Source organism: Alnus glutinosa, chromosome 1 (genome assembly GCF_958979055.1).
Source record: "Alnus glutinosa chromosome 1, dhAlnGlut1.1, whole genome shotgun sequence".
NCBI lineage: Eukaryota > Viridiplantae > Streptophyta > Magnoliopsida > Fagales > Betulaceae > Alnus > Alnus glutinosa.
The window spans coordinates 12,953,328-13,075,094 of NC_084886.1; the positions used below are offsets into that span (position 1 = coordinate 12,953,328).

At 35.8% G+C, this 121,767-nt stretch overlaps 13 protein-coding genes and 3 long non-coding RNA genes across 24 annotated transcripts in view; 10 read left to right on the forward strand and 6 right to left on the reverse strand.

Annotated features, from left to right (window-relative positions):
• The window catches only part of LOC133873319 (pre-mRNA-processing factor 19), a 14,161-nt gene extending 13,928 nt beyond the window's left edge, over positions 1-233 (reverse strand). The window contains exon 1 of the mRNA XM_062311041.1: positions 73-233. Within this exon, the coding sequence (XP_062167025.1) occupies positions 73-85 (13 nt within the window). The 5' untranslated portion in view covers positions 86-233. The remainder of the gene's footprint in view (positions 1-72) is intronic.
• An 11,032-nt stretch (positions 234-11,265) lies between these two features.
• On the forward strand, positions 11,266-14,952 carry LOC133858844 (uncharacterized). Of its 2 annotated transcripts, none has more exons than XM_062294299.1 (5): positions 11,266-11,527; positions 13,016-13,792; positions 13,941-14,126; positions 14,293-14,418; positions 14,548-14,952. In XM_062294299.1, the coding sequence occupies exons 1-5, from the start codon at positions 11,411-11,413 to the stop codon at positions 14,653-14,655; spliced, it is 1,314 nt and encodes a 437-aa protein (XP_062150283.1). In that variant the 5' UTR covers positions 11,266-11,410; the 3' UTR covers positions 14,656-14,952. The 2 variants fall into 2 exon arrangements, with proteins under 2 accessions (XP_062150283.1, XP_062150284.1); XM_062294300.1 differs by lacking the exon at positions 11,266-11,527 and adding an exon at positions 12,752-12,917 and having other exon boundaries at positions 14,548-14,951.
• Positions 14,953-22,454: 7,502 nt separating this feature from the next.
• On the forward strand, positions 22,455-26,748 carry LOC133873323 (uncharacterized). Of its 2 annotated transcripts, none has more exons than XM_062311044.1 (3): positions 22,455-22,892; positions 23,788-25,677; positions 26,230-26,748. In XM_062311044.1, the coding sequence occupies exons 2-3, from the start codon at positions 23,875-23,877 to the stop codon at positions 26,398-26,400; spliced, it is 1,974 nt and encodes a 657-aa protein (XP_062167028.1). In that variant the 5' UTR covers positions 22,455-22,892; positions 23,788-23,874; the 3' UTR covers positions 26,401-26,748. The 2 variants fall into 2 exon arrangements, with proteins under 2 accessions (XP_062167028.1, XP_062167034.1); XM_062311050.1 differs by lacking the exon at positions 22,455-22,892 and adding an exon at positions 23,046-23,200.
• Positions 26,749-28,147: 1,399 nt separating this feature from the next.
• Positions 28,148-29,338, forward strand: LOC133873332 (uncharacterized). Its single transcript, XR_009901115.1, has 3 exons — positions 28,148-28,160; positions 28,296-28,755; positions 29,171-29,338. It is a non-coding gene; the product is annotated as an uncharacterized LOC133873332 (long non-coding RNA).
• Positions 29,339-32,545: 3,207 nt separating this feature from the next.
• Positions 32,546-40,350, forward strand: LOC133858577 (uncharacterized). The gene is made up of 7 exons (XM_062294057.1): positions 32,546-32,745; positions 33,395-34,271; positions 35,407-36,911; positions 37,013-37,278; positions 39,763-39,829; positions 39,925-39,975; positions 40,070-40,350. The coding sequence occupies exons 1-7, from the start codon at positions 32,557-32,559 to the stop codon at positions 40,160-40,162; spliced, it is 3,048 nt and encodes a 1,015-aa protein (XP_062150041.1). The 5' UTR covers positions 32,546-32,556; the 3' UTR covers positions 40,163-40,350.
• Positions 40,351-42,699: 2,349 nt separating this feature from the next.
• LOC133873347 (large ribosomal subunit protein uL14x/uL14z/uL14y) lies at positions 42,700-46,624 on the forward strand. The gene is made up of 4 exons (XM_062311066.1): positions 42,700-42,844; positions 43,493-43,777; positions 46,125-46,166; positions 46,375-46,624. Exons 1-4 carry the CDS (start codon positions 42,832-42,834, stop codon positions 46,455-46,457), a joined length of 423 nt encoding a protein of 140 aa, XP_062167050.1. The 5' UTR covers positions 42,700-42,831; the 3' UTR covers positions 46,458-46,624.
• A 1,621-nt stretch (positions 46,625-48,245) lies between these two features.
• On the reverse strand, positions 48,246-49,656 carry LOC133873339 (peroxygenase). Its single transcript, XM_062311060.1, has 6 exons — positions 49,560-49,656; positions 49,226-49,375; positions 48,965-49,050; positions 48,727-48,821; positions 48,508-48,633; positions 48,246-48,399 (listed from the first exon to the last, which is right to left on the reverse strand). The coding sequence occupies exons 1-6, from the start codon at positions 49,654-49,656 to the stop codon at positions 48,246-48,248; spliced, it is 708 nt and encodes a 235-aa protein (XP_062167044.1).
• Positions 49,657-51,430: 1,774 nt separating this feature from the next.
• Positions 51,431-56,608, forward strand: LOC133858547 (eukaryotic translation initiation factor). The gene is made up of 5 exons (XM_062294026.1): positions 51,431-51,711; positions 52,186-52,354; positions 52,481-52,606; positions 55,864-55,929; positions 56,290-56,608. The coding sequence occupies exons 1-5, from the start codon at positions 51,506-51,508 to the stop codon at positions 56,332-56,334; spliced, it is 612 nt and encodes a 203-aa protein (XP_062150010.1). The 5' UTR covers positions 51,431-51,505; the 3' UTR covers positions 56,335-56,608.
• A 1,022-nt stretch (positions 56,609-57,630) lies between these two features.
• On the reverse strand, positions 57,631-58,502 carry LOC133858548 (protein PROTON GRADIENT REGULATION 5, chloroplastic). Its single transcript, XM_062294027.1, has 2 exons — positions 58,049-58,502; positions 57,631-57,940 (listed from the first exon to the last, which is right to left on the reverse strand). The coding sequence occupies exons 1-2, from the start codon at positions 58,325-58,327 to the stop codon at positions 57,836-57,838; spliced, it is 384 nt and encodes a 127-aa protein (XP_062150011.1). The 5' UTR covers positions 58,328-58,502; the 3' UTR covers positions 57,631-57,835.
• Positions 58,503-62,055: 3,553 nt separating this feature from the next.
• On the forward strand, positions 62,056-62,922 carry LOC133871858 (uncharacterized). The gene has a single exon (XM_062309334.1). The coding sequence runs from the start codon at positions 62,056-62,058 to the stop codon at positions 62,920-62,922; it is 867 nt and encodes a 288-aa protein (XP_062165318.1).
• A 1,588-nt stretch (positions 62,923-64,510) lies between these two features.
• LOC133873371 (uncharacterized) lies at positions 64,511-72,162 on the forward strand. Its single transcript, XR_009901116.1, has 4 exons — positions 64,511-64,676; positions 68,037-68,195; positions 71,690-71,752; positions 72,036-72,162. It is a non-coding gene; the product is annotated as an uncharacterized LOC133873371 (long non-coding RNA).
• Positions 65,314-72,149, reverse strand: LOC133873355 (actin-related protein 2/3 complex subunit 2B). 2 transcript variants are annotated; one of them, XM_062311075.1, is made up of 10 exons: positions 72,019-72,149; positions 69,638-69,704; positions 69,016-69,223; positions 67,499-67,665; positions 67,081-67,158; positions 66,852-66,984; positions 66,530-66,621; positions 66,357-66,413; positions 66,087-66,138; positions 65,314-65,655 (listed from the first exon to the last, which is right to left on the reverse strand). In XM_062311075.1, the coding sequence occupies exons 1-10, from the start codon at positions 72,075-72,077 to the stop codon at positions 65,459-65,461; spliced, it is 1,110 nt and encodes a 369-aa protein (XP_062167059.1). In that variant the 5' UTR covers positions 72,078-72,149; the 3' UTR covers positions 65,314-65,458. The 2 variants fall into 2 exon arrangements, with proteins under 2 accessions (XP_062167059.1, XP_062167064.1); XM_062311080.1 differs by having other exon boundaries at positions 67,499-67,573; positions 69,011-69,223.
• Positions 72,163-75,967: 3,805 nt separating the features above from the next.
• LOC133873375 (uncharacterized) lies at positions 75,968-79,920 on the forward strand. Of its 2 annotated transcripts, none has more exons than XM_062311092.1 (2): positions 75,968-76,736; positions 79,267-79,431. In XM_062311092.1, the coding sequence occupies exons 1-2, from the start codon at positions 76,504-76,506 to the stop codon at positions 79,319-79,321; spliced, it is 288 nt and encodes a 95-aa protein (XP_062167076.1). In that variant the 5' UTR covers positions 75,968-76,503; the 3' UTR covers positions 79,322-79,431. The 2 variants fall into 2 exon arrangements, with proteins under 2 accessions (XP_062167076.1, XP_062167075.1); XM_062311091.1 differs by lacking the exon at positions 79,267-79,431 and adding an exon at positions 79,455-79,920 and having other exon boundaries at positions 75,992-76,736.
• Positions 79,921-80,648: 728 nt separating this feature from the next.
• LOC133858549 (uncharacterized) lies at positions 80,649-82,464 on the reverse strand. The gene is made up of 3 exons (XM_062294028.1): positions 82,182-82,464; positions 82,005-82,093; positions 80,649-81,901 (listed from the first exon to the last, which is right to left on the reverse strand). Exons 1-3 carry the CDS (start codon positions 82,263-82,265, stop codon positions 81,103-81,105), a joined length of 972 nt encoding a protein of 323 aa, XP_062150012.1. The 5' UTR covers positions 82,266-82,464; the 3' UTR covers positions 80,649-81,102.
• A 2,461-nt stretch (positions 82,465-84,925) lies between these two features.
• Positions 84,926-93,307, forward strand: LOC133873384 (heterogeneous nuclear ribonucleoprotein 1-like). Of its 5 annotated transcripts, XR_009901120.1 has the most exons (5): positions 84,926-85,319; positions 88,704-90,019; positions 90,538-90,807; positions 92,683-92,817; positions 92,912-93,307. XR_009901120.1 is itself a non-coding variant. In XM_062311098.1 (2 exons), the coding sequence occupies exons 1-2, from the start codon at positions 85,098-85,100 to the stop codon at positions 89,895-89,897; spliced, it is 1,416 nt and encodes a 471-aa protein (XP_062167082.1). In that variant the 5' UTR covers positions 84,926-85,097; the 3' UTR covers positions 89,898-90,265. The 5 variants fall into 5 exon arrangements, 1 of the variants encoding a protein (XP_062167082.1); XR_009901119.1 differs by lacking the exon at positions 92,683-92,817 and having other exon boundaries at positions 92,875-93,307; XR_009901118.1 differs by lacking the exon at positions 92,683-92,817.
• Positions 92,093-95,425, reverse strand: LOC133873406 (uncharacterized). Its single transcript, XR_009901121.1, has 3 exons — positions 95,127-95,425; positions 93,708-93,974; positions 92,093-92,330 (listed from the first exon to the last, which is right to left on the reverse strand). It is a non-coding gene; the product is annotated as an uncharacterized LOC133873406 (long non-coding RNA).
• Between the last annotated feature and the right edge of the window lie 26,342 nt (positions 95,426-121,767).

Below are 121,767 nucleotides of genomic sequence, written 5' to 3' on the forward strand. Positions count from 1 at the left end.
CAGAAATGCCACTGAATAACAGTAAAAGAGCGAGCTACACAGAGAGAGAGAGAGAGAGAGAGAGAGAGTTACTTGAGCAGTTCATTGTTGGCTGGGAGAGCTAGGGTTTCGCTTCGAGCTTGTGCTGCCTGTACTTTTGAGAAGGAGTAGACAGATGATAGAAAGCGACTCAAGCGAGCGAGCGAGAAAGAGGGAATGCGCGAGACAAGAGGTGGTTTTTGTACTAGGGTCCAGGTATGCCAAACAAAACCCAACGAAGAAACTGCGACACCATAAATTGGGCTGCAACAAAGCGTGAGTGAGCCGTCAGGAACGGGCTTCTACCGACTTGGCCTACACCCAAAGTAGGGCTTTATTATTGGAGTAGTTTGTTTAATGTATAAATTCATCTTTTTCCTATTAATTTAAGCTTTAAAATACGAAATTGTGTGGTGGTTGCCACACATCTAGTGACCATCTGTTTTCAAACTAAGGTTCCATTCGACATTTCGATTTTCTAGACAAAAAATGAGATTTTGTTTAGAATCGTAGAAAATAAATAGTTTGATATTGCACTTTAAAAAATATATATATATTTGAAAATCCATAAAATTTTCATTTACAAATCGCAGGTAAGAGCGTTTTTTTTAAAACGCACAATTTTAAATATCTAACTCTAATTTTTTCAAACTCTTAACTATATTTTCAAAAATTACATTCTCAAATCACATGTTTTAAAATCAATATTTTCAAATTGCACTTTTTTATTAAAATCGCATAGCAAACAAACCTAACATTATTAGGATTAGCTTGACTCAAGGAAAAAAAAAAAAAGGTGGTGGTGTGAGTTGGAAGTCAAAATCAACTTTCAACCCTTGTTGTGAAAGTTTTTTTTTTTTTTTTTGGTAATAACTTATTGCAAAAGTTGAAACTGGACATTCTATCAAGCATCAGGCGAACAAAGAAACAACCCGGGCGCCTATAAACCTCGAGCACTTTACTCGCACATGCAAAATTACGAATAAGCTCGACACGTAGCTTTTAGCTAAATTTTTCTACAAAATTATATTTGTTGGTTAGTTTGTTAGATGAGCTGAATTGTAAATATTCATTATGATCTTGTTTTTTTTTTTATTCCTTTCGTAAAGTCTATATATAAAACACTCGAGTACATGAAATACTACAATAATTATTCCTCTCCAATTTTCATACTTTATTTTTCATTTCTTCTCTATATTTGACATGGTATCAGAGCATCTCTGATTTTCTATGGCTTCCTTCGTTCCTTCTTCCTCTTCTTTCACTGAGGACTCTTCAAACCCATATTATTTTCACCATGGCGATAGTCCTAATTCCACTCTTGCCTCTCAACTATTGGATGCCGAAAACTACCATACATAGAGTAGATCCATAATAATGGCTCTTACAGCTAAGAATAAGCCTAGCTTCTTTGATGGATCTTTCGGCAAACCGTCTGATGAATCAGGATCGGAATTTTGTGCTTGGATTCGTTGCAACACCATGGTCCTTTCCTGGATATTAAACTCCATTTCAAAGGATATCGCCTCCAGTGTCAACTACAGTAAAAACCACCATTAAATTATAATAGATCACTATTGGATTTTGATCTAATGATGATTTTAAGAGCCACATTAATTTTGGGGGACATAAGGGTAGTATGTAAAATTACTATTTTTTTCTCAATAAGCTCTTTCGGTGGGAGCTTACTTCGCTAAGTTCAAAGCTCTTTGGGATGAGTTACGTAATTACAGACCCATTCCTCTTTGCTCTCGTAGTTACATGAAAACAATTCATGATTACTTTCACAATGAATATGTGTTTCAATTTTTAATGGGTTTGAATGACACTTTTTCTCACATTCACGCCAACGAGAAGCATATGTTTTTGTTGGTTATTTCACTCATACTTCCATTGCATTGATGAGTAAATCTATCACCTCATCTTCACCATCTAAGTCTATTAAGCCGCAGTTCTTGCACAAAGACAAACTCACTTGTAGCCATTGTAGTGTTATTGGACGTACCATGGAAAAATGCTACAAACTCCACGATTTCCAACCAAGTTTCAAGTTTACTAAGAACAGAGGAGGAAGCCCCCATTCAGCAAACTAGATTCAATAATCTGAACCTCATTCTTCCTCCATAGGCTCCATCCATGCTCTTTCCATTACACCGAAGCAATGCCAACAGCTTATTGCCTTAATCAAACCTGTTTCATCCAAATCCTCTGCTCACCAAGTAGGTACCCCAGTTCACCAGGATCATATTTTATCAAAGATGTCAAGTAATTTCATTTATTCTTGTTTGCTGAATAATAAACTTTCTGTTTTATTCTTCTCAATCCTTTCGCACTACATCCAACCTTCATCATAAAAATTCATGAATCATCGATACAAGTATGACCGACTACATGAGTGGCTCAATCACTTTTTTTCACATCTATCACCGCTATTGTTTCTTTTTATGTGAACTTGCCCAATGGACAAACAGCTCTTGTTACCCACATCGCACTGTCAAACTTTAGGATTCATTAGTTTTGATTAACATGCCTTGTGTTCATTCTTTTTCCTTCAATCTTATTTCCGTTAGCAAGCTCATTAAATCTATCAATTGTTGTCTTATATTCATCCATAAATTATGTTTTCTGCTGAATCTGCTTAGTTGGAGGACAATTGGAATGGGTGAAGAACGGGATGGCTTGTTCTACTAGCATTTATTATTGTTTATTGAATAATAAACATTCTATTTTTTATTCTTCTCAATCCTTCTGCACTGCATCCAACCCTCGTCATAAAAATTCATGAACCATCGATACAGGTACGACCAACCACATGGTTGGCTCGATCACTTTTTTCACATCTATCACCGCTATTGTTTCTTCTTGTGTGAACTTGCCCGATGGACAAACAACTCTTGTTACCCACATCGCACTGTCAAACTTTTGGATTCATTAGTTTTGACTAACATGCCTTGTGTTCCTTATTTTTCCTTCAATCTTATTTCCGTTAGCAAGCTCATTAAATCCATCAATTGTTGTCTTATATTCATCCATAAATTATGTTTTCTGCTGAATATGCTTAGTTGGGGGACGATTGGAGTGGGTGAAGAACGGGATGGCTTGTTCTACTAGCTGCAACTAGATTATCCATTGTTGGTTTCTTCTGTGTTTTATGCTTTTTCCATGACAAATGTATCTGATGACATCTGGCATTACCGTTTAGGCCATTTGTCATCATCTAGACTTCATTTATTGCAAACTTATGTTCTCCTGAAATTTCAGTTAACGATAAACGCATTTGCACTATTTGTCATCTTACCAAGCAGCGTAGACTTCATTTTTTTACTAGTCATTCAATTACTAGGTTACCTTTTGAATTGATACATTGTCATCTATGGGATCATTTTTTCTGTTAAGTCTACTAATGGTTCTCAATATTTCTTTACATTTGTTGATGACTATAGTAGATTTACTTGGGTGTTCTTGATGCATGCTAAATCTCAAACTCGTTTTATTCTTCAATCATTTCTAAATCTTATGGAAACTCAATTTCAAACTCAAGTTAAATGCTTATGTACATACAATGGCATTGAATTTATTATGACTGATTTATATACTTCCAAAGGAATCATTCATCAACGTAATTGTGTGGAAACACCACAACAAAATGTCATTGTTGAGGGTAAACATCAACACTTGCTCAATGTTACTAGAGTCTTACGATTTCAAGCACACCTTCCTTTTTTTTTTGGGTGATTGCATTCTCACTGCCACACACCTTATTAATTGAACATATACTCCTCATTTTTCTAACAAATCACTGTTTGAACTTTTGTTCAAAACACCTCATTCTTATTCTCATTTACGTGTGTTTGATAGCTTATGTTATGCTTCCACTCTTACTCGCACTAGGTCCAAATTTGACTCACGGGCTAAACCTTATTAAGCTACCCCTCGGGTGTCAAATGATACATTTTGTTTAACCTCCACACACATTCCATTTTTATTTCCAGGGAAGTCATTTTCCATGAAACCATTTTTCCTTATGCATATAATCTTTTGCATCCTACTTATGATGGTTGTTTTATGCTTCTTCACCCCTTTCATGATACTGCTCTTTTTTCCTTATGTCTCTGATTCTGCTACAGAGCTCAAGCGTACACCTGATACGCTCGAGCGCTCACTTGCCCAACTTGAACGCTCCACTCCTACGCTCGAGCCCTTAACTAACACACTCTAGTGTTCTCTACATATCTTTATTCCGCTTCGCAAATCCTCACAGATCCGCCAGCCGCCTACCTATCTGCAAGATTTTCATTATCAGTTGGCCACCTCTTCCCCCCCACTTCACTCTCCATCTTCGGACAATTCTGCTCCTTCATCAAGTACACCTTACCCTTTTTCCTCATATATTTCTTATGATAAGCTTTCTAATGCTCACCATCATTTTAGTTTATTTGCCTCTTACACTTTTGAGCCACAATTCTTTCACCAAGCTGTCAAATATCCTCATTAGCGGGAAGCTATGCAGGCTGAAATTGGTGCTCTAGAAGAAAATCACATACGGACTCTTGTTGAGCTTTCTCCTCACAAAAAACCCATTAGTTGCAAATGAGTTTACAAGGTCAAGTTTAGATCGGATGGACAGGTTGAGCTATATAAAGCTTGATTGGTAGCTAAGGGTTTTACTCAGTGTGAAGGCTTAGACTATCATGAGACTTTTTTTCCTGTGGCTGAGCTAACTATGGTCAGATTATTGTTTGCTCTTGCTGCTGCTAAGAACTGGCATTTACACCAACTCGACGTCAACAATGCTTTTCTTCATGGCACTTTGAATTAAGAGATTTACATGCAGCTTCACGCCAATGGTTCTCCCGGTTTTCTACTACCTTGTTAACTTATGGCTTTGTACAATCTAAGTCAGATTATTCTATTTTTCACTCAACTACAAAGAGATCTTTCATTGCCTTACTTATCTATGTTGATGACATTGTCATTGCCAGTAATGACATTGGTATTGTATCTTCTCTCACTGCATTCCTCAACTAGACTTAGGCATTGTCAAATATTTTATCGGTTTAGAGATATATTGCTTGGACTACCAAGGGCATCTTTGTGAGTCAACGAAAATATACTCTTGACATCCTCCAAGACAATGGTCTTCTCACTGCCAAGCCTTCCACTTTTCCTATGGAATCCAATTTAAAGCTTTCACGAGATAACGGTCTCCCTCTTGCGGATCCTACTCCATATTGACAACTTATTGGCCGTTTGATTTACTTAACTCTCACACGTCCTGATATTGCTTTATCTGTTCAAGTTGTAAGCTAATATATGGATAGTCCTCGACAACCACATATGGATGTAGCTTCACATGTTCTTCGCTATCTCAAGAATACCAAAGGACAAGGCACTTTTTATCCTTTTTCCTCAGATTTTACACTCAGAGCTTTTTGTGATAGTGATTGGGCGGGCTGTAGTGATTCTCGACTTTCAATCACAGGTTTTTGTGTTTTTCTTGGTGTTCCCTCCTCTCACGAAAATCCAAGAAACAATCAACTGTCTCTCGGTCCTCTGCAAAAGCCGAGTATCGTTCCATGGTCTTTTGTTCTTGTGAAATCACTTGGTTAATTGCTTTACTTTAGGATTTCACTATATTTCATCCTCAACATGCTCTCCTTTTATGTGATAGCAAAGTTACTTTGCATATTGCTGTCAATCTAGTCTTTCACGAACGGACTAAGTACATCGACATTGACTATCATCTAGTTCGCAATAAAATTTAGCAAGGTCTTATTCGTATTATACACATTACCTCTTAACATCAACTTGTTGACATTTTCACCAAGCCTTTTGGCCGAATTCATTTTGATTTTATATATATACATATATATCATCTTATCAAGCATCAAGCATCAAGCGATAAAGCGAACAAAGGCACAGCTCGAGCACAAATAACGCTCGAGCACAAGTTAAAGAGCTTGAGCACAAGATATGGAGCTTGAGCGCTTTACTCGCACATGCAAAATTACGAATAAGCTCGACACATAGCTTTAAGCTAGATTTTTCTATAAGATTCTATTTGTTGGTTAGTTTGTTAGATGAGTTGGATCATAAATATTCCTTCTGATCTTTTTATTTATTTTTATTCTTTTTGTATAGTCTATACATACAGCACTCGAGTCGAGTGTATGGAATACTACAAGAATTATTCATTCTCCAATTTTCATACTCTGTTTTCCGTTTCTTCTTCATATCCAATCGGGTCAATGCCCAACTCTAGTTGAAACAACACAATCTCAGTGAAAAATAAAAAATAAAAAAAGAATTAGAAAGAAAACAACACAATCTTAGTCTTAAGACTTTATCTTGCTTTGACACTTAAAACAAGACCGTTTGACTTCTTTAAGTAAATTAATTGGTAGAGAGAAAAGAATTTCAGAAAAATAAATAAATAAATAAATATCATCCTAGCTCGTATAATTAAATTAAATTAAATGGGCCAATGATCTATGTGCTCGGAGTCGCACTCGATCTGCTTTTTTGTTTGGTTAAAATAATGGAAAGGGGATTTTCTGATAGGAATATTATACTCACCTAAAGTTTATTTATTTATTTATTTTTTTTTTTAATTGTTGAACTTAAAATAGGAAATAAGGAATAATTAATCTTTTCTTTATTTTTATTGGCCTCTACTTTACATGTGTTGCGTATACAAAAGTATAGGGAAGAATATTGTAAATAAAAGTATATGCAAAGTTACATGTTACATGCCTTGTGTATTAAAAAGTGAGACAAACTAGGAATGCAGTCAGAATGTTGGTTAAGTATTTCTACGTACAAAGCAGATTTGTTTACTTAAAAAGTGAAACAAAACTATATTCTCTAACAAATTAATTAAATGATTCTCAATAGTCAATAATACCTATACATCTCCTAGCCATGTCGATATCACAAGGAGTTTTTTATATTGATTTTTTTTAAGTACAATGTATCTCAAAATATATATAAAAATATGTTAATCTAAAAGCATCGGATCCTAAACAATAGTAGTAACTGATTATTGGGAGCCACAATAGAAGGGGCCTAGATGGTGAGAACTGTAAACGCTCCCTCAAATATGATTGGATAATAACCTGACTTATGCTCATCAAGGCATCAGTGAAACTCAAGACGGCTAATAATCTAACTTGCCAATTATTTTGAGGGATCTATATAAGTTTCACCTATTGACTTTCTTAGAGGTGTTAAATAGCTCCCTGCACATTGATTTCAACACCTAGCTCTGGGCATTAGGTTTGTCATAAATCCAAGCCTCCTATTAATTCTAACTGATCTTGGCACATGCATGCTATTCATTGCATAAGCAAATTTTTGAACGGCTAGACCAGACGATGGGTCATTTGTAAGACAAGAATAAAACTATTGAAGTGGTATAGGCTGCGGTTGGCAGTTAGCATGAGAGCCTTTGATGCTTAAGTCAATAAATTTGCTGAAAAAAAGAAAAGAAAAAAAGAACGGAAAAAGAGTTTCAAGGTAAAATCGTAAAAGAATGTCTTATTTGGAAATGGTAACCCTCTTTTATATAAGACTCCTTATTTAATTATCGCATTGTGGCCTTGCGGTTGCATAATAGTGATATGTATATTATGTAAGCAGGAAGCTCCTAGCTAGGCTTTTTAGCCTTTAGGTTAATTGGGTCCTAGACTTATTTACGGTATGATTGGTATCATCGTGCACATATTTCAGCCACATGCATGACCAGTATCTTTTATGTAACATTGTCATTGTCATTGTTTAATATATATATATATATATATATATATATATATATAGAGAGAGAGAGAGAGAGATAGAGAGTTATACTATTTAGTAATCTGTTATATAATTGAGATGATGTGACAATAAAAATTAAATTTTTTTTGTTTTTTTTGTTTTTTACTATCACATCATTAAGTTGTATATTAGTATATTAAATAGTATTCCTTGTTAAATAAGCATTGATCAGGATTTATGTAAAGGTAAGTTTGTAATTTCATACAAATCCTGTCGGAAAATTGGTAGAAATTTGTACAAAATAATCATTTTAGGAAAAACTTCACTTACCACCCGTGATCTTTCATTACTTTTGCAATTATACCCATAACATCTGTTATTTTTTAATTTCAACCCCGTTAGAATTTTTTGTTAAATCCTAAAGGAGGGGTGCCAAAAATTTTAAAATACCCCTTCATTTTTTTTTTAGGAAAAAAAAAAGGGAAAAAAATTGCAAAGATTTAGACATTAATCAGGATTTAACAGAATCTGTAAAAATATTAATGCCTGAATCTTTAATTATTATTTTTTTTGCCATATATATATATATATATATATATATATATATTTATTTATTTTAAAAAAATAAGAATATTTTAAAAAATTTGACAGAATTTAACGAAAAATCATAACCAATGGGATTGCAAGTGCATACAACATTATGAGGAGATAAAGACAAGGTCATATTCATTCCCACAAAATCATGGTCTAATCGTGCCTAGCGAGCATTGGCCTATTGATGCCTCCCCAATCCATAATAGAGAACATTGGCATAACCACCGCCACGGGAATACAGTGAATATATAGAGGCCGTGCGTGTGCACCTTGGCACAAAAGCTGATCATCCAATTTCCTCAACCCTGGAATCTGTTCTTATATATTTTTTTCACTTCATGGAGTATGGACCACGCAAACCAACCACTTCATCATGCAATCGAATTTTGCCCAAATAGGGAAGACGGAAAAAGCTCTGTGGAAGGAATTTTGGGTTGCCATACTATACGAGGCAAAAAGATTGCGTTAAAGTGGCAGAAACTTGACCATAACAGCATAAAGCATAGCCCAATTAAAACTTGGGAAAGTGGATGGCGTCCGTGGGGAACTCGCCATCTTTTGCTGAACACATGCACGAGGCATGTTCCTTAGGCTACCATGAATGGGCTCGAAAGGTGAGGGATTCCTCATTCCTGTACGTGCTTGTGTGAAAAGAGTTTAGGCGGGGAATGAGTAAAGATATGTTGTTGATGCAAAGCAGATATTTTTCATGGCTCCTTATGAAGCTGTCTGTCTTTCACAATGAATTGCGAATCAGTAGTACAACCTTCTTTTAGTTTGAGATATGTTCTGTTTCATCTCCGTGATCTCATGCTGTCGACGTGCTAGTGAGTAGTGATCGATTGCCCTCGATCAATTCGGTGCTTTGTGGATGAAAGCTTCATTTATGTGATACAATTGAATACGGCTCTTACAATTTTAGGATATTTATTCTCTTTAGGATAAGTCTTAGTTGAACACGGTATCAAAGACGAAGATTATGAGTTTGAATCTTGACTTTACAATTCAATTAAATATTTCACGTATTGGGCCGGAGTTTGAGCCCACCCGTGAGGGTTATTGTTAATGTAAACGCTAATTACATCCGTGCTATCACCTCAAAAGGTCAGAGTCATCTAGTAACGTCAGGTTATGTAGTACTGGAGCACCGTATAACGTGGCCCTGACGTCCAATTACTAGGTGAAACTTGACTTTATAAGAAATATAAAAAAAGTTCAAAATTGATTAGTCATTTTGAGATGAAAGCACATATGTGACTAATTAGTATTTTTTTTTTTTTTTTTAAAAAAATATTGATTAAATGATTAAAATTATTTTTTCCATTAGCTTAAATTTTTAGAACGATTAATGATTTAATATAGTATTAAAACTATCTACTAATTAATGCCAGTATTTGATTCCATTTTTTAGTCATAATAAAGCTAGGTTGATGGAATTGGAGATGTATTAGGCAAAGCTAGCATGTAGTTGCAGAAAGTAAAAAGTATTCTACTGAGTCAAGTTGAAGTTGGGATCTTCAACGATGTGGTACTACAAAGCAGTCTGCTGCCGTCTTATTCGTTAGGAATTTTCTTGTTCATATGCAATAATCATTTATGATCGAGGAGCTGATATATACATATATTTTTGTGTGTGTATATATATATATATATCGGATTACTTATTATTTAATCTTCTTTTTTTAATGAACAATATTGGCCAAGGCCATTTTCTTTACTAGGAAGATCAAGATAGTTGACATGGGGCCATAAATTCAAGCTTTTATTTTTCCTATTCCAAGTTTTCACAGGGAAAATTCATAAATATATGGGTGGCGGTGGTGTTCTGAAATTGTTTCAAAAAAACCTAATTTATCTCTGCTCAAAGTACATGTGAAATGACACAAGGCAAAACGCTCAGGATTTATTAATTTTAATCATCAACAAGATGAAAGGAACCTTTAGGTTTTAGCCCGCCCACTTGATCCATTCTCATAATAACTGCTACTGATCATGATATGACTAGTTGTTCCTAAGAGGCTTGGTACATGCAAAGAATTACTTGTCTAGCTTTTATACGAATATTCTCTGGACCTTGTATTCCCTAGGTATAAGCAAAGCAGGAAGCAGGATGATGATAATCCTGAGGATGCTGCTAAACTAATTTATTTATTATTGCGCCTAAATATAGAAAATAGTGCAAAAACTAATGAGATAATCATAATCTTTTGGCTGGACTGGACGAACTTGTTGCATGCATGCCTCTAAGAACAAACATGATTGTGAAGACATAATTCATAACAATGTTGTAAAAAAAAAAAAAAAAAAAAAAAATCTAATTTTAGTGCTGTTCTGCATATATTCTTAATTCTTAATCATCTTATTTTATCTCCTCATTCTTTCATTTATCCAAAACTTTCCACAATGATCGAAAATCTAGAAAGAGAGCAAAAAAAGAAGATGGGTTCTTGCTAAAAATCTCTCCCCCCCCTGGGGCCTCCAAAAAGCAAGCCGACCGGCCATAAGTTCTTCCTAAAATCTCTTACTGTTCAAACACGATCGGCCAGGAATAGTAGAGGCCCTGGTCAACCATGTCAGCAGATCATCACGCGTGTCAGGACCCCACCGTGGTTTGACTGTGAAGGTTGGGGTTGCTGCACATACACTCCCGCGCGAGCAAAGAATAGCTTCTCGATCCCCCCTCAATACAATTCTCAGAAAAACTGCCACGCGGACAGGACACGAGTCGAGAGGAAATTTGCGGTGTACCGCGACACTCGCGTTGACCCTCCCGCATAGCGGCTAAGTACGGATGCCCGTACCAGCCTCCACCTATAAATTTATGCAACTTTTGCCACCCCATACCTTCCATTTTCCAAGCTAGCCAATAACGTCTTCCTTCTCTCCTAAATACAAAACCAAAACCAAAACCAAATTCTCTCTCTCTCTCTCTCTCGCTGTCTTTTTTTTTGTTATTCTGTTTGTCTGTTTCAAGTTGTTTTGGATAAGCTTTTAGTCCGAGGTTTGGAGCTGATTAGGAGCGATCCCATATTATTATTATTACATGTTCTCCATTGCTTTTTTAGGAGGTAGTGAGGGAGGAGGCTCCGATTTTGCGGGAATGCCTAAGCGTAGTACGATGTTGGAGGACGTGGTTCAGCCACCGGAGCAGCTTTCCACCGTAATATTTCTTGGCTTTTGAAAGAATAAGTGTTATGGTACTCACGTTCATGATGATGCATGCAATTATATTTGTCTTCTTCTCGATATGGTCAAAATGCAGTCGTATTAATTTGCTTCCTGTTTTTCCAAACCCAATTTTCATCATCTCCGCCTATGATTATGTTGCATGTTCTTGTTTAATTTCCAAGAGATTAATTTTCTTTGTGTTTTGAAGCCCAGATTTCATAAGATTAAATTTGTTCCTAGCATATTAGTGTTTAATTGAGCTTTTTGCAGGTTTTCAGTTGAGTTCTTTATTCTCAAGTGGCACAAACTCTTTTTATTTCATTCTCTTTTCCGCATTTTCTAATCTTGATTAATCATTTTCTCGATATTCCCCACGTTTCCTCATCTTCCCCATTTGATAGATCTTGTTTTTCAATCCTAGCTTAATATTTACATTCCCAAAAGTTCAAGAGTATATGCTAATCAAAAACAAAGTCTTTCCAAATTCCTTTTTTTGAAGAGATATATATAAGGTCCAAAATCTTCCTGCTCAAGAGATTAGTGACATCTTCCTTTTCCCCCTTTCAATGACAATGATATATATTGACTCGGGCAGGAAAAAGAAAGCATATATATTAATATATATAAGCCAGTTGCGACTGATCGTTCGAGTCGATCAGTCACTGCTCGCTACAACATTCATTCAAAGACAATTTTTTATGCATGCCCACCAACCCTGTCATTGTCCAAGGGCACCATCGTTGCAGTAGTAATCTAATCCTGAATTTCCCTGTAGAACTTTGAAACTTTGCCTTTTCATTCTCGGGGAATATCGTAGTCTTTTACGCTTCTCTTTTAAGCTTTCTAATTACGATTCTGATAAAGGGGCAATATTGTGACAAGCCTTACAGATGGATAACATTATGGGTTCTTCTTAGTGCCTTTCAATTCCCAGTGTTTGTTCAAACTGGGGCTATTTCAATACTTTGAACCAAATCAACATACCGTGACCTTTCTTCTTTTTTCTGATGATGTTGATTTAATGCTAATATTGGCTACCTCTGTTCCTACATTTCACATGGAGCGCAAATGCCCATCCTTTCTACTTAATTTGCACAAAATATCCATCCACTTTATGGACTTGGATGCTTTTTTCTTTTAATCATATACGGACACAATAGATTGGTCCATAGGATGTGATATACACAACTTAGAGGCTGATCAGCTTTGATGACCTTCAAGCTAAAAACCCAGCATGCATGATTAGAAAATATTTAGCTTTGAGTTTTGGTTTTCTTTTTCAAATCATGGCCTGTGTTGATCAATAGATAGGAATCGGATTCACACCCATTGTCATACAGATAAATATGAAGAATGATGCGTCTACTTTGCTCAAATTGAAGGTTCATAGCATTCTTATTATTAATGTTAAGGTTTTTAAATGTGTTGCAGTATTTATCTTTATGATATTAATCAATACTGCTTTCCAAATGTTTTGCAGGATGAAATTTCGAGCCCATTTAGTGCTCAAATTTTTGACTTATGCGACCTTGGACTTTTCCCTGAGACCCTACAAAATTCCGAGGCCACTTCTAGCTCAAACTGTTGCTATGAAGAGAACTCCTCCTATGCCACAAATCTTTCCTTGCCTGGAGAGGTTGACACTAAGTTCAATGGCTACCAAGATAACAATGGCATTAATCCTAACAAAACCTGCAACCCCGCCCACCAAACAACCAGCACCAGCACCAGCACCACCGCCAACACAATCACCATGAACAATAATAGCAATCTGTCAGCAATCTTTGATTCCCAAGAAGAGATTGACAATGACATCTCTGCTTCCATAGACTTTTCCCCATCCCCTCCCTTCCCTGTTCCACCATATCTCACAATACAACAAGACCAATTTGGTTTCTCTTCAATGCACCCTCAAATTGCTTTATCAGATGCTGCTGTTGAGGGGCTCTCGCAGTACCCTGCTGACCCAGTTGCAACTCTTATGGGGGCTCCCTTACCTGCTGTTTTCAAAGAGGATTATTTGCCTTTGCATCCCTTATCTCCTTCTTGTTCTTTTTTTGGCCCTGCCTTGGGAACATACATGCCGGCTGGCTCCATGAACGCAACTGCATTATCTGCTGACAGTTCTGGGATTTTCGCCAGAAGCATTCTTATGGGTTCTGAACTCCAGCCACAAGAATTGGATTATCAGGGAGACAATGGTGGAATTTACTGTCCAGATTCTGTGCAGAGGGTTTTCAACCCTGGAGACCTTCAGGTACAAAAAGTTCTGTTCGACTAGTTTGATGCTTATGAAGTTCTTATAAATTTCTGATCTTCTCCCCCATTGGAACCAAATGTAACTATCATCATGAGCCAAAGTTCTGTTGGACCTTTCATTTATTTCCCTTCGCAATTTGTTATAGGCACTGAATACTGAGAGTCAGCAACTGATGGGAAAAGCTGGGAATTCTACTCCATTAGCATCAGATATTTCAAGTTTGGAAGACTCAACTTTCAAAGTAGGAAAACTCTCTGTCGAGCAAAGGAAAGAGAAGATCCATAGGTACATGAAGAAGAGGAATGAGAGGAACTTCAGCAAGAAAATAAAGGTGTTCTCTCTCTCTCTCTACATTATGTCATCATCATCATCATCATCACAGCATTTTTAGTTGTCATAATTATATTTAGCTCAGCTGTATATAAGCATATGCTTAGGTGCATTATAATTGATTCATATCATTTAGTTACTAATGGTACACGCATGTACATATGCAGTATGCCTGCCGCAAAACACTAGCAGACAGCCGACCGCGAGTCAGAGGAAGATTTGCAAAGAATGATGACTTTGGAGAGGCCCCTAGGCCTGCTTGTAGCAATCATGAAGATGATGATGATGATGAAGTAAGATTTATTAAGCATACGCAAATTTAACTAAAAAAACGCATTTATCAAATTCCCAAAACTTATTCAATCCAATCCAAAACTTATTCATACAAATCTCTCATCCTACACTTTTACATCTCTGTGCAGGTAGTTGTGAAAGAAGAAGAGGATCTGGTTGATTCCTCTGATATCTTTTCTCATATTAGTGGAGTGAACTCCTTTAAATGCAACTTTCCAATCCAATCCTGGATTTGACCGAGAGTTTTTGCATCAAACATTTTTACAATTTTGCAGGACCCTGTTTCAGCCGGGATGTATCAGTCCACAGGTTAAAAGGGAAAAAAATAATAATTGGGTTATTATATGTATAGCTAATTGAGTCAGGATGATATAGCAAGTAAATAACAATGTAATTCTTGTAGACGCTACGTTTCTTGTACCAACTTCAGAATCCAACAGTTTTACAATCCCATGCATGTGGCAAACTGTTGCTGGAAATAGTACTAGTGGAGCAATTTTATGTAGTTTCTCTTTTAATCTTTAAACATAATATTCATGAAAAGGTTTACCTGCTGTTCAGAGTGCAAATTTTTAAGTGCTTGAGCAGTGAGTTCATGCCTTATCATATTCGTTGCAGGCAGACACACAGTGCTTTTGTTAGTGTTATTGTGTTAAATGGCCTTTGTGGTTAATGTGTTTGTGCCCTTATGATGACCTTATGACAGCCCTTACTATCACTATCACAAGGTACTTTGTAAGCATTCTCATCCGGCTAGCCAAGATGTTAAAATGAGACCAAAATAAACTACATACGGCCTAACAAAATGTGGAAACATTTGATTACTCACCAAATGTGGTGAATAATTAAAATAGAGAAAAACAATTCTTTTCTTATCTAGATTCTAGAATAAAAAATGAATTTGCTAAGCCCAAAGTAAATGCTGTGAATAATCTTGTCATGTCCTTAACTTTCTTCGGCTTATCCTAACTTTGGGCTTTGGTTTGGAAGGAGCATCACTGAAAGTAGGCTTGACTGATCTTGAGCCCATTCACAGCAGTACAGTTTGCAAAAGATTGCCCAATAACACACTAAGCAAGAAATAAGGCCAATATTGCTGAAAAGAAAAGACTAGGAATAGGCTAATCCTCTCTCATTTGAAATCTACAGTTGGAGTAATTGAATTTTATATTTTCTCATTTTGAAAGGGAAAACTGAGAAGGTACCCTTCAACTGAAAAACAATAGTATTAGGACCTAATTAAATGAGTGGAGAACATATTATAAGAGTCGGGGGCGGAGCTACATTGGGGCTAAGCCCCTCCAAACCACCGTGTTTTTCTTAAAAAAAATTTAAAAATTAAAATTTTATCCCTAAATTTTTTTATTTTGCCCCCCCCCCCCACCAAATTTCAAATGCTAACTCCACTATTAAGAACGATAAAAAGTTAATTTTGAAAAGGAAGAATAAAGAAACAACAAGTACTTTTCATGTTAATATTTATTCCAGAATAAAACATGATATGGGCTCCATGATCTACTTGCCTAAAAGTTAGGTATATTTCATTATCGTTTGAATTGTCAAATCTAAAAATACTCTTACTGACTACATTGATTTCTGAAGTTTAGGATAAAACAACAAAACCAACTTAATTTCCAAACTATTGAGGCTCCTAATAAGACAATTAATTTTTTGTTGTTAGCATTTCTCCTTTCTTTTTTATTCTTAACCCATTTCACCCCCAATCAGATGAAGAATTTGACAATGTGCTTGACAAATGCACCGCAAAGTTTGGTGGTTGTTGGTCAGACTTCGGCTCCTACAAATAAAAGCATTTCATTTTCAATCAAAATTTTAATCTAAATTGACTAATGAGCCTGCAATAGTCCAATTCGAGATTCAGTTGGTCCCACTTCATAAAACTTTTCATGTTTTAAAGTATGCAAAAGGCCAGAAATTTGGGAAGGAATTCTAGAAAATGAACATAACCACCATGTGAAGCATGCTTTTGAAGGTTTTGGAGGATGATCATGCTCTTTTTGTTGAGCATAGAAAAATGTTTATCTGTGACCCCCATGATAAGTAGGTGTAGCTACTATTGAACAAAACATTCATTCATGAGGTTGTAGATGTACCCCTTTGTCCGAGGGCTTATTGTAATGACCTAAAGAAAACGCTAGTCATATCTGCGTTATTACTACAAAATGATTAGTCAATTTGAAACTTTTTTATAATAACTTATAAAGCCCAATTTTGTCTAGTAAGTAAGCATCTGCTAGTGTTTTTACAAATCACTCACTATATGCGACTTAACACGCATGAATGTCTTTATAAATCATTCACTTTTTTTGGTTTACTAATCTTCCTCTTAAACCATTGATGCCTTCGTTAGGGCCACGTCATTCAGTGCCTCATTATCACATAACATTATTAGGTAGCACTAATCTTCCCCTTAAACCCTTGACATCATCGTCAGGGCCACGCCATGCAAGTGCTCCAGTACCACATGACATTACTAAGTAGATACTAATATTCCCCTTAAACGCTTGACATTCTCATCAAGGTTATGCCATGCAGTGCTCCAGTACCACATGACACTAGTAGATAGCTCTAATACTATTTGTAACGATCTAGAAAAAAGTGTTAACCATATATGCGGTATTATCTTAAAAAGATTAGTCAATCTAGAGCTTTTCTATAATAACTTATAAAGTCTAATTTCACAAAATAAATAACTAATGTGAAACTTAATACTCATAAATATTTTTATAAATCACCGACCTATATAATAAACTATTCATATTTCTTTAAAAAGATGAGACGGGAGTGTTATGCATTTGGTGTATCAAGGATGAGAATATCAAAATAGGGTTTTGGGTATAGAATCTCATTCCACTTTATGCATTCCATTACCCATATAAAGTGGTGTAAACCGATGGTGCACTTGGTAGTGGAAGTGATTGCATGTCTAATCACAAGGTAGGGGTTCCATGTAGTGGAGGGGGCATAAAGCTATCCCATCTTTTAATGCCCCAAAATTCTATCACCAACCACTTTAATCAAAACCCAAAAGAAAACTTTTATCGCTTCCCAAAAACATTCTCTAAATATATATATCTCTAAATATTTATACTCTTTAAACAAAACACATCACATATATATATTTCCAATATCTAAAGTAGAGTTAGTGGGACCCTTCTAAACTAGGTTTTCTTTTTCTTTTTCTTTTTCTTTTTTTACCAAGGAAATACATATAAAAAGTTTATATACCTCTCTCAAACTACTACCTAATTCACAATAATGCTTCCATCAAACTTTTAATTGGGAGGATGTGCCCCCAAAATATTAAAAAGTTGTCAATGTTCTCCAAGGCCGACAAAAATAACCTTACAATTTTTTCAACAAGACAAAAATACCTTTATAAATTTTAAAAAATATAAATTTTATTTTTTAAAAAAACAAAAATTTTAATTTCTTTAAAAAAAACAGAAATTTATTTTTTTAAAATAAAACTTTTTAATTATTAACCTTTTAAATTTGTCCACCACTAGTTTTTATGTATTTATTTTTTTAAAAAAATTGTATTTTAGTTTGTTTTATTAATGGTATTTTTGTCAGCGGAAAACATTGATAATTTTTGGTAATTTATGATGGACGTTATTTAAATTGAAAGTTTGAAAAAATATTATCAATTAAGTGGTAGTTTTATGAGGTATATGAACTTTAAGTTACATATTTCTTCTGACCAAGTTCTGTCTCAGGGTCAGTATCTAGGGTTTTCATCTAGTGCTTCCAGCATTGTGCCAAATATCGTTTATTCTTTCTCCTCACATTGCTATTGATACGACAATTCTACTACTTTAATTCTACGCCCTCGCCACTTAACCAAATAAATTCACATATATATGCATATCTCTATGGAGCATGAACATATCATAGATTCATAGAGCAGAAGCCAAAGAGTTCAATGTTTCGAGCTTACCTTGATGCAGCCAAAAAGGGTAAGGATTAGGAAATATATCAAGGTAAAAGTTCGACTATTAAAATGAAAACTCTCAATTATATTAGTATTAGGCGTTTTGAGTCTTACTGATGTTCTGATGGGGCTATGTCAAGCTATGGCTCAGTCGGACTTGAAAGTGTGTCAGCGGTTCCCACCATATAGGCCTCCTCTTGTGCGGCTCCCAATGAGTAGGTGCTTCTATTGTCAGACACAAATAAAATAGCGGCAGTTGATCTTCCACAGCCTGCAAACCTTAACAGAGACACAGCTCGAGAGAGAGAAGTTTAAATACTGAGAATCAAATGGGGTGGAGAGGGTTGAATGGGAGAGCTGATAAATAGGAATTCTTTCATGTCTACAACGTACTAAGCGTTACACCCTCCGACTGTCTAAAGTCAACAACACATTTAGCATGTGATTAAATGTTAGAGAGTTATTTGGAAAAATTATTGAGAAATAACTTTGAATAAAATAAATAAATATAAGAAGTATATATGTGTGTGAGTTTCATTAGCTGCTGCTGAAGCAGTCACTAATAAATTTTGCAAAAGCAATCATAAAAGTCGTTAATTTGTTCTTAAAGCCCCTACTTTTTTGGATCAGAATTTTCTCAAATTATTTGTTTGAATTCGAGATAATTTAAATACGTGATTGTGAGAGATCGCTTATAAAACTTACCTGATCAAATAAAAATTGAACTGAGAGAATACCGCTCGAATTAAGTGGTGAATCAGTGATCCCTAAACAAAATTCGAAAATTGTGGGTTGTCACGTTCTCTAGAGCCCCACGTTTTAATATTGTGGGTTTATTTTATTACATTTGGTTTTTGTTGATTGATAAACATATATCTGATTGAGCAGTGTTACGATATAGCAAAATTATAATTACAAGAATGTCATTGATAAGCAAAATTTTCAGAAGAATTCCATAAATTTTGCTACACTCAAGTATTACCCTATCTGATTACAATCTACTCTTAATTATTGATTGAAGATCGATCCTAGCTATTAGTTGATTGTCTGCCATTATTTGGAAAAAACCTTGAGAAGTTCAGAAATGATTCCGGAATTATTAGTAATATTAATGATGTTTAGTGGTTATTCAATAATTATTAAGGAATCAAATATTTTACTTCATGTGTATGATGAAAATGATCAAGAGAAATTCAAGAACCCCAGTTAATGAGATGTGACATTTTATCAAATCATTTTATGGTGTTTGAAATTGATCAAATCAATCGCTAAGGTTCATTATGTTATCAAATTACTTCTTTCATCCACATCCCATCACCATTAACTTGTACAATGGAATGTCACGTCATATCCAATAATTTTGCAATACATGAGCATATTATAAAATCAATTTTACCATGCTAGACATATAACTTGGTGGATCTCCATATAATTAAAAAGGCCATGGCATAAAAAATGTTACATTAACATCAAGTAAAAAAAAAAAAAGAGAGAGAGAGAGCAAGCGATGGTGGCCACTCCTCTCTTGTAGGAGAGAGTGGTCGAGCGGCACCCCCATTTTCTAAGGGAGCTCGTGGCCATGCAAATATCCCTTCCTTACTCTTTTATTGTTATTATTATTATTACTTTATCAAGATGTTGATGCGGTGATCTTCTAGAGTATGCATCTTACATGGTGAAACTAATTATGCAATACGAAATCACAAAACTATTGAATATGACGCGTGGCATTTCCTTAAAAAAAGTTAATGGAAATGGTGTGAAGAGAGTGATTTGATAACAAATTAAACTTTAATGACCGATTTGATCAGTTTTGAACTCTATAGAGTAATTTGCTATAATGTCAAATTTTAGGGATTGATATAGTATTTTTTATTTTTTCCTTTGTTTTCTTATATTGTTTCATCGTTGTATCATTTGGATCAAGGTTTGATGAAAGTTAGAAGGGGGGTGACCTTCAAATTCAAAAATATTATTGCCCATATGGGATTTTTTTAACTTTGTGATCATGACATTCTTGTAAACGTTAAAGAGTAATCCCATAGATTATATTTTTATCTTATAATTTGACACGGTACGAGGAAGAGTTTTTCCCACAAAATTGAAAAATAAAGATAAAGTCCATATTAAACAAAATCTCATTGGTTGGCAATGGGGTTTGATAGAATTTAATTAACTACCGTAAGAAAGATGAATCACACCTCAAAAAGAGAAATATCATATCGAACACGTATATCTCATCCAAGCAATAGTTTAGAAAAATATAACTTTCATTGATTTCTAATTCGTATTCATCGGAGTACGAAAGAACACTTAAATTAGACACTCACAAAACTTCTAGCCCTAATTTAACTCATTTTGGGCAAAGCCCATTATTGAATTGCAAAATAACTCTAACTTTTAAAATATAACATCAAATACCTAAATAAAACCCAATTATATATTTTTCATCATACATCACAATTATTTCACAAATGCTGGCTTGACGGTTTCAACTAACTCTTAGATTAGTTTCTGTTAAAAAAAAAAAATACAAGAATTGGTCAAAACTGTCACATCAATATTATAAAATACTACATTTTTATATCATTATTATCTCACAATAATTATTCTATGGTTAATTAAGACAACCACGTTAACATGATTAGATAGGCCCAAGATAAAAAAGTAATTTATTCCATTATTCTATCCAAAATATAAAAATCAATTATTCAATTTGACCGACGCCGCCTCACAATAAATAAGTGGGAGAGGAGAATATGAGCACATTAAAACACGAAGAGCAACAGATAAAGAATAAATAAATAAAGGTGATAACAAGGAAAATAATTAATGTGCGCGAGGTTATGTATGTAGGTATGTTCTCAATTCCACTTCCTACGTTATCTGTCTCCTTTTCCTATTATATTTTTTCCTCTTTGTCTCTCTTCCTCCGTATCAACTATCAAGCTGCTTCTCTTTGATTTTATTTAAATTTAAAAAATCAAATTACTTTTTATCCCATATCCAAATAAATTTCACAATAAATCTAGGGGTGGCCGAAACCCTAGATCTACTAGGGGTGGCCATCGGCCACCTCTGGGGGTGGCTGCACGCCACCCGTGGCCACTGGAGGTGGCGCGCGCCACCCCTTGGCCTGCCTTTTTTTTTTATTATTTTTTTTTATTTTTTGTTTTTAAAAAAATAAGTTTATTTTTTTTTTTAATTTTTTAATAAATTTATTTTTTTATTAAGATTGACACGTGGCTCTGACGTGTAAGGCTAACAGATTTCGTCAAAATGGTGGACGAAAAATCGACCAAGGGAGTAAAACGTAATTATTGCATACCATAGGGACCTCTCATGAACTTTTTAAACTATAGAGAGTGAAAAATAATTATGGCATACCATATAGACCAACGGTGCAATGTATTGTTAACATCAAGTTATTGAGCACAATATACCCATTCGAACTTTACCCTGTAGACGTATGTCAAAGACAGAACAAAAACGTAAATTATTTGTCTCTTTTATCTCTCATGCTTCTGCTATTATTTCATTTTTATTATATTTTAAATTTATACACAAATTTCAACAGCTCTAAAGAGTAATACTAAAATGAGGATTCATGTTATTTTTGAGTCATTCTAAAACTGATACGCTTTTAAATATTACCAATAAATATACGATAAATTATTATTAAATTTTAATTTGATAGTAATCTTAAAATCGTGTCGATTTTTAAAGATATTTTTTTAAAAAAAAACATGAGTACCACTTCCTTACGTTATCCCCTCACGTGCCCGACAATTAAGAAGAAAATAGAAATTGTGGGTCAGTGGGAAAACAAAAACAAAACAAAAATAATTTGGTTCTTCCACTTGGCACCCAACTTGGCCCTTCTGTGGCTTTAGTGCAGACCCGTAGCCATCATGCGCACCAGCTCACGTTTATCTTCCAGTGCTTTTTCTTTGTTTTTGGGGTTTGTTTACTGAAAACATAATTCAGTTCATAGAAAATCTGAACGGTTTCGGTACAGAAAATGCAAGAATAAAAAAGGAAGTGGGTCCTCCACCAAGACCAGGATTTTGGGGCCTGATGCGGACTGAAGCGAAGACTAAGCACCACGATACTTCAATCAGGAACGTGGCTGACAGCATCTCATCACCCACCATGCCACTCCTTTCTTGGTTCAGTTGGTTTTCCACACAAACCATAAAACCAACTAAACATACTCTTGCTTTCTAGAATAGTGTCCAAAACAGTTACTGTCAGTCTTAGAAAATAAAAAATTAGAGCTTTTTTTTTCTTTTTTTCTTTTGCCAAGTTCTACACCTTTTTTCTTCCACTATTGACCTTTCAGCGTTTTCTTTCTTGGTTTTGGAGATAGAGAGATATCATGCTCGAAATTTAAGGATTAAAAGAGTGTTGGTGTATTGGGAATCAGCTGCCTGTCATCAGCCTGCAAGTGGGTCTGTGTTTGCGTGTGTGTCTATTTGACTGGCATGGGATTGGTTCTTCTTGGATCCAATTCTTGAGGTAAGAAAAAGTTTCTCTTTTTTTGTATTGTTAATGATTTATTTTCTTCTCTGTCTGAAACTTTTGTTGGGTTTTTGTGTATTGTTTATTGTTGTCTTTTGAGTAAAGTTGTGGCTTTATTGCATTTTCAACTGATTTGTTTTGTGGGTTTCCAAATTATAATTAAGTTTCTTTGACGGGTTTCACATAAGAGTGGCAGGATGTTGAAAAATTGAATCTTTTTCCTATGTTCTTCTTTCTCGGTTCTTTGGAAAGATATATACAGTTAGGGAGTTGTTCCTGAGTTGACCTGAGCTGCGTTGATACATGTATGAAATTCGAGCAATTATCCTCTCTGTGTGTTTGTGTGTGTGTATTAATGTGCTATGAAATTGTGTTTTCTGCTGATTGGTCTTTGTAGTGTTTTTGTTCCCCCGGATGTTGGGGTTTCTCTCCCTTTCATGAACTTCTTGTATGCAATTAAAAGTTTCGATTCCTTATATTAACTCAAGTTCTCAATCACAAATCCTTAGAAATCTAAAGTCCTCGTTAGGCTTATATTTAGACCATCTTATTACTATCAATAACATGAAGAAATAAGGGGCCCTGATTTGCTCCTTTTCTCATTTTCGATTAGAAGGAAATTTCATTGATACCAAGAAAGGGGAAGTTGGAAGATGCTTGTTTATTGCTGCATATGATGTTCGTATCTTGATAAATAAATAAAAACTTCCTTAATTAATTGTTCTAGGTTATTGTTGGAGCCCAGCATGTCGACTGAATGCTCCTCTTTTGCATTTTGATAATAAACTGCCCGTCATGATTTGTGACGGCCTCTGTTGATTTCCATCTAATATATTTTTTTCTTTCCATATTTTTAATTGGTCTTTATACTAACAGTTTCTGTTGCTTTCAGATTTCTTATGAGGTATGACTTGGAGAGTGAGAGGTTTATATAATGCGGTCTCCCATCAAATTCATAATATGTAGTTGGATCTAGAAGATGGAAAATAAAGTTGTTTTGCCACTGATGCGCTCTAGTTCATTGGAGCAGAAGATGGAAAATAAATTTGTCAATGCTCATAAAGATGGCCAGGGAAAAGAAGATTCATTGCATAGCTTGAGTAGCAAGGACAGAGCATTCTCCAAGGAAGATAGTCTAGATTTTTCTGAGTCAAAATCAAAAAAGGTGATGAGAAGGGTAAATTCACCTCGAGCAATTCTTTTAAATTTTAAGCAATCACAAATTCACAAAAGTTGCAATGAGAATTCATTACTTCGAAGTACTGGTGGCTTGGACAGTAGGATTCCAAAGCATATGATAAGTGTAGATGAGAAATATCTTCGTCGTTGTCTGGAATTGATTCATATCAATGCATCAAAAGCAGCACGATGCAACACATTTATGAATTTGAGCTCTCTGAAGATGGGCATTTTGTCTGGCAGCTTAAATCCAACTAAAATTAGAAGAAGAGATACTTATGATTCGGCCAATTTCATTTTCAAATGTCCAGTGGAATCTGGGACTGGGGGTGTAGTTGTAAGCCCTGCAGGGCGATGGATTGTAGGTACTATCATGGGGAGCAAGAGTATGATGAACATATTGAAGAGCCCTTTGTTTCACCAATTTGGTGTCTTAGATGGCAATGCCAACTTCGGAAGATCTAATTTGAATGATATCAAAGGCTCAATATGCTATGAAATTATGGACTCTCCCAGCGGGTCAAGTATATGTTCACCACAGAAGGGAAAAATTGAACCTCTATTTATGTCAAGCCATAAAAAAGGATCTGATAGGCACAAAAAGCCTGTTTCTATGTCTAGCCCAAACTCCACATGTTCTGTTCAGTCTTCTTCTGTTTCTGCCACTGTTTCTCAGGGGATGCTCCAATGTACATGGAAGGGAGGGCTTCCTCATTTTGTATTCTCTGCAGATGATCAGAGGGAGGTTTACATAACCAACTTGTGCAAGGTTGAGCCAGCAGATGATAAGGGTGTGGACTATATGTACTCATTCCATTCAAGAAAGGGTGGCCATAAGGATCATGGAATTTGTGATAGTGAGTTGCGCCTTGTTGGTAAGATGAAGGTATCGGCTTCTTTCACCCTCTGCCCGGACAATTCCAAAATCATGGAGACTGAGTTCATTTTATATGGTGGTGATGAAAATTGTGACATAGAGACACATACTTCAAGCCTTAATCTGAGGAAGAATAAGGGTTTGTCAAAGAAGGTGGTGGAAGTGTTCAGAACGAGTCACTTGTCCAAACATAAAACTTTCTCCAAGTTTGGCGGATCTGGTGCCATACTGGAAAATTGTTCTTTAGAGCCATCTGTGGATAAAGGCAACAACTTTGATGCATTAGGTGGGGCCAATAAGTTAGAAAATCATCTTTTGCCAAATTTTGAATTGGCTGCCATTGTTGTGAAAGACCATCTCCGTGACAATCATCATCAGAAGGAAATTGGAGGTTGGGGCTTGAAATTTCTCAAGAAATCTGGGTCTAGGCAAATGATTGATTCTCCAGAAACTTCAGTACGTTGTGAAAGTTGTGCTCGAAATACTGGTGATTGCTGTACAAGTATGGACATTCTAATCCCGGCAGGTCTTCATGGTGGGCCGAGAACCACAAACTGTGGTCCTTCTAGTCTCACTGAAAGATGGAGATCTGGTGGATGCTGTGATTGTGGTGGTTGGGATATTGGGTGTCCTCTGACAATACTTAAAACCAGATCAAGCAAAGATGGGATTTTGTCTCAAGTGGAGATGCAGGAGGAGTGCAAGTCATTTGATTTATTTCAACAGGTGCGTCAATCTCCTTGTATTCTTTTGCTCTAGTACGATTTAGAACGGCAAATGGTAGGACTGTCAGTAATTTTAAGCCATAGCAACTAGAGAGTTTGCTTTTGCCACACATCTTTATAAGAACTATATATTCTGTTTTTCTCCACATAAGAAGTTATTTCGGTTCTACTATTTTCCATGCTTAATGTTATGAATCTTTTGGTGACATTACAGTATTTAATTTTAGCTTAATTCTGCTGTAATCCATGTGAGTTTGTGACTGAAAATAAAGATGACTTGCTTTGCTGACCAGATCGGATGTTCGCAAAACTTTGTACTCATCCTTCCATGATATATATGTATCTTGTAACTCTTTCTTTCCAAAACAAAGGTATTTTGTTGTTATAGATAGATTTTGGGAATGATTTTTTATTTCCATCTATTCATGTTATAGGGGAATAATTTTTTACTCCCATCTATTCACGCTATATGCATGTTGTATCTGTTGAACTTTCAAGCAACCTTGCCTTAGATATTCAATGATATAACTGTGGCCAAACTTCAACTTTTCAGGGTTCAGGGCATGCTGCTCCCACCTTGAGGGTGGTAAATGTTCATGATGGTTTGTATTTTATTCATTCTCAACCACCTCTGTCAGCTCTGCAGTCTTTCTCGATTGCAGTGGCAATTATCCACGCCCGGAGTCCCACTCTCCGGCCAAAAAATGTACAAGAGTTGAAGTAACAAGATCCAGGATTGGTGTTTACGTAGTAGTTGTAACCCTTTCTGTACTGCAGCAGTAAGTCAGAATTTTAGTATTTATACATGAAGTGCGTATTGATTTTCATGTTTTACGGTGGCTAATCACCCTAGATTTAGAGTGCTTCCATACTTTAGGTTAGTTAGTACTGATTGGTTTATTTAATATTTTGATTCTTGGACCAAAAACTTCTGTAATCTGCTCCTTTATGGCAAATGTACAAGCTTGGGGTATAGTGAATTTGGTTTGATATCACCTTGATGATCATTAGCATATAATGAAATTGGTGTAATCCATTGAACTTGAATCTATCAAGCTATGTTTGTAGGACACTTCTAGTGAAAGTTTCACAATTTGGATGGTTGAGGACATGATACTTGTGTCCTAATCTTGTATGCATTTTGATAAAAGAAATTTCAGCTTCATTTCCCCAAGTAGTGCGGATTTAGAAAGGTGTACGTATTTTTTACAGGAAAACTATCCTCTATAGATATATATTACTCTTGTAATTCACCGTATGTGGTTCTTATGCATGCAAATATACTCTCAAGGATAAATATGTTGTGTTATAAGTTCACACATGCATGCGCCCGCATGCACCCACACAGATATTTGTGTCCCTGTCCTCATTTTTTGTCTCTGGTGTCCATGTCCACAAGTCATAGCTGCAATTCTAAGATCATAATTTTGCAAATTAAATCACGAGAATGCAAGTTGAAGATGATTTTGTCTCCTTCATTTATGTAAAGACTTTTAAAGAACTTATGTGCATCTGCGTGGTGCTTTCAGCGAAGTGTTGTGTTTGGAGTTGCTTTTTAGGGGAGAGACAACGGATTGAGTCATTGCTGAAAGAGATGTGGTTTTATACTTATTTTATTCTTAATTATGATATACCTAGATTTTGAAGTTTTTGCTACCACTTGAGCATGGCATCAATAGTTAACTTAGCCACAGATTATTCTTTTGCTATCTAACACAACTGATGATGGTGCTCCATGGCAGCACATGATTTAGTGGGTCATGGTTTGTTACTGCCTAATCTGTGGATCACTTTTTAGATGGCAATTGCCATGATCTACAATTGCTAGTGATGCTTCATATTAATGCATGGCTTCAAGTCGATTCAAACCCATCTATACAAGGATCTTCTTTTAGATGTAGTAGCCACATATGGAGAGAGAGAAAGAGAGCTTCTTTTGTGACTGGACTGTAATGCTGTATCCTTCCCATTGGATGTGTTGTAAATTTTCACACGAAGTGTTGCTGCCTTGTATCTGTTATACCACTTTTCCTTTTACGTAACAGTACTATGCTATTATTCACTAAAAGCCATAAATATTAAGAGACTAATTTACATCTAGTCAGGTGGAAGCATGAATCGGGCTTCTCTCTACGTTGCCTCATCTTGGTCAACCTCTCTCTCAAGCTAGATTTGCAGTTATTGACATGATTACTGTAGTCACTATATTGTCATTCATGTAGCATTTCTGTGCGTGCATCTTTGGATTCACACAAGTATATGTTTCCTTCTATGGAAATAGATATTATTTATTGAGAAATTACAACTGGTTTATCTGTATAGCACCATATTGCCTACAATGCATGTATCATAGAATGAGGAAAAATATGAAATATACTGGAGCACAAAACAAAGTGAAAATATGCATTATATGTAATGCACTTTCAGGGAAATGTTTTCTTACCACTAAGGAGGAATCACATCAACAAACTAGATGCAAGCATGGTATGTGTCCTATAATCATATGCTCACGTTCAAGTAAAATTTTATTTCTCATAGAGGAACTTTTTTAACTTAATAGGCATACATTCCTATATCATGGCTAACCTTTCCTTGATAAAATATTGTCTGTATCATAAGGTTATTGCCGATGAATTGATTTTATGAAGTGCTAGTTGTGGATTATTTTCGAATACATACCTTTGAGGTTTTAACCGGTATTCTTTTTTTTCTTTCTTTCTTTTCTTTTCTTCTTCTTCATTTATTTATTTTTTTAGGTGCAACTGGTATTCAATTTTATGTCAATTATATTGACTTTGGACATTAATCCAAAGCAACAATAGTTTGGTCCTTTCTGGCTTTATTTTCATGTTTCAATGTGTTTTGGGCAAGTAAATTTTCATGTTGTAACTGGGCAATTAACAATTTTGTTTTCCCTATACATGTCTTTCAGTATTCTTCCCACCACCTCCTCCTACTTTTCTTGGCCCTTACAGCTCTATCTGCAAGCATGTTGATGGAGAACCAAGAAAGTAAGAACAGAGGAAGCCCCAGAACTCCTACTTTCAGAGTGGGGGATATCATTTGAAAGTTCCACAAGGTATCATATCACTGTTTCTTGATGTTTCTATGTGAAGCTTTGTATATCATAGATCAGTTAGGTATTCATTTTGGTTGAATTGAAAACAGCAAAAAAGGAATAATAATTTGAAAATGCAGAACTTCTGTAACTTTAGGAAAATCCATATTTGGATGCTATAATAAGCCTGATCAGTGTTCAACTGAATATTTTTGAGTCTATGCACCAAACCTAGTAGTGGTTTAAGTTGTTTCCATCAAGAGAAACTTCTCTAAACATGTATTCTGTTGTTATGCTGGCAAATCTCTTACATAATTCCTAGATAATTATGTTTTAATATTGATTTTGGCTACTTTTTTAATTCATGAGAACTCCCTTTTTTTTTTCTGGATAAACTTTTCTCTCTGGTTTCAATTTTTTTTGGCCATTGTTACAGGCTGCCTTATGCATTTTGTGGGAACCTTGGAACTCTTGTACCTCAGTTCCAAGATTTGTCATGATATGATATGTTAATGGTTGGCACCGGACTGAGTTACCTTAAATTGCCAAACTATAACTGGTGTATCATTTACTCAAATATATAATGAAATGATTTACTGTAGAATTGATCCCGAGTGCAATATGATGGCTTTTGCTTCGTCTCGTAAGAACACAAGCTTAACACCTCCAGTTTATGCAATATGATGTTAATCCATGTCATTATCATTGATACATCTCCGTTTTACTTGATACTCCCTCTGCTTAGCTTCTATCCAAGAGTAGGTAATACCTAGAACCTAAAACAACAGAATAGGTGGCACCTAACTTATCTGGGATCAGATCCAACTTTTTGTTTGAGTTCAAATAATCATGTCTTTAACATGATCAAAGTCAAATGATGCTTCAAATCACAATTTGAAAAGTACTATTTCTTGACATATGTAAGAGGATGTACCTGAACATTTTCAGCAAGCCAAATGATTTGTTGTCTGGACCCTTTTTTTCTTGAAGGCACCCTAATGCAGCATATCTCTAAATATGAATGTAGGGGATGGAGCCATACCAATATAAATATTTTAATATTGTTAGAATATTAATTAAATTAATAAATTTACCGTTTCAAGATAACTAGTAATTTAATATGTTATCAGAGCAATGTCTTAAGTTCAAACTTTGTGTTCGTAGTTTATTTTTTAATTCAATTAAATATTTTACATATTGGGTTTTACTTATGCTCCGTTTGTTTCGGCGTAAAATGATTTTTGAAAAATGATTTCGGCATTTTCTGGTGTTTGGTAGGGGTGAAAATAATAGTCAACCGGAAAATGATTTCTGTTTGACCAAAAATACTTTGTAAATTTCGGAAAATGATTAACGCATTTTAAAAGCGTAAATCATTTTTTGAAGATGCCAGATGCATTCGACCCTTTTTAAACGACACAATCGAACTTCACGTTAAAGCAGTCGACCATCACCGAAATCTGACAACCTTAGGTCAATGTTGATGGAATCTGGTCGGCCCAGATTCTGGCGACCAATTGATCGTATTCTGGCCACCTGGCTGGAATCTGGCCAACCCAGATTCTGATGAGACTGTCCAGACTCCGGATTTCGGCCTTTATCTTGAATTCTGGCAATAGTAGCCAGAATCTGGTAAAAGTGACCGGAATCCTGTCGGTCAGTGACAGAATCTCGTCTCCAGTGATTTTTATATTATTTTACATTAATATTTATATGTTTTGAATAAAAATTTATTTTTATAGGTTAATATGATTGAATAAAAATATAAAAAAATATTTGTAATTTTTCGTATATGCCAAACACCAAAAAATGCTTTTGGCGAAAAATATTTTTCAAAAAAAAAACTTCCCTGAAACTATTTTACGTTGAAACAAACAGAACATTAATTTTATTTTCGTGAAGCGTGAAACGGATTGCAATGGAACATCAACTGCTTAGAACAGGTGCACCATTTTGGGATTCACACATTTTACACTACCTCTGGCAATTAGGTAGCTAAAAAATAATGAAAATCCAAGTGGTAGGAAAAGAGAAGTCTTTCCCTGTTAAAATAGTCAGGAAGGAGATTGGATTCTCATAGGTAAATGTAAATTTTATCCTTTAATTAATTAAGATGCATATGGTTTTACCCAGGAAAAAATAAAAAATAAAAAATAAAAACATAAAACCCAGGACACGATGAAGCTGTGATTGCAACTCGTTGTTTCTTTTAATTTTTTGTTTGTTTGTTTGGGCGGAGAGAAAAACGAAATAGCATTTTACCGGACACCATTTTACCTCTCTTAAATACATTAGTTGGGTTGAAATGGTGAGGATCCTTCTCCGACAATCTTGGGATGTGCCCAACACTGTTGTTTGGGCCAAGTTCATAACGAATGAAAAAAATAAGGGAAAATAAACCTTTTTATTTTTAATTTTTTATTTCGCATAAACAATGTAGTGTCCGATTAGGTTTTTAGTTTCGATTTTAAAATGTACGATTTGAAAAAGTGATTTTTAAAAATGTATTTGTATTTTTGGCAAAATTGCAGTTTGACATTTAAAATCGCAAGTTTTGTGTTTTCAAAAAAATACCTCATTGTCTGTGATTTGAAAAAGCAGTTTTATGCATTATCAAATCACAATTTTTTTAAAATGATTTATTTTTTAAGATTTAATTTAAAATCACTTTTTTTTTTTTATCTACAAAATTGTAATCCAAATGCACCCGAAGCATTCCAATGGGCCTTTCAAACAACCACTCCTAAATCTAATCTACAAAACTATCTTTCTCAAAAAAAAAAATCTACAAAACTATCTTTCATGGTTATTTGTAGGTTGTCCCTACCCGTGGCCGACTTAGCCAGTTGGCATGCACAAGTGGCTACACGTGGCTATTTTCCAGTTGTCCATTTGGGAATGGGACCTGAGAAAGAAAGAGTGATGAGATCACTGTGTCATTTGTCACGTTCAAATAATTGCTGAGAACAAAATGAATGCAAGAAGCTGATCAGCTTTATGCCTTTGGTTTTTTTGTCCTAACTGGCCTAGGGTTCTTGTAAGGTAAGACCCAGAAACCTCTTTTGCATTTCAGAGGTTTTATGTAATATTGGGTGTGTCACATTGTTTGCCCTTCTGTTATTACTGCTAGTTGGTGAAAAGTTGTTTTTCGTGTGAAAGTTTGAACCTTTCTTGATCTCCACTCTGTTTGTTGTAGTTTTTGTACTGGATTTGTTCTGCATAGTGCAAAAGCAAATGCCTTTGATCACTTTTCTCTCTGTTTTTACTTCACACACATGTTACTTTGTTAGGGATTTGTGCATTTTCTTTTTAATATTTCTTTACACTGTATATGAAGCATATGGGGGACCGGGTGTTGGGAGGTCCCACTTGAATGAGGTGAGTCATGCTGTGAACACTAACAGAATGTTTAAGCTTTCTAAAAGACATTAGTATATTTGCTTTTAATTTTTTATGAGTTGGGTTGAATTTAATGATAACTATTTTTTTTATTTTAATGATGTTTTAACAAAACCTGCTTTCATTGTGTTATTACTAGGTGATCTGGTTTTTAAAGTTTACAAGTCTTTGGACTTTCTGTGGAATCGCGTTATATTGTTTTTTAACATAGCATTTGAATTGAGTTCATGTTCTTTCCTTGACATTGTAAATGATTCATGTTTGATGTGTCTCTTTGGGATTTTAACATTCTTGGGACATGCGGTTTAGAGGCATTTGCTTACGCTCTCATTATGTGGTTGATACGTGGGTTTTCATGTTATGTATATCTTCGTTGGTGATTTCTGTTTTTCATTTGTTGTGAGTGAAGGGGTGAAGTTAGTAATGCGGCCGAAAAAAAAGGTAGCTGCTGCCTGCAAGGCAATGAAGTGTGTTGGCATCCCTGAAGATGAAGTAAAGCCAGCGCTGAATCAACTTCTAGAATTGTATAATAAGAAGTGGACCCTTATTGAAGAAGATGACTATAAAGTTCTGCTTGATGTTCTATTGGAGAAGAAGCATGAGGAAGACAAGGTGCACCTTATTGGTTTATATTAAATCTTCTCAATTTGTAGTGTTTGACTGATTAGTTTAGTTTAGTTTTTTTTTTTTTAAATAATTTTTTTTATAAGTAATAAACTTGTCTTATTAAAAGCGTAAGGCGCCCTAAATACACCGAAAATATACAAGAGAAAGCACCTAACTAGAGAGCGAAAAACGAACAAGAAAATCGCTAAAACTAAGCGGCAAAGGGGACACAAAGGCCACCGACCAAAGAAACAAAGTATGAAGAAAAGAATCTAAAATATCCTTTGCACATCCTTTTGTATGGGATAATTGTTGTGTGTACCCTAAGCCTCTTTCCTATTTTGTGTGCTTATTGATGCCTATTGAGCAGATGGTGGAATTTAAGAAGAAAGAAGAACACTCGAACCTGAAAGCAAAGGTGCATTTTTTGCCTTGGCATGCATATTTGTTCTTTACACCAGCATATGTTTATATCAAAATATATTTGTCGCAAGTTTCATGTTAACTTAGTGATCTTGTCAACTATTCAGAAGAAAAGATCTATGTGAACTATATATATAATTGCCATTTCACCATTCCATGGACATATTTTTCAATGTGTTAGTACTGATTCATATCTCTTCATAACTTATTTGCTTATTGATACATTCACCAGGGCGTAAACTCTAAGCAGGGAGAAGCTGAGCTGCATGATGAACCTGAAGTTGTTGAACTTCCAAAAAAGAGATTGCGCTCAAGACACCAGAAAGAACACACTTCTGCTCGTGTAGCTAACTCCAGATCACAGCCGAAGAAAGCATGGGTAAGAAGGGCAATGCATGATGAAACCAAATCATCTTCAGACTCTCAAACTTGTTCAGAGCCTGAAGAATCGGAACCTCTAGTGAAGAGATTACGCCCAAGACACCAGGAAGGACTGGCTCTGGTCCCCGTGGACATTTCTTCTGTGGATATCTCCAATTCACTGATGGTGACTACTCCATCTATAGAGGCTTATCTGGATAAAACTGAACTTTCTTCAAACTCTCAAATTTGTTCAGTGCCTGAAGACTCGGAACCTCTAATGAACTGGTTGTGCAGAAGAAGGAAACAACAGAAATGTCCTGAAGATGAGCAGTCTCAAACTTGTGACGAAGTAGAAATAGTTGAGTCAACTCAACTAAATGTTGGTAATGAGCAAAGCAACATAAATCCTGTTTCACCGCTGAGACGCCTGAGAAAGAGATGCCCGGAACCTTATTCACCTAGAACAAGTCCAATAATGGAAGAAAAAGAGTCATCTCGACCATATCATTGCCACAAAAGGGCTAAGTCCAGTTCTTTATCATTTCAAGAGAAAGAAAAGACATCAGTAACTCCTCAAGTTGCTTTAATTTCTGAGAGAGGAACTGGTATTGAGCCCTATATGGACCATACTCCAGTAGAAAATGTGCTTGAAATGTATCATAACAACTCTTTGGATCTGCCTAGAGATGAGCCATTCACTGATGACCAGCTACACAATGAGGTTCCTCTTGCTGTGATCCTTCCAGGTACACCAGTCTCTAGTTAGTTCAATAACAATTTCAAAAATAAATTTCAGGCTTGTTAAAAGATATCAATAGAATATCCAAGCTTTGTTGCTAATTTTTTAGACTCTGTAGACAGCTGCCTAGCTCAAGATTGACTCTATCTCTCTGTTTCTCACCACTCACCACCATCTCCGTGATTGTTTTTTGTTTAAGAACCAGGGGCAAATTTAACGACCAGCATGCTGATACCATTTCGTTTGAAACCCTATACTAAGTAACAGCTGACTGCTGAAAATTTGCCTGATAAAGTTCAGTTTGAGTGTTCTTGGCCAAGTTGCACCTTTTGATGGAAATGATAATTAGGTCAAAAACAGACCTTGGCACTAAAGGCAAAAGGATTTTATTTATTTTTCTTTAGTGTCTCATAAGGCCAAATTATGTCTATTGCTTCTAAAGGAAATCTCACTTAAGGCAAGAGGATTTTATTTGTTTTTCTTCAGTGTATCGTGAGGCCCAATTATGTCTATCACTTCTAGTGGAAATCAGGAAGTCTGGAAGAACTTGAAAACTAGATTGACTTTAATGTGCTCTTTGTTTGATGGCAATTGCAATTCTGTATTTAGAAGACGTGGTAACTGATCTTCATTTGTGTTCCAATTCTTTTCCATGGGGCCAATATATGTGTGTGTTTTCATATATGGATATAGATATAGGTTCTTGTTTGATATTGTGAGGCTCAAAATTAACATTAAGCTCCTACTAAGTGGGGCTGTCTTCCAGTTTAATTTGTATTAGCTGTGATGAATGTTAAACTCCTCATTGATGCATTTCTGACTACCTATATTTGTATTTTTTAGCTCATCTCAGCTTTTTTGGTGTAGATGATGCTTCAAATGGAAATGGTTCAAATGCCAAAGCAGATGGCTTGAGTTCCTGGAGTATGAATCTTTAGACACGGTGGATAAATGTTAATGATTCTAATTATCACAGTGTGATATTGTTTTGTATTTATCTAGGTGATTGTTAATTGAAGGATAGTTTAATAAACGACATGATCCTACGAAATAGGTCTAATGTCCTTCCATTTGCAGTAAGTTTTATTGAATATTAAATTGCTTGTAATGCATTTCTGATTGCATGTCTTGTTTTCTTGTAGCTCTTCCATGTGTAAGTGGTTCTTCAAATGAAAAAAGTACTGACGTTGAAGAAGATGGCTTGAAGTTCCTGGAACCTGAATCTATGAATGAGGAGGACAAAGGTGACTATGTTTCAGAAGTATCACAGTTTGATATTGCTTCATCTCCCGAGGGAGGGGTGAAAATTTCCCTGATATGTAACTCTTCTGGGCAGTCTGATTTTCATTTTCCAAGTTCGGATGCATTTCTAAAAACAGTTGAAGAAAAAATTCGTAAATTATATAGAATTACGGAATCCAACTTCTCTTTGTCGAAGCTGATGACAGAATTTTGTGAATGCTTCTGGGCGTTGGGCACTGACTCTACTGTCGATGAACATCTAAGGTCCACCAATTTACTAGCACGAAAGATATCTGATGCACAAGAGATTCATGATGATAAAGATTGTTATGGAGGCAATTATTGCATTCCTTCAAGCCTGTCAAGTGGATTAGTCAGATTTCAGAATCTTATTGAGTTAATACCTCGAATTCCCAAACCTATAGCTCTTAGTGGTTTGGTTGGTCTTCATTGCATTACCGGTTTTAATATTCAGTTTATTGAGAACATTTGTGGTGAAAGTGGACGGAGGTTAAAGGTACTTAAAGATCCACACTCTTCTAACTCATGCAATGTGGAGGCTGTTCGCAAATGCCATTGCCCATTCCCCATTGTGTCAAGTGTATTAGTAAAGATATCTGATGCACAAGAGATTCATGATGACAAAGATTGTTATGGAGGAAATTATTGCATTCCTTCAAGCCTTTCAAGTGGATTAGTCAGATTTCAGAATTTTTTTGAGGTAATACCTCAAATTCCTAAACCTATAGCTCTTAGTGATTTGGATGGTGTTAATTGCATTGCTGGTTTTAATACCAAGTATATTGAGAACATTTGTGGTGAAAGTAAACGGAGGTTAAAGGCACATAAAGATCCACACTCTTCTAACACATGCAATGTGGAGGCTGTTTGGAAATGCCATTGCCCATTCCCCATTGTGAAGTACAGTGACTATATTGATGACATAACTGGAGGAGAAGAGAAGGTAAAGATTTCGCTGTTAAATGGCAGGAGTGCTGAAGACCTGCCAACCTTCAAATATATTTCACATAATTTAGTTCATGATAAAGCTTATGTGAATTTTTCACTTTCTCATATATCGGATGAAGATTGTTGTTCAAATTGTTTTGGGGATTGTCTATCATCACCTATACCTTGTGCATGTGCTCATGAAACCGGGGGTGAATTTGCTTACATGCCCGGGGGACTGGTGAAGGAGAAGTTTCTGGAAGAGTGTATCTCTATGAATTGGGACACATATTTTTATTGTCAGAAATGTCCGCTAGAAAGGTCTAAGAACAAGAAATCTGACAAATGCAAGGGCCATTTACAGAGAAGATTTATAAAGGAGTGCTGGTCTAAATGCAGATGCAGTAAGAAGTGTGGAAACCGGGTTGTTCAGCATGGCATTTCAGCAAATGTGCAGGTATGCCTCATACGAAGTTTAGAAATTAAATAAATTTGAGGAGTAATCACAAGGAGATTATTTAATTGTTAGAGGCTACTCATTAGTGACTTATGTTTCAGGTGTTTTTTACGCCTGAAGGGAAAGGGTGGGGTCTTCGAGCACTTGAGGAATTGCCTAGAGGTGCTTTTGTTTGTGAATATGTTGGAGAAATACTTACCAGTTCGGAATTGCATGAGCGAAACCTGCAGAGCTCTGGTAATGAGAACCATACCTACTCAGTGCTACTGGATGCAGATTGGGGTTCAGAGCATGACTTAGAGGATGAAGAAGCCCTTTGTTTGGATGCAACAGTATATGGAAATGTTGCAAGATTTATCAATCACAGGTACGCATGTAATTTGTGTTGCGCATGTCATTTGTGTGCATTTAAGCCCATTTGCTATTGTTATTATAGTTTTAGTCAATGCTTTCTCGTTACCATTTTTGTTAGCAAGGTCATACCTTTGTTATGACAAGTTCTTGCATTTAGGTGTTTGTTTCTTCGATGAGTTTCCTTTATCTAATCCAGATCCGGCTTAAAGGTTAAAGATAACTTTGCTTTCTATTTGGTTGTTTTAAACACATTTTATTTAAATAACACATTTAGGTAAATTTTATCATTTGTTCCAGGAGCTTATAGAGCTGTGAAGTTTCTTGAAGTTGTTATTAGAAGGGTATACATGAAAATGGCAGATTTCTTTGGCAAATTGATACAAACTTTGGGTAGAACTATCATTGAAAACTGTCTTGTAAGGGCAGGGTGCCCAAGAGTTTATATACACATGGTTGACATTATACTTAAGCCACGTGGGACACTTAGGATCGTAACATACCACCACGCTCTGCAGCCGACGTCCACGGTGGCTCACTCTATCTTATAGGTCGCCCCCTCTATGATTCGAACCTATGACGTGGTGCTTAGCTTTGATACTAAATAATATAAACATTTGGTAAAACTCACCCTTAAATACCGGCTTACAAGGTTGGGGTGCACAATAGCTTATGTGGTTAAGATTATACTTAAACCATGTGGGACACTTGTGATTGTAACACAAATTATGCATATTAGATACTCCTCTTGCTCTCTCTACCTTACTTTGACTCTCACTCACCCACACGCGCTCTTGGGGTCTTGACTTTCTGTTACATTATAAAATTGATTTGTATTTTCCACTGAAATAGTTAGAAATTTAGCACACTGATAAACACTTGGCCTATTTTTTTTTTTTTTATGTTTTATCTTCATTCTTAGGAGTTTATTCTTTCCCCTTTATTGATAAAATGGATTATTTCTATTAGTAAATGAAACTGGAGTATATTATTAACCAAGTCTTCTTGTCTATGTCTAGTTTAGCAACGTTATTCCCAAATTAATAGAATGTTCTAAAATTCCCAGCTAAGATTAATCAATTTACATGATCAGCTTTTTACTTCTAGAGAGATGAAAGATAAGCTTTTGCAAATTTCAGATGATTGCCAAAACTTGGCCTTATCTTACGTTAAGTAGCAAGTGGGTTATTAAGTTCAGGATCTTGATTATGCTTATTCTAAATGTTGTATCTTTGCAAGTAAAATGATACAGAATTTGTTGAGTAAGAGTCCTACAACTAGATATCTCATACTCTTGTAATTTTCATTTATTTCTGGAATCTTCCTGTTGATACTTTGTAGAATCTAATAACACTTTTAAGGATGAAAACAATCTGCTTTCTGGTAACAGTAATCTCTAAAATGATGCTACAGGCTAGGACTGGAAATTAGCAAAGAGTTATGACATTCTAATCTGTATATGCATATCGAGATAAATAATCTGTTTGGCATTTTTCTGTAGTTGCTTTTGTATCTTCTACTTTTTCTCACAATATGCACTCTACCATTAGAGAAAAAAGACTATATATATATATATTTGTACTTTAAAAATATTTTTCTAGCAATCGTAGGAAGAAAAATGAGTTGCCCTTTCTTGCTAGACAAAAGATAAGACAATGTTATGTTGTATGGGGTACATATATACAAAATCTAGTAATCTTGAAGTTTTCTTTCTTTGATTTAGGATTTGAGTGTTAGTTCTTCTTTTCAAATCCCTATTTATTCTCCCTTTTGATCGTATCCAGCTCATCTAGCAGTGTTACTGAAACAAATTAAAGGGAAAATATAACCTACTTTCGAGAATATAATGTTCATTACTCAGTACTGTCTGATAGCTGGTGATCCAGTTTGTTTGTCTTTCGATGATGAAGCTTATCCCCCCATCGTCTCACTAGTCGACTTTGATTCCTATTATTTTGAGGTCATATCTACTAGTCAGAGTTTGCCTTGATTTGGCACTGCTCTCTGTGAGTCCTAGGAGGGGTGGCTTGGATATGGTTTGCCCTTCAACATTCATTGAATGAAGTGGTCACTCTCAAGACTCAAAGCCACACATTTACACTTGGCAGCTTGATATTTGAACTTAACGTCATTCAAGAGTTTATTCACCTTAACTGGGGAAATATAAAGAACAATTTTTTTTTTTGTTTGTCTGTTAATTTCGTTAGCATCTCCAGACTTCTCCTTTTCTCCATCAATGAGTAGTATTCCTGTATTCTGGGCATGTGGCATGTGAAACGATTTTGCTTGATGACCGTTGATTAGTCTTTCACTCTAAACACTTTCAATTTTTCTGTTTGTTTCAAGCATCAAGCATCAAGATTCTAGCTTCCCTTAATGTACAGGATTGTATCATTAGATCATCAACATTGTTGAAGTCCCAAGCATTTTATGGTTCTTGATGTTCACGATATGCATTCAACAACTGCTAATCAGGTGAATCTTTTTTTTAATTGGTTAGATGCCATGATGCTGCCTTAGTTGCGATCCCAGTTGAAGTGGAGACTCCAGATCGTCACTACTATCATGTATGGTGCATGAGCATTTATTGATATCTTGATCTCTATACGCATATATAGATGAATGTGTGATATCACTTAATTGAGTTTTTGAAATCATGCAGCTCGCTTTTTTCACAAGAATGAAGGTAGAAGCCATGGAAGAACTGACCTGGGTAAGGAGGCTCAAGTTTTATAGGAGCATGTTTCATATTGGAATTGTTTGGCATTATGGTTTAACTTACCTAATGTGCATGCTATATTTCACAGGACTATGGCATTGACTTTGATGATCTTGATCGTCCTGTGAAGGCTTTCAAATGCCTATGTGGAAGCCAATTCTGTCGAGGCCTAAATCATTGAAAGAGGTGGTATGAGCTTGATGTCGTCATCGTGTTTATAAATCATTCTAATACTAAATACAAACTTGTTTAATTGGATCACAGATGTTCCACATTTCTAATTCTAGTTCTAAGCAAAGGGGATCAGAAAGAAGCTACCTATTTTGTAAATATAAAATCAGTCTGACTTTTAGTGCAGTTAAAGCAGAATATTTGACATCATTAAAATTACCCCTGGCTTTTCACTCTGATTGATTGGTCTTTGTGCTTGAGCTGCTACATGAGAGATGACCATAAAATTTTATTAAAGATGTGAGTTTCATTTAAGTGATGCATTACAATTTACAAATCATATTGAAGATGAGACCATAATTCCATGGTAATAGGGCATTTGCCAGTTTATCAGGCAGGCTATTGAGATGAATTTGCTTCACTTCTTTTCAACGTGAACCATGACAGTAACCTTCCTTTTAGGCAAATTTATCATGAACTGCTAGCTTAATATGTATGTATGTTAGAATATATTGAGACCTAGTCTTGGGACTTTTCTGAAGTAATTTTTTAGTTTTTCTAGCTTTTTGCCTTCTTTAGGCTATATGCTTATGTTGGCTTCCCTTGTGTCTTTTAGGCTCCTTCTTGTTAGTTTCTTTTGCTTTTGTTAGTTTTTCAATAAATTTCTTACCTATTCAAGAAATGAAAAAATATCGATTCCTTGCTCAATTTCTATTTTCCAGCTGTTGAAGTTGAATCCTTAGCTCTCTTCAAAAGAAAAAAAAAATGAAAAAAAAAAAAATATATGAAGAAGCGAGGAATCCTTGTATGCACTTTATTTTACTGCCTTTATTGGCGGTCTCCTTTTATTATGTTCGTGCCAAGAAGGGACGGAGCCAGAAATTATTTTGAACAGGGGCCAAGGCATTTTTGACAAAATAATAATAATAATAATAATTAAACAGAATAAATTATACTTTCAAGTCATCATTCACGAATATCATGATATGACAAATTGACAATGATTTCACTTTCACACATTTTTAAAAAAAGTTAAAACTTTCTCAAATTTCAAATACCACTCTAAACATTATTATTAACAACACAAATTACCATCCAATCACCAATTAGAACATCCAAGTCTTTGTAAGGTTGAGGGAAAGGTAGAGGAATAACAGGGCCATTGTTCACCCGAATGGCACCATGTCCACCAGCAGTAGCCTTCTGAAAAAGAAGTGAAGGGAAATAGAAAAAAGCCTCAAATCTGATCCTTAACCTGAAAACTATACGTCCACCTTTGCCCTGGCAATATCAGGCAGATCATCTCCTGCACTCCACCCTGCCATGAATTCCTCCTTAGTTGCACTCCATTCCTACGTCCCAAACGTAAACCTTCACCAAAATCAGAACAAAAGGATCAGAATCATTTCATAGACTAGGGTTTTGATTTCACTATATATATATATATAACAACAACCATGTCATAAGAAAATGGATCCTTCAAGTTGTTATGAACGTTAATGTTCACAACATCATTGGTTGTCGTGTCCAAAACTGGCCCTGGGAATTGGTCGATCGTTGATCACAATCACCTATAAAAAGTCATTCTACTGATCAATTTCGTAAAGAAGCTGCTAAGAGAGAAATGTACATATTTTTCGACCAAATGGAACCAACCTCATCTTTTTACAACTTAAGCTATATAACTAATCATAAATATTTGGGGAAAATGTAAAATTAGTCTCAATGGTTTACTCATTTGCAAATAGTTTTAAGGGGTTTAAGACGTAATTGAAAACTCTCTCTAGCAAGCAAAAAACACAAATAGGTCTTTGGGCTCAACTATCGTCCAACATTTCGATAGAAATCGTTAGGAAAAGTTACGTTAACACTAATCATATTGTGACATGTGTCACTTACAATAAATTAACATATATATAAAAAAGGAGTGGGTCGGTGGGTGAGTCAACTTTATGGTCATTGTAAGCGGTGAACCATCCTCATTTGACTAAATGGAGGTGACTAAAACCAATCTCGGGCATTTAGGGGTGGTTCGTGATTTGGAGGTGGTGGCCCACTAGCCGCCTCCATTTTTTTTGTCTTATATATATATATATACATACATACATATAAATTTTGTTTTAGTTTTTTAATTTTTTTTATTGTAGGTTATATGAGTTATAATATAATTGGTGCTAATATGACACCCCAACAATTAATCTCTTTTTAAATTTTGGAGGAAAGTTGAATCTGCGGACTTACTTTTTAAACCCCGATAAACTATTTGAAGCCGACAATCACAAATTTGATATGTTTTCCAAATATTTTGATAGTTTTTTGTTTGTTTTTGTTTTTGGTTTTTTTTTTTTTTTTTTTGATAGTTTTTTTTTTGATAGTTTCTTTTGATAGTTACTCTGGGTGTAAATGACAAAATAAGGGCGTATTAAAATCCTCTTATTGGAATCCATGACAACCCAAGCCTACAAAAATGACGAGCCCAATATATAACACACAAAGTCAGCATTAGTGGGCTGCCCGGAAATTTTAAGCCGTAGTACGATTATGGTAATTAATACAAAAGATCATGGGGCGTTTTGGAATTTAAGCACCAGTGACCTTACGAAAACCCTAGACAGCCACCTATATAAATAGCCCCCCAAAACCCTGATAGCATTCTCGGTCTTCATTCAGCCGGCGAAAATGTCGAAGCGAGGTGAGTTCCTCAGCTGCGTTGTCTCCTTTCGTTTTCTTACTGTTATCAATTGAATTTTCTGTTTGGTTTACTAGAAAACTGAATGGAAATGAGAGAGTTTTAATTTCTCTTTCTGCTGTTATTTTTTTTTTTTGATGGATAACTACAATCGGACTATAGAAATAGAAGTAGTTGAACGAGTTTGCTGAGCTTTGTGTTTGTTGTGTACTAGTTTGCTTAGTATTCGAGGATATTGATTTTTCTTTTTCTTTTTCTTTTCCTCTGGTTTCTTGGCTACGAAACAAGGTGTAATGGAAATATTATATTTTTAATGCTCTTACTGTATGGGAACAGATCCGTTTGTTTGCCGAAGGAATCCTATGAATTTTTTTTTTTTAATTCCTCTGATTTAGTAGTATCTAAACAGATTTTTCTTGAGATTTTTAACCTTGTTCGGATACTATAGTGGATCCTTAGATTCACATGGAGTTAGGGGTCTGTTTGGTTGCTGAGAAAACGTAGAAGGAAAGGAATTTCACTTCGAATCTGGGATTTTCCAGTTCATGGGTCACAAATAAAACGGACAACCATGTATAGGTTGGATTTTATTCATTGTGAATTGAAATGAAAGTGGATAACAAGGATTTGCTGGTACTTTTCTGGTTTTAGGACGTGGAGGATCAGCTGGTAACAAGTTCAGGATGTCACTGGGTCTGCCTGTGGCAGCGACAGTGAACTGTGCTGATAACACAGGGGCTAAGAACCTGTACATTATCTCTGTGAAGGGAATCAAGGGTCGCCTCAACCGGTTGCCATCTGCATGTGTTGGGGACATGGTGATGGCCACTGTTAAGAAAGGGAAGCCTGATCTCAGGAAGAAGGTCCTTCCCGCAGTCATTGTGAGGCAGCGTAAGCCATGGCGCCGAAAGGATGGGGTCTTCATGTACTTTGAGGGTAACTGTTGTTTTCTGATTACATTGTTGTTGTGATGTGATGGAATGCTTTATTATGTTGCTATTTACACTGTTAGCTGTGATTTTATGATCATGCTGTTTGGCTGATTTGGCTGCATGGGTTGTAGTGCTTTCCTGTGATTGGAATTGATTTATTCTTGTTTCCATTTACAATTTCGTATTCCTTTTCGTCTCTTTCTCAATTACACCTATATCTTGTAATTTTGTTGAGAATTTTTCCATGATAGCTGGTTTGTGTTGCTTACTTTACTGCTGCATCATTTTGTTAGTGCTTCGACATCACAACATAGTTGGAAGACCCTAAGACCGATCTGTAATGTCCAAGATTGAAGTGAACAGATCCAATGTTTGTGGGGGTAATTTGGATGATAATTTGTAAGATCTGTCCAAAACAGCATATGATGGAGCATTTTTACAATATATTACGAGGAAGTTGTGCTTGGCATTGAATTGTGTTCTGAGTTTAGTTCTGGATCTGTGATGTGGCATGCCATTATAATTTCTGCGTTGAAGTTGGGCTTCTATGTAAATACTGCTTCTTCCTAGCCTTTTTGTTGCATTAATTATACATATCTGTACAATTATCACATGCTTGTCCCCAGAAAAAGATATGGATGCTGGTTAAGCAGCATCATAATGTGTACATATCTCTCTAATTAGTGGGCTTTGGTACGAGCTATGATATGGTGATTCCTGAGACTGGTTACCGATTTCTATGTGGTTGAATATTGGATCGAGCAGGATAATTATAATTAGGGATGCATATCGGTTAAATTGGTGATGGTACAGGTAATTTTGCCTACCAAACGGAAAAAGTTTGTTAAGTCCGTCAATTCGTTGGAATCGGTTCAATGTTGGTTGGTTAAGTTGGTCAACTCAGTGAAGTTGGTTAAATGTTGGTTGGTTAGTTGTGGGATTTTTTATATTGGGCCAAGCCTTTTTTTGGGGGTGGGGGTGGGCATTATTGGTTGTTTTTGGGCACAAATAGTTGTTTTTTGGGCTGAACAAGTGTTTATTGGACATGTTTTTGGGATAAACAAGTGATTCAAAAAATTGAGTGTCAAAACCGGTTTAAGTCGTTTGGTAGAAGTTGGTTCGGTTTGGTTAAACTACGAAATAAAACATTCTACTTTCTACCAAACCAATGTTAAAACAGTTTTTTCATTCCGACTACTGACCGGCGAAAGTCGGTAGGCGGCAATTATCTATAATATAGAATCTTTGCTTTTCTGATTTGATATGCTACCAATTTATTATTTTCTTTTCTTTTTAAACTTGTTTTGGGAAGTGTCCGGTTGAGGCGCTGGTGATGTAGTGTAGAGGATATTCTGTTTTTAGGGTTTCTCTACATATCCCATACCCAGCTATATTGAAGTTACCAACCTTACCCAAGTTCCGGATGGTAAATTGTTTTTATCATTCTTGTTATGGTTGGGATACTTGTCTTGCTGTTTCCACGTTATTGCATTTAGGATTATCTTTGTCTTTCTTACTACCTCTTAGTAGTACAAGGATATCAGTAATGAGGTGCTGCCTTCCTTTAAAGGAGCCTGAGTTGATGGTCTATGGAAAATTTGTTTTCCATTGTTCAATTTTGGAACCTTGATCTTCTTGTGGTTTTATTGTAAATCTCAATTTATGTGTGATATAACCAGACATAAGTCAGGTATCCTCCCTAATATCTAGGATGATACGGTTACGAGTCTGGAAAATTGACTGTGTCAATCGTTGCAGATGTGCTGTTGCTTTTCAAGGTCATATGTGCTCCATTTTGGCTCAACATCATGCTCTATTAATAAGTAATACTGTTCATTGGATGTGCTGATTATTGTTTAGATCTAATATAATGTGCAAAGCCTAGCAGCAGTTTGTCATTTTCTTTCCTATAAAACCCATCATGTTCCTTGTTTTGGTAATCACTTGAAAAGGTTTGTGATATTGCCAGACATCAGTCAGGTATCTTCCGTAATATACCATGGTGGATACAGTTACGAGTCTGGAAAATTGATTGTGTTCATCGTTGCAGATGCATGCTTTTAATGCTCGCATCTGCTCCATTTGGGCTCTACATTTAGTTGTCTTAGCAACAATATTATGTGTTGATTACTTGTTCAGTGCTTATTATTGTGTTAAGCTGCACATCAATGTATCTAGTCTTGAATTTGGGTTCTACATATGGTTGTGCCCTATCGTTTATTATGTGGAAGTGGATGTATCCTATATCTATTATTTATTAGATAGTTGCTGGTTTCTGACTTTATTGGAAAATAGTTTAAATAAGACACTGTAACTTATTCTGATAATGATTTTCTTCATCTTTTTGGCAGATAATGCTGGTGTAATAGTGAATCCAAAGGGAGAAATGAAAGGTATGGCTAATATCTGAATCACTAACTGGGGCATTCTACACCACCTTAATTAATTGGTCAATTATTCTATTGCATGGATGTGTAGAGATGGTGTGTTTTTCGGTTGGGAATGGTCGGGGATCGTATTTTAAGTTGCTTAATGATCTCTCGCAATCTATGCTTTGACTTCAATTTTTTTTAGTAACTTGATTTCTGTTGTACGTATTAGGGTCTGCTATTACTGGTCCTATTGGGAAGGAGTGCGCGGATCTATGGCCGAGGATTGCAAGCGCAGCAAATGCCATCGTTTAAGGGTTCAAAGTCGCTTCTTTGTTCCTTCTTTTTGAACCGATGATATTTATGTTTTGATAGTGGTAGAGGTTGCAAAATTTTACTGGATTTGCTGTGTGTTGGACATAAACCGCATGGAGTTTAGTGTTTGGATTATGGTATCATATTATTCTAGTTTCTTTTCTGAATTGAATGTTAGTGATTGTGGAGTGGATTCTTCATTTACTTATTGCTATATTTTGCGTCAAAATTTGCCGTCAGCGTTTCTTAACAAAGATCATAGTTTCGATGTTAAGTTAATTATACCACGGAGGATGTAGATTGCAAAAAGTGGGATTTCTATTTCATGTAGGGCATGTAAAACAGTGGGAGCCACTCTCGAGGGTGTGGTGTCAAATTTGGGGTGTAAAAATCACGAAGATGTGTTGTAGTGGGCTAATGAGCCAACGTGTTGAGCAGTTATTATGTGAGTAAACGTTTTGGGTGTATTTTAGAACTTTGTCCTATCATGCTCGGCGTAAAATGATTTTTACGGTGATGAAAATAATGGTTAACAGTCACATTTTCAGTTTTACCGTAATTTTTTTTTTTAACTTTTGAAAAACATAAAAATCGTAAATTGTTTTTTAAAATTAAACTATTTGTTTTTATATTTGAAATCGTAAATCGTTTAATATTCGATCATTGGAATTCAGCAATAATTGGATGTTGGAATTCAGTCGGCACCAGAGTTTGGCAACATTCGGTTGCTGGAATTCTGCTGTCGTCATATTCTAGCGACATCCGGCTATTGTAAACAAATTTTGGCCATGGTCAGAAATCGATCGAATTTGGTCAAAACGGCTAGGATTCGGACACTGATCCGATCGGATCCGGAAGAGTTCGATCGGAATTCGGCCATTTTGGTTGGATCCGGCCAAACGTACTTGCTAGAATCCGACGACGGTGACTAAATGTTGTCGGATTTCAACGGCATTGGCTAAATTCTAATTTTTACATTTCATAATTTTTTCGTGCGAATTAAACGTCAAAAAATATTTTAAAAGAAATTATTTTGTTAAAAATATTTTACGACAAAATTTTTTAGATAAAAACAAACGGAGTATCAATGAAAAATTGTGTCAGGAGGATGCTCCCGCGTTGTGACCTTGTTCTTTCTTTACTTTTGCCGTTGACAATTCTAGTTGCTCTCCTCTCATCGTCGCATGGCAATACCTGAAAATTCTTGAATCCAAAAAGAAGTTTTATACCTTCTGAAAGTTTGCGCATGCAAGATAAAGCGATTTTGACCTATTCCTACCTTTTTAAGTAAAATGTATTACGTCGTCTCTGAAAATGGTGCGGTAATATCTCCCGGAGGTTATTGATGGTCTCTCTGTATGCATTTTCGCTCTCTTTACCGGAAGCAGCGGAACTGCGATTGGTAAAACAAGGTAGTAGCGTTGAGAGTTTCATTTTATGTATTTTTTTGGTCAGAGTCTATGGCCTGTGGGCTTTTTAAGCTTTTTAATTGGTTATAGAGCCGAAGTTGGACTTGACGTCTATTGGGCAAAATTGACGAGGTGCATGGGGTAAGGCTCTTGCTCAAGCTCTTCAAGGGGGGAGCATCTTATATGAACTACAATTGACAATATATTAAGCTCATATTTGCAGCATGCACTATTCAATGGTTCTACATTTTAGCCTGGGGACGGGGGCTGTCACACTTACGTTCAAAGAGAGAACCATCTCTCAAAACTAGTACATAAAACAAGATACAGCATGTTCTGACCCATACAACTTTCAATCCATGATAGTTACGTGGCTTCTTCAGCTCATCTTTGCCTCACCGTCCTCATTCATCTTGGCACAGTACTCGAACAAACTCCCATCGAAACAGCGCCTCACGGCTTCTTTAGACAGCATGCCTTCCTCGTCCCTGGCGAGGAAATACAGAATCCCCCACTCCATCTTTGATGCAACCCTGCAATCCACAACCATACCTGTTTGTTAGGGTGAGCATCCCCACAAGAGCGAGCGAGCGCTCGAGCATAAAGTTCTATATATAGAAGGTGGCAAAACGATTGACGACCATCCAAAGATGTCAAATGCATCTCGATTCGCCTGTGTCATGTCCCAGAGCTCTCCAAGCGTCAACTTGTCCGGCACCGTGCGAGCATATTTACTGAACATGTTTTCCAGATTCACCGGCACATACCTGCAATTTCGTGGAACAAGAACCGTGGAGTTCAATGATTTCCTTGTAGAGATCGATCCCAAGAGACGAAGTTGACGATCGATATGCTCTTACCTTCCTTCTTTGTCGTAAGTTCCTGAGTCACTTCCGTGCTTGGCTCTGTGTATGTTGTAAATGTGTATAGGAAAGAAAGGAGAAGGGAACCACCCCTGCAATTGTATATAACAACATGACTTCAATCAAAGTTTCTCTGGTAAGGTGATCGACGTCCAATTTTCTTTCCAAGCATAGGGCCTTTTAGGACCCCCAAATTGAAAAAAAGTAAATTCCAGCAGCAAGAGGATATACTTACCGGCAGAGTAGCATAACTGAGCGCTCCATTGATAATAATGGCCATAATAAGAGAGGCAATCATGTTGAACCCAATTGCACGTAGTCCTTGTAAACACAAAGAAAAATCAAAAAACACAACACTGAATTGCTCTGCCCGAGAGCTGCTCGTGTAGATTAGCAATTCGAACAACAAAATTGCTGGAATCTCTATATGTAATGTATAAGATAGAAATTACAAAGGTAATTAATCTCTTGAACCAAGCTGCTAGATGAGATTTACCAGAATAAGTCTCCCAGGGATAAACGATCCCATTGTCGTCAAAGTCAAAAAAAGCTGCATGCTGCTGAAGAACACTCATGTTATAGTGTCTATGGCCAGGTGTTCCAGTTGGATAGTACGTATCAGGAGCAACCAATGCTCTGGCCAGATCTGTTCTCCATACATACCATAATGTACGAACCATTTGAAATGTAAAACATTAGCTCTTTGATCTTTCAAAGATAGCTCTACCCAGAAAGAAGATAAATATGATGATATGATTAATTAGAGTTCATTTTGGTGTGGAGGAAGACTAAAAAAGACATGCAGAAAGAAAGGAAGTCACAAAGCTTACATGGCTTTGGAAGTGAGACTTCCAAGTCGTCCCGGACCCTTCTCTCAGCAGTCACTGGTGCATAACGAGCCTCTGTTGCCAATGCTTCTCTCTCCATCAAACCAGCCTGAGGCATCTCTCTCTCTTCCCCCTTCAACTCTTTTCTTGCAAGGTTTTCTTTCTTTTCTCTCTTCTTCCTTGTGGCTTGCTGTGTTGTAGCAGCCATACATATAAACAAATTTTGGTGGCCGGTACCTGCTGGTGTCGAAGTGGCGGAGGGAGAGGTGGACACAACCGCAAACAAACAAGGCCCACCTATGCTGCGGTGGCAAGAGCGCAAAACGCCACCTATTCTATGTAAGAAACAGTTGTGGCAAGCCTTGAGGACTGCATGCAATAGGGAAACATCACTCCAATAAGAAAACAGAGCATCTCATTGATTTATTATATCGGCCGCTTATTCTTTTCTTCTTCTTCTTCCCTTTTTTTTTTTTTTTTTTTTTTTTAGATATATCGGCTACTTATTAAAGTGGAATAGGGATACATAAGAGAGAATTAATTATTGACTAAAGGTCCCCAAAGGGTAGCTCAATTGGCTGGGGATCACGCCTCATGAAGCGGAGGTCACTAATTTGAATCATCCTCTTGTGTGGACATGTCAAAAAAAAAAATTATCTACTAGAGGATAACATAAAGAATAAATAGATTAATACATATTGAGAAATATTCTCAATAGTTAGTAAATGGGCTTTTTTAATTCATACAAGCCCATTTATTTATATTAATCCTAAAAAACCAACTACAAGAAGGTTAAGGTTAAGGTTAAGGCTCATCAAGAAACAATTTAACAAAAAGTTAAGAGTATCTCGAAAGTATCAAATTCAGGGATACTTGGACTGTACGAATTCCACGTAGGCCGGAAAGAAATTTTGGAGCTAGGGAACCAGTTCCTACCTTATCCAAAGTGAATGTTTGAAATTCCATCTATAAATAGGTGAAAACCACAAAGTATTCTTCATGTGATTTTTTTGATTATTCAGACTTGATCTAAATTCTCCCCAAAAGACTGACTTAAGTATTAAAGTGGGTCCGACTGGAACTCCCGGCGAGCTTCTTTGATGTTTATTGTTGTGCAAGAGAGAATACAGAATTTTACAAAAGCTTATGTCACCATACCAAAAACTGTCTTAACAATGCAAATCTTAAACTACTAAGACAATTATGGAAACATCAGAGTCTTGATAAGATTCCTTTAGGAGCAAAACTCACTCTTCTTGTATATGGAATTGTTGTGCAAAAGCACCTCTCTTGTTGATGGGCTTGTTGTACAAAGTAATATTCTCTCTTACATATGGAATTCTCGTGACTCGAACATAAATTAACTATAAACTGATTTGTAATTAATTCTTACAAATTACTCTAATAAAGTGACGTGCTTCTTTTAGCACGTAAAAATTACATATTTTTTTAACAGCATTTATAAGAAAGCATTTACTTCTCACATACTTTAGAAATACATATTACCTTATTAAACTGGTTTGTAGGAATATGTTACAAACTAATTCGTAGCTAATTTTTATCTGGTTTTATAGCTTGTATGAACGTTAACACTTGAAAAAATAAAAGATAACAATTATAACATGGATGTAGGTAATAAGAACTCTATACTCCGTTACTACTTACGACTCGTGTCTTCCTTTTACCTTTTTAAAAATGATATAACTTTTAAAATTACCAATCACAACATATAAAAGAGGGACATAGTCCAACGCATAACATTACTATTGGCCATTCGTATTTGTTTGGTGCAAACCCTGTGAGCCCAACATCCAAAAAAACCGACCATAAAAGCCCAAAGAACAACAGGCCCACTGCACCAAACAAAGACACACACACCGGCCGCGTACAGTAAAGAGAGGGGTTTTGGAGAGAGGGCGAAGCGAGAAAGAAAAAAGAGAAGCGAAGGAATGGCGAGCGAGGTAGCGATGGCGGCGAACACGGAGGTGGCGGTGGCAGCGGCAGAGGAGGAGACGGTGACGACGAAAGTGCCGCACAAGTTGGAGAGGAAGTGGGCGTTCTGGTTCGACAACCAGTCCAAGCCCAAGCAAGGTGCCGCCTGGGGCTCCTCTCTCCGCAAGCTCTACACCTTTGACACTGTCGAAGAGTTCTGGTGGTACGCTTTTCAATTTTACCACCCCCCACCCTCTCCCTCTCCCTCGTTGCGTATTTTGATTCTATGTTTAATTTTGATAGTCGGTGACTTTGTACATGTTTTGGTGTTGATGTCGATATGGGTTCGTGTTATTTCCTCTTTGTTGATTTGTGTTTTTCTGTTTGGTTTCTGAGAAAGTTTCGAGGAAAAAGGGAAGAAAAAGATAGCATAGTTTGGATAATCTTGTGATTTGGTTTAATAAGGTTTACCTGGAATTGAAAATAGTTAAAAGTTTTCCTAGATCCAAGACAATGATAATATTTTGCTTATTTTATTTACTATTGTCAAATTTCTTGAACCAGCTCAATAAAATTCCGTTTCCAATCACAACCTTCTATTTCTTTCTGTATTGTTAGTTTTGCTTGTGTTCATCTAGGACCAAAGTAAAAAACTTGGTTGTTTTCGTTCAAGTTAAAACTCGATCTCTTTCTGCAGTTTGTATGATCAGATATTCAAGCCCAGCAAGTTTCCTGCCAATGCTGATTTCCACTTGTTCAAAGCTGGGATTGAACCCAAATGGGAAGATCCCGAGTGTGCTAATGGAGGAAAGTGGTCCGTCGTCAGCACAAGAAAGACTAACCTTGAGACCATGTGGCTAGAAACTGTAATAATCTTACTTTTTGGTTTATTTTCTTTCTGTGAGAGTTCAATTTAGAATAGATGGGTAATTGGGTATTGTTAGTATAGAAATTACAGGCATTTTTGTAATCAATTGGTTTGTATTGGATAGTTGATGGCTTTGATTGGAGAACAATTTGATGAGGTCGATGAGATTTGTGGTGTGGTTGCGAGCGTGCGCCCGAGGCAGGACAAACTTGCATTATGGACCAAGACAGCAGCAAATGAAGCTGCCCAGGTCTGATTTCTTATTAAATTTGATTCCAAGAATCTAATTTTATTGTTGATTTTGCTCATTTCGTGAGTATACTCTTCTTTAGTTAAGTAGATGTCATTGGAGGCAGATTGTCTGTATCTTATCAAACACGTGTTAGTGTGTGTGTATGTGCACATGTACATGTTTCCAAAAGAACACTTTGGAACATAAGAAGCTTTTATGTACGGCCTCTTTGTGAAAGAGATGATTCATTTGGCAGATTTCTATTTCCTCTCTCTCTCTTAGGGCTGAGCACCGCCCCCTATGGGCGGTTTTCAGCCATACCCAGGCCCCATATCCGCCCTCCAGCGGGGTGCGGTTTCAGGAATCGCCTGCCACGTGGGACGGAGACCGGCCATATCCGCCGCATGGTTTTTTTTTTTTTTTTTTTAGGTTCTGTTTAACCCGTGGGATGGTCTCTACTGCGACAGATGGAGGTTCTCTGTCGAGACCAACAACGCCGGGTCCACCACTCCGGCGAGTTGCGAGCGCTTCGTGCAGGACTACATGACTGGCAGATAACAGACACAAACAGACTAGAGTCAAAACCAGCAGATCATTCATCAAAATCCAACACATTCTACGGAAGCAAAAACAATAACCAGATCAATGTATATTCACAGACCCATAATTAAGCTAAGAAACCCTTTTCAAAACACATATAGATATGATTTCTTCCACCAGTTCCCAATTGCATTTCCTATAGGAGACACAGAAAAAACACCCAGATCTTAGAGCATCTCCAGCAGAGTGGCCAAATCCTTCAAAATAGTCAAATTTGACTATTATGAACACTTTTTCTTCTCCAGCAGACGAGCTAAAGTAGCGTTTTTTCTTAAAATATGAACAGTGAATAGGCAGATCTGCCTATTCACTGTTCACATAACAAATCTCTCTCTCTCTCTCTCTCTCTCTCTCTCTCATCACAAAGAGAACGTGAGAGAATCATGCGAGAGAGATGCGGACCCGCGATCCAACTCCGGTGAAAATTTTCGTGGGTATGCCCTGTTTTGGCCGAAAATTTCAGGGGGTTTTGTTGGGGGTTTCAACCGTCTTCATTTTTGTTTGGTAATCACCAATTGGGTGTGAATTGAAGTTTGATTTTCTGGTGTGTTCGTTAGCAAAGTTTGGGTAGGTGATTGGGTTTTTTGTGTTTAAATTTCTTGGGTGTCTTATTGCCATAGCCGAATGTAAAAGGGGGTAAGGATCTATGGAGGATTGAGAGAGTTGTTCACTTTCTCTGCTACTTCATAAGCCAGAAGTTCATGGATGAGCACCAGAGGACTGCTGCAGTGGGGGTTGGAGAATGGAGATGGAGATGGAGAAGGTGACAGAAGAGAGAGAGAAAGAAAATAAAACAATAAAAAAAGATTGAAAAATAATTTTTAAAGAAGATAAATAGTAGAATAGAGAATCTGTTGGAGTGTTTTTAAGAAAATGAGTAGCTAAAGTAGATATTTGTACTTTTTTAGTAGCTATTTTACAAACTCTTGCTGGAGATGCTCTTAGAAAGCAAACGTCCATTAAATAAAATAAAATCACATAATTAACATAAAATTCTTCACCACTGATCATAGATCTAACAAATTTGAGAAACACAATTCAAAAAAATTTGCAAAAAACCAAAACTTTGTACTGTAAACCATGACCACATCCAATCCAGAAAAACAGAAGATCAACTTGACTTACCAATTAGCCCAGAGAGAGAGAGAGAGAGAGACAGAAAGTTTCAGACAAGGAAATTGAAGACCAGAGAAAGCACGGAGATTTGGGAGCTTGAGAGAGAGAGGGAAGTTGGAGAGAGAGACAAAGAGCTTCCGAGAAGCTTCAATGGGATTCGGATTTGAGAGAGAGGGAGGGAGGGAGGGAGGGAGAGAGAAATTTGGGCATTTTGATGGGAATGGGAGAGGGAAAGGGATGAAATGTTTTCTGAATTCCTAAGGCCTAAGTGATATTTTCGAATAGTCGAAGTTGAGAGAGTTTTCTTTTTTTAATGATATTATATTTGTAAATATATTATTTATATATATAATATTAAATGAGCGGGTAGTATCCACAACCGTGTACCCTTAACCCGCTATCTACCTGTTTGGGCAGTTTGTAAAAAGGTATACTGCCCGCCTGGGTAATGGGGAAAAAAATCCATCCATTACCCTTATTGGTGGGTGGTCACCCCTACTCTCTCTGTTGTGTGTGTTTTGTGTTCGAAGTTTCATGTTGCAGACCAATGCAACTTTATAAGGAATTTGAGATGCATAAGGTGTTGCATTCATATGTGAAAGCACTACTTTGCCGCCTTCCAACGGATATTGATGTGTGTGACATGTGTGTCTAAACTTTACAGTGGCAGTCTTTTTATCTTCCTTTCTGCTTATGGTTAAATTTTTGTTGTCTTATACCCAAAGATTCCTCCTCTTTGCCTCATTTCATTCTGATCTGAATATGGTTGCTTGACCACCAATGCTAATTAAAATTTCTTTTAATTTTGTTTTATAGTGCAATTGAAATGGGTGTTTTCTGCATAGCATTTATTTAAGGTTGTGGTGTTCCACATATTGTTTATTTAATAATCAGAAACATTATGTGCAAAGATACAAAAAAGACTCTGTTTATGTTGCTTAAGAAGCTGCACCATATAAATTTAGTGTGACTCATTTTTGGAGGATGGTTTCGGCCTTAAATCTCCACAGAAGCAAAATGATGTGATTGGTCATATTGTTGTAGCAGGACATTTCCTTTCTATATCCCTGTAAATTGATAGTAAGTGTTACCATATCTAACATATTGGTTGCATTACCCAGGCAAGACTAGATGTACAAATTTGAGAGATGCTGTACCTTCTTATGATTGCCACTGTATTTGCTCAAGCATTTATCTATCTATTTGTACTGTGTTTTTGCTGCAATCACAAATTACAGAGATTTGTGTATCCATTGAGTGCATCACACTGAGTACATTTTATTCTGGTATTTTGAATGTTTGTTCAAATACAATGAACTTCTTCTTTTTTTCCCTGTAAGTTCAAGTCAGTTTTCTCCTTTATTGTTCTCCAAGTACCTAGATGCTTGCCACAACAAACTGAAGTTTTTACTAGGTGGTTGAAGAATGTGTCTGTCCTTATTGTGCGATGCTTGAACAACATCCCACTCATTTTAAATGCTTAATCTTTTTTTTTTTTTTTTTGATGAATAAATAAATGCTTAATCTTGCATTTGATAAATAATGTTTATCTTATGTAGATGGGCATTGGGAGGAAGTGGAAGGAGATCATTGACTTCGCTGATAAACTGACTTACAACGCCCATGTAAGTTCTATGTCACAGACCAGTGTTTTCAGAATTATATGAAGCCAGTAAGCAAAAAGAGAATCCATGGGTATTTGAACATGAGTACCCGGGGAAAAAGAACAATAATCTTTGAGGGAAGAACGGGGGATCCTTTTGAACTACCTGTATAATTGAAAAGCCTTATATCTTGAAATTAATTCAGTAAGTTGATGATAAAATACATGGATATTCCTGCAGAAATTATGAGCTTCCCTTGATTCTCGAGAAGAGATGGGAAACACGCTCTATATTATTTGATTGAATAGCTGACCCAGCTACATATAATGTGTGTATATGTTTTTATGTATTGGTATCTCTCTGACTGTTTCGTTATTGCAGGATGATAGAAGAGACAGATCAGTCAAAGTTCGATACAGTGTGTGATTGTGCATGATTTTGCTGTGCGGTTATCTTCACTCAATTGTGGTACTGTGATGAAAACTAAAGAAATTGCTTTGATGTTATTATTTTTTTTTTTATGATATACGAAAGACTTGTCGTTGATATATATTTTCTCCAAGTGAGATATTAAGGATGTAATTTGAGAAGGTTCTTCCTATTTTGCTTTCTGGGAATGTTCTATTTTTATCACGGGCTGTTTTGTCACACTGTAGCCTCTACTTGCAACAGAATGATAATAGCAATTGCATTTGCGGCTCTTCTTCCTCCCTATGATAAAAAAAAAGACTCTTTAAGAGAAGCTGACAATCCATTGTAAATTTGATACATGGCTCTCTTTTCTCTGCTGTCTATGTTATAGGAAAAGAAAAGAGTATTAACTCTTGCATGGCTAATGTTATGATTCATAGTGTAGAAACCTATTCACAAAGGTGGGGAAAACGGAGAATTAAATTTATTGATGGGTTAGTATTTGAAAGTTCTCTTAATCCTCTTGATCTTGTCAATTCTTACACTATGAAAGCGGTTGATTTGTCAACAATAATTCGCCATTTTTTTTTTTTAAAACAAACGAAACTATATCTCTCAAATGGCAGCAGGGCTGGGGTGGCTGGCACAAACTCAATGCGGATGGCTCTGCAGTGTGAAGGCCAGGGATAACCAAATGAGGGGCTGGTGGTTTCATAATGGTAGATTGTTAATGGCTTTTCAAGGTTGGTTGGTATAACAAACTGTCTCGATGGCTGAACTGTGGACTATAAATAATGGAACTGATTGATTTAGCCATGCAATTGGAAGTGGTATTTTTAGGGCCGACAATTTGGGTTTGCGTGTCGAGTTCGTATCGACCTATTTGACTTGCTGACCCGTTAAGAGTTAACTATGATATGACTCATTTAAATAAGCAGGTGATATGACACAATCCATTTATTAAATATGCCATGTTGGATGAACTCGGCTCAACTCGGTCCATATAACTCATTTCATAAACATGTCGTGTTGAATTGACGCATATACAACTTGTTTAGCCCGTTATTTGAAAACTAATTCAAATAAATGAATAATATTATACGGATCAATCTCGAGTCAACCGGAATTTCGTGTTGGATTCGTGTTCAATTTGAGTGCCGGTTCAAAAATACCAAACCCTTAATTGTTTTCCAACTTAAAACTTGAAGTACATGTGTATGTGTGCTACTCCTGCAGCTAATCCTCCACCCAAATACTGTAAGTGGACGTGCATATGAACCCTAAAAATTGAATATTTCAGCTCTGATCCAATTAATAAATTAGTCAGTCTGCACTTGGGAGTTAGCCCTCCCAAAATGCTAACTTGTATGGGACTTTTATTCAGACAACTGAAGAATATTACAGCTAACTGAGAAGTGCATTTGATAAGATAGTAAGGTAGTTTACATGCCAAATCTTAGAAACTATGAACTTAAAAACATTTCTCATGACTGAACAAAACGTATTTGATCTTCCATTATGCAAGGAATCCTAGTCGCTCCCCATTCTTCTTGGCCAGTCGAATTAAACCTTGTCTTTGCTTGGCATCTGCTCCTATTGACTTGCAAAATTCAGTAATCACCTGAAAACAGAATAAGCAACAAATCAATCACATAATAATGATGTCATGAACACTACTAACATAAAAATTAACAAAATTGGTGGCCAAACACATGCAAAAGAGTGGTACCTGTGAGTGCAAAGCAATTGCCTTTCCTCTCAACTGATTGAAGGGCTTCTTGCCTATAAGATTACGAGTAACAACAACAATCGGAGCAAAAACACCCTTTCCTTCATTGACGTTCTTCATGATAGGTTGCGCTCGCACCGGCTTTCCGACTCGGACATGTTTCGGTACCGACTTGGCTAGCATGCTGTAATCTTCTCCGACCATTGAAGTTCCCCAGCTTCCATGGAAGGACGAACACAAACTTCCCTTAAACCCAGTTGCAGATATTGAAGTGGCCATTGGAATACACAAGCACCAGCAGGGCAGGCTATTCTCAAAGAAATTTGGAGACCCTTTTTCTTGCTTGTTAGGACTAAGAACTTGTGATGGGTGTTTCTGATGGGCTTTATGTGCTCTAGCTTGTGAAGGAGGGGATATTTTGGTGTAATTTTGAGAGCCTTGGGTTTTTTATTGGATGGCAATGTGGGAGAGAGCTCCAGAGGCATCCACAGCCACACATCCAGTGGTGTCTTGGAATTTAGTTTTGGTTTTTCTACAACACAAATACGATTTGTATAGCCTTATTGCTTATGGTCCCCATTTAGTTGGAGTTCAGTCACTCTTTTCCAAGCCGTTGAAAATCAATCAGGAAGCATTTCGAAGCTTACGCTCCGTTCGTCTGAAAAATATTTTATGTATTTTTTTTTTATTTTTTTATTTTTTTATTTTTTATGTTTAGTGCAACCAAAAATGATTGTTAACGGAAATTATTTTCAGTTTGACCATAAAAGTCTCTTTAATTTTTGAAAAACAATTTACGGCTTTAAATGCCGTAAATCTTTTTTTGAATTTAAACTCTTTATTCTTGCACGCACGTTTGTGTGAATCTGTTACTGTCGGGTATTGGAGTTTGTTGGTAGCCCGAATCTACCGCCGAAGGTCTCTAAATTTTGGTATCTGATCGTCGGATTCCGGCAAAACAGCTGGAATTTGGAACTGGTCCGCCAGAATCCAACGACGTTCGGCACCATCGCCGGATTCCGGCACAAATCTCCAGATTCCAATCACCTTCGCCAAAATCCGGCCGTACTGGGCTAGATTCTAAGGAAACTGGCCGGAATCTAGCAATAGTAGTTGGAATCTGGTGAAAGTGGCTGGAATGCTACCGACCAGTGACGAAATTTGGTTACCGGTGATTTTTTGTTGTTGATGATTTTTTCATATGAATTAAATACCGGAAATATTTTCAAGGAAATCAAAAAATGATTTTCCTAAAAATATTTTACAACGAAAAAACATTTTACGTTGAAAAAAAAAAAAACAAGCATCAAGTATTTTGCAAGAAAAGAGAAAAAACAAACTTGTAATTTATAATATTGGACGGTGTACAATAAAGGAGGACTTGGAGATTTTTGACCGTTGATTGTTGCAAGAAACTGATTGCAAAGTTTCAACAAAAGTTCCTCCTACCGGCCGCCTCCATGTGAAATTGTGAACAGCATGCATGTTGATGTGGTGGGCGAAGTTTCAACCTTTGACGAGTCTGGTGGCATAGGAAGGTTCTGAGAATATACAGCTTAATTCGATTTTTCTTCTTTAAGGACGGCATTTGTTGCAGGTTAGACGTATCAATATATATATATATAAGAAACATGTTTTGGTCTCGAATGAATTTTCCTCAACCCAACTTTGTCTCCTTTGGGGTTACGAATGAGATCCTTTCAAAAACGTGAAAAATGCTTTGAAAAATCAGTGATACTTTTAAGAATGAAACTGCTAGTGTTGGGGAAATTTTATTTTGAATTATTGGATTGAGCCTTGAAGATGACCAGTATTGTAAAAAGGGGTGGTTTAGGATAGGCCCATTGACTAATGGGGTTGGAGGGGTCTAAACATCCTTTTATGAGGCCCAATAGTGCCGAGGATCTAAACAGGTTACGGTCAAATATTTGGGTATCTGACCAAGTGACTGGGTGCAGAGGGAACAACAATGCCTCGCGCTGCTGCTCAGATCAGTTCATCATGTTATTGGTCAAAATACCATAAATGATCGCTAATCATGTCAAATCCTATATATACTTGCTCTGCCGGCAATGCAAGATTCACACATGCGAACTCACAAAAAGAATGTGGTATAAATAGCCATCGTAAATGGGTAACACCTGATGTGGCATTAGCATTAATTGTATTTTTCATCTCTCTCAAAAAAACAACGATTGACTTAACCACCAGAGGAGGCGTCATCGGCCAACCCTCGACGGGTCTTTTTCTATTTTGCAGATCCAAATCCACTGATTCAACTAACTTCTTCAGGCCCTCACTGTTAGAAAGACTATCTTGTGATTGACACGTCATTAGCCGGAAACTGTATCAATAGCTAGTAATGCTATTTAGTAGATCGCGATACAATTGGAATGATGTGATAGTAAAGGCTAACCATTGATTTTTTATATATTTATTTATGTTTTTCGTCAAAGAAGATGAAAAACGCTAATGGAAGGGTAAACTTGTCAATGGTTGAAATTTCGGGAGGATCGTTTGTCACTTTTTAAACATTTGAGGCAAGATCAAAAAATGAGTCCATGTACATTGCAGATGTTTTCCTGACTGCTATTCTCTACTTCACCAGCTTTGCTCCTCAGAATATTAGAGTTACTTTCATCCCACTTAGACCTCACATGCATGCTCCCTAATAGATGTATTCGAATCAAATTATGAAGGATCGCAATGGCAACTCCAAGGTAGGTTTAGTTCTTAATACCAGAAAATGACATTTTCTTCAAAGTTCGCTACTTATCTTTCCCACACCAAAAGTCCGCTCAATACGCTTTTAAGTGATGAGTGAACATAGTTAAACCTCACATCCTCCTTATCATGTATTCTAATCAAATTATGAAGGATCGCAGGTTTACTTTTACTAAGGGTAATCTTGGTAACTGATGCATATGATACCTGTTGTGCATAAAAACACAATTAGGATTTTAAAATCTTGCATTTTAAAAAAAGCACATCTTACCTGAGAATAGTAAGAACAAACTCACTCATAAAGGAAAAGGTAGAGGAGATCAAAGCCTAGACAACGTTGGGCCCTTGACCCCAGCCACAATCCTGGACACCACACCACTCCATGTTAAGCCCCCTCACATGGCTTCAACCTTCTTCTTCCTTTGCACTTCCTCCCTCCATGATATAAACCCATCAAAACTCCCAATAAACAGAACTCAAAAGTCGAATATCTTACTTACATAAATAAAATAAAATAAAATAAAGTCAATAAAGTCCAATATCTTTATTTCCTCTCTCTTCCAACAACTAAATTAAAACAATCCCAACAGCCCAAAACTCATTCTAAGCAAAAGGGGTTTTTATGGGAGAGTAATTATATGTATTGCACCCTTATCCCAAACGCCTCTACTTCATTGAACTGATGTAGCATAGCAGTGTCTGATATGTAATTAGAAACAAAAAAAAAAAATAAAAAAAAATTGTTCTATATGAACCTATAGGCTAAGGATGCGTTGGAGATTATGATTTTGTAGAGAAAAAGTACGATTTTAAATCAAATCATAAAAAATGAACCATTTGGAAACTGCATTTTTAAAAAATTGCTATTTGAAAATGCAGAAAAGTGTTTATTCAAATCCCAAGCAATAGGGTGCTTTTTTAAAAATGCAGCGATTTTATCAAACGCTTAACTGCGTTTTAAAAATCGCTCATTTTAAAATCGTTATTTTTAAATCACACTTTTTAAAATCGCAAACCCAAACGGACCTTAATAAGCTTATTGTTATTATTATTTTCTTAGCTAATTTGTTAAAGCTGAGTGAAGAGGGTGCACTGCATACATAGCTTTTCCTACAATAATTTTTTTTAAAAAATAAATGCATAGTCAAACACCCCCTGCCTCTCCAAGATCGCTCATCTCCTCAATGGGTAACAAAGAAATTGCAATGGCGTATTCGATTGCCTCATAACTTCAAAGAAAGACAGCTAAAAAACACCGAAACTACAGTACAAACACAAACACAATGGCCTCACTAGCAACCCATCTCTCGGCCTTCCTCTTCCTTTTCCCAGTCGGCCTTCGCCGCCTCCTCTTGTCCTCCTCTCTTTACCTCAAAAACCCATCTCTGTACCGCTCCAAGACGTGGTATTTCTCCGAACCCAGATGGAAAAACCTCGACTTCTACATTCTCATCATCGCCCTCCCCATTGCCTCCTTCTCCGAAATATTCATCTTCTTGACCTTCTCCGGCCACCCCACCTACCGATTCTCTTTTTTCCAGCAATCACTGACACTTTTTCTCTTCTGGGTATTGATCATTCTCGTCATTTTCCGTGAACACACCGACCCTTTGCTTATTAACGAAGGTTTTGTATTCTTGATCGCTGGAATTTCGTTTCTTGTGGAATATTCAGTGATCGGGAAGGGAATTACTGGTATCTCTGGCTCTGTGTATGATCTGTTAGGTGCACTGACGCTTCTTTGTGCTGGTTGTTGTTTGTATTTATCGGTTAAGCCTTCGGCTTTTTTCGCCGAATTTTTGTTATCCTCTGGATTGGTTTTCAAGGGTACTTGGGTTTTGCAAACCGGGTTGTCATTGTACACTGATGTATTTGGTCTAAAAGGGTGTCGAAAAATGTCGATATTGACAGCTAAGGGGAATGCCGATGTGCAATGTGATCTTGAGGAGGACGGGTTGAGGGGTGTTTCTTTGATGAATTTATTGTTTACTGGGCATGCAATCTTGGTCTTTGTTGTGAGCATCGTGTCGTTTGGGTTGCTGTCGAGTAACCGGAATTTGAGGTGTGGCGAGGCGAGTGGGCCGTTGCTGGCAGAGCTTGAATCGGAGACTATGCCCATGCGTGCTCATCCTGAGCTTGAGATGGACTGAAATGTATGGGTTATTGTTGGTTTTAACTGTAATTTGGTACAAAAGAATTGATTGAATGGGGATTAGTGGTCTGTTCAATCTCTATAGGTAGACAGTGCTTAACTCTTTTGTTAACTTGTTTTTGGCACAGAGAATTGTTTCTTGTATTGTCCTTTTTGTCATGAAAAAGCAATATATGTTTACTTTTAATTATAGTTATGGTTTTTGAATAATGTTGGTTGCAAATAATTATTGTAGACTCATTGAATTTTATCGAGTTTCCCTATATGCACATATTTTTGATGACCAGTCATGGTTGTGCAAATACTGCAAGAAGGTTCAGGACAAGAACTCCATCGTTTACTCCAAGGGCTGTGACTGTTGTTCAGCATCTAACCCGACTTTATAATTAAATTTATTTTTTAAGCTGATGAAGGTTTTATAGCATGTGTGCGTGTTCACAATCTCTCTAGTATTACCCACATCCACTAGAATGATTCCTTTATCTTTCCAAGTGCTTCTTGCTTACTTCCTTTGTTGCTACTCGTGCTTATATTGTCTTTGTTGCTATGGTTTAGAAGGTAACGATGATGATATTGGTGGTAATGGATAGTTTAGACGCTCCTAGTTCCATGTTCTAGGAGTTGAGAACCATGACATGGATTTTGACATGGCTTTTTGTGCACCATTTGTGTGACACAAAAAAGGTCCCTGCTCTTTATTTCCTATATATGGTGCTATATTTCTTAGGACTAGAGCTATCTATATGTGTTTTTGAACATAACTCTGGTCCTTCAGTACTTTTTAAACTTATCCTGTTTTGTGGGAACATATTTAGAATATGTTACATATCAGAATTTATGAAAGCATTAAAACTAGCAAACAGACAATATGCGTGGAAGAGATTCAACTCTGCCTCACCCATTCTTGGTTTGAGAACCTCAAACTTAAGGTAGGTCTGGAATGGACAGTGCTATTAAACCTAAATGTTGGGCTTTGGTTACCCTTTACTTTAACCAAAAGCATGCAAGTTGCCGCACTATGCCCATCTATGGAGGTTATTCTTCTAGAATTTTAAGAGAAATTTGTATGGATTCTCATTGCTGCCACTTGTATTTCTCAATGTCATCTTCTCCACTTATGTATTGTAATGGTGTCCTGAAAATTGGGTGTACGTTGTTTCCATTGTTTATGTTTAGTGGGGAGAGAAGCACATGGAGGAACATGACTGTCACTTTGAAGCCAAATTTAGATTCTTTCTTGTCCTGCTAATTGGGTTATATGGAAACAAACTGCAATTACAACTCATATGTTGCAGTGTAAGAATCAGGGGCATGTTTTGTTGTCTTTTGTGTCTAGATATTTCCCTTCCATGTTGAATCAGTCATTCAAAGGGAACATAAGGAAGATTTATGAGTCAGCCTACCTGTTGTGCACCCTTTTTTTTTAGTGCACAGAATAGTAAAAAACCGTCTTTATGTTTGGATTTTATATTGCTCACTAGCCTCACTTTAACCTGCCATGTGTCATTTTCTTGATCTCAATGATATGTCTTTAGACATGAGCATTGACTTGGTCCAAAAAGAAAAAGAAAAAGAAAAAGAAAAAGAAAAAAGAAAAAGAAAGACAGATGGTGCCCTTTGGTAGGATCTCTGATTTGAGAGTAATGACATGACTTGAAATGGGTTTGGTTGAGCACTTTCAGAGATTTAGCTGAAGATATTAACTTGATTGCTCTAGCGTGTCAATATTCAGAGACAGCAAATTAATTTTCTGTAAGTCTCTCTCAGACTTCTACTTCTCTTTATAACCTTTTGATACTGCTTTTAGTATAATTGTCAGACTCTTTTAATAGTCAGATCACATCAATATGCATATGGTTATTCAAGAAGAAAATATGCCAGTTTAACTATACATTATTTTCTGTCTCCTTTTGTAGTTAATATTTGTCTGCAAAATTATGATTTATAGAGTTATTTTTCAACTTGACTTGTCATATCTCAATGCGATTTTCCTGACTGCTCTTCAAATACCATTTGCCACAATCTTAATATATTTGAATAATGTGCACATTTTCATTTAATGCTCTGAGAGATTTTATTATTATTATTTTTTTTTAATTATGGTCTGACATCTCTCTAGAATATTTGAATTTGTCCAGCATGCCATTCCAACAAATGTTTGATAGACATTATTGCTCATAATTTAGATGTTGAAACTTCTTTGTGTAGGCAACGCATTGTTGTGAAAATATATATATATATATATATATATAATTCTAAAGTAAAGCCAAGGAATTTGATTATTCTGAAGACTGAGGCATTCCAATATATTTATAGATTTCCAAGAGAATGGCAGCTTAAGACAGACTAATTAAGCATTTCTATGCAAAAGAATTGAAAGACATTAAAGTTTTAGGAACTTAGGTTGTTTGTTATTGATCATGTGAAGCACCTTTAATCATTACATTCAAAGAGTAATTGAAGTCCAAATCTGGCACCAATCTAATGTCCTAACTGCAATCATATACTGGAATGTACAAAGTATGAGAATGGTTTTAATCTAATTTGGCATATCCCATTGAAGAAGAAAACTTTGGGAATCTCAACCATCGTCGACGGAAACGCCCAAATCCGTGGATTTTAATTCGGGATCGGAGTCGCTTGATCTTCCTGCTTAAGTTGCCATATCTTCGCTTGAGGATTTTAGATTTTGATAGACTGACCAGTTTGCTTATATACTTGTATCCTCCACCTGCATCAAAACAAACAGTAACAAGCTCAAAATGGTAAGAAAATTTTATTTGTTTTTGTTCCACTATCACTGTGCTGGGAACTTTTTGCTAAACTGAGTATAGTAAATTTTTAATTTTTTTTCTTCTACTTTTTAGAAGTACTGTTACTTTCCTAAATGGGATGGGATGAATTGGTAGTTTAGTTAAGTTCATATCTCAACTTTTATAGTAAGCCTCAAGGGGTAGCTTAATCGGCTGGAGACCATATCTCATGAAGCGGAAGTTACTAGTTCGAATCTCTCATTTCCCCTCTCTTTGGGGCCAATTACTTATAAAAAAAACTCAACTTCTACATTGGACTGAAACTAAGGACAGTGCATCTTTCTGGGTAAAAGAAAAACCAGTACTGTTGTTTGGATCTTTCTTAAAGATATATCAGTTGAAAGCATACCTTGATATTTTTGAAATTGTTCTTTTTCTTCTGAGCTTGCACTCTGCAGGACCTGCAAGTCACGTAGAGAGTTTCACTGTCATTTTCTTCTTGGTTTTAATTATCTTTTGTAAGGTCTGAAAGTGGTTTTATCGGAGTAGTTCTTTTTGCAATATTAAGTGACTGATTTTGTTTGCAAATGACCTTCACTAAAGAAAAAAAAAAATTCTTTTCCATTTTTATAAATATTATTGTGCCAGAGTATAGACTACTTGATGCAACTTAGGTTACCTCAACCAAACTTTCCAAACGCTTCCTCATCCTTCTCTGAATAAAACCTCTGGTGCACTATTTGAATAACCTTGTCAGCCAAAGATGTAAGAAGACCAATATCTAACAATCTTAAGAAGAATTGAAAAAAAAAACATTGCCCAGTGTTAAAAAAAAGTTTATAGAAATATTACCTTTACATGGTATTTAACGTAGGCATTGAAGTTCAATAGACTCCATACAGTCTTATCTAGTCTTTTGCCCTCAACATGGCGTGAAGAAATATCTATAAAAAATTTATGCATAAATGTCTTAGACAAACTTTATCTGGTATATAAAGAAAAGATAAAAATTAGCTGCTGTTATCTTAAAATTACAAAAAGCATCTTATGTTTGAGTTGAAGTTTTCCTTAAAATGCATGATTGAAGGTACACGTTGGAGGGTTCAAGATGAAATATTTAGATCTGGAGTATCTGTGTTTTGTGTGAACTTGTGGTTGGCAGTAATAATGATACCAAAAGAAACAAATCCTCCATTGGTGCTCAAATCTTCAAAAGATTCTCCTCTCAGTTCTGGAGGAGGAATGGGCGACCAGGTGCAATGAGGTACTTTGGCCCATTCTTGAGAACTTCCCACATCCATAAGTTCCTGGAGAAAGTGAATAAAAGAAAAGGAACAAAGAACAAAAAAATTCATCATGCTGAGGAATAGCACCGGATGTATCATATCATATCAGGCACAAACCTGAAAGAAGGCTGTTGCAATAATCACATCTGAATTTTCTTTGAAACGCATGGGGAATACTGCTATGATTTTTTGTGGCTGTCAAACACATGAATTCCCTTCAATTTAGACAATCCGTAGTTGCATAAGAAAGTAGAGTAAAATTTCTAGCTGTTTAAACTTTTCAATTTTGGCTTCAATTTGAAATTTCAAATGTTTGAAATGTAAATCTTGGCTGAACTTAGTTTTAGGCCAAATTACTAGATTATTATTTATGCAGACTTACCTTATAGGTCTCTGGCAACTAATGTTCTTATGGCATACAGCCTAGGCTACATAAAATTGGTAGAAATGTAGCATGGAATAGAGTATAAGAGTTTGTGAAGCTGTTTCTGGAATCAATTCAGGATAGAGGATTTGACTGTACGTGTGGACTTACCTTTCTGATGACAAAGAAAGATTCCCTTGGGTGATAGACTAGTTTGATTGGTTTGTAAGTCCCTTGAAATGTAACCTGGGAATTGAGATTGAGCAACATTTCTTTCAACTGAGAACTTAGTATTACTGCTTGCACTGAAGATATCTCTGTAATTGCCTTTACAGAGTCTGGAACAAGAAAACATGCATCGATTACAATTATTGCTATCTTCTTAAGCATTTTGCTAATTCTTCCACTATTAGTTTATTACTGTATAACAAATCACTGGCAGAAAGGAAATGATTTTGTTTGATTAAGCTCCAAATTCTCAAAGATCTTGAAGGTTTTAATAAATGAGTATACATTTTGTTTGAATTTCTTCAGGGTACTATTCTAGTCTATTTTATCCTTTACCCTTTTTTGTACTATTTCTGCTCCACACAGAAATCGTGTATAAAAAACTATTGAATTCTAATTATTGAAATTTCAACGTGTTCGCTTTCTCTTCAATAAAATGATGCTTTACCTAAGTTATTTTACTTCTTTGCTGGATTATCAGGAGATTATGTTGGTTTCCTTCAACTAGCTTAGTATTTCTGGATACTTGGATTTCCCTACCCAGATCCTCCGAAATGGCAATATTGGCGAGGTGGCAAAAACCACACTAATTAAATGATATTTTCTTGGAGCTTAAATTTTCAACTTCATGCATTTGGAGGTGTGTGCTCTTTCTTCTTTCTGTGTCTTAGATTTTGTTTTATGATGTTTACTCACTCGATTCAGATTGTAAAAGCTTATGTTCATAATTCTCCTTTAATGCAGTGACTAGCAGTTTATTAATCTTCTCCTTATTTTAAGTTCATCTCAATGCCTAATAACCACTTCATCAAATCCATTCTATTAACATGTTGAAATGCTACTATATCCTTTTTCTTTTTTCTGGAAATATCTTTAGTGCGACTAGTTATATCTAGTAGCATAGCATTATGGTTGCCAAGAGGATGTTTACAAATGGCATGCATTTTAATGAAACTTAATAAACATAAGAATCTTCCTAAAATGGGCTTAGGTGGGATAAGAAAGGTAGTTCCAAATGTGATTTAATGAAAACTCAATAAATTAGCAATCTTCTTAAATGCCCTTGGGGGGTTAGGAAACGTAGTATCAAATGTGAAAGGAAAAAGGTGGGCTCAAATTTAATGAGTAGATGCTTTTAGACTTAATATTTTTTGGAAACTCTATTTTATTAAAAAAAAAAAAAATTTGGAAACTCTACATAACTTAGAAAAGTAGAAAGGAATCACCCCATCTTTTTTGGACAAGAGAGTATAAATTATCGAATATTTTTATTTTTATTTTTGGAAATCAAGCCAGAGAAAGTGCATATTAATCTCCATTCACAGTGCCATAAAAATTGTTGCTCTTACATTTAAAATAATAATAATAATAATAAACAGAGTTAAGATGTAAATAGTATGAAAAAATATTTCAAGTTCCAAGAATCTTTTGTATATCATTGAAATGAAGGATTACCAAACCTTTGCCATGTGGAATCTTATCAAAGTTAATACTTAGAGTAAGCTGGTATCCTTCTTTTGCTGGTTCAACAATCTCCATTACATCAGAACTAACTCCCTGTACCATCTCTATAGTGTAGTGCGAAAGCCCATGCGATAGCAGGGCACCCTGGGACAGTAGTGGGGTGGATATTGACAAGTAGGTATGATATGGATCTGATGCTGAAGACTGTTAAACATTAAAGAGGAATCATCAAAATAATTCTTAAATTATTTGTTAAAGCTATAAAACCTGTATAATTACAAACTGACAACACACACAAATTTTAATCATAAAATGTATGCCTCTTCTCCCACTAATATTGGTTTCTGAAATTTTCAATTTAAAAATTCTAACTCTTGCTCAAAGATGTAATCTTTTTTACTCGCTTCACAATCATCATATGTTCCAATTAAACCTGACTACTTGAATCATATTTGGATATAGAGAACACGAGTTCTGAAATTCTATGCATGATGAAATTGTTTTTTTATGCTTGCACATGAAATTCATCAACTGAAACTAGGTACAAGAAACAGAAAATGGATGTTGAACACTAAAATATGTCAAGTTTTTATATGATATGAGTGCCAAGGGTTTTACCTGGATGTGGTATTCCACAGATCCGAATTCATACAAGTGATGATCAATCTCCATGGGCTTTTCAGCACTGCCATGAGAGGAATAATGTTGATTGTCAGATTGGTTCTGTTTTCTTCTGTTCTTTATTTCTTTTTTATAAGTAGAATGATTATAATTTTCTCTTGTATACTTTCTAGACTTGCGCTCCTCTGCACTTTTAGTGAATTTGAATTACTTATAAAAACAACTTATTTTCAATCCATCAATCTACAGAAAGAAAAACATTAACTTTAAAACTTCCAAAATAATCATTTCGTTCCTTGTATCTTCATGGCTTGGATTTTGGAATTTTCTTGTCCTTTTCTCTCTAATTAAACTATCCATTTACATTCACAATACCATGTCCATTATTAATAAGCCTAATCAAATTGTTGACAACTTCTTCACTGTAAAACAGGAAGTAAACATATTAATATGGGGTAGATTCTACAAACTGTGGTATATGGAACTCGGTTTAACTAAGCCTTAGTCCTAACTGATTGAGTCAACTACGTGAATCCTTTTGAGTGAGTGTTTTGGGAGGGGGTGCGAGACCGATGGTTGACGAGATTATGGGCAAAAGAGTTTCCGTTTTTGTGGACTTTGGTTGCTATCCAATTGAAAAAAGTTAAGAGAAGCAAGAAAGTATCCATAATTATAGGCGAAAATATCGCCACTAAATGGAGACGTTGCTGTTTTGGAGGGCGAGGATGACTGCAAGCGAGTTTCTTCAAGATAGAGTTTATGCAGACCGAGGTTTACTTTCTATTTAAGCTCACCAATCAATTACAGATTTGACTATTAGGATTACAAGGTTTGATGCCATCTGATAACTCCAATGTAGCATTTCAAGACTATGATTAGTGATCCCTTTGGTTGTTACAGAAATGTGACGCCTGTCCATAGGGTCCAATTTTTTTGTTCGTCAGCAGGGCAAAGAAAGGTTCTCCGCATTTTTATATGGCTCACCTGCCTCTATGATAAGCTGAACCTAGAGATTACTAGTGTAACACCCCGGTCCCATATTGGGAAGAGATGAATAGTTCATAGAGTGAGTAGTTTATAAAGATACTCATGGGTGTTAAGTCCCACATTGCTTGTAACGACCCAAGGAAAAGCGCTAGCCACATCTGCGCTATCACTCCAAAAGGACTAGTCAATTTGAAGCTTTTCCAAGAATCCATTATAAAGCCCAGTTTCACCTAGTAACTAGGCAATGTGGGACTTAACACCCATGAGTATCTTTATAAACTACTCACTCTATGAACTATTCATCTCTTCCCAATATGGGACCGGGGTGTTACAACTAGTCCAACTGAACAGAAATGACAATTTCATGTCTACTTGGTGGAAGATGTAGCTATCAACTATTATGCTAATGGAAGTATACAGCTTCATCCCACCCACCAATTAGTGCTGAACATTCCGTTGCTTGTCCACCTGGAAAACACGTCTTTCTGTCCGCCAAAGTTCATCTGTAAAAATAATTGCCTACAGCTCCCACATATTGAAAGGCAAATTTCTACTTATATGCCCTATAATAACCTAAGGGAAGATCATTTATTTTCTGTATCTTTTCCTACAGAAGATTAGAATGGAAATTACATTTCCTAGATTCCCTGATGATTTTATGGTGAATGGTATTGTTGTGGTGGATTTAAATCTTGTCAACCAAATAAAGAAAACAACATAGATGTTATGTCCAATGAGTATGAGTAACTGTCTCCTAATGACCTAAGGCAAGAGAAGTTGTATAACTAACGTTAAAAGTAAAATATCAGCTGTTTTATTCCAATGCCTTAGAATGTTGATAAGCTTTTTTTTTATATATATATATATATATATATATATATATTTTCCTCCGAATAATAAAATCTCAGATCAAGCATGATGGGGCCTATTTGAGCTGCCTGCTTAGCTAAGATGTTTAGCATGATGGGTTTTACAGTTTGCATGCGTGAGCATTGTTAAAATTGGCAGCAAAGTGGCTGCCACATACTTCCTCATTTTTGCAGCTTATTGTCATGCATGCAGAGCTTTTCGCAACATTTCTAGGCAATACTTGGTTCTAAATGGCTGAACATCTACAATTAAGAGGTACTTTTTTGCCCACTCAACCTCTGTTTCTCACTAGCAATCATAGCCCACTCAAGAGATGAAGGTTAAGCAGCAGTGACCAACAAATAGTTTTGTCAGCACAATAGCGCTCTTGCATACACTTTCTGAAGACCATGCAAGGCACTAAGAGCTCCACTAAAATAATAACTCTACTTTTTCAGCTTTTTCGGCTGGAAAACTTCCATAGCTGTTAGGGATAATATTGTATTGTTACCAGGACTTTTCAATATATAAAATGTTCTTACCGGTACCGTTTGAGCAGGATATCCCTCAGTGCCGGAGACGCTCTTTCAAAGCATGCCATCCTCAGAAATGCCTGATCTCTCCACAAATGGTTGAAAGTGGAAGTGAAGTGAGATAAGAGTATATTGCACCCAAGGTGTTTTTGGGGTTTAACTTTGAGTAGACTGTAAGTTCAACTTCACAATCATGTTTGGCAACATTTGAAGCAAGTGCTTTCCACCATCTTTTTGTCATTGACTTGGGTAGAAGGCACGCTAAAGTGATAGCCTGTGCATATCCTCTTCTTGCTAGATTTTGTTTTCGGATCCTATTATAAAGAAAAAAAAAGAAGAAATCTTGCTGTTTGTTGATTTTCTATTCCTAATTCTCTTTTTCTTCTAGAGTGTTTTGGATTATTCAAGTAGACGTGGAGTCACGTCAGTTGGTGGCTTGGTGCATAGAATCTTCATGTGACAATGCATAATCTAGCCACCACCCCTAACGTTGATTTTAAAACATAATGAGAGAGAAGATACACCTTTAGGGTTTCGATTTTTTTTTTTTCAAAGAGTACTGCTATATGCTCCTAAATGTGACATGCCTTTTAAAATTAAAATTGGGTTAAAATCTAATAATGATCATATTTGAAGGATAAAAGGGGGGAATAAGAGTCTTGGATGTAGCATTACTCTTTTTAGAGCATATGGAAAGAAAAAGTGAGACACTCTATGAGACAGTTTCTCACTTTCCAACAATTTTTTATTTTCTTTTTCTAATTAACTTTCCGTTAGTTTAAAATTGAAAACAATAGTAATTTGTTAGACTTCAAAAAAAAGAAAAAAAAAGTCATGGGATCAAGTTTACGACTTTTTGAAATAAAGGTTTTAATTAAGGCAGGCTGCCAAGTTTCAAGGAAGCCAAGGGTGAAGGCGTCAAGGCGGGGTGTTGTATAGGGGGATTGAGATCTATTGTAATATATAGGGTATTGCACTAGGTGCAATATTTTTTATTTGGACCGGTCATTTTAAATGAGTGGTATAAATCGTGACTAAACATTTAAAAAAAAAAATGATGGCTTGCAATAAAATAGGTGGTTGAACTATCCTTTTTGGTCATAGAAGTAGTTTGGCCATCCCAAATGGCCAGGTTGAGAGTGGTAGAACCACCCACTATGGCTAAGGGGCTAGTTCAACCACCCCTAAATTCGCCGTTGGGGGTGGCCAAACGACCTCCTATAACCATAGGGATTGTTCGACCACCTCCAATAGCCAATATGAAGATGGTCAAACGATTCTTAAGGCCAAAGAGGTGGTTTAATCACTCTCAAACGGACAATTTGAGTGACTGAACCACTCACTTTAGCCACAATGAAGGTTCGGCCGCCCTCAAATTTAAGCAGATTCTTCTTTTTCCCGAAATAATTTAATTATTTTTAATCATACTTTAGCAGACATCTGTCCATACCGTCATCCGATCTGTCCAGCACTTGCAACTGTTTTTCATGTTTCTAGAAAGAAATGCATTTTCAAGTTATGCTTAACTTTCCATTCGTATCACTTTTTTTTTTGACATTTTCCGGAATTATATGGACAATGCAAATGAGTTCAGAGTGACATTAGGCCATTCTTTGATTTTAATAATGAATTAATTAATATAAAATTGAAGAGAGGACTTAGGCCGTATAACGTTAAAATTATATCATTTAAATGATTGAGATGATGGTATCAAATTTGTCTGATAATATTTAACGTTAAATATTGTGTGTAGCGTAAAGGAAAAGATATATATATATATATATAATGTAGGCCATATAACCATAAATATTATCAGACATATGCCAAATCAAAAAATAATAATTCACCCAATTATGCAAAGTCAAATTTACAACCCCCCAAGTGGATTTAGTTTAAAGAATTCCAAAGTATTGGATTAGAAGTTCTTTTCATGACACAAACTATCCTATAATTTTATTTTATTTTGGAAAAAATAACTCAAATAAATTGAAGGGATAACTTCATTTAAGGGTACCGAACTTTCACCATTTTTGACAGAAAATACCTGAACTTTAAAACGTCTCAATTTAGGGTATCCATTTTTTAGAAAGTTTCAATTAGGGATCATCCGTTAGGATTTTTCGTTAAATTCTATTAAAATTTCCAAAATACTCCTCATTTTTTTTAGAAAAAAAAAATGCTTGAATGTAGGTTAGATATGTTTCCTTTGCAACATGAGCACAGTAACAAGATGCGGTCGCAGCAAGATATGTTTTTTGGCTTTGTGTGGTGGTCCGGGCTATTGGCGAGTGGGGTGGCGACGTGACAACAACAAGCAGGTCGGGCGAGCTGTGTAGTGTATGTTTAGGATGGATAGGGCTTCAATAGTGAGCTTTTAGTGATGATTGGCTAGATGTAGAGAGAGAAAGCTAGAGAAATATTAGGAGGTGGTAGCGAGCACAGCGAGACAATGACTACTATGGGTTTCTTGGTTTAACACGGCGGTCCAGACGGTGGTGGCGAGCACTCATTTATTGGCTTTGCAACATGAGCACAACGCTCAGTTCGTGAGAGAGAGAGATTGGGAGGAGAAAGAGACAAAATAATAATTAAAAAAAAAAATTTAAATAGTATAGATAAAGAATAGATAATCTAATATATAGTATTTAAAAACCCTTTAACTAAAATAAACAAAGAAAAAAAAAAAGAAAAAAGAAAAAAGAGAGAGAGGCGTTTTAGCTAAAATTTAAATAGAACTTTAAATAATCAAATGCGAATGCTCTTTTAAGGCTATCATCCTTCTGTTTACAATCACACACCTAAACCACCAAACACATTCTTAAAAATGGCCAAAAGCCATTGCATACTATTGATCGAGGTTATGTTTATAACCACCGACAGCAATGCTCGTACGAAGTCTACTTACCTTGACTTCAGAAGTAGTCATTGTCCGAGGATAGAAAACCTGTAAAATCAAGCCCCACAAAATTCAAATAGAAGAAGAGCCTTCATGTAATCATGTGTATTATTGATAGAAACAAGTACATAGACAGCTATTCTCAGGAAAAAAAGTACATAGACAGCTGTGGATTGATACTTGGATAATGCCCGTTCATAACATTGTCACAATCTATCTCTCTATTTGATACTTGGATAATGCTATTGTTGGCACCTATTTTATATCCGTAACATGGCATGTTTTAAGTAAATTATTTTTTAATTGTTTTTAAGGATAAATATAAAAAGTCATTTAAAATACTTTACTTTAACCGATATAAAATGTATGATAAATGAGGGTGGAGAGTAACATTACTATTTGATACTTTATCATGAATCCCATGAGTTTAACCCAATTCGATTTAAACCCTTGTATTTAGCTATTAGGCTCCGTTTGTTTTTACGTAAAATATTTTCGGTTGAAAATGTTTTCAGCTTAAATTATTTTACTTGAAAAGTAATTTCGTTAAAAATACTTTTCGACGTTTGGCTCGTATGAAAGATTTGTGACGTTGAAGGAACTCACGCTCGCTAGCGGCTCAAGGGGATTGAAGATGGCAAGAGAGATCGAGTACCTAGCAACTCCAATGATATATATTTTGTATCCCATGCTCCAACCATACATATATTTTGTTAAATTCAGGCATGAAACTCTTAAAAGGAAGGAAAATCTTCACCAAATTTCGTCTTTATAGCCTGTTTATGATCCATTTGAACAAACCAACCACAGTTATCCCCAACACTGAGAACCCTCTTATTTAGCTATATGATAACGAGAATAACTAACCGTGCGCCAATGGCCTCTCCCCTCCAATCTTAGCCGTCCAATCAGAATCTTTTGCCTGGCACACTTTCAACAATGAATTCCTAGTCTAATTACCGCATAATCTTTTTTATTCTCTCCCTAACTAATTAGAAAGAAAAGTAAACGCGCTATGTTTTTCCCGGTCAAAACTTAATAGAAAAGATATTTGATAAGATATTAGTCCCTCAAATCAGGGGATTATTTCCTCTTAATCTAATCAAATTGTTACTCCCCGACAGCTCTGTGATGTCCTATCCCAGAAAATGAAATGATCTTCATTTCAGTCATTAGTTGTTTTCACACCAAATTCAGTCTGAAACCTTAATCCGTCATTTTCTCCGGAATCCTTTGCCCCCCCCCGCCTCTCCCAATCGGGAATTTTATAATCTCTTTAAGTTCAAATGTTCTTTGATTTCTCATTTCTCCATTCGCTCATTCCCTCATGGCAAACTAAAGCAGGGAATGAGCGTTGACCTCGTCTCTGCATTTGGGAAAAAGCTGTGATTTATAGCCAGACCCACCTCCAAATTTTGAATTTTCTGGGGCTAGGGTCTGTGAATTCTTGTTTTTCAGGCAATTGGGTGGATTGGATTTCTTATGAATTGTTGAAGTTCTGTGAATTTCCAATCAGAGATTCAACCTTTGTTTTTCTGTTTTCATCGGAGCTGATTGGCGAAGAATTTGGGTTCTCATTGTTGAGGATTGTTTGATTGATGGATACGGATGCCAAGGATGTTAATGGCTGCAAAACTAAGGCTGTGGGTGGTATGGACTCTGCAAAGGTTCAGGATCACCTCGTTAACGGAGAGGAAGATAGTGAGTCTAATTCGTTGTTGCCACCTCGTCGAGGTGGGATGTCGAGGAAGTCTGAGAAGACGCAGCGGAAAGTGCAGTGGAACGATAGGAACGGGAATAATCTCACTGAGGTGATGGTATTCGATCCGAGGTAACGTATGCGTGGAGTCATGTACTGAGATATTATGCATGGTTTTGGGCAAAGTTTAAGAATTTTAATGTTTTGGTGGTTGTTGTTTAATGATTTGGCTGCTTGTTTGAGTAGCGAGTTTGTTGGTTTTGGAACTTGTTTTAGCTACCGCATGGAAGATAAGGTGCCTTTATTGACCTAGCTATATATTGTTTTAAGACTAAAATTAGAGGCTGCACCTTAAAATTCTGTGAGCAGCCAAGCTTCAGATGAAGATAAACGCGATGTCATTCGTCTGTGATGATTTTATGGTTGTAAAGAACAGCAATTTTGTTGATAATGTCTAAATGGTCGATTGTTGTTTCTGAATTGGTACCCAATAATACAGGAGAAACATGAACTTTATACGTATTTCAGGTAGTGAACTGCAATTGAGGATTGGGTTTATGCTGATCGATTGTAGTATGAGTGAAGGTTGATCTATTTCAGTTATATGCTGTTGTTGCTTCCTAGTCTGCCGTACGAAAGGAAGATCTAGCATCATGATGATAGCTAGGACTGGAAACATAGTTAATAGCATTTGGTCTAAAACAAATAGCCTTGAGAATGTCCCCTTGTCTAAGCCTAGATTTGATGTTGTGTCATGGTTGGACTCCCATTGTGCCATCATGATAGCTCTAGGCAGTTATTGTCTTTGTAGTTTGATCAATTGAACATCTTACTTTTTGGAGCATTTGTGTTAAGTTGGTGTGAGAATGCATTTCTATTTTCTTCTACTTAATTGTTTATATTCTTAGTCCATGTTACTCTATGGTTCATGAATTTGTTGGGAAAATTTATTTTGGTGGATTTGCAAATAAGTACAGCTTCATTTTGATGTCATTATGTGTGCAAAACTGCACACACCATACATTGGCTTCAGATTAAAATACTTGACTGGATTTACATCATGTAAGGATTTTCATTAGTTGTATATAGAGCCCCATTTTTAGTCCATTGCACCCCAATAACGTCTTTGTTTTTATGTTTTCAGGATCATTTTCTTATGATCCTTTCTTTGTTTAATTTCTTCTATGATCCTAGTCTGCAAATAAATTTGGTATCGATAGACTTTAATTTGCCAATTCACAGAATTGGTAAGTGGTTTTAATGTTGTTTGAGCATAGTAGTAACCTCTAGCTATTGCTAGCTGATTCAACTTTGGAAAGCAATTTTTTTCCATCTTCAACATTATTTCATCTTACTAGAACTTAACTACGCATTTAGTAGATTGCAAGAGTGTCGTAAAAATGTTAGGCTTTCAGTGTTTCATATTTAAAACACATTTGCAAAACATATACTTAATTTTTCTCTTATACCCTAACTTTGAGGACAGTATAATTTCTCTGAATTGAAACATTGAGTTGAGGAAACTGAAATTTCTTTAGGGAAAGAAAAAAAAAAAATAGATAGTGGGTTGGGCTGTTTTTTGTCATACTCCACCTCTTATTTTGCTGTTAGAAAGGTTGAAACAGATGAGGCAAAAGTCGGGTTTGAAATAGGAATTCTTGTCATTTTTCCATTATGTTGAACTTTGGATTTCCCAATGCAATACCTCAAAAGGAGGGGACATACATCCAACCTTTAATGGTCTGCAGAGTTATGTCCTGAACGACCAGAAATTATGTTTGTCACATGATTTGTATTGATACCCAGGTGCTACTGGTGGCAATACCTTATCACTACTATATTATCCATTCATTGCTACTTACTGCTTGTGTTGAGGAGATAAGTACCTTCACGTCTCTAGCATGTAATGATCGTCTCTATCAAACTGGTGAAACATTTCATTGAAAACATCCCTTGGTTCAGCACACCTTACCTTGGTAATTCCTAGTTTAAATGAGTAGAAGAAAAATAATTTCTTTAAACTCTTCGGTTTGATCTATTGCCTTCAGAGATAGTTTAGAATTTGTGCACCTAATGTGTAATGGTTGTTTCTGCAAGATACTGGCGAGACCAAAAAAAAAAAAAAAAATCATTGAAAACAGCCCTAGGTTTAGCACATAATGTTAAAACATTAATTAATCGATTAAATCAATCATTTCTTATCAGCTTAAGCTTTTGGGACAGTTGTTGATATAACATGATATCAGAGCAAAGGTCATGAGCTCAAATCCTAATTCTCACAATTTACCCTCATTTTAGTTAAAATATTTTACGTGTTGTCTGGTCCCACACATGAGAGGGTGTGTTAAAATATTAATTAAATCATTAAATTAGTTTAAGCTTTTGGAATAATTGATGATTTAACACATAACTCTTATTGGTTGCTCTAAGAGAAGAAAAGCAATCTTTCAATTTCTAATCTGCTTCATTGCCTTTAGAACTAAGTCAGAAACATGCAATATCCATGCCCTAGGGACTCCAGTTCTAATTGTAAAGAAAATTATTACACATGAGATTAACTGTAGAATCTGTGATATGATTTACTCAGAATCGCATAATTGTTTATTTGATTTATCATTTGCTTACAATAATCTCTCTTCCCACTCCCCTGTTGTGCCTGCAGAACTAATTCAGAAGTATGCAGTATCTATACCCTATGCACTCCAGTTTTAGTGTAAAAGAAAATTACGACACATGAGGAGAAACCATAAAATTTGTGATATGTACTTCAGTGTTGCATAATTTTTTTTTATAGATTTATCCTTCATTTATAATTGTCTCTCATTCCTAGTCCCCCGTTTATGCCTGCAGTGATGTAAGTGACTCTGACGATGAGGATTCAGAATCTTGCATCTGTACCATAATGTAGATAGCATACAGTACACCTAGTATCAGAAAATTGCTGCTGGATAAGTTAACGGGGCATTCACTCCAACTTTTGATGACTATAGTAGAAATTAGCCTCTCATTTTGCTGTTTTAAGGATGGATTGAAGGTCCAGAACTGCAGGGTCTCATGGCATGATTTGTATGCTAACTCATTGAAGTGAAGTCTAAAAGCGTTTCTTAGGTGAGAGCTTGGTATGTTTCTTGTAAACCATATACAAACTGCATAGAGCTCCTTCCCATGACGAAACCAGATGAGGATGATGGCAATATTGCTTCCATAATTGTAATCTATTCCATAGAATCAAGCTTTTCGATGCTTTGCCACGTACACTGATATGTATTGTAGAACATATGTGCAAAAGAATACTTCAGATAATCATCATGTTTAATGGCGCAGCAGGTACCTAAAATTCTATTTTTTTTTTTTTAATCTCTTTTTCTCAGCACTTGGATTCTTCATGATACAATACTTGATTGTCAACGTATCTAACGAAATTAACTTACTGAGACGCAATACCCTTTCGTAACTGCTTCCCTCCGTGCATTTAGAAAAGGATTATGTCTCCTATGAACATGTTAAATGTATACATTTTTCATTCGATGCTGCTTGCCTGCTTGGATAAATGATAGATAAATAGAGCGAGTCTGGATACTCAACTTCCATAAACCTCTATGAAACTCCAAAAGTTATACCTAGTTTCAGAGAGAATTTTTCAACTTGTTGCTATGGAATCTTGTAGGATCAATTTTAGTTAAGACTATCATGAAATTCAATATTTTCTAATGCATTGATTCCACTTCCATAGCAGCCCAAGAATCTAAATTAAACCATCATAGTATTAAATGTCTTTATCTGGAACATATACCTGTGCTCCATAATTGAGCATTTCTTTTACTCTATGCACCATAATTAGTCAAACAGAATTTAATGCCTGCCCCACATGGTCCACTCACTAATAGGCATAACCAACACAAAAATGAAACAGGTATTTTGTGCCTGGAACCCAAATCCCATGTATCATCATCACTGGGATACTCTTTTTATGCGAACTAACACACACTTCCAAATATGAGAATTCTCACACAAAAGATGATGTAGAAAATCTTTGAAATTGAATGGTTCCATTCATTATCAATCTTTTATACAAACAGTAAGACACAACAAGAGACAACCAAAGCCCACTGACACGGTAGTACAGAACTACCCAGCAAAATCATCATTCACAAAACAATCAGAGGAGAGGGAAAGAATTAGAAAAGCAAACAAAACAACACGCCAGATTGTTCACATCCATCTAAAATAGCCAAGAACGAGAAGAAAAAGTAGCTGTTGGCTGTGCTTCTATTTATAATCTTCATCTTTGTATTGAAATGAACTGTATTTACCAATTGTCCTTTCTCAATGCTTGTATGAAAGTAGGCTGAGCTTCAATGTATAGCCCTGTTCCAGATGACAAACTCCTGTGAGAACCTGAAATATGAGATTCTGCAGGTTTTTAATCTGCTCATCTCTAGAACGTGTCTACCTTATCTTTATCTCCTTGAATTTGGTCCGTCCAACATATTTTTCTTCACCGAGATGGCCTCAAGAGCAATGGGTCGATCGTGGTCTCAGACCTTTTGGACATTGGTAAAACCAACCAGTTTGAAAGGCTGGTATCAACAGCAATTTCTTGCATTAGAGGCTTAGACTGACTGAGATTTGAGAAAGGCGATGGATCTATGATGGGTCGCGCTTTCTTGAACTCTATGTTTTCCTTCCTCTGGTACTCAGGTGGTGCTGCTCTTGCTTTGACTGCTTTCCATTGGGTGAGATTTTCTACTGGGTTCAGCACAGAATGCACATATTGGCTCCTATCTCGAACATTTTGATGCAACTCAAGTGACTTCCATTCTCTGACGTTTGAAGCACAAGGGGCCACTACATTGGTGGTTTTGTTCTTGGTCAACTGAGTCGAAGAAACTGTCTTCTGTGATTCCGTATTTGCAGAAACCAACCGCCAAGAAACATCTTCTTGCCTTTGATCATGAAGAATATCGTCGTCTCCGTAGAATTCATCGTCGTCAATGTCATCATCATAATCATCATCATCATCCAGATCAATTTCCTCGTATGCTATTTCGTTTTCCTCATCATAGCTGTCTCTGCAATTTTGGTACCTATAATTTGAGGGGTACGAACCCATTTTCGATTCTGCTGATTTCCCCTCTGAAAATGAGGGGTTTAGGCCTCCTTTGGCTGCTTTTTCTTCCTCCTCATCACTCTCCAAAAGATTATAATCTGTCGGAATTGGCTCATAGGTCTGGACATCTAAATTAAAGCTAACTTTTTTTCTGATTTTGAAGCTTGGCCGCCCCTTGGGCTTGTCTCTAAGAAAAAAAGCAAAGTAAATACATTAGAATCTAACATACACGCATCACAAATGATGGAGGGAAAGAGAAAAAGAGAGCCGATTAATCAATGTCTAATTACCTCGACGCAGAGTATGAGCAAATGGGGTCCTTGGTGACGTCAAGATTTTCAGGCACAGAGGAATCCAAAGGCACATAACTTCCATTTTGCTGCAACAAAAGGCAAAAGTAAAAAATATAATGAAACTAAGAAAAAGAACCAATAGATGGGAGTTTAAAGATGAGTTTGTTTGTTTACCTGGTCTCCAGCTCGAACCTTATCGGAAGGCTTTCGTCGCCTCCGCTTCTTGGAGAAACCAAAACACCCAAGAAAACAACCCATTACAACAACTCTCCTGATCTGAGTTCAGAAAGAGTGAGGAGTGTTGTTGTTCAGAGGGCCTTCATGATTTGAGTGGCTGAAATGCAGGCAGAGAGAGAGAGAGAGAGAAGGCCATTGATATTTAAAATGTAATTGGCTCCAACGGGTTTTTGAAAATAGTAACGTTGGGCTGCAATGATGAAGAATGGTGGTGGGTGCACGAGTCTTTTATGAAAGTCGGAGGGAGGAAATCAGCTTTGTCTGAGATCTGAATGGCAACAAATGCGGCTCTAAATACTTTTGTCCTTTACTTCTTTCTTCTCTCGTTTTTTTTGGTTTGTGGGAATTTATGGAAGAGCAGCCATTAAGCAATCAACGATCTACTACTTATGTATATGTTTAAACAAGTTGGAGCCACAACCTTTCAATGGTTCAGTGCAAAATATTTCAATGCAACACAACGGTACTGAGCTTTTGACTCCACCTTTTATCTTTCCTTTCTTTTAACTAGTTTTTGGGAAAAATCTCAAAAAAAAAAAATGCATAAGCCATCGAGAGTGCTCTTATATGCTGCTTTTAGAGAAAAAAAAAAAAAAAAAGGATTACGTGGATTAATTGTGACCACTTGATAAAGCGCTAATTATCACGATTCAAATTCAAAAAAACTCTACACAATACCCATTATAAAATGTTTAATAATGTTAAAAAATATATTATTTATCCCACGATTATAATCTCAACTAATTCTTAAAAAAAAAAAACCAACAGTTGATTAAGACTGCGAGTTCAACAATATGAAATAATTATAAAATAAAAATATAGTTTATAGCATTACTCTAAAATATTATACTCTAAAAAGATTGATGGAATTAATATCATCCGAAAATTAAATCAATTAGACATTCGAACCTCGACTAACGATGTGACCAATATACTCGCTCGTTGGTTGTGACAACCTCATGAAACATGTACTTATATACCAAAATCACCCGATATGTAATAAATAAAAATTTTAATGAGTAATATTACATATTACACTCATTCTATTGGATTGATGTGACAATGCAATTAATCATTTTTTTTTTAACACAAGTTGATATATAGACTGATGAGCATTATCACGTCAACTTAGTAAGATAAGATAAAATAAGAATATAGTATCTAACATTACCCATTAATATATATTATGTTGCACCTAATACATAATTAGATTTCACAAATTTAATTGCTGTGACGTCATTTAAATTTTTTAAATAAAGTGGCAAGATGACCCCAATACATACCTAAAGGAGGGTGAATTGAAGAATTAAGGCCACATCATCCGGAATGGTGACTAGTAAATGTATTAGGGCTTGGATTTTAGTGATATGAAAAGTTTTAATAAGACGTTGTTTTAGTCTTTGGCTGCAAAGATTCTATGGGAACATATTACCCACGTGGTTCTATTCTTGATGTGAAATGGGGAATAGGGATTTATTAAAGGAAGGACTTATTTGGAGGGTTGAAAATGGGGAGAAAAATCAAAATATGGAATGATAGATCATAGAACCACCACGTGTCACGCTCCCCCAAACATCCCCACAAATTTAAGGCAAGAAAAACACACATTTGTCACAAATACATTAAAGAACCAAGACATTTGAATTGAAAAAACTATTACTCTTCTTCTCCATAACCTCTACACTACTTATATTCAATGACAATGTTTTGTTTTTCTTTTTTGGGTTTCTCAAGTTCGGTGAACGGTTAAGGACTCGTTTGGGTGTGTGATTTTTTTTAAAAAAAATTTAAAATTACGAATATCGAGAGAATTTATTTTTTGAAATTATGTTTGGATGGTTTAGAAAACCTGAAACAAAATTAGAAAAAAGTTGGATAAAATTTGAGTATAATTTAAATTTTAAAAAACAGTATTTAAAAAGTATTTGAAAAATAATTGTCACCCAAACATGCCTTAGAATTCGAGGAAAGAAATGGCTACCTATTGATGTGTTGTTCAGGCAAACCATGCAATACACTAAAACTTGTTCAAAGCAGTACATATGGGAGAAGGATGTACCAACATTTGTCTTTCTTGTGTCATTTTAAATGGGACGTGACTTTTAAAATTATAATTAGATTAAATTTCAATAATGATTATCTCAAATTTAATAGTAATTTTAAAAATTACATGACATTTAGAATTAAAATTTAATAATGATCATTTCAAATTCAATAGTGATTTTAAAAATCATAAGACATTTAAGAGGACTTAAAAAAAAAAACATCCTCCATTTTTCCTTATAGCATTACTTAAACGGAGAAGGGGGGAGTTGAACTGAAACACTTTTTCAAAGACAACAATAATACGAGTAATACTAAAAGTCACTATTTTGTTATTTTTGTATCATTTAAAAAATGATGTGGCTTTTAAAATTACTATTAAGTTGTGATCGATCACTATTAAATTTTAATCGAGCGGTAGTTTTGAACGCTGCATAATTTTTCAAGTGAGAGAAGAAATATGCAAGAGTAACTCCAATAATACACCTTCCACGTGCATATAACGTGATAAAGAGCCAGCACGTATACAGTGTCCCACATGGACAAAAAATTCCTCCAGCAAAGCCTTACCCATATCCAAACGAATCCTGACCGTCCAAACCCATTACTTTTCTACCCATAAGCGCATACCCATGGTACTTGACCACAAATATCCTCTCTCTCTGTCTCTCATTCGTTCTTTCTCGTAACCTCGAGACGGCTACAAACCCTTTCTTCCAAATCCCCGACCCAAAACCAAAAGCCCTCGAAGGGGGCCTGCCAAACTCGCGGTTTCACAGGTTGAGAGAGGAACCAGGAAGCGAGAGAGCGATGGATTCGGATCAGGGGAAGCTATTCATAGGTGGGATTTCGTGGGAGACCACGGAGGAGAAGCTGAAGGAGTACTTCGACAACTACGGGGACGTTTTGCAGACAGTGGTGATGAGGGAAAAAGCCACCGGGAGGCCCAGAGGATTCGGATTCGTGGTCTTTGCAGATCCTTCCATTCTTGATAGGGTTCTCCAGGACACCCACACCATTGATGGCAGAACGGTGAGAGAGAAGGCTCTCTCAGATTCTTGCATTATTTGGGCTTGTTTTAGTTGTTTGGTTAATGGGTTTTTGTTCTTTTTGATGTTGAGGTCACTGGGTATTGATGGTTTAGTTTATTAACGTGGCGGTGTTGTTATGATTGAGCTTCTTGGTTTTTGGAATCTTTATGTGCTTATTGGGTTATTATGGTTCAGTTTAATTTAGGCTGCTAACGATGCTTGTTCTTCTTGCTGTTTTTTAAATTTTCGAGCTTCTGGGTTTGTTTAATTCCGGATTTTTGAATTTTTATGTTCTTGTTGGGAAATTGTGATTCTGTTTGATTTATGCTACTCGTGCTGCTTATTGTTGTTGAGTAAATTTCTGAGTTCCTTGATTTTTGTTATTTTGATGTTGTGATAAGTAAATTATGGTTTGGTCGATTTAAGGGGACTAAACAGAAACAAGAGAATCCACCGAAGAAGATCCTTCTCCTTCTCTTTTCTCGGTTACCGTTTCCGCTTCTAATGCTGTTGTTCTTGGGGTTTTTGTTGTTTCTGAGTTTAATTCGTTGGGGTATGTCGTTCTGAGTTTTATTTTCATGGGTTTATGCCTGATTAAAAAAAAAAAAAATTTCATGGGTTTATGTTGTTTCGGTCTGTTGTTTTTGAGTTTAATTATTTTTTGGGTGTTAATTCTTCATAAAAAATGCTTATTTTTTTGGTATTTTTTTTTAATTGTTTTGTTTTATGGGAATTATGGTTTAGTTTTTGGATAGTGTTGCTGCTTCTATAGTTGTCGATTTTGGGTTTGTTGTTTCTGAGTTTAACTTGTAAAGGTCTTGTTTCTTGGAGTTCAATTTTGATGGGGTTTTGTTGTTTCCGAGTTTAATTTATAAAGGACTTGATGTCTGGACATATGAAACTTTTCTGTGATTATCTGCATCTTCTACTTACCAAAAAGATTTATAAAGGACTTGTTATCTGAGTTTAATTTTGCTGGAGTTATGTTGTTTCTCAGTTTAGATTTGTTCAGAAATATTGTTTTTCAGTTCAATAATTACTGTGTTAACAAATGCTAATGTACACGTGTTTCATGTTTTGAGCTTGCTGGGTTCTGTTATGTTGTCATAAATTTTAATGGGTTCGGTTTAATTTTGGTTGGTTTGGAACTGGAGTGACCTTTATTGTTGGTATGTTTTCTTTTGTTTGTTTCTTTATCTTTGGTAGGGGGTTAAGGGTTGACCATTCTTTAATGACATTGTGATTACTTTATACTGAACTCCTATAATAAGAGATTTCAGTTTGTTTAGGTCTTCCTAATGCAGGTTTTTAATTTTTTTTTGGAAGTAACTTTTGTGGTTTAGGTAGAACTAATTTTGTTTTTTATGATCAAGGGATTGTACTATGCATTGTAATTTCATGTATACTCTGTTTTAACTTTGTTTGAACAAGTTCGGGAAACAGCTTGCGGCTGAGATGCTTTACTGTATTGTTTTAAGAAAACAAAATAACATTGGAGATTCCAAAGTGTATTTTTCTTTTTATTTTTTAAAAGTTTGTAAATTACCTTATTGGTCATTGGAGCTATATGATTTAAAGTATTTGTTATTGATCTGTATTAAAGAGTGAGTTTGTGCAAATTCCACTGCACTTCAGAGAAAATAAATTTCACAAACTACTTGTTAATAATTGTTGATGGATTGATAAATATTTAAGTGCTTATTCACCTTGTGCCCTGCATAGTATGGATCCCATGGATGTGTGCCAAGTGTTGACTGATGGTTCATGGATTTGGTGCTTAGTGCTATGGTACATTTTCTTGTTTGTTAGTGAAATATGGAATGGTGAAAAAGGTACTCATTTAGCTGGCCCAAGTTAGTTGGAATGAGCCATAATTGAGTTCAGGTGTCTAGAGAAGTCAAATAATTTTTGCTCATGGGGTTTGAAAGTATTTTTATTTACATTTCGTTAAATTATATGTTGATATCTATCTAACAGGACCACCTATATTTTTTTCCTATTCTATTTTTAAACTTGTGAGGTATCTACGTGTGGCAGGCATCTTATGTGCAGCAAGTCAATCTCATAGTTTGTTTTAGTCTTAGTTGTAGCATAGGTACCTTTACTATTTGACAACATTATAAAGCGTGTGGTGTGGAGAGATGCCCCTCAAGGAAGATTTCCGGTTTTGTATGGCATAGCTCGTGACAAGGATGCGCCCGTTGCATCTCACTTGGTTTCGGTGAGTGGTACCTTTCAGTGGGATGTTAGCTTTATTCGAGTGGCCCACGACTGGGAGGCGGACGTCTTGGCTTCCTTCTTCACCTTGTTGTATTCCATTAGAGTGGGACGTGAAGGGGAAGACCAGCCTTGGTGGTCTCCTTCTCACAAAGGGAACTTTGATGTTAGATCCTTCTATAAGGTCCTCGCTTGCAAAGAGGTAGTTCATTTCCCCTGGAAAAGTATTTGGTGGACCAAAGTCCCCTTGACAGTGGCTTTTTTCGCTTGGTCGGCGGCACTAGGGAAGATCCTTACCTTGGATAATCTTAGAAATAGGCATGTCATTGTGATTGATAGATGTTGTATGTGCAAAATGAATGTGGAGTCTATGGATCACCTTCTTCTCCATTGAGAGGTTGCATGCGCTCTATGGAATGCTATCTTTAGTCGCTTCAGTCTGTCTTGGGTTATGCCTCTTCGGGTAGTAGATCTTTTTGCTTGCTAGTGGACGGGTTGTCGTTCTCGGAGTGCTATTATGTGGAAGATGGTTCCTTCTTGCCTTTTGTGGTGCTTGTGGAGAGAACGAAATGATAGAATTTTGAGGACAAAGAAAGGACGATTGAGGAGTTCATTACTTTTTTCTTTTTTTCTTTGTTCTCTTGGACTGTTGTGTTCTTAGCTCCATTAGTGATTAGCTTTAATGATTTCTTTGTTCTTTTTTCTTCTCATTCTTAGCCGCTTCTCTTGTATACTTGTATATTTGACTGCGCTTTGCGTTTTTTAATGATATTACTCTTATATAAAAAAAAAAATCCTCATCACAGTGCTTGATGCTTTGAGAGTGGATTCAAATATGATTGTGCAAGTTCATAGATATTGAGTTGAGCTAATATCATTTCTTATCCTTTTTAGTGGCTTTTATTTTACTTTGTTGTTCTGGCTGTTTGTCCTTTGTTAAAACAATAAAGTGGAAATAATAATCCTTGTAGTTGCGTTATGAGGCTGTTGTATTTCATTCTCATTTCTAGGCATCTCATATGTGCAAATGCCTGAATGTTATCTGTGGTTTTGATATTCTTTGTATATACTTGAAGTGGCTTTTTTTCATGATTTGATGTTAACACCTGTATCTAATAGTTCTTTACTTCAACATCACATTGTAAGTACTTGTTTTACGTTTCTTCAGGTTGAGGCTAAGAGGGCCTTATCAAGAGAGGAGCAGCAAACTTCTGCCAAAGCTGGAAATGTTAATCCTGCTCGGAACTATGGGGGTGGTGGAAGTTTCAGAACCAAGAAGATATTCGTTGGAGGATTGCCTCCCACTTTAAGTGAAGAAGGCTTCCGTCAGTATTTTGAGGCTTATGGAAATGTAACCGATGTAGTAGTCATGTATGACCAGAATACTGGACGACCTCGCGGGTTTGGGTTTATTACCTTTGACGCTGAAGAAGCTGTTGATAAAGTTTTACACAAAAACTTTCACGATTTGAATGGTAAGCAAGTGGAAGTAAAGCGGGCTCTTCCTAAAGATGCAAATCCTGGTGGGGGTAACCGTTCTATGGGTGGTGGGGCGGGGGTTGGTGGTGCAGTTGGTAGTGGTTATCAGAGCTATGGGGCATCTGGTGGCAACCCAAATACATATGATGGTCGAATGGATTCCAATAGGTACATGCAGCCACAGAGTACTGGAGGTAGTTTTACTCCCTATGGTTCCTCTGGGTATAGTGCACCTGGCTATGGGTATGGTCCTGCCAGTAATGGCATTAATTATGGTGGTTATGGTAGTTATGGTGGTGCCAATACTGGGTATGGTGGACCTGCTGGTGCAGCATATGGAAACCCAAATGTCCCTAGTGCTGGTTATGGTAGTGTTCCACCTGGTGCTCCTAGAAGTTCATGGAGCACTCAAGCTCCGTCTGGATATGGTGCCATGGGTTATGGGAGTACTGCTGCTTGGGGTGCTCCAAGTGGCAGCACTGGTACTGCTAGTGGTGGCCCAGGGTCAGCACCTGCAGGGCAGTCGCCCAGTGGAGCCACTGGGTATGGGAATCAAGGTTATGGCTATGGTGGGTATGGTGGAACTGATGGGTCTTATGGGAATCCTGGTGGGTATGGTGCAGTTGGAGGGCGTTCTGGGAGTGTCCCAAATAATAATGCTGGTGGTCCAGGTGGGGCAGAACTACAAGGTGGTGGTGGTGGCTACATAGGAAGTGGCTATGGTGATGCAAACGGAAATCAGGGGTATGGAAATGCAGCATGGAGATCTGAACAATCTCAAACTTCTGGAAATTATGGTGCTCAGGTGAATGGTCCTCATGCTGCGCAGGTTGGCTATGGTGGTGGGTATGGGAGTACTCAGGCCCGACCTCAACAACAGTAATTATGATGGCTACAAGTCCAACTGGATCTTGATCTTTGTTTCTTGACCACGAGGGTCAAAATTGTTTTCCGTGCCAAGCAGCAGGAGTAGCACAAGTTGAATGTCAATACGCTTTGGGACCGGTTGGATTGCTTGATTCCCAATAGTTTGCAGTATCTATTTTGCTAGTCTATAATAAGTAGTAATTTTGAGGCATACTAGATGCTCCTCTTATTTAATATTTGCTTCTGAGTGTAGTCTTAAATTTGGCGTGCCTATAATGCTCTACTAGCTCATCTGGATTTCTCCTCTGTCGTAGTGTTTAAGCTATGGTAGCTTATATAACCTCATTAATGTTGGTTTGATTACATTTGGGTATTTTGTTGTTACGTTTTTATTAGTGTTTAGTTCTGCTTTTCAATTTTTTTTTTTTGGCCAAGAATAGATGCTGTAGGAAATTTAGTCAGTGGTGATACTTATGCATGATTTGGTCTGACAAGTAGGAACACAGAGATGTGTAGTGAAGTTTTTTTCTAATAGCAGTGGAGCTATGACCACTTGGGTTGATCACTTCGTAATGGGTAGCGATAATCGTAGTGGTAGTTGACACTTTGACGATGGCATAATCATTTCCTCCTGTATTTGCCCTTGTGTTGTACAGGAGAGATGCACGAGGTCTAAAGTGGAGAGAAAGTGTCCACTCATGGCTGAACACGAGCTTCGTCGTGGGGGCGGGGGGAAGTGTTCAGCGTGGAATGGAATTTGAGGACTTTGATCAGTTGAAATTACAGATTTACCTGGGCAGGTCATTCTCCAGCCTGGTCATGCCAACACTCAAATTTTGCTGATTCCAGGCATTTCAAGTGATAAACTTCCTGATCTTCACTCAGGTGTGGTGGACTGGTGGATTTTGTGTGGTGAACAGCTTACGGTATGTAGACTTAAGTGGTTAGAGGTGTCTCACTCATAAATTCATTGTGACCTAATTGCTTAGGCTACCTTTTGATTTGGAATATAACATGGTATGTGGTTCAAGATGTTCCGAAGTACTGAAGAATGTGTCCTTGTTTAAAACAGTTTCCATGAAGTTTCAGAATGAAGTTAAGGACTTCTATGGCTAGTTGTTTCTAATAATAATAATATAGGCTAAAATCATTGCAAACATTCTTGTCAATGTCTATTATGCGTTTTCCGATAATAGTAGAAAGGTGAACGGTTTGTCCAACAGACTACATGCCCTCTTGTTCATTCTTTTGCTTGGTGTTTGCTATGCTAGAAACATGGATATGGATATACTCATGGTTTTCTAATATTCTTACGTAGTGTTAAGGGGATGCTCTGTCTTGTGTGTGATTGGGGTTGTTGGGGGACTATTTGTTGATATCAGGATTTCCTGATTCTTAGTAGGGTTTCACTGTCATCTTTGCTGTATATACGAATTTTGTGAGGATGATTTTTGCTGACGGTTGGTAAGGAGACCATATTCTGGTAGGTTTTCTTGCTAAAAATAAGATGTTTTGTTTAAATACATGTACTAAAATAAAATGTCTTCACCTGTTTGCAGAAACTAAATACAGTAGGTTGACCATCATTCCCTGAGCTTCATTGTAGCAGCTGAACCTAGCTATAAGCGAAATGAATGGTTTTCTACCGTGAACCCATGTCAAAGGAGGGTTGTTGAAGAATTATAAAAACATGGGTTCTTAGTCCAGTTAAACCCTTCTTGCTTGAGGTTTGAAAACGAGGAAAAATTTCCTGTTTTCAGCTTGTCAACTTTTTCAAACGCACTTTAAAACAGGAAATGTTTTGCGATTTTATTTTAAAACACACTGCAAAGTCATGGCCCATGGGAGCCAATTGCACTTTAAACCCAAGTTGAAGCAGGAAGTTTTGTTGAAGTCTCTAAGTTCCTATCAATTAATATAGAAATTTATCAACAGATCCTATTCTCATTTCGATCACTTCATCAATTAATACAGAATTCTATCAATAGGTTCTGAAATGGAGAGGAGTTATTGTATGGTCTAAATTTTGTTTTGTTATATCTAATAGTGCCTCGTTGACAATTTTAAATGACGAGAAAAGATATACACAATTTTTTAAATGATTATTAATTGTCGCTTTCATCCATTGAATAGGAAAAGAAAAAGAGTTGGGTTATTGGTGGAGTCTATTATTCATCATTTTGTTACAAACCACAAGCACCATCACCACGCTCAAAAGAAGCCATTGTTCATCATTTATTATTCTTAGGAAATTATAACATTAGATAAATTATACCAAAAAGCAATAGCATCTGAGTTCAATCTTTGCTCCACCGGGAAGAGGGTCAACTCCTGTTACTAAAATGAAGGTTTGATCTCTCTCCTTGGAGAAGAGGATCAAATCCTCTCTAGGCAAAATTTGATATGGATTGCCAAATGCAGCAACATTGCCCGGACGAGTGAATACAACCTATGCATCGTAGATAGAAGGCAAATATATCAGAGTTGTAGGACCGAATATAAGCCACAGATAGATGGCATCAAGCCCATGAGTGAACAATAATAGCAATTTGCATTTAGAATTATTTAGCAATTGTAGCCTTTTCAATGAAATTGAGTCTAGCTAATAGTTTGCTTGTTTCTCTACTCGTACAAAGCTATATATGTAATGTGTTCTTTTCTCATTTATCTTTCAATGATTCAAAAGCAATGCTCTAGTTTTCCCTTTGTCAATTATCTTCATAGAATTTCATTGAGCAAAATGAAAATTGAAAATGAGGCATGATTTTATCCCACATGACTGAATCTGCCTTTCGTTACAGATTATTCACCAAGTCTTGGTAATTAATATAGTTTACAAGAAACATACACTTGGAAACTTTTACGTCTTTTTGATTGTGGTTTTAGCAAGAGGCTGTGGTAATTCTTTCCCTTACTCTTGAGAGGGAAAAAGCCTCGTAAGTGTTGTTTGTGAACTTGCTTAGGGTTTCATAGTTTACAATCTTTGGAGACAGGAATAGTTTGAAGTTTGGTAACCATATCTCTGTACAGAAGAAGAGATTCTACACCAAATCAATTGGGAGGTTTGTACTCGGGTTGTGGGGGAATTGCAAGGATCGGTTTAAAGCTTACGATGTCAATGAGAAGATTTGTCTTAATTTGGGGCATTCCTTCTCCCATCTTGCTGTAATGGATGTTTGGAGTGCTGGTTTGGTTTCTGGAGGCTCTGGCTAGCTACGTGGGTTTTGTGTTGGAGCTGCTGGTTGACTGTTTGGGTTGGGTGTATATGCTGCTGTAGTTGAGTGATTTTTTTTTTTTGGTTGTATTTCTTTGGCTTTCCCAGAAGATTGGGAAGTGCTTTTGATTGTTGTTTTGTGTTAGTTACTTTGTAACCAGTGAGGTTTGCTTGCTAGAGAGACATAAAGAAATATACCTGATAATTTAGAAGTGTACATGTTTTAAAACCAGATGCAACATAGTCAAAGCAATATTCCCACGTCCGTATGAATTTTTGCAACTAGACTTAAACTACATCATTAATTAATTTATAATCAAAATTTGAATTTCTTCTCTAGCTTTTTACGTACGAAAAGCTATTATCTCAGCTTGTTATAGTTTTTTAGGATTGAAGACGTACATCTTCCTTCCTTTTTAACGGCCACTTCTGCTATATATGTCAATTTCAAAGGGAGTATGCTTTGCTTAATTATTAGCTGATCAATTTATGAAACTATTGTATGCAAATTCAGCCTGATTCGAAGCTAGAAGGATAAGATCTCTCTCTAGTGTCTATATGATCTTTTGAGTAAGCAATAGCAAAAGATTTATCAAACGTCTTTGATATTACCATTTTTCTGTTTGCATGTCCATTTGTGGATGAAACCAAAGCATGAAGATCGAAATGACGGATGAGTTGTTGATAAAGAACATATATAGCTAAGCAAACAGAAACAAAAGAATTAAAAACACATGTAGAAGTACTTCTGCTAGCTTGTCCATCTTTGATTTCCTCTTAACTGATAACCTAACCTCACATGATGCTACAACTAGCCAAAATATTCCCGACACTAAGCGCCATCTCCAATGCTTTGAATGCGCGCGACCAACTGCTAGTCTGAAAGCGAAATGAAAAACAAGAAATGATGAGTACACTTTAAATATACGTACGGACGGAAAACTAGAGTTCTTAATCTGAGTGTATCATTAGTACTGCATGGAGATGTCAAATTATTACTAAAATGGGCAAAATTGAAGAACAAACAAGTAGAAAAAGAAGAATATATATATAGAAAAAGCGCGTGGGTTCCACATATAAATAATAAAATAATACAAATTTAAATAAAAAAAATAAAAGAAATTAATTAAAAATACAAGGGGTGGCTGCCGGTTGGCAGCCACCCCCGACCCGGGCGGGGGTGGCCGGTTGCAACTTTTTTTTTTTTTTTTTTTTTTTTTTTTTTTTTTTTAAATTTTAATTTTATTTTTTTTTTAAAAAAATTATTTATTTATTTTTTATTAAATAATCAATATATAATAAATTATTATTATTTAAATTATTATTTTACACAACTTTTCAAAATACCAATCATTATACACAACTTTTTAAACTTCCAACCATTTTTTACCATTAAAATATAATATTTTTCAATCTCCAAATTCAACATTCAAACACAATTTTTTACCTCGATATTTGTAAATAGAATTAGAATTCAATTCTAATTCTCAAAATTCAATACCCAAAACTGATTCCTAAATCCTGATTCCGGCAACCAAACTATCTCGGAAAAACCATCTAAATGAGTGGCTTTCTTACAAGTTATTATTTAAACTACAAAACGAACAAGGCCTGCAAGAAATTAGTCAGGAAATGGCACGTCGGTCTTAGGAAATGAACCATAAAACAGTCAACAAGAAAGATTTCTAAACAAGGACTTTTTAAATTTCCATAGTCTCTCATTCCTCAATCCTCAGCATCTCAGATCTCAACAAAGAGCACTACAGATGAACAAAGATAGCCCCCGAGTTTCAAACGAACTTTCAGTAGATTTTTTCAACGATCAATCACTCTAATCATGTCAGAAATTAACCAGTGCGTCGGAAAATCTCCCAAGAAAAATCAAAGCAAACCAAACACAGAAAATTTTCGCAGCAAACCACTCAAAAAAAAAAGGGACTAATACAAGCCGTAATATAAACACACAATAGCCCAAGGAACACGCAAGAGCGTCACTAAAATAGAGAGAGAGAGAGAGAGAGAGAGAGAAACCTGAGAGTGAAAGCAGAGGAGAGAGCGGGACCGGGCGAGTTGGACTTTTATCCTCGGTTCTTCGAATTGGCGGCCAGAGAGTGTGAGAGGGAGCGGTAACTTTTTCTGCTCGCAATATTGCGCCCAACTCCTTATGTATTGTGCGCGTGGACGTTAACCGCCCCAACATCCTGCCTTCCTCGGTCCGCACCTACCCCGTACGTGTTAGTAGTATCTAACGGTAGCCACACCTTACGCCCTTTACCTTTCTTCTTTTCTCTTTTCTTTTAGATTTCCGTTAAGTTTTTACGGAATCTTCGTGCTTATTTTCAAGATTCCGTCTGACCACGCGTTTCTCATTTGGTAATGGCTCCCGTCCTTTCTATAATTGTACACAATAATATGATAGGAGAAGAAGGGGCTTTCTAAAAACGCTTGGTCAGACGGAATCTTGAGAATAAGCACGAAGATTCCGTAAAAACTTAACGGAAATCTAAAAGAAAAGAGAAAAGAAGAAAGGTAAGTGTGTCAAATTCTTATTAAAGGCCGTAAAAGTAATGGTTTACAGATGGTCCTGATTAAAGGTTTTCTCAAAAAAAGGCTTCAGGAAGATGATGGTGATGGCCTCCGGCAGTGGCCTTGGGCAGAGAGGAGGTGGTGGGTTTTTAGGGGTGGTTGGGCTGTTGAAAGGGAAAATTTGGAAAGTTGTTTTTTTTTAATTATTCATAAGATTGGGTGCTTTCATATCTATTTTATTTAATCTTTTTAAATGATGTGTCAACTCCTTATTAGAGGCTGTAAAACATCACTTTTACAGCTCATCCTTATAGAAGGGGCCCTCATAAGAAATACATTTAACCATTTAATCAATATTTTAACATATACTAGGTGCAACATAAACCACCTCTAGAATTTATGAAGTATCGTGCGTGGGAGGTATAATTTCTTAAATCTCAATCATTGGTTTAATTTTAAATTAAATGAACCAGATTTTATTTTTTCAATATTTATCTTATTTTATTATATGTCACGAATTTCAGAGCGATCGCTATAAATGAGAGATATTGATATAACAAAATTCGAATAATTTAATTTAAATTTTTTACATATATACTAGTAACATATTAGAAATGGAAGAGGCTCAATTTGGGTGCAAAGCTTTTTGGAAGTTTCATTCTTTATTTATTTTGGAGAGGTCCTGCAACAACAGAAAGAAGAATCATAGAGAGATGAGAGAAAGCTTAGTTTTTTTGAAGTTAAAGGAGAGAAAAATGAATAAATTAGTGACCTTCTATATATAAAGGATCACTTACAATATTCTTTAAAATAAAGGATGAAAAAAATTATAGATTGATATGTCATGAGTTTGCTAGAAAACTTGTAGTACTTTGATTACACAATATTGTAATTGAGACAATATATAAACTCACTTTGGTGGCTGCAGAGGATCCCTGAAAAGTTTGTAAGGGAATTTGGGGATGAACTATCTGATGTTGCTACACTCACTGTTCCCAATAATGGTCATTTTTGGCAAGTGGGATTGGAGAAAGCCAACAAGGAGATTTGGTTTCAAAATGGTTGGCAGGATTTTATGGAATCCCATTCTATTCTTTACGGCTACTTTTTAGTCTTCAGGTATGAAGAAAGTTCAAAATTCCATGTTCTTTGTTAAGGAAAATTCCTCCCCTACCTAAGGTAGGGCCAGATTTGTCTTCCAAGTAGGATTTCGGACACTGGAAAGAATTGGTCCCCGGACAATGATTTTGGTCGCAGGAAGCCTTCAACATTTATGAAACCAGTCAAATCAAGTCAGGGAAGATATGAGACGTCTACATGGAGCCCTGTGCTTGACAGGGGTATAAAAAGGGAGTATAGAAATTATAAGGGTGGATTTATTCTCTGAACTCTCTCTCTCTCTCTCTCTCTCTCCTCTTCTTACAAACACTGGACTGACTTAATCGTCGGAGGAGGCTCCGCCGGCACCCCCGGCGGGTCTTTGTTGTTTGCAGGTCAGGGCATAGAGGAAGGAGCGTCTCTGATGATGCCACGTCACCGGCTCAAAAATATCATCAACACTTGGCGCCGTCTGTGTCGAATGTTTAATACATAAAATCCCGTTAACATTTCTGATGACATTTTCGATAACTTCCGGACTAGATTAAAGGGAGAGGAGTAATAACCTCGTTAAAAAATCGGGAGAGGAGTAATAACCTCGTAAAAAGTCCGATCTCGGACAAAAGACCACCCCTCTCGGTAGACGACAGAAGGGTGATGAGGAAAGTCCGATCTCGGACAAAAGACCACCCCTCTCGGTAGAGGACAGGGGGGTGATGAGGAAAGTCCGATCTCGGACATAGGATCTCCCCTCTTGGTAGAGGACCAAGGGGGTGAGGATAAAAGTCCAATTTCGGACAAAAGACCACCCCTCTCGGTAGAGGACAGGGGGGTGATGAGGAAATTATGATTTATGAGATATCCATTTCGGTGGTAATCCGAGGAAATTATTAGAGATTAATTTAGAATTCCCTTCATAAGGGTGTAACTTTCGTCAAAGAAGAAGATTTTATTAGATTTACTCAAAGTACACACGTACATGAAAACGAAGAGAGCAGACGACCCCGAAAGAATGTTACACAGAGTAGTCATTTGATTACAAGTAATCCTAACACAGCAAAGAGGAATTGCCTGAAAAATCTTGAAAGGATCATCTGCGCAAATTCCAAGCGTGGCTTGAACAGCTGGGCTCCCACGACCCGTTGGGGCAAAATTTGGGTGCTGCACAGTTCCTGTAGGCTGGATAGGAACAGGTTGGCGTAAAGCGGGGGATCACACACCCTTGTGTGTCTAAAGCTGGAGATCGCACATTCAGAAGAACCGCCGCGAAGAGTAAACACTCTAGGGCCATCCATGATGAATTTGTAAATATGTTCGGTCATGAGGACCGCGCCAGGAATGAAGGACATTGCAAGAAGATCTGGAAAGTCCAAAAAGAAAGAAGGGGAAAGTCCGATCTCCGGAAAAGGGATAAAAAGAAAGGAGGATCTACTCAAATGAGCAATCTGGAGACCAATGACCTTCTTGCAAAGGAAGTGACGAATAAATAGGAAGATAATGACAATCAATGCACACATGATTTACGGGTTGTTAGGTGAGCCTAACTAATGGTGAATTTATGATGAAAATAAATTCTTGATTACTTGCCATAAATGGCCTGGAGTCGCGTGGAACGGCAGTCAGAGAAATGTTCAAGTTTTCACGGGACCAAAGGAGGGCATTATGCAAGTTAGATGAGGAATGGTCGATGAGTCAGTCGAATAACAGAGGTTTCATTAGGTAAATTCTCCGTACCTTTATACCAAAGATAGGAGAATTGGGGGGTAAGTGTTAAGGAAAATTCCTCCCCTACCTAAGGTAGGGCCAGATTTGTCTTCCAAGCAGGATTTCGGACACTGGAAAGAATTGGTCCCCGGACAATAATTTTGGTCGCAGGAAGCCTTCAACATTCATGAAACCAGTCAAATCAAGTCAGAGAAGATATGAGACGTCTACATGGAGCCCTGTGCTTGACAGGGGTATAAAAAGGGAGTATAGAAATTATAAGGGTGGATTTATTCTCTGAACTCTCTCTCTCTCTCTCTCTCTCTCTCCCCTCTTCTTACAAACACTGGACTGACTTGATCGTCGGAGGAGGCTCCGCCGGCACCCCCGGCGGGTCTTTGTTGTTTGCAGGTCAGAGCATGGAGGAAGGGGCGTCTCTGATGATGCCACGTCACCGGCTCAAAAATATCATCAACATTCTTGTATTTGATAACACTGCAACTGAGATTCAGTATACATGGAGCAAGAAGCGTAAATTGGAAGATAAGGTGGACATAATGGAATCAGATGATGCAAACAGATCATCTAGGCGTGGACATAATGGAAAACATGAAGAAAACAGAGATATGATGTCCAGAGGAAGAGAGAGAGCAGTCCAAGCAGCCAAAATGTTGAAGCGTACAAGTCCTTTTTTCATGGGCATCTTGCGCCCATATCATATACGAGAACAACGTCGTTTGGTGAGCCTAACTAGCTAGCTTTCTAATTCTACTTGATGAGATCTCATGTTTTTCCAAATATTAATTTCAATCATTAATTATTTGTTGTGCAGTATGTGCCTGCTGGATTTGCTAAAAAGCATCTTATTGGGCATCCGTTTGTCTCGCTTAATTCAGACTAGTGATGGAAAACAATGGCATGTCCAGTGCTCTCACTTTTGCGCTTCACGTTCAACATGTTATATCACGAATGGATGGGAAGAGTTTAGAAGGGACAATAGTTTAGAAGAAGGAGACGTGTGTGTCTTTGAGCTGATCAAGAGTAATCCTGTTGTGCTTTACGTCTCAATATTTCACGTGTCTGTCTGAGCAGCGAACTAATTAAATTTAATTATAACTTAATCCAAACTCTGAATCGATCGGCTGATTTTTGGTGTCTGGTTTTACCTTGAAATTGCCTGAAGGCCTAAGCTTTTGAGGTATGACTGGATTTTGTGGGGACTAGTCAAGGTAAGTACGTAGTAGCAGTTGCCAACAGTTACGCTAGCTTTTGTATTATATATTATGAACTTTATTAGATGTAATGACTCTAGATTTTTATATAAAGATGTCTGTTTAGTTAAAGCTCTCGTGTTCACTTGTCGTCGTTTTAGGAGGGTGAATTTGTGGTTTTAAAAGGAAAAGAACAAAGAACAAATAAAAAAGATACATGCTCATTTCGCTGCAGTTATTGTAGACTTGTAGTAGCTAGCTAGGGCCACGTAAAAGATGTAAATATTTCATTTTTGCCATTTTAATATGGACAGAAATTTCTTACAACCGATTTTTTTAATAGCATTAATAAAAAAATATGTGCTTCTCACATGTTTAAAGAACACATGTCCTTTTTATATGTGGGTTGTAAGAAATTTTTGTCCAAAATATTGGGCAGGTCGTTATAACATTTTCAGCAGCTTCTTTATAATTCATTTTATTCTCTATATATAGAAAAAATGCCAAAAAAATACTTATAACAGATATTATATCGATTCTTTAAGCATTGAAAAATGCTACAGTTCTAGCCAATGTGTAAGGAACCAAATGAGTTTTCCCATCTATTATTTTAATACAAAATATCTATCTCTCATCTCTCATCTCTCATCTCTGTCTTTTATATATTGGATATTGTGTTGAAATTTTGTGAAAAAAATGCGAGGGTAGCCTAGGTAGGTATGAGCTTATATTTGTGAAGAAAAAATATTCAATTGATATAAAGAAAGATAATTGAAGCTATTATGGAATGCATTTGAATAGGAAAATAAAAAAAGTAGTTTTGTTCCTTAAATTTAAAGAAAATCAAAGAGAAGTTGCTGTAAATGCTCTTACATTTGCTATGTTAGGAATTGGCATCCTCTCATATCCTAATTTGAGAGATTTCGGACAGGTGATTATGAGAGATGACTTATGAGACCCACCTGACCTGATAAGTAGTTGGACAGCTAAATTTTTATTTGATTAAATAACTCTTATAAGTAGTTTCTTACAATCATTTACTCGAATTTTTTTAAATTCAAATAAATAATTTAAAATTATCATAATCCTGTCCTCTGCAAGACAAGCGTTCCCTCACACGGTCACACCCGAGATTATCAGGAGGGTTAAGGCTACACGTGGCTTGAGCTTGGTGGATTCCTTTTCTTGGGCTCAACCTGTTCGAGCTTATTTGCAATACGGACATGAGTGGGCCCTGTAGGCTTAACTTAGGCCAGGGCCGGGCCCATAATTCAGGGAGTAACCAAAATGCTGAAGTTTCTAGCATATGATATATTAGCCTAAATAATAAAATATTGTACAAGATGCCAAATGTAAAGTTGTTGTATTAATTAGTTTTGTTCCTTAATTTTAAGGCGAGTTTCCTTTCTTTTCTTTTTTTTTTTTTTAAAGAAAGATATCAAGCAATTTTTTGTCTTCTCATTTCCTATATTTCTTTTTGTTATTTCTTATGAATTAATAGTATATATGCACTATGCAATTGTGTCACGGGCAGGTGATCCGATGTTATATATATATGTTTGAAGTCCAACAACTATATGATTACATGTGTCATTCACGGGGTATTCAAAAAGTTTTATATTATTTTTTTTTAATAAAATTTTGAATCTCATTCATTAATCAAGAAATTAGAGCAGTTTGCTCTTAAAAAAAAAAAAAAAAAAACCCAATATGACATATACGCGTATGAGTAATTCTAAGAGTACATTAAGTGTTCATAAAAAATGAGGTGACTTTTAAAATCACTATTTTTTTAAAAGCCACCTTATTTTTTGATAAATACTTAATGTATTCCTAGAATTACGAGTAATTCTATTAGTACATTGAGTGTCCATCAAGTGTCCATAAAAAATGAGGTGTCTTTTAAAATCACCATTTGATCAGAATCATTATTTGATTAATTACACGTCCAATGATGATTTTAAAAGCCACAACATTTTTTTTATGGACACTTAATATACTAATAGAATTACTCTACACGTAAGTATTCGAGTTTTATGAGTTGAGGTAGGGAAAAAGAGTAATTCTAATAATACACAAATTGTCCATCAAGTGTTCATTAAAAAATGAGGTGGCTTTTAAAATTACTATTTGATCAAAATCATCATTTGATCAATCACATACCCAATAGTGATTTTAAATGCCACATTGTTTTTTAAATAAAAAAATGAGATTATTGCCCTGCATCAGTGTCATACGAGGAAGATGCAATCCATCCATTTTATTATGTATTTATTTTTCTATTTCGTTAAACAAACTCAAAAAAATAAAAAAGAAAAAAGAAAAAGAAAAAGAAAGCTAAGAGTAAGAGAGATATATATGGACCAGGATCGTCTATAATTACCTGCCTAAATTCTTTTAAATTCGAACAAATAATTGTAAACGATCGTTATCCTGTTTTCGTAAGAATAAGGAAAAGAAGTATTAAAGTGATCGCACAAATTAATCATAAAGTATCCATGTACATATCAGATTGAGAAATTATATTTTTACATCTTCTATACATATTTTGTACATCTCATTTTTAAATTTACCTTTGGATTTATGGAACCTATATTGGACTCCATAAATTCAAGAGTAGATTTGAAACTTGATTATATGTAGATGTATATGTGATGTATAGGAGATGTAAGTGTATTATCTCTCTATCAGATTAAGATCGTCTACAATTATTTTTTTGAATTTGATAGAATTTGGGAAGGTGATTGTGAGAGATCACTTATGGGATTCACTTGACCAAATAAAAATTGAGCTACCCAACTACTTATCCAGTTAGGTGAGTCTTATAAGTGGTCTCTCACAATCATTTATCCAAATTCTCTTAAATTCATACAAATATTTATAATTTATAGGCGATCCTAATCCATAAAAAGGAGTCATTTTCTACCGGTAATGAATACTATATATATCTTACTGATTTCTGCAGAGTTCGTGAACCATTTGGTACCAAATTTATTGAAAGTCCGAAATTACTTTGAAGAACATTAATTGACAGTGAATTGATGCGTCCTACCATAGGATAATAATACACAAATATAGTGAGAACTGGTTAACAACTAATGTGATCAACGGTCTATTCAATTTCGAGAAGCACAATTAAAAAAAGAAGAAGCTAGGGATCATATATTATTATAGACAAAAATCATCCAACTAGTTGAATGCCTTTTGAGGTCCTTTTAGGGCATTGCCGAACGAGACATGCTATATGTACCAAATTTTTTACAAATGAAGCTTTACAAACGGACGTGGTATTCTACATAAGACGAAACGGACGTGGTATTCTACATAAGACGAAAATGCCTTTTAAATTCAAAAAAAGCTACAGCCCAAGAAATGCCGATCCCGTCGATCTACCCGAACCCAGCAACGTCGGAAAACTCCAGACAGCACTTTCGCCGGTCATCCAGCCACAACCCCGACCCCTCGACGATCGGCGACCCTCCGACAGAGATGGCGACATGGAATCCGGCCGGTCTATTGTTTCTCTCTCTCTTTTTCTGTTGAACGGTGGATTTTTTTTGAGAGATCTGGTCAGATCTCTCAAACCCATGCCGGTGTGCGTGGGTTTTCGGCCAAAAATCCACACACACATTGGCATAGGTTGGTGGGTCGGGATGCGACAGCGACATGGAATCCGGTCGGTCTCTGGTTCTTGATAGATTAATGTGCATGATTGAATCTTGGGAATTATTTATTTGAAAGGTATTTCATGTTTGGCAAGTTTTTGATTCGATATGATTTTTGTTTATATCAAATGCTTAATTATTTTGTTTGATATGTTATGATTCGAGAATATAAAGAATATATACTTAATTTCTCTTAACATGTCATTAAAATCAAATTTTCAATCAAACTCCATCTCAATCGATTTTATTAATTTTTAATTAGTGCACCTCGTTGAGTTAAAAATAATATATATCTCAAGAAAAGTAAAAGAATGACATGCATGGATCATTGAAGCCATAGTGCTTTTCCTATTAATTTTTCTTTTTAACTTCATTTTAATTAATTTAGTTAATTAAAGCTATCTAGCTAAAGATCACAGATTACAACAGAAACGCTTAAAAGAGCATATTTGTTATTGGAATACGTATGGAATTATCAAATTTAAATCTATAATATAACCGATCGAACACCATTTTTAAAGTAAATAAACTAGGTATTCGCTAGGAGAATATGTACTAATTAAATTAGCAAATGTAAATCTAATATAACTAAACACCCTTTTTTTTTAGTAAGTAAACTAGCTAGGTTGATTAATTCGGTCATATTTCCTTCAGAAAGTATACGTTGACGTCGATCAACAATATTTGTCTATGAGATATATTATTGTTGTGCAAAATTGTTATGCAGGCTAACATATCTCTTCCGCTTGTATGTACAACTCGGGGAGATAGATCATATATGATTTCAAAGTCACTCAGATTTCTCTTATACATATATACAAACAAACATGATTTCGTTCAGTAGAAATGTAATGCTGCTTCTGATGTGGATTGTGTTGTTTATAAATGGGTTTGATATTGTCGTTGCAGGATGGGGGATTAAACATACCCAACTAACCGTCACGATCAACAATGATGTAGGTAATGGCTCGGATCTTTACCTTGCCTGCAAATCAGCGAGCGACGATCTTGGAAAGCACACACTGAAGCCAACAGAAACCTTCTCGTTCAGCTTTAAACCAAACTTTTGGGGGACTACACTATTCTTCTGCAGATTTATGTGGAAAGATGTCGACAAATGGTTTAACATCTACGATTATAGTAGAGACAAGAGAAAGGGCCCTCATTACAATTGGAAAATTGGACCTAATGGTGCATGTCTACAAAACAACGGGACCAACGAATATACTTGTATGGAGTTTAATTAAAATCATATTAATGTAAAAAGAAATATTCTGAAAAATCACCTGCTCCTGTATGTATGATTAGAATTAAGCATTCCAAAATTAAGATCTCTTCATGTAACCATATTATGTAATTTGTGAAATAAAGCATAAACTAATTAATATGTTATGTAATATTGTACGTAGACGATACGGGCTCGTGTTCTAATGCATGTTTTTTAGGATTTCTTAATTTTTAACATTTTAAAAGAAAAATAAAATAAAATAAAAAGTATTAACAAATAATTCAACACATAAAACACTCAAACCTGTACTGCGGGCTCGTGTCGGATTCCGATAGTGTCGAGACATGGGTATAAGCAGGCCAGGGTGGAACTGCCCCTGACCTTAGGGAATAGAAGTCTTTTCAAAAATTTTAAAAACCTCTAAATTTTTTAAACATTATCCTAAATTTTATGTTTTTTTATGAGTCCGGTCACCCAAAATTAATTTTTTACCCTCAAAGATCTTCATTTTTTTAGTTACGTCCCCCCATATCTCAAATCCTGGTTTTGCTCGGCCTAAGTATAAGATTATATAAGTTAATTATAACCCGACCTATTTAATTAAATGGGTCATGAAAACCCTCAAACCTAGCCCTCTTATAACCATTTTAATTCAATGTCCAATGTGGGGAGTGGTGCGTTACATTGGGATAAGGATTAGTTGGTGGATCCTAAGTTGCACCTCTACGCTTGGCAGATTCCGCTTTGGTGGGACTAGTCCGATCGAGGTACTGCCGTGCCATAAAAGATGAACCTGATATCCTGATAAAAGAAAAAAGATATCGGCTATAATAACTAAAAATATATGATTAATTAGAGCCTACGCGTTGAGGTGCTTAGTTTAAGGAGCCCAATTAAATTAGGAAAAGAAAATGCATTTAAATAACTAAATAACATGTTTTAATTTTTTGATGGGGGATGCTTTGACAATAAACATGGCTTGGTATTAATGTATGCTAAAATATAAAATTTTACAAGAATATATGGTTCCATTCTTTAGGATTACATACTCATTCCATCCAATTCTTCAAGATCTTAAAGGACGAAAGAGGTTTCTTTTGAACTATAGCTCATTGAAAATTTGTTTCATATCATTGAAATGAGATTGGTAGGAGATGAGTATGAGATGGTTTTATATAATTTTCCGATCCTATCAATTAATATAGAAATCCATCAACAGGAAAAGAAAAGGAGTTGGATTATTCCTGTAGTCTATTATTCATCATTATGTTACGTACAAACCCCAAAAGAAGCCATCGTACGTTCATCATTTTTTAATTAGAGAATTAGAACATATAAAGTAATCAAATCAATGAGCCATAGCATGTGAGTTCAATAATCTTTTTGCTCCGCCAGGAAGAGGGTCATCAACTCCTGCCACTAAAATGAAGGTACTCCAATATTGCTCCACTTTTTAACTCCATTATCTCAAGAAAAAGTAAAAGAATTAACGTTAGGTGAATCATTGAAGCCCTAGTGCTTTTCCTATTAATTTTTCTTTTTAACTCCTTTCTAATTAATTTAGTTCAGTTAATTCAATCACGTACTCCATTGCTCCACTTTTTAACTCTATTATTTTTTTCCCCTGCACGATAATAGAAAGTTTACTTGAGTGTCTACCATTCTCTGTGCAGCACCCAATGCTACAAAGCATTGCAAAACAAACACCAGAAAATTTGTCTCGGTGTAATTCGCTTGACATTTGCTGTGTTGTTTGGGCGCCAAGAAAGTTTCCATTTTTTGTAGTGAAGCCTAAAAGAAAACATACTCGAATGAAAAAATAAAGACAATAGCGGAAGTAATAAAATGAAGACAAGAAATTTAAGTAGTTCGGTCTATGACCTACGTTCACAGGGTAAAGCCCAAAGGGCTACATTGTTGCTCTTATTACTTGATTATTTTACAATACAAAATACTCCTATTTATAGGAGAATTGTGATAGGTAAGAATGGTAATTGAAATTGATTGGTTTGATTACCATCAAACTTAATTACAATCAACCTTATAAAAAAGAAGAAATGTACATGCAACATCAATATAATATATTTCTTTTTAATATAGGAAATATATTCTTTAACATCTCATAATGCATGGAGAATATATTCTCTAACATTCCCCGGCAAACTTAAGGTGGAAGAATCTAAAATCTTGAGTTTGATTTTTCTTCTCTCTCTGAAGATGGCTGGAAGCGGTGAAGAATGGAAATTTGCTGGAGATGGTAGTCGCGGTGACTAGAGTTAGGCCTTCAAAATATGGCTAACGATGGGCCAAAAAGAAAGCCAACTGTGGGCACTAAATGGGCTGGGTTTCGAGGTTTTAAGTAATACCTTAAAGGCCAAACACATAATGAGTTATTTATGGGCCAGAAAAAAAGAGCTAATTGTGGGCTGAAATAGGCATGGGTTTTAGGTAATACCTCAAATGCCAAAAAGATGGCAACTTGACCTCTTTTATTTATTTATTTTATTAATGTTTTTTTTTTGCTTTTTTTTTTTTGCTGGGTTAGGTATAACCCAAAATGAATAAAATATTCTTCTTTTCTCTCTCTCTCTCTCTCTCTCTCTCCAATCGTAACTAGGAATACAAGGTAGAAGTATTTCACATGCGGAAATTCAAAGAAACAAAGCTGAGAATAAGAGAAAGTGAACGATTTGCAATTGCAAATTCTAAATGTTTGTTCACAACAAAAGAATCTTATGATATTGTCAAAGATTCTCAAAAGAAAAGAAGAGAACAGCCTATTTCATATTGCCTTGCCGTATGATATAGTGTGTAAAATCATAGAGAAGGTCATGAAAGAAAAGATAAAGAAATAGAAAATAAAGCATTTTGCCTTGCCATATGATATAATAGGAAAATCATAGACAAACCATGAGAGAAAAGAGACGAAGCATAAGGAAATAAAGAAAACAACGATGGTGAAAAACCAAAAATGAAGGATCTAAGATAGAGATGATAGAAGCATGAAAAGGTAGGAAAAATAATAAAACAAAAAAAAAAAAAATTACACAAGACAATTTTGGATCGAAACATAGAGATAAAAGGAAACACCGAGATAAAAGAAAACGAAAAAATTCATAGGACTATTGGATCGAACACTGGTGTTAGCCTATTGCTCTGATACCATGAAAGAAAAGATAAATATATAGGAAAAATAAAGATAATAGCAGAAATAATAAAATGGAGACAAGAGAATTTTGCGTTGTTCGGTCTATAACCTACGTCTACAAGGTAAAGCCCAAAGGACTACACTGTTGCTCTTATTGTTTGATTATTTTACAATACAAAATACTCATATTTATAGGAAAATTGAGATTGGTGAGAATGGTAATCAAATTTCATTGATTTGATTACCATCAAACCTAATTACAATCAACCTTATAAAAGGGAAATAATGTACAATATCAATATAATATAGGACATAAATTTCTTACAGCCCACATATATATAAAAGTGACATGTGTTCTTTAAGCATGTGAGAATCATTTGTTTTTTTTATTAATGCTATTAAAAATGCATGTGAGAAGCACATGTTATTAAAAAAACATGTGATTCTCACATGCTTAAAGGACACTTGTCACTTTTATATGTGGGTTGTAGAAAATTTCTGTCCTATAATACATTTCTTTTCAATATAAGAAATATATTCTTTAATATTCTGAAAATATATTCTCTAACATCCCTTAATATATGGAGGATATATTCTCTAACAAAGCAACATTAGGTAAATAGTTAATTAAAGCTGTCTAAAGAAAAAGATCTAGAAACGCTTAAAAGAGCGCGCGTATTTGTTATTGGAATATGTATTGAATTAGCAAATCTAAATCTAATATTACTGAACACCCTTTTTTTAATTAGTAAATAAACTAGGTATTTGCTAGGAAAATATACACGTATTAAATTAGCAAATGTAAATCTAATCCAACTGAAAACCCTTTTTTTTAGTAAGTTAACTAGGTTGAGTCGTTCATATTTCTTTCAAAAAATATAAGTTGACGTCTTCTTAATCGCCTGACAAGGATCCTCTCTATTTAGTGTAAAAGTGATGATGTAATTGTCTTTTCACATTCATGCATATCAGTTCAATCGGGGAGATCATATATATATATATGATATATATCAAAGTCACTCAGATTTCTCTTATACAAACAAACATGATCTCATTCAGTAGAAGTGTAATGCTGCTTCTGATGTGGATTGTGTTGTTTATGAATGGGTTTGATATTTTCGTTGCAGGATTCGGGAAACATAGGCGAGTAACCGTCAACATCACCAATAATGTAGGCACTGGCTTGGATCTTAGCGTTGCCTGCAAATCACGGAACGACGATCTTGGAAAGCACGCACTGAAACCAGCAGAATCCTTCTGATTCAGCTTTAAACCAAACTTTTGGGGTACGGCACTATACTTCTGCAGATTTCTGTGGAAAGATGCAGACAAATGGTTTAACATCTACATATATGGTAGAGACAAGGGAAAGGGCCCTAATTACCATTGGTATATTACACCTAATGGTTCATGTATAACATACACGGGGGACCAGTTTCAAGAGTGTATGAACTATACTGAAAAATCACCTGCTCCTGCATACATGATTACAAGCATTCAAAGGTAAGAGCTCTTCATGTACCATATTATATATTGTGAAATAAAGCGTAAACTAATTAATATGTTACGTCATGCAGACGTTATGGGCTCGTGTGCTAATGCATGCTTTTTAGGAGTAATGTTACACATAATCCCATTTCTCCATATCCTTAGATGGCTTTTAAAATCATCATTGACTTTGATATGGATATTTATTGGATTTTAATCCAATGATAGTTTTAAAAGCCACCTAAGAGTGTGGAAAAATGGGTGTGAAGAAGTGGGAGTGTGTGTAACATTACTCTTAATAATTAAATGGTTCAAATCACCTCAACCCTAACCCTCTAATTTTGTATTGAGTTCATGTTAGGTCCAATTCACGGGTCATAACAAAAATTATCTATCATTATGTCGCGCGTCGGGTTCCGGTAGTGTCGAGGCATGGGTATAAGTATGGGTGGAACTACCCCTGACCTTAAGGGGATAGGTGTCCCTCCAAAATTTTTAAAAACCTCTAAATTTTTTAAACATTATCCTAAATTTTATGTTTTTTACCGAGTTTGGCCACCCAAAATTAATTTTTTACCCTTAAAGATTTTCACTTTTTAGTTTTGTCTCTCCACATCTCAAGTCCTAGTTCCACCCATGAGTATAAGACTATATAGGTCAACCATAACCCAACTCATTTAGTTAAATGGGTCAAAACCCCTCAAACCTAGCCCCCTTATAACCATTTAATTCAATGTCCAATGTGGGGTGCGTTGCATTGGACTAGGGATTACGCCCGATACGTCCCATTTCGGTGGGGCTAGCCCGAGGTACTGCCAAGCTCTAAAAGAAGAACTCGGATATCTTGATAAAAGAAAAAACATATTAATTGGCCATAATAACTAAAAAGATATGATTAGAACGAACACGTTGATGTGTTTTGTTCAAGGAGCCTGATTTAATTATGAAAAGTGAATGCATTTAAATAACTAAATAACAGGTTTTTATTTTTTTGATGGGGGTGCTTTGACATGGATAGATATGGCTTGATACTAATGTATGCTAAAATATAAAATTTTACAAGAATATATGGTTCCATTCTTTAGGATTACTCATTCCATCCAATTCTTCAATATCTTAAAAGGACGAAAGAGATTACTCATTGTCTCACAATATGCCTCATGAATGTTAATTATTTTCGTCGGTCAATTGAAACGTTTTTATGTTGACTAATATTTTACGTATGTTGCACCAAATAGTCAAAACTAATAATAAAAATATTTACAAAAATATTTACAACTCATTAAAATCAGTTAAGAACCTCAATCTTGTAAAAGTTTATGTGCCTAACTCACCCTCAAAAAAAGTCTTGAGAGAGGATGAGATCGACACTATGGATTATAAAGTGTCTAGGTGAAAGAAATCTTAGCGATGTAGAACACTTTAACACACCAGCCCCCTCATGTGTAGCAACTAATGGCCAATCACGTGGACAATAACAGGAGGGAAATGCCCATCATTGCAAGAAACTTGTGGTTTTGATATCATGTAAAAGTTCATAGGCCTTACTCACTCTCAAAAGACGTCTTGAAAGAGAAAAAGATACCATAGCTAATAAAGTGCTCAAGTCATAAAGGAAATCTTAGCAATGTTAGGTAAAAGTCCATGAGCTTTACTCGCTCTCAAAAGACGCATTGAGAGAGGAGATACCATGACTTATAAAGTGCCAAAATGAAAGAAATCTTAACAATGTAAGACACTTTAACAAATCTATCAATTTTGGATTTTTTTTTTTAAATACCCGATTAAAACTGCTTCTTAAATCCAAATTTCTTGAATTAATTGCATAAACACGCTTTACTTCATACCATAATAACCAAGAATTGAAAGAAATGGATGATTACCTTTGATTCTGGGATATCCGAACCTAAAAGAGAGGTTGCCCTTATGTTTTCAGCGTGCAAATTATTTGACACCACCTAGACTTTATATTGAAATTGTGGACTGCTAGCGCCTACATCGACCATTTTTTTTCAATAATAAATATAAAATGCTGTCTCCTTTTTTCTTTTGTATTGCAAAGGAAAAAAAGTCTATATGATGTTGCCCCCTCCCACATGTTCTTATAAAATATTCAACACAGATAATTATTGCCTCCTGGCGTACGTGCACATGTTCTTAAAAAATATTTATTACAGAAAACTATTAAGTTATTTTCCAATCTTATTAAATGCAATCCAAATTAGTTAGCATCAGAGATGAATGTTTTTTTTTTTTTTTTGTCAGCAATTGGCCAGCTAGATGACAACATGGCATGTACGTGACAGGTGAAGGATGCACGGATGCACTTATATATCTGGAGATTATTCTTGGTACGTACACCACAAATCATCTGAAAAAAGAAATTGCTATTTAGTGTTTTCCTATCCTTTTCTTATCATCCCTTTTAGGAATTAGCCATTACATCAGTAAGACTTAGGGTCTATTTGGGGTTGAGATATTAATATGATTTTAAAATGTGTAATTTTTTATTTTTTTTAAAAAATTGTTACATGTTTGACAAAATTGCTAGTTAGCATTTAAAATCATGTGTTTTCAAAAAGCACCTATTTGCTTGCGATTTGAAAAAAATAATTTTTTGCGTTTTCAAATCACAATTTTCGAACAATTTATATTTTGCGATTTTATTTAAAATCACATTTTTTGTTTACGAAATTGCAATTCTAAACGCACCCTTAATTCTTCACTGATGTGAGTTCTATAAATTTAATGGTTGAATTTTAAAAGATGAAAATTGAGAAAAAGATGAGAGAATACTGATCGAATAGCGTATTTCTTTTTTCATCCCTTCTTGACAAAGCAACCGCTACAATATTTTCTCTTCCCTTTTTATACTCAATTGAGAAATCAAACCCCATCAGTTTGGACGGCCACTTCTATCGCGCGGTGGTGGAGATTTTTTGTGACCATAAATACTTTTGGCTCTATTGATTAGATCTCACCACAAATTCTCGTCTGAAGTGGTACGACCGCCATTACCAAAGCCAAAATTTCTTTCTCGTAGGTTGACACCAAGAGCTGCTTTCCTTGCAAGGTTTGGCTTCGGAAAGTCATGGGTCGTTCCGGGTGTAGGACGACACCGATGCCTACCCCTGACAATGACTGTTGAAGTATCTACTAAGAAGGTGGAAGTACTAAAGGCCAGGGGTACTGTTAACGTGTTGAGGAATATGTGTTAAATATTTTGGGATAAGTTGTGATTTAATATGGTATTTGAGTTAGAGGTTATGAGTTCGAATTTTAACTCTACGATTTATCCTAATTTCAGTTAAATATTTCATGTATTGAATCTCACTTATTAAAAGAGAATTTAATCTCACATGTGAGAATGAGTGGTAAAGTATTGATTCGATGGCTAAATTTAATCATTTCAATCAGCTTAAAATTTTGGGATAAGTGATTGTTTAACATTTGTAACTAATGTCGGTCAAAATGCTTGCAACTATTTAGCCTGCCGTTGTCTTTCAAAATTACTGGTGAAAACGTATGTTTTAACAACGCCACCCTTGCTGTTTTTCAATGCCGGTAAGTTCTACCGTCGTTGGTTGCAAAACGCCAACACAACTGATACGGGAGTTTGTGACCCACACCAATAGAAACTGGCAGCCACTTAGCCGACCTCTTCCAAAATGCCAAGCAAAAAGCTTACCGGCGTTAATGGAACGCTAGAAGCTAAATGACGGGCTAGCTTTTGAATAGATTTCCGATCCCAAGCTAGTCCAAAACGATGACAAATACATGCAATTGCTGACACTATTTCATCCAATTAATAATAATAGCTTGAATGTGCATATTTTTTTTTTAAAAAAAAAAAAAAGAAAAAGAAAAAAAGAAATTGTACTAAGCATGCATTATCATATCTTATTTTGTACCAATATTTCTTACATTTTATATTTAATTGTGAATTATTGTTCAATCACCGATTTTGAGCTTAAATGATGTATTAATGCAATAAATTATCTTTTATAGGAATCGGTAGAATTTGTGGCAATAAAAGGTGTTGAAAAATCAAATAGAAAAATTAACTGATCAGAGGACAACCAACAAATTAAAATGGATTGATGAGATCGACAAAACTTTGTCTTAATTATATAACGCGTGGGATACAAATATGATGCTTGTGCCAGGAACTCAATTGAGAAAGCCAAGGGGAGAATTTTATTTTCTCTTTAAAATTAAAGGGGGGTCGTACGACGTCGTCTCTCATTTCCTCTTTAAAAATCATATTTTGATTTTCTTAGTTTTTATCTTTTCTTTTATTTGGTTGTATTTAATTTTTACAGTTTTGATCGGGTTAGAGGTCATGAAACTAATTAGCATTTCCTTATAGTTATGTTTGATGTTCTTGATATATAGATTCATGTGCATGATTGAATGTTGGGAATTATTTAGTTTGAAAGATATGTCATGTCGTTTGACAAGTTTTTTATTCGATATGATTTTTATTTATATCAAATGTTTATTTTGTTTGATATGTTATGATTCGAGAAAATAATGAATATATGCTTAATCTCTCTTAAGATGTCATTGAAATCAATTTTTCAATCAAACTCAATCTCAATCGATTTTATTAATTTTATTTAGTACTTGACTGTTCAATCTTCTGATTAGGAGGGTTGATTTTATTACCTCGTTGAGTTATATATATATATATATATATCTCAAGAAAAAATAAAAGTATGTTAGGTGCATGGATCATTGAAACCCTACTGCTTTTTTTTTTTTTTTTTTATTAATTTTTCTTTTTACCTCTCCATTTTAATTAATTTAATTTAGTTAATTCAGTCACATACTCCATTGCTCCACTTTTTGGTGGAAAAAACAACCATATCTTTTTTCTTTTTTCTTTTTTTGTTGGTACTATAATATAAATTTTACTTGAGTGACTATTATTATCTGTACAGCACCCAATACTTCAAAACGTTGCAAAATAAACCCCTAGAAATTTGTCTCGGCGTAATTCGCTTGACATTTGCTGCATTGTTTGGGCACCGGCCAAGAAATTAGCCTCCATTTTCTGTAGTGAAGCCACGTTAGATAAATAGTTAATTAAAGCTGTCTAAAGAATTAACAGATTACAACAGAAACGCTTAAAATATCATATTTGTTATTGGAATACGTATTAACTGAATTAGCAAATCTAAATCTAATATAACTGAACACCCTTTCTTTAGTAAATAAACTAGGTATTCACTGGGAGAATATGTATTAAATTAATTTAGCAAATGTAAATCTAATCTAACTGAACACGTACTCTTTTTTTAAGTAAGTAAACTAGATTGACTCGTTTATATTTCCTTCAAAAAGTATACGTTGACTTCTTCAATCGCCTATATATATATATTTATACAGTTCGGGGAGATCATATATGATTTGGAAGTCACTCAGATTTCTCTTATACAAACAAACATGATCTCATTCAGTAGAAATGTAATGCTGCTACTGATGTGGATTGTGTTGTTTATGAATGGGTTTGATATTGTCGTTGCAGGATGGGGGAGACATACCCGAGTAACCGTCAACATCACCAATGATGCAGGTGATGGAGTGTATATGAGCGCTACCTGCAAATCAAAGAACGACGATCTTGGAATGCACATACTGAAACCACACGGATCCTTCTTGTTCTCCTTTAAACCAAACTTTTTGGGGACTACGCTATACTACTGCAGATTTCTGTGGACAGATTACGACAAATGGTTTAACATCTACAAGTATAAAAGAGACAAGGGAAAGGGCCCTAATTACTCTTGGAAGATTGGACCTACTGGTGCATGTGTATTATACACGGGGGCCAACGAATCTGAATGTATGAGGTTTAATTTTTAAAATCATATGGCCGGCCGGCCGGTGAAAAGCGTCATAGACGTACAACAATATTCTGAAAAATCACCTGCTAGCTAGCTCCTGCATGATTACAAGCATTCAAAATTAAGAGCTCTTCATGTACCGATGTACGTCCAATCCATGTTATGTGATCGAAATAAAGCGTAAACTAATTAATATGTTATGTCATGTAGACGCTACGGGCTTGTGTGTTAATGCATGCTTTTTTACAGCCTTATAATAACACTTTAGGAAAAATCAAAAACATTAAAAAACAACTTTTAACGCATAAAACACTACATATACTTTCACATTTACGTCATGTAGTTTAAATTTGCCTATTTTTAAAAATAACTTTAATTGTTTACCACAATATATACATAGGGGTGGCAATTCGTATTCGTATGTCGGGTTTGGATCGTATCGAAGCATGTGTATAAGATTATATAGGTCAACCATTACCCGACCAATTTAATTAAAAAGGTCAAAACCCCTCAAACTTAACCCCCTTATAACCATTTAATTCAATGTCCAATGTGGGGAGTGGTGTGTTGTATTGGGCTAGGGATTAGTCGGTGGATCTTAGGCTGGGCCTAGCCTCTACTCTCGGCACATCTCACTTCGGTGGGGATAGCTCGAGATATTGCCAAGCCATAAAAGGTGAACCCCGGTACCCTGATAAAAGAAAAAAGATATTGACCATATAACTAAAAAGATATGATTAGAGCGTTTATGTGTTTTGTTCAAGGAGCTCAATTAAATTAGGAAAAGAGAATGCATTTAAATAACTAAATAACATGTTTTTATTTTTTTGATGGAGATGCTTCTTCTTTTCTTTTTCTTTTTTTCTTTTTCTTTTTTTTTTCCTTTTTTTTTTTTATTTTATTTTTTATGGGGGTGCTTTAATTTGACATCGATAGTTATGGCTAGATATTAATGTATGCTAAAATATAAAATTTTACAAGAATATATGGTTCCATTCTTTAGGATTAATACTCATTCCATCCAATTCTTCAAGATCTTAAAGGATGAAAGACGTTTCTTTTGAACTATAGCTCATTGAAAATTTGTTTCATATCTTATATTTTGCTTGATGTGATGGATGTTACAATCAAATAAATTTTTGAGATTATTTTATTTTAACGACAAAAAATGCAATACTTAATTTCAAATTGCATGGACATTGAAACTCATGTAACTGACGTCGATCAATTTATAGCTTCTTGTCACCACGCTTACTTGAAAGTGGATTGGCAATTCGGATTGTCGTGTCGAGTGACCCGCCAATCCAATAATTAGATCAATTCAAACCTGATATGATTATTAATTAGATTGAAACCCACAACTTGAATACGACACGATTTAGTTAATGGGTCATGTCAGCCTGACCTGACCCGACCCTATTTTATTTTATTTTAATTTTTTTAAAAAAATAAAAGATTTTGTTTTTAAAGATTTTTTCCTTTTCTCTTTTCCTAAATGCCGGGGAATTTTGTTTTAAGTTATTTACTTTTTTTTAAGAGCTTTTTTTTTTTTTTTTTAATAAGTAAACGGGTTGGCGGGTCAACCCATGAGTTGACGGGTTAACGGGTGACCCGAAAACTAAATAAGCTGTAAATGGGTCAGCCCGCCAACCCACCAACTCGTTTAAACTCGTTTAGCCTAAATCTTAACCCTATAATTTCTTATCGAATTCGCGAATCTTGTCAAAAATTGTCAATCATATTTGAAACTCTCATGTGATGGTGAATTTGAAATGAGATGGATAGGAGATGAGTATGCAGTGGCGGAGCCACGCACATGGTGGCTTGGAGGGGCTCCATGTTTTCCCAAAAAAAAAAAAATTTAAAAAAATTATTATAATTTTTTTTTATTATATATATATTTTCAATTTTGCCCCCCCTCCCCTCCCCCCCAAAAAAAATTCTAAATGCTGGCTCCGCCCATGGTTTTATATAATTTTCTATCTTTTTTTCTTTTTTTTTTTTTTTTTTTTTTTTTTTTTTTTTTTAATGAAAGATCTAAGTATTTCATTGATCAAAGGTCACGAGCATAAAGTTCTTACATAACAAAACATAAAAGTTCTGCAAAATCATAGTCACATGCTATGAGGTTACAAAGTCATAAATACAAACAAATTTTTTACAATAAAGTGCTATCTATGACTTTCATCTTCCATTAACTCATGTACAAAAATAGTTAAATAACATATATGCTCCTAGCAGACTAGATCTTAGACAAGGATAGCCAAATATCCTAAAAAAATTTATTTAAACCGGCCGTGAGAGATAGCCTCTCACACCGAACTATTCAGATCGTGAGAGATAACTCTTCACACCAAACTTTCCAGGCTGTGAGGAACAACCCCTCACACCTAATTAACATTCATCATTCATCCTATAAATTGACCATAAGGACAGATCTATGGAAAAGAAAACTCTTATTCAAAGTAAAAACATAACTAGGGGCCATGAGAGGAGATGAACGGTACAACACGGAGGTAGATGAACGGATGCATAACGAAGAAGTCAAAATTGTTGATCTGATTGGAGAACACTTGCAAACAAAAGAATAAAACAAGAATGGGAGGGGGGAGGGTAGGAGTGTTGGAGAATATATTCTCCATATTTTAGGGTATGTTAGAGAATATATTTCCTGGATATTAGAAAATACATTTCCCATGCATATTGAAAGGAAATATACTATATTGATATTGTATGTTATTTCTCTTTTACAAGCTGATTGTAATTAGGTTTGATGGTGATCAAATCAAGCAAATTTGATTACCATTTTTATCTATTTCAATTCTCCTATAAAATGTGAGTATTAATTCTGTATTGTAATAATTAAGTAATAAGAGCAACAATGTAGTCCTTTGGGCTTTATCCTGTAGACGTAAGTCATAGACAGAATCACGTAAAATTCTCTTGTCTCCATGTTCTTATTTCCGCTTTCTTTATTTTTCGTATGTATTTATCTTTTCTTTCAAGGAGTGGAGAGTAGAAAGGGAAAGGGAGACAAGGAGGATTTGTTCCCTTCTCATCTCAGATCTGTCTTTCGAGAGGGGTTATTTTTTTATTTTTTATTTTTTTAAAAAAAATTCCTATCAATTAATATAGAAATCCGTTGATAGGAAAAGAAAACGAGTTGGATTAATATTCGTGGGGTCACTGGGGTCTATTATTCATCATTATGCATGTAATTACGTACAAGTTAACCCCAAAATTAAGAAGCCATCGATCGTTCATCATTTTTTACTTAGAAAATTATAACATATAAAGTAATCAAATCAATGACCCATAGCATGTGAGTTCAATCTTTTTGCTCCGCCAGGAAGAGGGTCATCAACTCCTGCCACAAAAATGAAGGTACGATTTCTCCTTCGAGAATAGGATCAAATCCGGAAGGCAAACTTTGATATGGATTTCCAAATGCAGCAACGTTGCCAGGACGTGTGAATACAACCTACATTGTGGATATACGGTAAATATATTAAGAGTTATATATAGGATCAAATATAAGATACAGATGTGGTTGTAAATAAATAGAGCTGCTCATGGATAGGCTTTGGCTTGGCTCGGACTAATTCGGCTAAAAATTGGTTCATTTATTAAATGGATAGAGTTTGAACAAATTTTTATGCTCGTTAAACAAGCTAAGCTCGTATAAACTCGTAAAACTTTTAGTTCATTATTTTTAACTCTATAATGAGAACATCTTAAGTATCTAAAAAGATAAAAATGAATTATCTTCATAATGTGATAAATATAACTTGAATTATTGCAATTGTGAGTTTATATCTATATATATATATGTGTGTGTGTGTATATGTGTATACGTGTAATGAATGTATTTACTGATAAAGATTCTCATACATATCGAGCTTCATCAATATTTATGGGAGAAGATATGCCTTTGGTTTAGGAAGACATGAAATCTGGAATATTACCGTTGTGGCATTAATTTAGGAAGAAATGAAATCTAGTATTCTCTAGAATATTACCGTCGTGGTTCTTTGTTTAGGAAGTTACTGTTGTTGCCTCTTTAGTTTAGAAAGCTACCGTTGAGTGGACCTTGGTGGACTTTTATATTATTATGGACTTTTCCATATGGGTGAAAAGTCACCCGTTGTAGGCTAATTACCATAGCAGATTTTCCTTGATACAATTGCGCATGCCATATAGAGACATGCCTCCCTTTTGTATTCTTATTCAATAAATAGAAGAATTACACGGCTGGAGGCTGGAGCATTCATGTTTTTGAGTAGCTCTTTGTCATTCCTAAACCAATTGCTCATATTTTCTTCATTTACATACTATGAGAAAAACATATAGGCTCGAGATTAGATTTTTTTAAGAATTGAGTTAATTTATCTAATTAACTTAAATAATCAAATCTTAACAATAATTAATTAACTAATACGTAATAGTTGTTTCTGAGTTTAATTCGTTGGGGTATGTCGTTCTGAGTTTTATTTTCATGGGTTTATGCCATATAAAAAAAAAAAAATAAAAAAAATTCATGGGTTTATGTTGTTTCGGTCTATTGTTTTTGAGTTTAATTATTTTTTGGGTGTTAATTCTTCATAAAAAATGCTTATTTTTTTGGTATTTTTTTTAATTGTTTTGTTTTATGGGAATTATGGTTTAGTTTTTGGATAGTGTTGCTGCTTCTATAGTTGTCGATTTTGGGTTTGTTGTTTCTGAGTTTAACTTGTAAAGGTCTTGTTTCTTGGAGTTCAATTTTGATGGGGTTTTGTTGTTTCCGAGTTTAATTTATAAAGGACTTGATGTCTGGACATATGAAACTTTTCTGTGATTATCTGCATCTTCTACTTACCAAAAAGATTTATAAAGGACTTGTTATCTGAGTTTAATTTTGCTGGAGTTATGTTGTTTCTCAGTTTAGATTTGTTCAGAAATATTGTTTTTCAGTTCAATAATTACTGTGTTAACAAATGCTAATGTACACGTGTTTCATGTTTTGAGCTTGCTGGGTTCTGTTATGTTGTCATAAATTTTAATGGGTTCGGTTTAATTTTGGTTGGTTTGGAACTGGAGTGACCTTTATTGTTGGTATGTCTTCTTTTGTTTGTTTCTTTATCTTTGGTAGGGGGTTAAGGGTTGACCATTCTTTAATGACATTGTGATTACTTTATACTGAACTCCTATAATAAGAGATTTCAGTTTGTTTAGGTCTTCCTAATGCAGGTTTTTAATTTTTTTTTGGAAGTAACTTTTGTGGTTTAGGTAGAACTAATTTTGTTTTTTATGATCAAGGGATTGTACTATGCATTGTAATTTCATGTATACTCTGTTTTAACTTTGTTTGAACAAGTTCGGGAAACAGCTTGCGGCTGAGATGCTTTACTGTATTGTTTTAAGAAAACAAAATAACATTGGAGATTCCAAAGTGTATTTTTCTTTTTATTTTTTAAAAGTTTGTAAATTACCTTATTGGTCATTGGAGCTATATGATTTAAAGTATTTGTTATTGATCTGTATTAAAGAGTGAGTTTGTGCAAATTCCACTGCACTTCAGAGAAAATAAATTTCACAAACTACTTGTTAATAATTGTTGATGGATTGATAAATATTTAAGTGCTTATTCACCTTGTGCCCTGCATAGTATGGATCCCATGGATGTGTGCCAAGTGTTGACTGATGGTTCATGGATTTGGTGCTTAGTGCTATGGTACATTTTCTTGTTTGTTAGTGAAATATGGAATGGTGAAAAAGGTACTCATTTAGCTGGCCCAAGTTAGTTGGAATGAGCCATAATTGAGTTCAGGTGTCTAGAGAAGTCAAATAATTTTTGCTCATGGGGTTTGAAAGTATTTTTATTTACATTTCGTTAAATTATATGTTGATATCTATCTAACAGGACCACCTATATTTTTTTCCTATTCTATTTTTAAACTTGTGAGGTATCTACGTGTGGCAGGCATCTTATGTGCAGCAAGTCAATCTCATAGTTTGTTTTAGTCTTAGTTGTAGCATAGGTACCTTTACTATTTGACAACATTATAAAGCGTGTGGTGTGGAGAGATGCCCCTCAAGGAAGATTTCCCGGTTTTGTATGGCATAGCTCGTGACAAGGATGCGCCCGTTGCATCTCACTTGGTTTCGGTGAGTGGTACCTTTCAGTGGGATGTTAGCTTTATTCGAGTGGCCCACGACTGGGAGGCGGATGTCTTGGCTTCCTTCTTCACCTTGTTGTATTCCATTAGAGTGGGACGTGAAGGGGAAGACCAGCCTTGGTGGTCTCCTTCTCACAAAGGGAACTTTGATGTTAGATCCTTCTATAAGGTCCTCGCTTGCAAAGAGGTAGTTCATTTCCCCTGGAAAAGTATTTGGTGGACCAAAGTCCCCTTGACAGTGGCTTTTTTCGCTTGGTCGGCGGCACTAGGGAAGATCCTTACCTTGGATAATCTTAGAAATAGGCATGTCATTGTGATTGATAGATGTTGTATGTGCAAAATGAATGTGGAGTCTATGGATCACCTTCTTCTCCATTGAGAGGTTGCATGCGCTCTATGGAATGCTATCTTTAGTCGCTTCAGTCTGTCTTGGGTTATGCCTCTTCGGGTAGTAGATCTTTTTGCTTGCTAGTGGACGGGTTGTCGTTCTCGGAGTGCTATTATGTGGAAGATGGTTCCTTCTTGCCTTTTGTGGTGCTTGTGGAGAGAACGAAATGATAGAATTTTGAGGACAAAGAAAGGACGATTGAGGAGTTCATT

Bases quoted from the DNA above. Each gene is read 5' to 3' on its own strand.
- LOC133858844 (XM_062294299.1), top strand. From the start codon at position 11,411: ATGTTCTCCATTGCTTTTTTAGGAGGTAGTGAGGGAGGAGGCTCCGAT. The intron at 11,528-13,015 runs GTAATATTTCTT...AATGTTTTGCAG, and splicing joins CACCGGAGCAGCTTTCCACC to GATGAAATTTCGAGCCCATT. The intron at 13,793-13,940 runs GTACAAAAAGTT...AATTTGTTATAG, and splicing joins TCAACCCTGGAGACCTTCAG to GCACTGAATACTGAGAGTCA.
- LOC133873323 (XM_062311044.1), top strand. From the start codon at position 23,875: ATGGAAAATAAAGTTGTTTTGCCACTGATGCGCTCTAGTTCATTGGAG. The intron at 25,678-26,229 runs GTGCGTCAATCT...TCAACTTTTCAG, and splicing joins CATTTGATTTATTTCAACAG to GGTTCAGGGCATGCTGCTCC.
- LOC133858577 (XM_062294057.1), top strand. From the start codon at position 32,557: ATGCGGCCGAAAAAAAAGGTAGCTGCTGCCTGCAAGGCAATGAAGTGT. The intron at 36,912-37,012 runs GTATGCCTCATA...CTTATGTTTCAG, and splicing joins GCATTTCAGCAAATGTGCAG to GTGTTTTTTACGCCTGAAGG. The intron at 39,830-39,924 runs GTATGGTGCATG...GAAATCATGCAG, and splicing joins CAGATCGTCACTACTATCAT to CTCGCTTTTTTCACAAGAAT.
- LOC133873347 (XM_062311066.1), top strand. The intron at 43,778-46,124 runs GTAACTGTTGTT...TCTTTTTGGCAG, and splicing joins GGTCTTCATGTACTTTGAGG to ATAATGCTGGTGTAATAGTG. The intron at 46,167-46,374 runs GTATGGCTAATA...TGTACGTATTAG, and splicing joins TCCAAAGGGAGAAATGAAAG to GGTCTGCTATTACTGGTCCT.
- LOC133873339 (XM_062311060.1), bottom strand. From the start codon at position 49,656: ATGGAGAGAGAAGCATTGGCAACAGAGGCTCGTTATGCACCAGTGACT. The intron at 49,051-49,225 runs GTAAATCTCATC...TGTGTTTACAAG, and splicing joins TCCCTGGGAGACTTATTCTG to GACTACGTGCAATTGGGTTC. The intron at 48,400-48,507 runs GTCGTCAATCGT...TGTGGATTGCAG, and splicing joins GCATTTGACATCTTTGGATG to GGTTGCATCAAAGATGGAGT.
- LOC133858547 (XM_062294026.1), top strand. From the start codon at position 51,506: ATGGCGAGCGAGGTAGCGATGGCGGCGAACACGGAGGTGGCGGTGGCA. The intron at 51,712-52,185 runs GTACGCTTTTCA...CTCTTTCTGCAG, and splicing joins ACTGTCGAAGAGTTCTGGTG to TTTGTATGATCAGATATTCA. The intron at 52,355-52,480 runs GTAATAATCTTA...TGTATTGGATAG, and splicing joins AGACCATGTGGCTAGAAACT to TTGATGGCTTTGATTGGAGA.
- LOC133858548 (XM_062294027.1), bottom strand. From the start codon at position 58,327: ATGGCCACTTCAATATCTGCAACTGGGTTTAAGGGAAGTTTGTGTTCG. The intron at 57,941-58,048 runs GTACCACTCTTT...TTCTGTTTTCAG, and splicing joins CAATTGCTTTGCACTCACAG to GTGATTACTGAATTTTGCAA.
- LOC133871858 (XM_062309334.1), top strand. From the start codon at position 62,056: ATGGCCTCACTAGCAACCCATCTCTCGGCCTTCCTCTTCCTTTTCCCA.
- LOC133873355 (XM_062311075.1), bottom strand. From the start codon at position 72,077: ATGGCATGCTTTGAAAGAGCGTCTCCGGCACTGAGGGATATCCTGCTC. The intron at 69,224-69,637 runs GTAAAACCCTTG...AATGTTTAACAG, and splicing joins CTGTGGAATACCACATCCAG to TCTTCAGCATCAGATCCATA. The intron at 66,139-66,356 runs GTAACCTAAGTT...CGTGACTTGCAG, and splicing joins GTTTGGAAAGTTTGGTTGAG to GTCCTGCAGAGTGCAAGCTC.
- LOC133873375 (XM_062311091.1), top strand. From the start codon at position 76,504: ATGGATACGGATGCCAAGGATGTTAATGGCTGCAAAACTAAGGCTGTG. The intron at 76,737-79,454 runs GTAACGTATGCG...TTATGCCTGCAG, and splicing joins GTGATGGTATTCGATCCGAG to TGATGTAAGTGACTCTGACG.
- LOC133858549 (XM_062294028.1), bottom strand. From the start codon at position 82,265: ATGGGTTGTTTTCTTGGGTGTTTTGGTTTCTCCAAGAAGCGGAGGCGA. The intron at 82,094-82,181 runs GTAAACAAACAA...CTTTTGTTGCAG, and splicing joins AGGTTCGAGCTGGAGACCAG to CAAAATGGAAGTTATGTGCC. The intron at 81,902-82,004 runs GTAATTAGACAT...TTTTTTTCTTAG, and splicing joins TGCTCATACTCTGCGTCGAG to AGACAAGCCCAAGGGGCGGC.
- LOC133873384 (XM_062311098.1), top strand. From the start codon at position 85,098: ATGGATTCGGATCAGGGGAAGCTATTCATAGGTGGGATTTCGTGGGAG. The intron at 85,320-88,703 runs GTGAGAGAGAAG...ACGTTTCTTCAG, and splicing joins ACACCATTGATGGCAGAACG to GTTGAGGCTAAGAGGGCCTT.